Source organism: Cervus canadensis, chromosome 5 (genome assembly GCF_019320065.1).
Source record: "Cervus canadensis isolate Bull #8, Minnesota chromosome 5, ASM1932006v1, whole genome shotgun sequence".
Taxonomy (NCBI): Eukaryota; Metazoa; Chordata; class Mammalia; order Artiodactyla; family Cervidae; genus Cervus; species Cervus canadensis.
In genome coordinates this window covers 5111822-5233717 of record NC_057390.1, presented here as the reverse complement: position 1 = coordinate 5233717, position 121896 = coordinate 5111822, and the positions used below count along the sequence as shown (strand labels likewise).

The 121896-nt window shown below is 45.2% G+C and overlaps 3 protein-coding genes and 1 pseudogene across 16 annotated transcripts; 2 read left to right on the top strand and 2 right to left on the bottom strand.

Moving 5' to 3' along the window:
• Positions 1 to 5866: 5866 nt before the first annotated feature.
• LONRF2 (LON peptidase N-terminal domain and ring finger 2) lies at positions 5867 to 30381 on the bottom strand. The gene is given in 14 exon segments (XM_043467951.1): positions 5867 to 7725; positions 11662 to 11811; positions 13786 to 13948; positions 14548 to 14706; positions 15895 to 16013; positions 16852 to 16987; positions 17527 to 17620; positions 20301 to 20502; positions 21416 to 21508; positions 21511 to 21576; positions 22236 to 22358; positions 25993 to 26111; positions 29311 to 29395; positions 30222 to 30381. Coding segments are annotated over 13 exon segments (1650 nt in total). The 5' UTR covers positions 29342 to 29395; positions 30222 to 30381; the 3' UTR covers positions 5867 to 7530.
• Positions 18569 to 19015, top strand: LOC122441417 (annotated as a pseudogene).
• Positions 30382 to 40892: 10511 nt separating the features above from the next.
• CHST10 (carbohydrate sulfotransferase 10) lies at positions 40893 to 64458 on the bottom strand. Of its 12 annotated transcripts, none has more exons than XM_043467939.1 (9): positions 64186 to 64458; positions 62086 to 62152; positions 54833 to 54977; positions 53743 to 53874; positions 52553 to 52681; positions 47857 to 47948; positions 46801 to 47020; positions 44273 to 44450; positions 40893 to 42754 (listed from the first exon to the last, which is right to left on the bottom strand). In XM_043467939.1, the coding sequence occupies exons 3-9, from the start codon at positions 54873 to 54875 to the stop codon at positions 42217 to 42219; spliced, it is 1332 nt and encodes a 443-aa protein (XP_043323874.1). In that variant the 5' UTR covers positions 54876 to 54977; positions 62086 to 62152; positions 64186 to 64458; the 3' UTR covers positions 40893 to 42216. The 12 variants fall into 12 exon arrangements, with proteins under 12 accessions (XP_043323874.1, XP_043323873.1, XP_043323877.1 ...); XM_043467938.1 differs by having other exon boundaries at positions 54833 to 54941; XM_043467942.1 differs by having other exon boundaries at positions 44273 to 44378; positions 54833 to 54941; positions 64186 to 64454.
• Positions 64459 to 78686: 14228 nt separating this feature from the next.
• NMS (neuromedin S) lies at positions 78687 to 90032 on the top strand. Of its 3 annotated transcripts, XM_043470411.1 has the most exons (10): positions 78687 to 78860; positions 81253 to 81308; positions 81603 to 81641; positions 83606 to 83629; positions 83727 to 83780; positions 85747 to 85821; positions 87219 to 87254; positions 87849 to 87890; positions 88972 to 89021; positions 89880 to 90032. In XM_043470411.1, the coding sequence occupies exons 1-9, from the start codon at positions 78725 to 78727 to the stop codon at positions 89008 to 89010; spliced, it is 501 nt and encodes a 166-aa protein (XP_043326346.1). In that variant the 5' UTR covers positions 78687 to 78724; the 3' UTR covers positions 89011 to 89021; positions 89880 to 90032. The 3 variants fall into 3 exon arrangements, with proteins under 3 accessions (XP_043326346.1, XP_043326344.1, XP_043326345.1); XM_043470409.1 differs by lacking the exon at positions 89880 to 90032 and having other exon boundaries at positions 78697 to 78860; positions 85747 to 85879; positions 88972 to 89002; XM_043470410.1 differs by lacking the exons at positions 81603 to 81641; positions 89880 to 90032 and having other exon boundaries at positions 78697 to 78860; positions 85747 to 85879; positions 88972 to 89002.
• Positions 90033 to 121896: the final 31864 nt, after the last annotated feature.

The following is a 121896-nucleotide window of genomic DNA, read 5'->3' as shown; positions in this document are numbered from 1 at the left end:
CTGTGTTTGGGTGTCTCCTGAGGAGATACAGGCCAGCAGTGGCCTGCTGCAGGGACAGGGGCTCTGGGTGCAGCAGACCTGGGTGTGGCATAAGCCCTCTTGGAGGAGGTCGCCATTAACCCCACCACAGAGCCACCAGAACTTACACAGGACTGGGGAACAGACTCTGGGAGGGCACAAACAGAACCTGTGCACACCAGGACCCAGGAGAAAGGAGCAGTGACCCCACAGGAGACTGACCCAGACTCGCCCATGAGTGTCCAGGAGTCTCAGCAGAGGCGTGGGTCAGCAGTGGCCTGCTGCAGGGTGGGGGGCACTGAGTGCAGCAGTGCATGATGGGACCTTTTGAAGGAGGTCGCCATTAGCTTCATTGCCTCCACCATGGTTTGGCCCCAGGTCAAATGACAGGGAGGGAACACAGCCCCACCCATCAACAGAAAATTAGATTAAAGATTTACTGAGCATGGCCCCGCCCAGCAGAACAAGACCCAATTTCCCCCTCAGTCAGTCTCTCTCATTGGGAGGCTTCCATAAGCCTCTTGTCCTTCTCCCTCAGAGGGTGGACAGAGAACCACAGTCACAGAAAACTAACCAATTTGGTCACATGGACCACAGCCTTGTCTAACTCAATGAAACTAAGCCATGCCATGTGGGGCCACCCAAGACAGATGGGTCATGGTGGAGAGGTCTGACAAAATGTGGTCCACTGGAGAAGGGAATGGCAAACCACTTCAGCATTCTTGTCTTGAGAACCCCATGAACAGTAGGAAAAGGCAAAAAGACAAGGCACTGAAAGATGAACTCCCCAGGTTGGAGAAGTGAAGTGAAGTCACTCAGTTGTGTCCGACTCTTTGCGACCCCATGGACTGTAGCCTACCAGGCTCCTCAGTCCATGGAATTTTCCAGGCAAGAGTACTGGAGTGGGTTGCCATTTCCTTCTCCAGGGGATCTTCCCAACCCAGGGATCAAACCTGGGTCTCCCACACTGCAGACAGAAGCTTTACCATCTGAGCCACTAGGGAAGCCCCTGGTCAGCAGGTGCCCAATATGCTACTGGAGATCAATGCAGAAATAACTCCAGAAAGAATGAAGGGATGGAGCTAAAGCAAAACAACACCCAGTTGTGGATGTGACTGGTGATGGAAGGAAAGTCTGATGCTATAAAGAGCAATACTGCATCGGAACCTGGAATGTTAGGTCCATGAATGAAGGCAAATTGGAGCAGCGAGCGGCAGAGAGGAACCACCCCACGTCCAAGGTCAGGGGCAGTGGCCGAGAGGAGGCCCCCACGTCCAAGGTCAGGGGTCGTGGCTGAGAGGAGATACCCCACATCCAAGGTCAGAAGCAGCGGCCAAGAGGAGATACCCCATGTCCAAGGTAAGGAGTGGCAGCCGAGAGGAGCTACCCCACATCCAGGGTAAGAGAAACCCCATTAAGAAAGTAGGTGCTGAGAGAGGGTATCAGAGGGCAGACAGACTGAAACCTCAATCACAAAAAACTAGCCAATCTGACCACAGGGACCACAGCCTTGTCTAACTCAATGAAACTAAGCCATGCCATGTAGGGCCACCCAAGATGGACGGGTCATGGTGGAGAGGTCTGACAGAACATGGTCCACTGGAGAAGGGAATGGCAAACCACTTCAGTATTCTTGCCTTGAGAACCGCATGAACAGTATGAGAAGGCAAAATGATAGGATACTGAAAGATGAACTCCCCAGGTCGGCAGGTGCCCAATATGCTACTGGAGATCAGTGGAGAAATAACTCCACAAAGAATGAAGGGATGGAGCCAAAGCAAAAACAATAGCCAGTTGTGGATGTGACTGGTGATAGAAGCAAGGTCTGATGCTGTAAAGAGCAATATTGCACAGGAACCTGGAATGTTAGGTCCATGAATCAAGGCAAATTGGAAGTGGTCAAACAGGAGACGGCAAGAGTGAACATCGACATTCTAGGAATCAGCGAACTAAGATGGACTGGAATGGGTGAATTTAACTCAGTTGACCATTTTATCTACTACTGTGGGCAGGAATCCCTTAGAAGAAATGGAGTAGCCATCATGGTCAACAAAAGAGTCTGAAATGCAGTACTTGGATGCAATCGCAAAAACGAAAGAATGATCTCTGTTCGTTTCTAAGGCAAACCATTCAATATCACGGTAATCCAAGTCTATGCCCCTACCAGTAATGCTCAAAAAGCTGAAGTTGAATGGTTCTATGAAGACCTACAAGGCCTTTTAGAACTAACACCCAAACAAGATGTCCTTTTCATTATAGGGGACTGGAATGCAAGAGTAGGAAGTCAAGAAACACCTGTAGTAACAGGCAAATCTGGCCTTGGAGTATGGAATGAAGCAGGGCAAAGGCTAATAGAGTTTTGCCAGGAGAACGCGCTGGTCATAGCAAATACCCTCTTCCAACAACACAGGAGAAGACTCTCCACACGGACATCACCAAGCTGCTTCCCCTGCCCTGCCTGGCCTTGCCTGCAGAAATCTCAGTGCAACGAAGGCCCTGCCACATGCTTTCCCTTCACTCCTGTGTCTGCCTCCTTGACTCTGCAGCTCCCCCAGCGCAGAGTCCAGCACAACCGTTGAACAGTGAAGTTTCCTTCAATGGCACTCACCCTCTCAGTATCGTCACCCAGTCACGGTCACAAATTAAGATCTGGGCCCAATCAGAGCTACTGCTCCCACATGGCCAAGTACAACGGCAGCACTTCCATTTCTTCATTATTTTACTCTGCTGAAACATCCTAATATGCAATTTTTGTTGTTGTTCAGTTGCTTAGCTGTGTCCGACTCCTTGCAACCCCATGGGCTGCAGCATGTCAGACTTCCCTGTCTTTTACCATCTCCTGGAGCTTGTTCAAACTCATGTCCATTGAGTCCGTGATGCCATCCAACCATCTCATCCTCTGTCTCCCCCTTCTCCTCCTGCCCTCAGTCTTTCCCAGCATCAGGCTCTTTTCTAATGAGTTGGCTCTTTACATCTGGTGGCCAAAGTATTGTCTTTTTGGTACAGACTTAAGATTCACTACTGAAAGCTACTTTATAGGATTCAGCAGATTTTGGTACTTTTTTTTTTTTTTAGCGCTAAGTTGAGAGGTGAAAGTTCAGGTAAGGATTTGTGAAGGTGAAAAGACCTTCTAGGACACAGAAGTCAATGGCTGAGAATTAGGCATCCAGGCCTAGTGGAGAGGAGGTGATATCTGGTAACATTCAGGGTTCACTTTTGCCTGTGTGGCTGGTACGGATGTCCCTACCATTAGAATCTGGCTCCCCCAGTGGCTCAGAGGATAAAGAATCCATCTGCCAATGCAGGAGACATGGGTTCAATCCCTACGTCGGGAAGATCCCCTGTAGAAGAGAATGGCAACCCACTCCGGTATTCTTGCTTGGAGAATTCCATGGACAGAGGAGGCTTGCAGGCTACCATCCATGGGGTCGCAAAGAGTTGGACACAACTGAGTGACTAACACTTTCCTTGGGAATTAGGTGTTGATGAACCACAGAATCAGAACAGGGCCTTTCAAGAGCGATGGTGTTCTAAACACAGAGCTTCTTCCTGCAAGCTGCCACTGCTACCCACGTTAAAATGGGAGAAGGGAAACCTCCCTATCTGACTCCATAGACATAGCTGCGTAAAATGAAACCCGTGCTTTACACAAAAAGAAACCACCCTCATTTATTTTCCTCCTAATGAGCTATGTTCATTCTTCTTCATATTTTTTAGATTTCTCTATTATTTGAAAGACAGCATCTAAATTTTAAACAGCAATTTAAGTGGTGGGAGAAAATACAAAGAAAGACAGGAAGGAGAAGAAACAGATGAATATTTTTTAAAAAGCAGGTCATAGATCTGAATGACTTTGTGTAATACAGCTAGGTCAGGCAACAGAGTATTTTCATTGTATCAATGGCCAACTTTCAAATAATTTTATGACAAAATGGTAATATCATGATTTACAGCAATTTCACCATCTATAAATTTGAGTTCTTTGATAACTGAAAAGCCTTGTCCTAAGACTTGACATATGTTAAAGGTTGAGTTACAACTTACTAAATGTTTTCTTGGCATTTTCTTGGTTGGGTGAGAGAAGCAGTTTAAGCAAAGACATCTCTTTGATTATAAGGATGGGATCCCTATATATAAAATGGGATCACCCTTCAAAATTTGGCATGTGAACTGGTTAGAACCTATGGCGGTTGCATGGATAAACCTTGAAACTTTAAAAATTTTTTAAATTTGGAACTTTAAAAAAATATTCTTTCAATTCAGATGACAGGGATACATAGGGAACAAGATACCCACCCTCCAGCCCAGCAAAATCACCTGGATTTTCAGAATACTGTCTATCAGGGTATCAGTTGCATTTCAAAGACAGGCAGGGATGGAATTATGAGTCAAGTCACTCAGGAGAGTGACTGGAAAAATACCTAACAGAGTGTACTGTGCTTCCAGTGTCAAATTTAAGGAAGAAAAGTTACTCCTCCACACTTTTATCACTCTAAGTAGATTTTGTTTTTATTCTGATGTAACTAGAGCATTAGGACCAGAAAGTTTTCAGTGAAGTTAAACTGGGATGCTCTGACTTTGAACAAGGGATTATGTTATTTTTTGAGATATCCTTAGACATGACATCTCTATCGTAGTAAAAAAGAGGAAGGCAGGAACAGGGAGGCGTGTGGACTGCTCTGTTTTAACTAGACTTGTAGCAAACCAGAGTTGGGATTCCTTGAAGTTTGTAAAAGGAAGCTTTCTTCCTAATATGACTTGGGATATTGTTTCTTTCATTCGGCTTCATGATAAATAATGTAATCCAAGTGCTCAGGAAGCATCCACCTCCTTCTGTTTTGAATGATGTGGAGGTGTGAGGCTAGACAGCATGAAGCGACTAAAGTCCCTTCCCTTTGGTGTCAAAAAACAAAAACAATTAAAAAAAACAACTTTTGACTTAGAAAATGGACTTATGTTTGCCAGGGGAGTGGATAGTTAGGGATGGACATGTACACACTGCTATATTTAAAATGGATGACCAACAAAGACCTATTGTATAGTACAGGGAATTCTGCTCAATGTTATATACCAGCCTGGATGGGAGTGGGGTTTGGGGGAGAACGGATACATGTATACGCATGGCTGAGTCCCTTCAATTTTCACCTGAAACTATCACAACATTGTTAATCTGCTACACCCCAATACAAAACAAAAAGTTCAAAGTTAAAAATAAAGGAAAAAATTTCTGCTGCTCTAGTCTGCATCATCACTGCTGACTAGGCTTTTATATGAGAACACTCAGAAGGACAATACGTCTCAGAATGGGGCAGACAGAATCAGGAAGAGGTAACAATGATTCTGGTTAAAGAACTGCGTAAGCTACAACATTTCAAAAGTGACGTTGAGAAAGCAATAGCATCCAACTGTTAGGAGGAAACTCTTATACTCTGAGCACAGAAACTTAACTTCAGGACATCTCCTGGAGAAAGCAGGATCACACTATGGAACAGCAATGATATGGCTTTAAGGTAGAAAAGATTTTCCAGAAGAGAAAGACCACAGTCAAGGTATACCCATGACGATCAAGAACCACTTCTAACAGAGGTTTCTGGTATACCACAGTTTTGCTTTCTTTTAGGTCATCAGCTTAGGCTATAATGTCTACAAATGGTGACGTCTACTGTCAATGCAGGGGCTTTCCAGGTGGTGCTAGTGGTAAAGAATTGACCTGCCAATGCAAGAGATGCCTGGGTCAGCAAGATTCCCTGGAGGAGGAAATGGCAATGCACTCCAGTATTCTTGCCTAGAAAATTCCATGGACAGAGGAGCCTGGTGGGCTACATACAGTCCATGGCATTGCAAAGAGTCAGACATGACTGAGAGATTGAGCACACACGTTGTCAATGCATGAATTAGTAACATATTTTAGAAATCACTTGGCCAAATTGCCTTGAAACCATGTTTAAGATGAGATTTGAGATACACAGTATGTGAGGCACTGGAAACAGTGACGGGAAAATACCTTCAAATTTTCTCTTTGTGATTAAGTTAAGATTAGTATTTGCTCACTCCATAATGAAACTGAGTTTCAGCCACTGAAACCTCCCACAACTAAAAACAAATATGACTATGAAGTCTTTCTAATAAAAATGCTTGATGGATTGTGAACCCACTACCACTGGTCATTATTAACTACATTTTCTAAAATTCAAACATCACATACCTTGAATGAATAATAAAGCAAAACTCAAAGCTGTGATTAACTCTCTAGTCTGGTTTTCATCATCTCTTCATTAAAAACATCCACCTCACAGACCAAGAAGCCACCTAAACATACCAGCTTTCAGGCCAGTGAGGATGAGTCAGCACATCAGGTTCAAATGGTTATTACAACTATCATCAATATGCACTAGGGGGTTGGAATTTATACACTGTATTTAACTAGTCTGATCATAGTAAAACTTAAACAAAAAAAAAAAGAATTTTTAGGCTGGGTTTGGAAAAAAAAAAACTTGCTAAATATTTACATCCCATACCCACCTCCCTCTCTTTGTATATTGTCCTGGTATGCTTTCCTGGGATAAATAGATACTGAATTCATAGCAGCTTTTTAATGTCTATCAGTGGATGGACAGTGAGCTCAAATTGACTGATGGGTCTAACATCTAATGCTGATCTGAGTAGAAACATGACATTTTCTAAATGCTTCACACCCACTGAATTAATAAGACATTGTGTTTCCAAGGGGTTCTCTGCACTATTTTGGTTGTATTCTTAACATCCCAATATGGGTAGAGTTTTAGCTCCCTTTATTCATCCTGTATTGTGTGGGTGTGCATACACACAAATACATATCCTCAAATCAACTACACTGTTTTCAGGCTTTCTATATTGAAGGTACACCTTCTTATATTTTGATATTCATTTATTTAAAATATGCAATTTACCACATTTGAACTACTGCAGGACACAAAAACACAGCTCTATTTGCTTCTATGCTACTTCTTGGATAAGGACTAACTTCACCCCCCACACTGAACAACGGTTTGACTCCTCCATTTCACAGTGACAGACAAAGCCTAATAAGCATATTTCCAGCTAGCCCGGACTCTGAGAAATATGCTTCCAGATAACAGGGCAGTGTCCTCCTTCCTATCCACCCACCCAAGTGAGCTGTAACCATCTGGAGGAGCAAGACACTTCACTGGGAAGGCAATCTTCTTTCTGGCAAAACCTAAACCACTCGTCAATCATCTTTAGTGTACTGAGCACTGGAGCATCTGTTCCAGAGAGATTTGTTTAGGTTGGTTTCCAACCATGGGATCCATTCAGATTTCAGGCTCACCTTATACGGAGTCAGATTCCACCTAGCACAGACTTAACTTCTGAGTAGAAGACAACATCGGCCAAGTGTTCCATTCTGGAACCCTATCAACAAGCATGTTACAAAGCATGATGGATGGATGTTAACTTGTCCGTGCCTGGCACGCCTCATAAAAACTCAAGTCCTTCCAGAAACCTTGACAGAAATCAACTGTTTCTCTCCCTGCTATTAACGAGCTCTTGCCAGCTATTCATCTCACGCGTGATGATGACTAATATTCGCCTAATGGCAAGCAGGCGCTCCTTCAGCGAGATCATGCCCAGTATGGCCAGTTGAGCCTTCTGCTCCAACGGCAACACCGCCAGCATCCACCAGGACCACGTGGGACCACTAGGGTTATTCTGCAAAAGAAAGGAAGACAAAATTAGCACCTCAAGTACAAGCCTATTCTCAATGTGGTCTTCTGTCTCATCAACATGAGCAAGAATTAAATCTGCCTTCTCTCTGAGGTCTACTGCCCCATTCATGCAGCCCTAACGCCCAAAGCTTACTTTTTAAAAAGCTTTTTATCATTTATTTATTTATTTTTGGCCGGGCTGGGTCTTGCTGGTGTGTGGGCTTTCCTCTAGTTGCAGAGACTGGGGACTACTCTCTGGTTGCAGTGCGCGGGCTTCTCACTGCTGTGGCTTCTCTTGTGGAGCACGGGCTGTAGGGTGCACAGGCTTCAGCAGTCAAAGTTTCCAGGCTTTACAGCACAGGCTCAATAGTTGGGGCGCACAGGCTTAGCTGCTCTGTGGCGTGTGGGGTCTTCCTGGATCGGGGATTGAACCCGTGTCTCCGGCACTGGCAGGCAGAGTCTCTACCGCAGAGCTACCAGCAAAGCCCCGACGAAGCTCACTTGTATGTTACACACTTAAATGTTACACACTTAATTCACAAAAGGAAGAACCTGCCAAGAGACGCATCTTCCACAGGAAAACGCTTCATGAATTTGTTGTTCTTATTCTCTTGAAACTCTAGTTCATGATTCCCCTGGTGGTTCAGTGACTAAGACTCCATGCTCCCAATACAGGCGACCTGGGTTCAATCCCGGGTCAGGGCACTGGATCCCACATGCCACAACTAGTAAGACCAAGCACAGCCAAATTAATAATAATAAAGCTCTAGTTCAAAGTCTATGGCCCATTAGAAGAAGCGATCATAATTTTTAATCTCTACTTTCCAATGTTCTGTTATTGTTTTCTAAACATGCTCTACAAAGCAAAATGTTTATAAAGAAACAGTGTAGGTACAAATTTGACTGTTATAAATCTTATAATAAAGTCAATGAGACAAATATACATATATATGAAATAGCTATATATATATGAGTTACTGTTAAATATATATATATATATGTGTGTGTGGTATCATGGTTTAGTTGCTAAGTCGTGTCTGACTCTTGTGACCTCGTGGACTGTAGCCCACCAGACTCCTCTGTTCATGGACTTTTCCAGATAAGAATACTGGAATGGTTAGCCATTTCCTTCTCAGGGGATCTTCCTGACCCAGGGATCAAACCCAGGTCTCCTGCATTGCAGGCATATTCTTTTACCAACTGAGCCACCAGGGAAGCCCATTTAATGAGTTACTATTAAACATATATATGAATTATTATGCCACCTGATAGCCTTTATTTCATAACCAAACAGGCACTTCTGGATTGAGCTCTGAGTAAAAGGTAACTACAGAGTTGTTTTCAATATTCCCAGAACTGAAACCAAGATACCCAGGTCTCTCTGCTTCTCCTCCATCCCCACTCCAGAAGCAAGCAGAATCCAAACTGGGAACCAGGGAGGGTGGCTCTGGGCTCACCTTAGCTCAGGGTGAGAGACGAAGAATGGCACCAAGGTCAAGGTGGGCAGCCCAGGTCACCGTGCAGAAGGCACCCACCTCCCCTCCAAGGGAAGACGGCACAGCTGTTGGACAAAACACCATACTCTCTTCCCGCCTCACTTTACAGAGTAGGGAGAAACTGAGTAGCAGGCTTAATGGGAAAGCCTCAGCATAAAGGGGCTTCTCTGCTCGCTCAGACGGTGAAGAATCCGCCTGCAATGGAAGAGACCCAGGTTCGATCCCTGGGTAGGGAAGATTCCCCTGGAGAAGTGAATGGTTACCCACCTCAGTATTCTTGCCTAGAGAATCCCATGGACAGAGGAGCCTGGCGGGCTACAGTCCATGGGGATGCAAGGAGTTGGACACAACTGAGTGACTAACACTTTCACTTTCAGCATAAAAATACCTCCCACATAGGACCTAAAATCCTCCGCTGTGGGAAGACAGGCGGTCTCCCAAAGGTGTTCACCTTTTGGTTCCCGAAGCCCGTGACTATGCAGCTTACACGGCGGCAGGGACCCTGCAGATGTGAGTGAGTCAGGGACCTGGAGAGGTGCAGAGGTGATGCTGAATTGTTCCTGGCGGGTTCAACCTCATCACAAAGTCCTTCCAGCAGAGAGCTGCTCTGGGCTGTGGTCAGAGGGGGGTGTGAATTATGGAAGAAGGGTCAGAGGTCAACACTGCTGGCCTGGAGGAAGGAAGGGGCCAAGCCCAGAGAAGGGGAGGAAACGGACTACCCTTCAGAGCCTCCAGCAAGGAATCAAGTCTTGCCGTCACTTTGATCGTAGCCTGGAGAGACCTGTGAGCGATTTCTAAGCCCAAACTGTACAATAATAAATTTCTTTTGTTTTTAATCCAGGACAATCATGCAGTGTGTTACAATTAGAGAAAAATTTGGGTTAATAAGCAAAAACACCTAGAAAAAAAGGATAATTCATACTGTCATCAAGCTAGCCTAACCACCTTGCTTTCCGAATCTGAGCTACAAAACAGAGAAGGCGCACAGATTATAATAGAGCAGAGGGTGAGGAATGCCTGAGGGTGATTTTTGACCAAAAGCATTTTCCTGGGTTTGGCAAAGACAGAACTCACATGACAGTAAAAGATACAAGCCACCAAGAAACACGAAAAGAAAGGAAAATTGATGGAAACAATACCAAAGACACTTCATCTGACCCTAAACCTGCTGAGACCTGGCCCTGTCCCCTCCCCTGTCTCCAGGACAGGTGAGTGGGCCCAGCCGGGGGAGCTGCAGGCTCTCAGTCAGAAGCCCGCACCATACCCTCCTGGCTCTGTCATCCAAATGCGGGGGAGACGAGCTATTTGCACTTAGCAATGCTTCACAGACCTGAAGCCTGTTCATCACTGAAACACAACGGAATGTTACTCATCCATAAGAGGTACAAAACTGGGTCATTTGGAGTGATGCGGCTGAACCTAGAGTCTGTCATACAAAGCAAAGTCAGTCAGAAAGAGAAAAACAAATACCATATATTAACACATGTACATGAAATCTAGAAAGATGGTACTGATGGACCTATTTGCGGGGCAGGGATAGAGGAGCAGGGGTAGAGAACAGAATTGTGGACACAGAGGGGGAAGGAGAGGGAGGGACAAACTGAGACAGTAGCATTGAAATATATCCACTACTGTGTGCAAAAATAGGTAGCTAGTGGGAATGTGCTATATAACACAGGCGCTCAGCTCCATGATCTGTGATGACCTAGAGGGGTGGGAAGCCGGGGGAGAGGAAGGAGACGTATGTATACACGTGGCCGACTCACTTTGTTGAACAGCAGAGACTAGCGTAACATTATAAAGCAACTATACTCCAATACAAACAAAATCCTATGATAAACCATAACGGAAAAGAACACTAATAAAAGAATGTATACATAGGTATAGCTGAATCACTTTGCTGTATAACAGAAATTAACGACACTGTGAACCAACTATACATCAATAAAAATAAATAAGAAAAAAAAGGAAAAAAACAGCATCACTGAAGCATGCCTGGGAGCAGAGAGAAAGCCCGTGAAGATGGGACAGAGGACTAGGAAAGCTTCTAAATTAATGACAGAGAATTTTCTCATTTATTCAACGCCCGTTCATTAGGGGTAAGGCAGGATTAGGTACAAAATGTGGAGTCTGTCCTGCTGATGGACGGCAGTTACCAAACCAGCTGATGTTGGTGAGAGAAGTACAAAAGAGGACAGCCAGCCAGAGTAAACTGATTTCTGACAGAAAACACATTACCTCCACGTAGCATTTATCACTTTTGCTCCACAAGGCACATGCTGCTCTATCAGGTGCTTCTCTGGGCTGCTGATACGTGATGTGGTTCACAAACGGCCGGGACGGAGCAGGCGGCAGGGCAGGGCTGCCACGCTCCGCGGTGCTGTGACGTCCCAGCACACGGCAGCAGGAAACGTCAGCACCATGAGAGAAGCCGTGCGGCAGGCCCGAGGCTCAGGTTCTCTGTCCGGCATTAACCCAAAGTGGCTTCAAGTCTGCTCTTCCATGGGAGCTTGCAGTGAGGCGAGCCGGGACGCAGGCTGCTGATACACTGGGTCGGGCAGCATGCCGAGCTCCTCGTACCCTGGGCCTTTCACCTGGTCAAGGAACAGAGACAGCCTTTTCAGCGATTCACTAGCACACTTACGTGTCCATCACACAGTGACCAAGGCCACGTCTGCTGAGCACATTCCCTGCATTGAGCACTTCAGTATTCATTAGAATTTCATAAATGGACAGGTGGCGCTGTTGGTGAAGAATCTGCCTGCCAATCTAGGAGATGTGGGTTCCATCCCTGGGTTGGCAAGATCCCCTGGAGAAGGAAATGGCAACCCACTCCAGTGTTCTTGCCTGGGAAATCCCATGGACAGAGGGGCCTGGCGGGCTACAGTTCGTGGGGTGCAAAGATGGGACAGGACTGAGCGCACACTCGGGTACACAAGCTCCATGTAGAAGCCTGCACTCTTACACAGTGGGGCTGAGTCTACCCCATGTCCAACAGCAACACCCAGATGTTCCTCTTAGTATCTTGATATAAAGATGTATCTGATATTACCAGGAATCATTTTTAATGGCTACATGCAATCCTCTATTTGAAATATACCATAATTTATTCAACCATTCACATAAGATGTATTTTATTAATAAGATAACACAAATAATATTAAGTAATTATGCAAAGCGGTTTTTTTCATATGTGCATGAGAAGGGGCTGTCATTGCCTCAGGATACATTCCCAGAAGCAGAATTATCAAGTCAAAGAGTTATTATTTAGTTGCTTAGTCGTGTCTGACTCTTTGTGACCCATGGATTATAGCCCACCAGGCTCCTCTGTCTATGGGATTTTCCAGGCAAGAATACTGGAGTGGGTTTGCCATTTCCTTCTCCAGGGGATCTTTCCAATCCAGGGATGGAACCCTTGTCTTCTGCACTGGTAGGCGGATTCTTTACCACTGAGCCACCAGGGTAGTCCAAGTCAAAGAGTTACAGCAGTTTAACACCTGTATTCCATGCCCCCAAACTATATTTCAAAAGACACGCTATAGCAACAGTGCACGCATGATCTGAGCCTGATGCCAGGAGAGATCCTATGGCTTTAGAAGGACACACCCTGCTGCCTGGGCCCCTCTCACTGCCCAGCAAGGCTCCATCCTACGTAGGAACACTGAGCAGAAACAGCTCCAGGCAGGGGCCAGGGGCCCAGGTTCTTCTGGCTTCCTCCCTCCCTCTCATGTGGGAATGCTAGCCAGTTGCTCAGTCACGTTAGGGTACAACTTCCTCATCTGTAAAATGGGAATAAACCACTAAGGTCCTTCCTGACTGCAAGACTACAGCATTTACTAAAATTGAGGTAGACTCTGGAACTAGATTATAACTTACAACCATTCTTTATTTGATTAAAAAGCAAAGATATCATTTTGCCAACAAAGATCTGTATAGTCAAAGCTATGGTTTTTCCAGCAGTCATGTACAGATGTGAGAGTTGAACCATAAAGAAGGCTGAGCGCCAAAGAATTGATGCTTTTGAACTGTGGAGTTGGAGAAGACTCTTGAGAGTCCCCTGCACAGCAAGATCAAACCAGTCAATCCTAAAGGAAAGCAACCTTGAATACTGTTTGGAAGGACTAATGCTAAAGCTTAAGTTCCTATACTTTGGCCACCTGATGTGAAGAGCCAACTCATTGAAAGAGACCCTGATGCTGGGAAAGATTGAAGGCAGGAGGAGAAGGGGACAACAGAGGATGAGATGGTTGGATGGCATCACTGACTCAATGGACATGAACTTGGACGACTTCCAAGAGATAGTGAGGAACAGGGAAGCCTGGCATGCTGCAGTCCATGGGTTTGCAAAGAGTCGGCCACAACTTAGCGACTAAACAACAACAAAAACAGAAGAGGAACCCAAGAGCCACCACACTCAGTCATCATCTTCAAACCAGCTCCCTGTGCCCCAGACCTTGCCGTTCACCTGGCTGCATTCTGCCCTCTGGCCCGTGAGGCCCGGTGCCCACAGGTGAGCAGAAAGAGCGGCTGGAGAGGAGACGGAGCTGGCACTGCAGGTGACTACTCACCCTTCCATCTTCCAAGTATTCAATGTCCGCTGTGTTGTAGCCGTCTCTGTGACGGTGGATCAAAACCCGGAAGTGGCTGATCCCCGCGACGTCAACGACGGAGTTGCCGTCGGGGAATGTCCTGACGTCCTTGACTTCCAGCATGCAGCCGTACTCCGAGATCCTGGCGGGACAGGTGGGAGAGACAGCCGAGAATCAGCAGGTGTGATGTTCAAGGCAAAGGCGTGGGAGACAAGACCAGAATGAAAGGTGGAGTCACAACACAGATGTCCCCAGGCTTATACTTCATTTTGTAACAGGAGCCACTAGAGATTACCAACATCATCTTAAGTTGTTCTCCAAGAAAAATGAAAAATGATGCATTTAATTATAAGCCCCCTCCTCTTTTTAATCTTTTGGCTGCACCACCCAGCATGTTCACAATTACATAGTGTTAGTCACTCAGTCCTGTCCAACTCTTTGTGACCCCATGGATTGGACCACCAGGCTCCTCTGTCCATGGGATTTTCCAGGCAAGAACACTGGGGTGAGCAGCTGTTCCCTTCTCAAGGGGAATCTTGCCAACCCAGGGATCAAAACCAGATCTCCACATTGCAGGCAGATTATTTATGATTTGAGCCACCAGGGAAGCCCCGCCACACAGCATGTGGGATCCTATTTCCCCAACCAGGAATCAAACCCCTATCCCCTGCATTGGAAGCGTGGAGTCTCAACCACTGGGAAGTCCCCAGAACCTTTTCTTTGAATACTGATAATTCTTACTCCACGTGCTCAGCAGATAAACACATGCCAAACCGTTTGGTGCCCATTTCCATGCATCTTCGTATCATAAGCCAATAGCAGGGCTCTAAGACGTGGAGCGGGCAGGGCACGGTGGGGAAGGCCATGGCGCATGCAAAGATGGGCACATCTCTGGTCAGACTGCGGGGTAAGAGGAATGTTAACTAGGTGTGGGAGCTGTCAGACACGGAAGGGCGTGACAACTGAGGTTCTCTTAATGACAAAACCCTCAGGCTTGCCTAAGCCTTAGGCGGGAGAAGAAAGTCAACAGTCACAGCATGAGAAAGTTCTCAGCAAGCCCTCTTATTTAATCTGATGAGAGAACATGCTTAAGATCACTATGCACACATTCTCATGACCTTGAGGGCACAGTGCTAAGTGACGTAAGTCAGAGAAAGACAGAAACTGTATGATCTCATTTATATATGGCATCTAAAAACAAACAAAACCAAGTTCATAGATACAGAGGACAGTCAGGGTTACCAGTAGTGGGCGTGTGTGTCTGTGTGTGTGTCTGTGTGTGTGTCTGTGTGTGTATCTGTGTGTGCAATCCGTGAAGGGGGTCAAAAAGCACAAAGTTCCAGTTATAAAATAAACAAGTGCTGGAGATGCAATGCACAGCATGGCAACCATAGTTTAATACTCCTGTATTGCATATTTAAAAGTTGCTAAGAGAATAAGCCTTAAAAAGCTCTTATCACAATAAAAATATTGTAACTTTGTCTGAAGAAAGATGTTAACTTAGATTTACTATGGTGATCATTTCACCATAGACACAAATATCGACTCACTCTGTTGTACACTTGAAACTAGTATAGTGTTAAACGTCGGTTACATCACAAGAAAAATAAGAAAAAATTCTGATGAAAGCAAAAATGACAGATGTCAAAAGTAATGAATTCTACTAATAAATAAAAAAGACTAGAAGAATGGTAAGATCTCAATACTCACAGGTCAATACAACACAAAACTTTAATCACTTTAAAAGAAAAAAAAACAACTGTCAAGCCTATTTTGAGGGGAAAAAAGCCTGTTTTCAAACACCTTCTGTTTTTAATGAACTGTGCCTTTTCAGTTCTGAAAAATTCAGTATTGCTTATTTAGACATAAAAAGCAGCTATATCATTTTGTCAAAACACACTTTTGGAATATTTCTTACAATCTTCTTCAATTAAATTCCATAAACTCTTTGCAATTAATTTTTTTTTCTTTTTTGAGGCCAATTTCTCTGCCAAAGAGGGGGGAAAAAAACTGAGATAGAGCTGTGAGGTTAGCCAGGATTTTCTTCTTTAACCTCCACTCAGCACGAAGTACCTAGAATACAAGGACTGACTTACCGTCATTTCTTCATCACAGATTCTCTTTCTGTCAGACAGCTCATCTGAGAAATACTGAAATATTAATTCTTCAGCCAGAGCAGTTCTATTAAAATTTCTGCTTGCCAACAACTGTGACAAAACAAAGTTAAATAATACTGCCTGGTATTTAATTCCTTTTTTTCTTTTTACGATTTTTCTTTATTTACTTTTGACGTGAACCATTTTTAAAGTCTTTATTGAATTTGTAAAAATATTGTTTCTGTTTTATGTTTTGGTTTTTTGTCTGCAAGTCATGTCAGATCTTAGCTCCCTAACCAGGGATGGAGCCCACACACTCCGGAAGGGAAGATTAAGTCCTAACCACTGCACCAGGAAAGGAAGTCCCTATGGTAATCAATGCTTAAGGAAAAAGAGCTCTCTTTCGTAGGGAGCTGGGGTCTCAGAAGACAAAAGGGACTGAGGTGAGAGAGATGGAAGGTCGGCCCTGTGAGGGAGGGGCGGGCTGTTCCTCCCCCAGGAAAGCATCTCAGCAGACAGGGTTTGCCTGGAGGAAGGAAGAGGCAGTTACCAGCTTGCTGGCGTCTACACTCTCCATGGAGAATCAGGTCAGGGAAGGGAGAGGGAGTGAGTAGCAGGTGGTGGAAGACAAGAGAAATATCAAAGAATCGCCTTGGAGGGTGAAAAGCTGAAGCTACCGGAGAAGAACAGCAAAAATGACTAATGGTATTTCAAGTCTCAGATTTAAGATTATGAATTTCAACTGAAATTTAATCTTCCCTACTTTGTGGGTTGACTCTAGCTTTGCTCTCTACTTATACCGACACACACAAAAGCAAAAAGAGCTGACTGTCAGGACTGAGAATGGGAGCTAAAGGACCAAGGAATTAAAAGCTGCATGTGAAGGGAAAGGAGGTGGAGGCCAAATTTAAAAAGTGCCCGGATTAGTCACTTCCAGAGAAACACCTACTGAAAGTTTTCCTTTTTTTTTTTCTGAAAGTTTTTCTTTGCACACGGGACAATGTGGGGCGTGGTCCAGGCAGCGTTAGAGGCATTTCAGGCAAATCGTGTGTCCACAAGGCGTAGTCACAGGTTCAAAGAGCAACCTGCAGAAACATCTGGGTTTTCAGCAAGACACATCCACAGTAGACTTTCAAAAGAATCTGTTTATACCCACTTTCCGTATTTATCTTCCTTATCGGGTTTTTATAAAATAAAGCAATTGTTATTGAGGTGTATGTAATTTCTCTGACAATTAGGAGACACAGAAGTAAAGAGCAGACTTTTGGACTCAGTGGGAGAAGGAATGGGTGGGATGATTTGAGAGAACAGCATTGAAACATATGCATGATCGATGTAAAACATGACCAGTGGAAGTTCGATGCATGAAGCTGGGCACCCAAAGCTGGTGCTCTGTGACAACCTGGAGGAATGAGGTGGGAGGGAGTTGGGAGGGGATTTCAGGATGCAGGGGACACAGGTATACTTATGGCCAACTCATACAGATGGATGGCAAAAACCATCGCAATATTGTAATTATCCTCAAATTAAAACAAATAATTTTTTTAAAAGCCCATTACGTTTAGGACACAAAATTCAGAGAGGCTGGATTTTTCACAGTGGTGTAGATGCTGTGTCACCACACCTCATGCAAAGGGCACACCCGAAGTCAGCCACCTCTGTGGGGAGCTCTTCACTTTCTCCTGTGTTAGAGTTCACATTTCTTTGGGGTAAGGAGTCTGCCTCTGAAAACATTTAAATGCTATAATTAACACTTGTACATCTGGGTAAGAGAAAGCAGTAAAGTGTATTTCCTCTGGCTAAAGGGTTTTACAGGCTTCTCTGGTGGCCCTGATGGTAAAGAATATGCCCACAGTGTGGGAGATTCAGGTTCAATCCTTGGGTCAGGAAGATCCCCTAAAGAAGGGAAGAGCTACCCACTACAGTATCCTTGCCTGGAGAATTCCATGGACAGAGGAGCCTGGTGGGCTACAGTCCACTGGGTCACAAAGAGTTGGACATGAATGAAGCGACTGAGCATGCACGCAGGGACACATTTAAATGAGTTTTAAATGTCCTTGACAGTTCCAGGACCCCCAGGGACGCCAAGATCCCTGATGCTGGGTGGAGTCCCTTACAGAAAACGGTGCGGTGTTTGCCTATAACCTAAGCACACCGGCCCCCCACACACGGCACAGCCTAGAGGCATCTCGGGGTCAGTTCCAGTCCACTGCAATAAAGTGAACACCGCAATAAACTGAGTCGTTCAAATCGTTTTTGGTTTCTCAGTGCAGATAAAACTTACATTTGGACTTCCCTAGTGGCTCTGGGTTAAAGAATCTACCTGTCAATGCAGGAGGCCTGAGTTCGATCACTGACCTGGGAAGATCCCACATGCCACGGAAAAACTAAGCCTGCGCACCACGACGACTGAGCCTGTGCTCTAGAGCCCGGGAGCCGCGGCTAACGAGCCCGGAGCCGCGACTGCCGAGCCCGGGAGCTGCACCTACTGAAGCCCGAGCACCTAGAGCCCTGCTCTGCCACAAGAGCAGCCGCCGCAGTGAGGAGTCTGAGCACTGCGACTAGAGTAGCCCTCACCCTCCACACTAGAGGGAGCTCGCGAGCAGCAGCAAGGACCCGGCACAGACAAAAATAAATAAAGTTTAAAAAAACACCTTAGGTCCCGCCGGCTGCCCGCCTTGCGCTGCAATCATGGTGGACGTGATGGAGTCGCCCAAGGCGCGCATCAACGCCTGCATGCTAGCTCAGTTCATCGACCAGCCGGTCTGCTTCGTAGGGAGGCTGGAGAAGATTCATCCCACTGGGAAAATGTTTTTACTCTTTCAGATGGTGAGGGAAAAAATGGAACTATTGAGTTGATGGAGCCTCTTGATGAAGACATCTCTGGAATCGTGGAAGTAATTGGAAGAGTGACAGCCAAGGCAACCATTATGTGTGCATCTTATGTCCAGTTTAGAGAAGATAATCATCCTTTTGATCTTGGGCTTTACAATGAGGCTGTGAAGATTACCCATGAGTTCCCTCAGTTTTTTCCTTTGGGAGTTGTGCAGTATGGTTGAACTATTTTGATGATTGCTAGTGAGCTACACTGAGGACTATTAAAGGAGGCCCCTGATATTGGAAGGAGCAGTTCCTGAGATTTTTAATATTTGATTTGTTCTCTTCTTAATTTCATTTACCTAACTTTATTAGATATTCCAGTGTGCCATTTTTGACAGAACTGGCTTATTGACAGTTCTCATCTAAGTTCTCATAAAGAACAATTTCTCTGGCATATGGTCAGATTTAAAATGCAAGGAAGAAAAAAACGGTTGGTGTTTTTTGCTTTATTAATAAAAGCTTATGTGCTGTTGGTCATATCGTTCTTCTTTCAGTCACCTGTTCAAGCACAAACTTGGAATTTAATAGCTGCCAAGTCAGGGCTTAAGATTTCCCAAATGAACCCCTGGGCCAACTGTGTTAAGAATGTACTGCTACCTCATGAAGTATACCATGTTAACCACTTCCTTGACACTGCGAAAAAATGATATTAAAAGAGCAAACAGAATTAAAAAAAAACCTTATGTTTACACTCTACTGTGGTCCACTAAGTGTGCAGTAGCATTATGCCTAAAAAACAATGCACATATGTTAATCAAAAATAGTGTTAGTCGCTCAGTCGTGTCTGACTCTTTGTGACCCCATGGACTATATAGCCCGCCAGGCTCCTCTGTCCATGGAATTCTCCAGGCAAGAGTACTGGAGTGAGTAACCATTCCCTTCTCCAGGGCATCTTCTGAACCCAGGGATGGAACCTTGGTCTCCCGCATTACAGGCAGATTCTTTACCATCTGAGCCACCAGGGAAGCCCTAATTAAAAATAATGTATTGTAAATGGGCTAACCATTTCCTGACAATACAGGTTTGCCACAAACTTTGAATCTGTTAATAATAATAATAATAATCTGCAAAGCACAATAAATGAGGCATGCCTATACCTTAAATCATCTCCAGATTACTAATAATACTTATAGCAATATATGTAAATGTTATGTAAATAGTTGCTACACAGGGTAAAAGCAAGTTTTGCTTTTTGGCACTTTCTGAAATTTTTTTCCCAAATATTTTTGACCCATGGTCAGTTGAATCCACATGTACTGAAGCCTGACTGTATATAGCCATTATTTAGCTATAAGCCATGAATAAAAGTTAAAGTTATACCTAAATTTCTCTGCTTTTTTTGGCTATGAAGTCTTTATAGAAGTAACCACTGAAACTGGCCTATAGTCTGAAAGGTGATATATTCATTTCATTATTCATCTTAAACTCCTATATAAAAAAATTTTTTAAGTATATTAAGCATCAGCCAACAGGCTATCACTCTACAGTCACATACTCCATGACAACCAGCCTACTGACCTTTCTTGGGAATTTTCCCAGCGGCGTTCACATCGTGTGCATCCTCTGAGTCACTCGGAAACTGTCTCTTTAAACCAGTGCTGGGCTCCGTTGGAAGGATGTCGTCTAACACCTCCTGATCCTCTTCACAGTGTAAGCCCAGTATGAAATGTAAAACTGAGGAACTGTTATTTCTAAACACATCAGGTTTCTCAGATGGATTCTGATAAAGTAGGAACAAAGAATCCTGAATACTAAAGACATCATAGCGTAAGAAAAAAAGTTCAGGCAATAGCCTTTCTTGGGAACCTTTGGAAAAAAAGAAGGCTTACACTCTTCTTTCATAATGGGTTTCATCTATTAATTGTTGAGATGAACTGTACAGTTTTCATGGTAAAATATAAGGATAATTTCTTCTTGAGGGAGCAACTGAACACCTGTATTCATATATCCAAATTATCCCTGTGCTTTCTTTTCTCTAAGACAAAATAATTTCAAGTCTCCTGAGGTTTGGGGTGTTTTGGAATGTTCTAGAAGTTTCTTTCAATCTTCAGTGATTTTTTAAAAAAATATTTTATTTATTTACTTGGCTGCACCAGTCTTAGTTGCATGTGGAATCTCTAGTTGCAGCATGTGACACCTAGTTCCCTGACCAGGGATCAAACCCAGGCTCTCTGCATTGCAGGCACAGAGTCTTAGCCACTGGACTACTAGGGAAGCCCCATCAATCTTCAGTGATTTTCAGTACTTCCACCAACAACCTTTGAAAGTTTTAACTCTCAAGAGGAGAAGCCAGTACTGGTCTTGAGAAGTACTAGCTAACGGAACAGCAACATCTGAATAACTTGTAAATGTTCAAAACTACATTGAGCTTAATGGAGATAATTACGACAGTGACGTCCCTGGTGGTTCAGTAGTTAAAGAAGCCACCTCTCAATGCGGGTGACGTGAGTCCACCCCTGGTCAGGACACTAAGACCCCACATTCCCTGGAGCAGCAAAGCCCAAGAGCCACAGCTGGGGAATCCGTGTGCTGCAACAAGAGATCCTGCATGCTGCAACTGAGACCTTACGCAGCTAAATTTAAAAAAGAAAAAAAAAAGAGAGAGAATATTGACAAATACGTGCACTTCCCACCTTAGACCTTCCTGCACTGCCACCGTCCTCCACAGGACCCTGGCTGGTCACACAGCTCTGACAGTGAGCCTTTAATCTCGTGTTCAACAGTATGTTTGGGTGGAAGATGTTAAATTCTGAGGCATATTTTCTGAAGCTGGGAAAAACACCTCACACAGTACCTACAAAACTGCCAAGAGGAAAAAAGCATTTTTTAAAACACTTTTGAAAAATACATAACAAACCTAAAAGATTCACAGAAAATGTAAAAACAAGAACTCATGGTCACTGGAAATGCTTAGGCTGTGTAACTACCATACAAGCTTTTTTAACAGGGTAGGTCCTTACACCAAGTGACTTGATGACCTCTAATAAGATTAGGCTAAAGATCTGCATAAAAGAGCAGGTATTTCTGCATCTTGTTGGAGAAGCTTTGCTGAAAATTTCAAGTCAACCTATGTAGCTGAATTGATATATTTTGCATATATCACAATGTCTTTTATGTGGCTCCTGCACAAACTATAACATTTGAATTACAAACCCCAGGATAAATCACCTTGCATCCCCAGGGTCACACATTAACCTTGTCTCACTGATACCTGTCATTAATGCAGCAGAGGTGAGATATATGTGCTCCTGACTCATGAGACGTGCTGCATTATTCATAAATGAAGGTTATCAAATGCGTGAACTCATCATTATCACTGTGCATTTTAAATCACACTGTCATGAATATTCAGAGCTACATTCCTCGCTTATTTTACACAAAGGAGCTACTCAGCCTGAACACAAAGGCAGAAGGTAAGACTCAAAGAAGCAAGTCATTGAAGGGGAATCACACCTTCTGGGCTTCTTTCTTCACTGAGTTACATTCAGGATTTAGAGCAAGGCAATAGAGAAACTCCTTCAACGTCTCCTTACTTCTTCCCAGGCCAGAGAGAGCCTGGGCTTTCACATGATGCCCCTGGATGCATCCAAAGACAAACATTTGAAAAAAACAGTGTGATGATACACTTGCGTACAAACAGCCCTGAAAAAAATCACTGGAACTGTTTTATTTTCATATCAAATAGAATAAACACAAGCCCACGGAGGATGGCTTCAGATCAACCACGTTATAAAGCAGGCAAACCTGAATGTCCCACAAGTATGATCCACGATCAGAACACCAGAGTCCACACTTGGAGTCTGATCCCAAAGCAGGTGCAAGAGAGAATTGGATGTCTGGCCCTTTAACTCACTCAGTAATCAGAGGTCACTACCATGTTCCTGTCTTCAAGGTGCATACGGTCTTGTGGGAACAGACACACACGATAGAAGTAACTATCACAAAGTGTTAACATACAAAGTACCACAACAGAAATGAACAGAACACAACATGGATCAGTATTTCCCAACAGCATTTTGTTTTTGCTTTATGGATGCAATATTTTCTCAAATCACTATATATTGTGATTTGTTTGTTTGACTAGTTCACGTGTTATATTTCCATTGGAGTCAGTTGTTTCCTGCCGGGAGCCATTATGGGAGATCCCACCCATGATGAGGTCATGAAGAAAATACCGGACAGGCAAAGCCGTCCGGGATATAAGGGACCCTCCAGGTTGGCCTCGGCCTCTACCCCACTCTGTATCCTCCCCCCTTTCCTGCTGTTGTTCTTGTTTGCCCTGCTGCGGATTCTTGTGTTGCCTGCCGAGAGCTCTCCTGTTCCTCTTTCACTGAATAAAGACCAACTTAAAACTCTAATTAATAAATCTCCTGGACACTGGTACCCTGTGAAGGGGCCAGGGATGAAGGAAATGCTTCAGTTCAAACCCTTTTGCTGGCATTCTGGCTTGTTTGATAAATATGTGCTTCCATTGCAAAAAATGCTCATGATTGTTCTAAACATCCTAAGCACAATACGCTAACAAAAGAAACTATTAAGCATAGGTCCCTCCACGGGGTAAGAAAGGCTCCACAAATAAAATAGCCACAAATGTGCCTAATAAAAAATACTTTAGATAGAGATTAGCTGGTGACTTCTTGCAGGTAGTTAACTTTTAGACTAAGAGCCTGTTTTGTGCTATATCTGCTGTTTTTGCAATCCTTTGCATTTCTGTTCTGTAAAAATGTAATCCTATCTAGTTCCCATGAAGATGACACCTAATAGAAAGAAAATAGATTTACCACAAAAAAGACAGGGTCGGCTACTGAGGTTGCTTAAAGTTATACCAGGTGCAAGCCATAAATTGTCAACAGGCCTGAAAGCCAAAAGATATTATACATAGAGATTAACCATTAAAAAAGGCCCTAATAGGCACAGAGCCCTTTGGGGGGTGAGGAAGCCCTATTAGAGAATACAAAACATATTGTTTTAAACATGGTTATTGGATCAACGTTTGATTGATGTTAATGTGCTGAGGTTGTACAGTGGAAACTATTGTTAATATAGCTGGAGATCTAGTAAAATAAGAGTTTAGCCCTAGTGTAAAAACAATAAGATAATTGTTAATTTTAACCAGGAGTGCTAAACAGGGGCTGCCTCACCAGAGCCACAGAGTCTTTGTGTGTTAAACTTTTTAGATAAATTTAGCTGAGAACTTCTGCAAATAGACTGACTTTTATGTTAACAGGATTGTATTTCTATTATGTTGCAACTTGCTGTACCATGAGACTGCCACTTTTCTGTTTTCTGCTAACCTCAAGGCCAGAAGATAATGTACAAAAAATCTATGGAAAAGACTCTCATAAACAAAAATATACAGAGCACACCTGGTTTCGTGGAGGACAAGCTGATGTAATGTTAAACTAAGTCTGTGTGCTTATCTCCCCCTTAGAAATGTACCAGCTTAGGGTATAAAGGGTACGGTGAAAAATAAAGCAACTGCCAGACTCTGCTGCACACTCCCGTCTGGTCTCTTTCTCTTTCTTTCTTTCTCTCTCTCTCTCATTCGCCGACGCCGTTCATCCTGAGGGTTCCCCTGGATCCTGCTGGGGCTGGACCCTGGCAGTTTCCATCATTTAATCTTTCTCTTCTTGCGCTGTTGAGTTTTTTTTTTGTTGGTCCTCAGTTCTTCGCTCATATTTAAGAAAGATGAACTACTTTCAGCAGGTTTCCTCTGACACTGAATCAGTTAGATTCTAAGATGACTGGATGGATGGATGACTGAGTGGATGGATGGATACTGGATATATGGATGGATGGATGACTGGATGAATGGATGACTGGATAGATGGATGGATGGATGACTGAATGGATGGATGGATGGATGGATGACTTGGTGGATGACAATATAGATGGGTGGATGGATGACTGGATGGATGGATAACTGGGCAGATGGATGACTGGGTAGATGAATGACTGGGTGGATGACAATATAGATGGGTGGATGGATGACTGGATAGATGGATGGATGGATGAATGTCTGACTGGATGGATGGATGGACAGACGGATGGATGGATGAATGAATGACCAGATGAATGGATGGATGGATGAATGGATGGATGGATGAATGGATGGGTGGATGACTGGATAGATGGGTGGATGAATGGATGACTGGATAGATGGATGGATGGATGGATGGATGGATGGATGGATGACTGGGTGGATGACTGGATAGATGGACAGTTGGATGAATGGATGACTAGATAGATGGATGGATGACTGGATGGATGAATGGATGGATGAATGATTGGATGACTGGATGGATGGATGATTGGATGACTGGATGGATGGATGACTAAATGGATGGAAGACTGGATGGATGGATGGATGGTTGGATAGATGAATAGATGACTGAATGGATGGATGACTGGATAGATAAAATAAAGGAAAAAGGGAGAACAGGCTACATATTGTCTATTAGCCTGGGTTAATGTTTCTTCAGTGTTTCTAAAACAAATGTAATTAGAAAGTAATACGGCGGGAGGAAAAATATCTTAATTATTAAATAGAGAATGCTATAGGTGTTTATCTCATCACAAGTTCTTTAAAACTTTAAAATCTCTTAAGGGGTTTAAAATTCAAAGATTCATGAAAAAAGCTACACCTTTTATTCTTTGGCTTACAAATCTTCTCAAGGACAATTTAAGCTATCATTGTTAGGTCAGCCAACCTTAATTTGTATCACAGAGAAAGAGATATCGGAACTTCCCAGCTAAGACACAGAGATTAAAATTATTCCAGAATACATACAAAGCTCACCCTTTTACTAACATTGCCTATATTCACCGTGTATGTTAGGGCTCTACTGCTGGTCATGATTATTACATGATCTTCCTATTTAAACCGTCATCTTAAACATTTAACTCACAAATTTATACAGTTCTCTTATTTTGTTTACATGTTTATTCAGTGCATAAGGCATATTATTCAGTTAATCATCTACTAAGAGTAATCTAAACTAGTGTTTCTTATCTAGATCCAGTTGGAAACTTGGTCTTTTCAACTGCGCTGGATTATTATGAACTGGATTGCAACATTTAGACTACCTATAAACTGAGAGAAATGTATACTGTCTATAGCTGCCTGATCACAATAGTCTTATTTAATAATTTATTAAGAACATTCCATAAATTTACATTTATTATCTCCAAAGCCGACCCATACAAATACCTTAGGCAAGAGAGGTTCATTCTGACAAACTTCACCAGCATCCTGCAGAGCCTGCTCACAGTTCTTCATGGATAAACACAACTCTGCTTGCAGCAGCAATAATGAATTATCACCAGGAGCTGAAAGACATTAGGGATGGAAATAAACAAACATGACTGCATTTTAAAAAATTATCTTTAAGCGATTAAAAAGATTAAATTAGAAAACGAACATAAAGGTAAGCCTACTTTGTTGGTGGGAATGTAAACAGCCACTGTGGAGAAGGGTATGGAGATTCTTTAACAAATCAGGAAGAAAACTACCATGAAAGTGAAAGTGGAAGTCACTCAGTCATGTCCAACTCTGTGTGACTCCTTGTGATTGTTTTTTTGTCACTTTCAAGATTTCCTTTTGTGTGAGTATTTATATGAATGTTTATATGATTGTGTGAAAGTCATTCAGTCGTGTCCGACTCTTAGCGACCCCATGGACTGTATAGTCCATGGAATTCTCCAGGCCAGAATCCTGGAGTGGGTAGCCTTTCCCTTCTCCAGAGGATCTTCCCAACCCAGGGATAGAAGCTAGGTCTCCTGCATTGCAGGTGGATTCTTTACCAACTGAGCTATCACAGACAATTAGGAAACTACAGTTCATAAAGACATGTGTAGAACCCTGGTGGTCCAGGGGCTGAGACTCCAAGCTCCCAATACAGGGGGCCCGGGTTCCATCCCTGGCCTGGGAACCAGATCACAAGCCACAACTTTAAAAAAAAAAAAAAAAAGAGATCCCACATGCTGCAAGGAAGATCGAAGATCCCACATGCTACAACTAAGACCCAGCACAAATAAATTTTTTAAAAAAGACACATGTATCCCAATGTTCTCCGCAGCACTATTCACAATAGCCAGGACATGGAAGCAATCTAAATGTTCACTGACAGATGAATGGATAAAGAAGTTGTGGCACATATATACAATGGAATATTACTCAGCCATAAAAAGGAATGAATTTGACTCAGTTGTAATGAGACGGATAAACCTAGAGCCTGTTATACAGAGTAAAGAAAGTCAGAAAGAGAAAAACAAATATATTAATGCATATATATGGAATCTAGAAAAATAGTACTGATGAACCTATTTACAGAGAAGAAATGGAGACACAGATGTAGAGAATGGACTTGTGGACACAGTAGCGAAAAGAGAGGCTAGGAGAAATTGAGAAAAAAGCATTGACATATATACAATATCATATGAAAAACAAATAACCAGCAGGAAACTGCTGTGTAACACAGGAGCCCAGCCTGACACTCCGTGATGACCTAGAGGAGGGATGGAGGCAGGAGGCGCAAGACAGAGGGAACATTTTTATAATTATGACTGGTTTGCACCGATGTATTGCAGAAACCATCACAACGTTGTAAAGCAACTGTCCTCCAATTTAAAAAAAGGTAAAATAAATAACTTCCTCTCAAATCATATGTAGAGTTTCGTAGTTTGGTAAGTATATTTTACATGGCTTCTCTCAGGCAATCAGAAAAGAGAATGAGTGATATCTCAAAATGCATCAAGAAAACAGACTGCTACACACACACTAGCTACAACATAATTTCCACTGAGTAAACGCTGAGCCATCTTAATGTTATAACTAGGCATATAAAAATAAAAGATTCAGAGTAATTTTAAGTACACAAGGAAACTTGCACTTAAAAACAGAATAGTAAAACATAATTTGTTTTTCTATACAACTGAGTGGGTGCAGATTCATGACCATAATTGTTCTCATAATATGTTCTCTTAAGTGGGAAAAGAAGGGAAAAAAATCTTTTCCCTAGATTCTTCAAACAGAAGAGATCTTGAGAATTACTCATATGCTACCAAGGACCTAAGTCCAGCTACACAGAAGCCAAGAGACTAGTGGCAGTGTATGGGATTGCAGAGAAGGCAGGGTACCATGGAAATATGACAAAGTCAGAGCTCATGAAAGCAGAACCATTACAGCTATATCTTACGCTGCTGGACATAATTCACTCTACCCATACTCATGGTAGGATCTCTGAAACAGGGCTGAAGTGTGCCTTTTAGTTGATTGATAAATATTCGGGGCACCTAAGATGTGTTCTCATCTCTCCACTTCACACATGTTTTCAGCTTGCTCAAAATCCTTGAGCTTGACCTTTTCCTCAAAGTAAGTACTTGGTGCTTTCCAAACCCTACTCTATACCTTCTTAGTTTACACAGTTAACTGGGAAAACATGCATAAAAGAACTCATGCAAAAAGATAACTGTATCAAGACATGGTGAGCAGGCATTGCTCATAAATGTGTTATTGCTACAAGTGTATAATATAGAGAAGGGCATGACAGGGGCAAAAGGGGGCAAAGGGGAAAGGGACAGCAGGAATGGAAAGTCAAACAAGAAAAAGCTGAATTTTTAAAAAGACATTGACTAGCTACAACAGAGATCAGCAACTTTTTTTTCTGTAAAAGGCCAGGTATTAAATACTTTACACTTTGCAGGACAAGAGGTTAACTCGAGGATACACAGGTATTTATATAACAAGGCAGAAAACAAATTTTTATAACTTATTTGTTAATAAAATTCAAAATATTTTTGTAATATAGGTCCATGGGGTCACAAAGAGTCAGACATGACTTGAGCACACACATACACAATTAGAAAAACGCAATTCTCTTCCAGAAGGTAAAATTTTCTCAATTCAGGTTCAGAGTTAGGGTCCCCTGTCATAAAAATCAACTGAAAATGTTCACCACCTGATCTATAGTGAAATTTTACATATTCATCTTTGAAAATGCTTACAGGTACTATGCAATACTGATGTCAGTCCACAAACATGATTTTACTTAAAATTTTTTTTTTGACGTGGACCATCTTTAAAGCCTTCATTGAATTTGTTACAATACTGCTTCTATTTTATGTGTTGTTTTTTGGCCACCAAAAAACTACATGGGTAGTTCCCCCACCAGGTATTGAACCCAAGGCCCCGGAATTGGAAATGTGGAGTGTTAACCATTGGACCACCAGGGAAGTCCCAAACATGTAGATTTTAGTTGAGTATTTCAATGCCTGGAAGGTGTTCACAGAATTCTATTATATTTGTCTCATGATATTAGCCTCTGTAGTCAGTCTATACTGAACATAATTGCAGATTAATCCTTTCCAATCCAATACCAGGTTAAAGTGCCTCAAGGGCACAGTTAAATGCATTCTGAAACACAGAAATCTTTAGAGACTTTTGGAAATACAAAACAAACCAAAAAGAGAGAGAGAGAGAAAGAAAATGCTGCTGGAAATATATTCTGAGCTTGGGAAATATACCTACTGAAAATCTCCGTGAAAATGGAAATTTCCATCTTGTTCCCACTTTGCTACAAGTTGATTCTCTGGAATGCTCTAAATAATCACACCTGATTAAAAAAAATAGCGGACTCTTGTATTCTAGTATTTGTACTGTTTCCTTTGACCTGGCAACAACAGCGGTGATAGTGAACATTTTTCTCTTATTCTTGAATTAAAAAAAAAAGTGTCCAATGTTTTAACATGAAGTATGTTTGCTAAAATCTTCTGAGAGAGAATATTTATCAAATTAGGTTAAGCTGCCTCTTATTCCTAGTTTCTTATAAGGGCATTATAACATGCGGGTATGTTACATGTAGTATGTCTCTCCCCTGGTATTACAGTGCATCACACTGATGCTAATGTTGAATTACCCTTACATTTCAGAGATAAGTCTCCCCTCTTGACCTTAACTCTTACTACATAGCTGGATTCAAAATACTAAGAAATTTAATTAAAGTTTGGGCATCTATGTACCTATGTAATGTGATGGTGATGGTGTAGTCGCTAAGTCCTGTCTAACCCTGCGACCCCAGGGACTGTAGCCCGCCACACTCCTCCTTCCATGGGGTTTTCCAGGCAAAAATACCGGAGTGGGCTGCCATTTCCTCCTCCAGGGGGTATATAACCACCTGAAAAGCTAATTACACCGTAACAACACCTAACGGCCTTGGAGAGAGGAGGGAGGTCAGAGCCTGACTGCAGTGTAAGAGCATCCTTCCTGGATTCACCAGCTGAATCCCCAAAGCAGACCCGGCCCCACCACACGGCTCTCTTCTGCGCCCTGCCCCTGAGCGTGAGCCATCTGCATTTCCCTGCACGACCACCGAAAACCCTTCACTATACCTCCACCCCTTCACTCCTAAGACAGGGTGAAAAAAGCAGTCTTGGCCTCACAAGACGGTTCAGCAATGCCGCGGAGGTCCTGGAAAAGACCGCCCGCGGGTGCACCTGGCCTCTGCTCTTCACCACCTCCAGAAAGCAAGTTCTCCCGGCACCGGCCTGCGGCTCAACAGGTGCGCGGGCAAGCGGCCCTGCGCCCGCGCCCACTTAGCCAGGTCCAGGGCTTGGTGACACCCGGCCAGCGCGGCTTCGGGCTGCCGCTGGCGCTGCAGGTTCCGCGCCTGGCCCGCCAGCCTGCGCGCCCGGGAAGCACTTCTCCAGCAGGCCGCTCAGCACCACGCTGACCCGGCTCGGCGCAGCGCCCGCACACGGTGAGGCCGCACGGCAGCGTCACTGGCTTGTGCAGCAGCCGCGGGCAGCGCGGGAAGCCCAGCAGGTCCCGGGGGGCCTCCCCGGGGGCGCGGAGCGGGCTTTCCCGCAGTTCGCGCGGGCCCAGGGCGCGCGCCAGGCTGGCCGTCGGTTCCCCCAGCTCGTCCGGCCGCAGCGCCCCCAGGCACTCGGGGAGGCGGCCAGCGCGGGCCAGCGCGTCCCCCAGCCGCAGGCACAGGTCGCGGTCGGGCTGCGCCAGGCCGGCCAGCGCCGAGCGGAAGAGCTCGGCCGCCGTGTCGTACTCGCCCGCGCGGAAGACCTCGTCGCCCTCGTCCACGCGCTGTGCCGGCGGCTCCCCGCAGCCGCAGCCGCGACAGGGTGGCGGGACCGCTCGGGGCTCATGACCGCGGGGCTGCGGCGACGGCGAGGCCTGGAGGAAGCTCACTGCCCGGGTCCCGCCGGCGGGAGCGCGGCCGTTTCCTTCGCCGCAGGCCAAGCGAGTCTGGGGGCGGCGTTCCACCGCCCGCGGCGGGCGCAGGGCGGGGCCGGCACGGCGGGCTTCTGGCAGCTGAGACAGCCCCGCCCGGTGCAGGACCGCGGCGACACCTCCCCGGACGGAGGCTTCCGCAAACCCTCCTCTCCTCGCCCCCGGCGACTCCGCGCGCGTGTGCGTGCGCGCTCGTCTCCACGCGCCCCCCGCCCGCGCGTTCTCTGCGCGCCTTCCGCGACTTCTAGGGCCCGCAGCCCCCTCCGCTCTTGTAACAGGTGCCCTCAGCCCGCCCGGCGCTCAGCTCTGCGCGCTGAGTGCCAGCCTGGCTCCAACGCCTGGCCAAGACCACCACCTGCGGCTGTGGTTAAAAAGAGAACAGATAAGTACCAAGGGTTTAGGTGCAATATGGTGACTGTGGCTAACGTGGCGTACCATGCACGGGAAAGTTGTTAAGAGAGCAAATCCAAGAGTTCTCATCACAAGGAGAAATTTTGTTTTTCCCTTCTTTCTTTTCCTTTCTTTCTATTGCATCTATAGGAAAAGATGCAGAAGGGAATGGTTACCCACTCCAGTATTCTTGCCCAGGAAATCCAAAGACAGAGGTAGCCTAGCGGGCTGCAGTCCATGGGGTCACAAAGAGTCGGACACGACTGAGGCGACTTAGCCAGCACACAAGATCACATTCTGTTTGAGAGGAACTTAAGGCATCACAGTGGATGTTCCCAATTAGGAGAGGTCAGTCAGGTTACACAGCATGAATATGGCCGGGGTCAGTGGGCTTGACCCCTCCACACAGTCTGGGCTGAGCACTGGTTGAGCACCCTAGGGCCAGATGGGTCATGATGGGTTCCTCAGAAGCCCACCTTCAAGACCATTCTATTGAGTTCCATCACCTCTGCATTGTTTGGGGACCACATGTGGATTATCTATTGATAGTGATCAATACATAATTGAGGCTCCAAAGGATCTCTGCTGGTGAGTGCTCAGGGCCAGTCCCAGCTCCTCCCAGAACAGCCTGGGCTGGCTGGGCTTTAGGTCTTACCCCCACCCCCATTCTAATGAACTGCTGCCTAATTGTCAACCTAATTAAGGGCACCTGCTGGGGAAATCTGCCTCTCTGATCCAGGTTGCTGTTGCACTGGTCACAGTTCTTTTGTCCCTGGATGATCATGGGCTGACTCGGGTCTCGTTTTCACCATGATGTTTGTTTATCTAAGTTGGCCTCCACTCAGTCACCTGGATAATCAGGAGTAGACTGTGCTGTGGGGCGGTGGGCACAGCTCCCAGACGTTGCTGCTCTAAAGATGCTCTGCCAGCCAATGGCACTGACATCACCTGGAGTTGATTAGAAAGGAAAGATCTGGGGCCCCACTCAGAAGAGGCACTTTAACAAGAGCTGCAAGTGATAGGACATGCATTGCTCAAGACCCAGCTGTACCCCTCAGAGGGCGGGGGAAGGGGAGCCACCTTCGGGCATTTACCTTCTCTGGAGTGAAAAGGAGACCAAATGAGCAGCAACCAAATTGGAGGAGTGAAGGGGAATATAGGTACCTGATACTACCTGATAGACTGACCCCAGCCCTTGATGGACACTGAGTATATTGTTGTTGTTTAGTTGCTCAGTCGTATCTGACTCTTTGCAACGCCATGGACTGCAGCCTGCAATGCTGCTCTGTCCATGGGATTTCCCAGGCAAGAATACTGGAGTGCATTGCCATTTTCTTCTCCAGGGGATCTTCCTGACCCAGGGATCGAACCTACAGCTCCTGCACTGGCAGGCAGATTTTTTACCACTGAGCCCCCTGGGAAGCCTGGGCACTGAGGATGCTTGTTCCTTATTTTCACAGTTAATATTCACACTACCATTATATTGAGAAAACATGGTGATATTCAAATGAGTTGTTGTTCAGTCGCTCAGTCGTGTCTGACACTTGGTGACCCCGTGGACTGCATCACGCCAGGATTCCCTGTCCTTCACCAACTCCAGGAGCTTGCTCAAACTCATGTCCATTGAGTCTGTGATGCCATCCAAACATCACATCCTCTGTCATCCCCTTCTCCTGCCTTCAATCTTTCCCAGCATCAGGGTGTTTTTTAATGAGTTGGCTCTTCACGTCAGGTGGCTAAAGTATTCGGAGTTTCATCTTCAGCATCAGTCCTTCCAATGAATATCCAGGGTTGATTTCCTTTAGGATTGACTGATTGGATCTCCTTGCTGTCCAAGGGACTCTCAAGTGTCTTCTCCAACACCACAGTTCAAAAGCATCAATTCTTTAGTGCTCAGCCTTCTTTATGGTCCAACTCTCACATGCATACATGACTACTAGAAACGTCATAGCTTTGACTATACTGACCTTTGTTGGCAAAGTAATACCTCTGCTTTTTAATATGCTGTCTAGGTTTGTCATAGCTTTTCTTCTAAGGAGCAAGCATCTTTTAATTTCATGGCTGCAGTCACCATCTGCAGTGATTTTGGTGCCCAAGAAAATAAAGGCTGTCACTGTTTCCCCATCTATTTTCCATGAAGTGACGGGACGGGTGCCATGATCTTAGTTTTTTCAATGTTGAGATTTAAGCCAGCTTTTTCACTCTCCTCTTTCACTTTTATCAAGAGGCTCTTCAGTTCCTCTTCGCTTTCTATCATAAGGGTGGTGTCATCTACATATCTGAGGTTATTGCTATTTCTACCTGCAATCTTGATTCCAGCTCAAATGAGTACGACTCTCTAAGCACTGGAGCTAAATGATGGATGTGGAATTCCTTTAGGATGGTGAAGTGAAACTGTAGGAGACATCAATGTTCCCTGACCCTATACACTGGCCATGGGCAGACAATTTTTACAAAATCAGGCACAGACACTACAGGATTCATGAAGATAAAAATAAACTATTGGAAACTTTCCAGCCATCTGTGACACAGATGCACAGTGAGCAGGCGATGGTGTGCCTTTCTGCAGCCCATCAGTCATTTCTTAAAACTTGGAACTTCTTGCTGAAACTTGTTGCTGAAAGCGGAAACAAGCCATCATTAGCGCTAATGGAGTTACTGGCTGACAGGTAATGAGGCTACTGATCAGATAAAAGCTCTGTGGCCTTTTCCCCCTAGGAACTCCCTGATCCTGAGCGTGTGCAGTATTACAATGGAAATTCCTCTCAACAAGTCCTTTCCACTAAGACCCAATAAATCTTCACAAAGTTGTCCTCAAATATACAATTTAGTTTCATATATCATCTAACTATGGTTTCCACTGTCCAGAAACATCTGGTGAAAAGACAAGCAAGTAGGCTAAAAAGAAACTCAAGGCATAAAACCATCCTACCCATTCTGCATTATCTGTATTCACAGCTCATTTCTTAGGTTCCCTCATATACCTTCCTGCTCTTCACTCTTGGCTGTAAAAGATTGTACCCACCAAGGTCTCCCCAGTGACTATGTTCACTTGTGGGTTCCCACCTATATTTTTAATGACGTTTGCCATCTATACAGGTAAGGCAGAAACAAGATGCTTTGGCTTCCCTGCACAGGACAGTTATCTCAGGTGATATGGGTTGAAGCTTGTCAGCGAAGTATGTACAAAACAGGGCAAGTTTTTCCAGTAATCATATACGTATGTGAGAGTCGGACTATAAAGAAGGCTGAGCGCCAAAGAATTCATGCTTTCATTGATTGTGGTGCTGGAAAAGACTCCTGAGGGTCCCTTGGACTATATGGAGATCCAACCAGTCAGTCCTAAGGAAAATCAACCCTGAATATTCATTGGAATGACTAATGCTAAAGCTGAAGCTCCAATACTTTGGCCACCTGATGCAAAGAGTAGACTCATTGGAAAAGACCTTGATGCTGGGAAAGATTGAAGGCAGGAGGAGAAGGGGACAACAGAGGCCAAGATAGTTAGATAGCATCACTGACTCAATGGACATGAATTTGAGCAAACTCCAGGAGATAGAAGAGGACAGAGGAGCCTGGCACGCTGCAGGCCATGGGGTTGCAGAGAGTCGGACACAATTTAGCAACAACAACAATGGAAATTTCTGGTCAGTCCCAGTGAGGTAGCTTCTGTCTCCCATAGGCAGCTTACCTAAGCCTGAAACAATCCACTCTTTCCCTCTGTCTGCTTGTAACAGCCTTGCATTTTATACAGCTTCTCAAAGCTCTGCTCTGCTTGCTAGAAGGAATGCTGCCCAGTTCATGAATCATTTAATAAAAACCAATTAGACCTTTAAATTTTACTGTTAAATTGTTAACAATATGTGTGTACAGACAGACACACATGCACACACACATGCCTGTCGCACCCAAAGCTTTTCCTGCATATCTTGATTTTACTGTTTGCTGAGTATTAAGCAGGAAAAACTTCCTGTAGAATAATTAATTGACCTGCAAGTTCAAGCAGTTGTGGAATAGAAAACTTGATCATGAAAACGTTATACTCTTGGGTTTTGTTGATGCAGGAAGGGAATAGGGAAGATTTCTTTTTCTGCAATTCCCACCAAAGCCCCGAGGAGTATTTAAGGTCCAGGTGGGCTGAGTCCTCCGTGGTACACGGTGGCTGGTGAGGACTGCCCCTCGCAAAGAGAACAGCTGCCTTGGGCTCACAGCAGGTCCCCATTCCCTTCAGAACTAGAGAGTTAGCTGGAGTTGCTGCCACTATCACTTGAGGCAAGTTTCAAGAAAAGTAAAATTGGGTGACATCATACAAAGGAGCTTCCCCGATGGCTCACTGGGTAAAGAATCTGCCTGCAATGCAGGAGATGCGGGTTCGATCCCTGGGTCAGGAAGATCCCCTGGAGGAGGAAATGGAAACCCACTCCAGTATTCTTGCCTGGGAAATCCCATGGACAGAGGACCTGGCGGGTTAATGTCCTAAGGGTCACAAAGAGTCAGACACAACTGAGGGACTGAACACACACACAGTCATACAAAGACCAATGCAAGAAGTCCCAGTCTTTTACTAAGAATTATCTTCTGGAACGGAAGCTTTCTGTTTCAGAGCTTACGACTTAATAAAATAGACAAAATTTCCATTTCCACGGCTCAGAGACTTTTGGCACTCTCTCTGTAGACTTCGTTTGATTTCCTGTCTTTTACCTGCTCTTCTGCAGAGAAAAATCCGACCACGTACGTCCTGGACCTAACTTCAGAGGAGTAGTGTTTTGTAATCATCCTTACTGTAGCTTCTAAGCCTACCTCAGTGAGCTTTCCTGTGTACACAAAGGGAACCTGGCTTTAGCGGGTGCTAGAAGAGACAGCGCCCCCGGGAGGAAGATGGGGAACAAAGCTGGCAGAGAAACAGATGACCAGAAGGCTTAGGATGACCCAAGGGCCAAGGGCCCCCTTAACCTGTGCACCTTTGATGTCCTAATGTAAAATGGATATTCTCACTGTCCTCGCCATGGGATGTGGAGGGCGGCAAGGAGAAAAGGTGACAAGGAGCAAAGCAGCTTAGTTCATGACTGGCGGCCCACCAAATGCTGGGAGCTGGGGAAGAGGTTCCCTGCGGCTTCAGTGGTGCGGGGTGTACAACAGATGGGCAGCCACAGGGGTAAGCGAGCGTCCCCGCAGAGAAACGCCACGCTCAGAGTGACCCGGCCAGGTCGGGCAACGTCCACTATCTGTGCAGGCTCAGGATCTGTGGGTAAATGCAAACACTTCCTGCTCATGAGGGTCACCCAATCTTGGGGTTGGGAGTGGGGGGACGGTTGGGGGAGGAGGGGCGTGCCTAGCAGGAGGTGAAAGAGAGTAGGACACAGATCCATTTAAAGCATTCTTTCCTATAATAGATCACTGACCTGAGGCTTCCTTGCATGGGGAGGAGTTAGTTTTATTTAGTCCAATATTCTGTTGAACGTCACAGCAAGCCCTCAAGGACCTGCAGGAGAAGCGGGCCTCATTTATCCCCTTTGACATAAATGTTGGCGGTGTGTGGAGGCTCTGTTTTTCCTAGCAACTGAACTTGGCTCTGTAAGTAATTCACCGACGGCATGTGCTGTGGGAAGAGGACACGCAGATTGAGGGTGAAAAATGAGGGGTCACTAGATCCTCACTAGTTGTATGATCTTTGTACTTAGAGTGGGTTTACTGCACACAACATGTACCTGGGGCTGTTTTTTTTAATCCACTCTGTCTTTTAATAAGCATATTTTGACCATTCACATTTTTTTCCTTTCTAAAAATTTTTATTTTTAATTGCAGGATAATAGCTTTACAACACCGTGTTGGTTTCTGCCAAACAGCAATGTGAATCAGCCGTAAGTATATGTATGTCCCCTCCTTCTTGAATCTCTGTTACACTGGATTTCCAGCATTTCCTTTTGCTTTTTCTTAGTTTCCATCTCTCTGCTTTTACTGCTCATCTGTTCTACATGATGTCTACTTTTTCCTTTAGAGCTCTCCACATATTAATCAGTTATATTAAATTCTCTGCCTGATAATTCCAACATTTGTGTCATACCTGAGTCTGGCTCTGATGCGCTTCATATTGTTTTTTCCTTATCTTTTAGCATGTCTTGAAATTTTTTTTGTTGTTAAAAACCAGACATATCAGGTAATAGAAGCTGCAGTAAAGGCCTTTTGTGTTTAGCTGTTAAGGGGCTGGGCTGTTTAAGGTTTGTTGCAGCCACAGGTGCCCGTCTTTTAATTAGTGTATCTTGACCACGTTTTCCCCTTTAGAAATTTTGTTTTTAATGGGAGGATGGCTGCCTTTAACTACTTAGCTGGAGACGCTCCCACCTCCTCCAGTGTCCTTGCTGCTGCCCACTGTGTTGTCTCTGGGCTTCCCTAGTGACGCCCCCTCACACGGAGCCTGCACTTTGCAGCTCTTCCAGCTTAACTCACTGCTATTATATGTGATTTCTGGTGATGTGGTGGCTGGGGGGGGGCGGGCGGGGGAGGCGGCAGCATTCTATAATCGTGTGATTAAATCTGTTTCTCAGTGGGCCTGTGTCTCTGGGCTGTGACCTGTTTTTTCACCCTTGAGGTGAGACAGAAAGGCTTGAGGGGGTAAATGCCTGTCTCCAATGGATCTGGTAAAATCTTTCTCTGTAGAGAGTAGCGCATGTTATGGAGGATATTCTGGGCATATTTCAAAATGGTTAGCTTTTGCATCTACCTGGAGAGCCAGGAGATTTTTCTTGACTCTTCATGGTAACAATGTCTGGTAGCTCACAGTCAACGTCCAGCAATTTGTCAAAATTACTGTATAAGTGACCCTACTGGTTCATGTAGGGCATTTTTGAAATATGCCCAGAACACCCTCTAGAACTTAAAGGATTCCCTTGTGTCTCAGAGGGTAAAGAGTCTGCCCACAATGCGGGAGACCTGAGTTCAATCCTTGGATCGGGAAGATCCCCTGAAGAAAATGGCAACCCACCCCAGTATTCCTGCCTGGAAAATCCCATGGACGGAGGAGCCTGGCGGGCTAGTCCATAGGGTCACAGAGAGTCAGACAACTGAGAGACTTCACTTTCACTGGTTCATGGCTCTGGGGGCTCTGCTACAGGTAAGCTGACCTCTGCTGAGATTGTGTTCACCCATTTCTCAATTCTCCGATGAGTGTAAGGTGTTGGTTTTCAGTTTTTTCAGCGTTTTTGTTAACAACAGGAATGACAACTTCCAGGCTTTTCACACACTGGACCTGAAACCAGAAGTCTAGCTGTATTACCTAGAGCAAGTTAATCCCTGTGAAATCATTTCTCCCTTTATGATATGGTGTATTATAAGCCCCTTAGGCCTATTTCATGTCATTATTTAAATTAGACAGTAAAGCACTATCCTTTCATAAGGATTATTATCAATTTATCAACATTCACTGCAAACTTGTGGAGTTGTCACCAGGAAATGTCTATCAAACTAGGAATTGCATTTCCCAGTTCCAGTGAAATTGCTTGGATGCTGTGAAAGACACATGTCCAGTTCCATGACTGGTTCATGATGATGCCCCCAGTGGTCCTCCTCCCTCCTACTCTTCTCCTGGAAGCCGAGGACCATGTGACCTTTGGGCATAATGGAATCACAAGAAAGAAAACTCCCTGCTCATGAGGAACAGACCATTGGGTTATTGTGCGTGCAAGAAATAATCACTTTATTGTCATTAGATGCTGAACTTTGGTTTTTGTTAGGACAGCTGATGTTACCCTAGTCAATAAAGAAAGGGGCTGCAGTTGTTTTGTGCTAAGTTGCTTCAGTTCTGTCCGACTCTTTGCAACCCTATAGACTGTAACCCACCAGGCTCCTCTGTCCATGGGATTCTCCAGGCTAGAATACTGGAGTGGGTTGCCATGCCCTCCTCCAGGGGATCTTCTCGACGTGGGTATCTTCTGGACCCAGGGATAGAACCCATATCTCCTGAGTCTCCTGCATTGGCAAGTGGATTCTTTACCACCGAGTTACCTGGGAAACCCTTTCACTTTTAGGCTGAACTAATAAGGGGCTGCAGTTACAGAAACCTAAACTATGTGGTTTTCATATTTCATATTCAGTGTTTAGGAGCTGGGTGGCTAAAAATATAGGTATGGTAGGCTGGAAAGATTGAGACTCATGCAATGCTGCAGTGTGGTATTCAGTGAAGTCATCTGTAATAACATGAGTGACACAGAGAAGACAGAGACTGTTTGGGAAAGTGGAGGGAAAGTGGCAAAATGGGAATGTGTACTAACTATTCCTCTCTATATTTTCCAAGTAGAGAGAGGTGGAGAGGGAGGACTGGCTAGTTGAAAGTGGCAAGCACAAATGCAAAGTCCAGAATTTTCTTGCTGTGTCATAAAAATTGAGAGTTTATAGATTCCAAGTGATAGGGTATAAGACTGAAGGCGGCTCTGTGCAAATGCCCATGGTGACTTACCAGGTAAACCGACTCGGCCTTGAGGACAGCACAGATTATGAGTATGATGTTGCTGTCCAAGTCTTGGTTTAGACAGTTTCAAGATAACTGCTATTAACCAGACAGGGAGACTGGCTTGAAGGCAAGGAAACAAACATATTATTCCTCCTGTGTACTAGCCACCCCTTCCCAGCCTCTCCTCTCCTGTGAGGAGAGGGTTCTGCTTAGCTCTGGAATCCCACAACCCTGGGGCAGGGCTTGGCATGTCCAAGGGGCTTGGAAAATGTCCTGTGAAATACGTATTTTATGGCAAGACAAGAAAAATTTAAACATGAAGTATCTTCTCTGCCATCATCTCTCTCCTCCACTGTGCACCGTGTATCTGCGCTGGGCATTGACCACACCTCCCCATTTGCAAAAATACCTGCTCAGCCATGAAGAGCAACTTTCTCCCAGCTTCATCAAGAATGTTATCCTTAAAAAGATAACATTCCTTCTTCATCTTGCCAGGGGTCACGATGATCCAACACTTTGTACCTGAAGATCTGGATTGTGTAAACTGTCAATAATATGTCATTTAACGTGCAGCCTGCTGTCTCAAAAACTTACATAACTGTGCTTTGACTTCTAACATGGGGAACAGCTCTGGGAGTTTTTTGAGGTTGTTCCCAGGTTATGTCTGATTCCCTGGTGGTTCAGTAGTAAAGAATTTGCCCTGGATCGGGACGATCCCGTGGAGAAGGAAATGGCAACCCACTCCAGTATTCTTGCCTGAGAAATCCCATGGACAGAGGAACCCGGCAGGCTGGTACACGGGGTTGCAAAAGAGTCAGACATACCTTAGCAACTAAACAACAATCGTTCTGTGCATCAGGCGTGAGATGATTTCAACAAGACTTTGCTAAAACTTGACAGAAAAATGGTGCAGGTGACAGGCCATCTTGTGGGCTGCCCCTTTGTCAGCGCTGTGGGCGGGCACATGCCCCGCACTGTTGCCAGCCCTCGGGACGCAGTCCACGCGGCACCTCCCTGGGAACCACAGCCCACGTCAGGTTGGCACGTTTTTTATTTCGTGTTACTTTCACATTTACAAACTCAGGAAGTCACACTGAGGAAGGGACGGCAGGGGCTGCCTGGAGGAAGAGCTGGGCTCCTGAGCCCTGTGCAGCCTGGTTGGACACTGGGGACTTTCTGCAGGGAGACTGTCCCAGACCTCGAGGGGCCTCACTGTCGGCTGGCACATGAAGTGGTGAGTGTGGTCCGCTGCTCCTCAGTGCCTGGAAGATGTGTTACGTGGGCTGCTTCAGCCCAAGGTTTTATTGCTGGTGAACCTGATTATCCAACGTGGGTCAGGATGACGGCATCATCAGAAATGGGCCCAGTGGGACACGTCTTGCTGAGATGAAAGGAGACTAAAATGTGTACACCGCACTGATCTGGTGATGCTGGCATGCTGCCTGTGCCTGCCTTCAGCCCCCAGGAGGGACTGGTCCTGGAGGAGACGGGTGAAGACCTCTGTGCCCACCCATGTGAGTCCATCAGAGACAAGAGGCAGAAAGTCACTGGGAAGGACGTGCCCAGGTCCAGGGCAGCCTGGATTCCGGCACCCGGCCAGCCCTGCCCCTTCCCAGGCCATGCTCCCGTTAAGGCCCCCAAAGATGCTCCCTTCCTCAGGTGGGAAGAATGGACACTCCCTCACTTCCCAACACTGGGTCTCGTGGACTGAATGAGATAATCACTTGGCAGGTAAGGTGTGGAAATCCGGCCGAGCAGCAGACAGCATGTATTCTGAAAAGGTGGACGGGGAGGAGCGCCCTCAGGTCATTCCTGAACTTCTCGGGAACTAGACAGCCATGGAGAGAAGGGTCTGCCTCTGCGATGACAGTGGCGGCCAAGATGAGAGCCAGAAGATGACTTTATTACTCAGATCTGATCCCGTCTCGGCCCCCGGGATGTCTGCAGGGTACCGCTGTCTGCCTCTCTTCAAAGTGCTGGGTGCCATGCCTGCTGTCCCCTGGCGACAGATAGCACTGCCCTGCCCTGCAGGTGTCTGATAACTGAGGGAGACGATCAAGGCTGTCTGATTTTCCCCTTGGCTCTGTCTGACTGCAAATGTTTAATGCTATCCCCACCACCTGGGGAGAGCAGAGGCTCAGTGGCATTGGAGGGTGGGGGCCAGGACCCTCCATGCACCTTATGCGCAGACTATGTAGTAACAGTCAGGGTCCAGCTTCACTGGGCAAGGTGCACCCCGGTCCTCAGGGAGTGGCAGTCCTCAAGAGGAGTGAGATGGAAGAAGTGTCATTTCTGTGCCTGAGCTCCACCTGGTTAGCCTCTGGTCTAACAGATATCTGAACTCATGGTCCTACACGTTAGTTTAGCAAAAACTCTGGTTTCTGGTACCCAAAGAGCTTAAAGTCCCCCTCAAACCGCGCATACAGGCGCCGGATGTCTCGTTTGCTGATGCCCAGGAAGTAGCGCTCGACCTTGGTTCTGTTGTACGCAGTGATGCCGAGGGGGATGGTGGGGTAGGACACCAGGTGGTCGATGCCGGCCTCTCTGAGGATGTACGGAGCATCGTCCTCCAGGGTCTCGTGGTGCCCGACAACGCTGTACGTGATCTCGCAGGGTGCGCACAGCTCCACGTACGTCACCCAGTGGATGATGTGGTCCCCAAACTGCAGATCCAGCCACCTGTGGTTGGGGTCACCCAGGTAGCGCACGAAGTCCTCAAACTGGATGCCCCGGGTCTCCGTCCGGTTCCTCCTGTACTTTCTGATGATGCCAGGGGCGATCTCGTGCTTGTACCAAGGCTCAAAGCGGGGGTTGTGGACAAACTTATCCTTAAACGCAGAGATCAGTCTCTCGAAAGGATCTCTTACGATAAAAAACTTGAAGTATGTTTTCAAGCTAAGGAAGAAGATGGAAGACAAAGAAGAGGTTAACCCAACGCTGCTGGTGGTGCTGGCTGCGGGTTGTGAGGCAGGGAAGAGTGAAGCGTGATGGCTGGAGCAACAGCAGCCACCAGGCTGGGCCCTGCGCCAAGGGCATTGCACACAGTTCTTACTTAATTCATGCAGCCACCCTTGGAGGCAGAGCCTCTTGTTAACCCATTACCCCATATTAACTTCAGGAATGTTTTTACAAGTTTTGTTTTGGGGCAGAAAACCAAAAGAGTAGAAACCTGCTTAATCAAGTGAGGAATAGCTGAAGCCAGGGGAAGTGAGTGACTCTAAAGGTGCACCTTTAAAAACTCAATTCAAAATTGCCAGGGGAAGGAAAAATGGGGGGTGGGGGGAGAGAAGAGAAAATGGGAGGTCACCAGGCTCCAGCTGGCAGTAAGAGGGTCTGGGGGAGCTGCCAGAGGGGGCGGTGGTGGCCCGGGGTGCCTGTGTGAAGAGCCTGTGATGATGACACTGCTGTGACCCCAAGCACTCCCCCAGGCCAGGGACCCTCAGTGCTACAGGCCTCAGTTCGGCTGCTCTCACAAAAGCCCCACAAGGTCACTGCTGAGGGGGTGACAGGACCACCTGCCCCCAGGACAGTCTCTGCTTTGGCATTTGAGGCTGTACAAGCTGGAAACGGTGAATAGCCGGAGCCGGAAGCAGTGGAAGTGAAGTAGCTGAACAGCAAGGAGCTCAAAGATCATTCGGTGCCTGACACTGGCCGGCATACTATGCACTTGTTCCTTTTAAACCTTGTCTTACGGGGCCATTTCACAGCTCTCAAGAGAACTGTCCAGTCAGCTAAGGAATCTTCCCCATGCCAGTCTCCATCCTGGCTGTGGTCAGCGAGGCCGGTCTCCCTCTCCCTCTGCTGGGTCTAGCCCACCCGGCCACTCATCAGGGGACTGCTGCCCCGGAGGCCACGCAGCACCTCGGGAGAAAATGGGAAACGACGTGGGGTCTACCTGCAAGCCAAATCCCTTTCTTATGAAACGAAGTTCATGCTCAGAAAGAAACCCATAAAACATAACCAAAGCAAAGCAGAACAAAAACGACCAGTCATTTTTACTAAGACCACCATGTAACTTTCATTTTGATGACCTGTGTGAAGGTTAAGGTGGAGAAATTCGGAAATTCTCATGAAAGATGTGAATTTAAATGCGCCAAACACTGGGTTGTGTGCCTGGGTGCCTCTCACCAACACAAATGAGCAGCTCTTGGAGCTGTTTGGGTAACAACAATGAGTAGAGGAGCGGAAACTGGGGTTTTATCAGCATTCCCCTTTCCCGACCCCTCCCCATCCTCCTCCTCTCTACCCCTCCCCCATCCTCCTCCTCCCCATCCCTCCCCACCCTCCTCCCCACCCCCATCCTCCTCCTCCCCATCCCTCCCCACCCTCCTCCCCACGCCTCCCCCCACCCCCCATCCTCCTCCTCCCCACCCCTCCCCATCCTTCTCCTCTTCCTCCCTGCCCCACTCCTACCGCTTCTGGATTTCGGTGTCACTGAAGGAGGAGAGGCGTGGGAGGCCGTTCTTCTCATGGTCGTGCACCACGTTTTCAGGGATCTCCTCGATGGAAGGGAAGGCTCCTGGGAAGCAAATGGGGGGTGGGGTAGGGGAAGAAGGTGTGTTGGTCTGGTCGCCTCTTAAGTTGGCCACTGCTGCCCTTAAAGAGAGATGCCCATCTCAGAATGCAGGTCCACACTCCCCGCAAACCATCCCCCAGTATCCACGTTTAGGTCTCGACTCCCGAATTTCAACTGTTCCTGTGGCAGCATGAGACTGAAGAGAAGCTTTTGGTGACCCAGGAGCCAATGGGAGGAAACGTAGGAGTCAGAAAGAGGGAGTTAGGCCTACAGGTACGAGCACCTGAGTGAGGCTCAATCTGCCACGTAAGAAAGATCACTGCCCATAAGCAGGACGCCTGAAACCTGGAACACGTCCTCTCCTCTGAAACTGGGGGCAAACATCAGAGAAGCAGGACCATGGAGCACCCAGCTGATCCTCTCCATCGCTCCCAGCACCAGAGCACCAGGGCCTCAGAGGCTTCTAGGTAACCTCACAGCATCCCAGGCTGGCAAGTGCCCGCCACGCTTGGTGACGGATCAGTCAGGCTGACGCGCTGGGGGAAGTGACACAGAAGAAGCAGGGCTCGGAGAACAAGGAGCATCGGAGGCGGCGGGGCAGGACCAAGAGCCACAGCGCCGGGTCCAGGCCGCCGGGTGGAACAGGCGGCCCCTGTGCCACTTGGGGGCTCCTCCTCGGGCTAGGGGTTGGGTGGGTGTTCACTCATTTCTCAGCTCAGGCAAATGGAAATAAAGTGCCAGTGTGCTGGGGTGCTAGTCAAGGCCTCGCCACCCCTCACATCCGCCTGTGTGTTAATCCTTCCCTGTTAGACTCAGGGTCTGGCAGGGAAGGGTCTCTGCTGGGCCTTCAAAGCAGGGGCTGCAGTCTCTGCAGAATACTTAAGCCCTGATCCGGGACCCTGTGCTAAGCACTGAGAATGGACGGTTGTAAACGAGCAAGATGTCCCGTCTACCCTCAAGGGGCTGACTTAAGGGCCGGCTCTGTGGATCTGCACCTGGACCTGCTCTGGTACCTGTCGCCTTGCAGGCGCATCCAGGGACAACAGAAGGCAGCCTCAGGCCTGTCGTCCTCCTACTGTGCCAAGTCGCTTCAGTCCTGTCTGACTCTTTGCGACCCCACAGACTGCAGCCTGCCAGACTCCTCTGTCCCTGGGATTCTCCAGGCCAGAGTACTGCAGTGGGCTGCCATGCCCTCCCCCAGGGGATCTTCCCGACCCAGGGATGGAATCCATCTCTCATGCTCCTGCACTGGCAAACTGCTCCCGTTGGAGTCCTGCTCTCATCAACGGATTCTTCTCCTTCAAAGACAAATGCTTCATGCTGTGGCAACAAATGTGTAAGACTTTCGTACATCTGTTGTTTTAAATTTGATCTGTAACCTCATTCTCCAATGTTAAAAGCCAACATACTGTCAGATTATTCCAGAAGCACATTGATGACCACCAGAAGATAAAGCAAGTGTCTCCTTTCCTTCCCCAATCAACCAGTGAAAAGGTCAAATGACACCAGCTCCAACCACTACCTCTGAAAGCAGCAGGAGGCCCACGGGGCAGGGGGACGCAGACCCCAGGCCCACATCCCATGAGGCTTCCAAGGTCTGATTCTTGATTTGGGAGTCACACTGCTGTCCATTATGATTATTTTTATTTTGAAGCTGAATTTAATAGAGCCCATAATTATCTTGGGTTGGTTCAGAGTAACTAGAGTTTAAACAAATACAGCATCTAAAAACAGTGGTGAGGAATCAAAACAAGCAGAGCATAAGGGCACTTTCCAGTGATCTCATCTGCTCCCAAGTAAACTCTACATTTCCTGAAGCAAGTCAATTAAACCCTCTGAACGTGGCTGCTCGTTAGAAGAGGGGGTTGACTGTGGGTGGGGAGACCCCAGACCCACCGGCAGGGGTCACCCCCACCCCCGGGCCCTGGCCGTGGGTCCTTCTCCGCACGGGAGAGCAGCTGCGAGGGCAGCCGCCAGGTGACTCAGTGAGTGCAGAGCCCTGAGCTCCTCAGACAGAGCAAGAGACCCGTAAGAATCAATGCAGTGACCGTGAGGGAGAAAAGGAATCAACCTGGGAGGCAGGGTGGCAGGCAGAAATGGAGGAGCGGGAAGGCCCTGGTGCTGGGTGCGGGCTGCCTGGGTGAACCCTGCCAATACCTAACGTGAGACAGGCACAGGGTAAACACCAGGGAATTCCCGGGTGGTCCAGTGGTTAAGACGCCTCACTTCCACTGCAGGGGGCACGGGTTCGAGGCCTGGTTAGAGAACTAAGGTCCCACGTGCCGCGCAGCGTGGCCAAAAAAAGGAAAAGCACCAGCGAGCTGTCTGTGAGTTGCCGGCCCTCCCAGGTCTCCCTGGCTGCCATCCCCAGCCCTCCCGACCCCCTCCCCGCAGACCCTGAGGTCCGGGCGGGACGGGCACACACCGTTCAGCACAATGAGCACTTTCTTCCACTGGGTGTTGCCCACTTTGGGGGTCTGGCAGAAGAGAATCTTGTGCTTGTCACAGACGAAAATCCGGTCGAGGACAAACTTGGAGACGGCGGTGTGGGACAGGTTCCTCAGAGCATCCTCTCTGCACACGTTCCTCATGAGCTCCAGGCGCTGCGCGTAGACCAGGGGCTCAACCAGCATCTTCCCCGTGGGCTGCAGGGAACAGAGGCGGAACGGGCACCGGGGCGCCATGAGTGCCTGCAGGAGGAGCCCTGCCCTGACCCCGTGCCGGGCGTTAACTTGCGGAGGCTGAGGCCGCCCAGCAGAAACAGCCGGACAGCAGGTGCGAGTTTCAGGGGCCCGGGGTTCAGGCTGTGGATGGGCCAGACGACCGAGCAGCCAGCGGCCACTGACCGTCTCTCCTCAACCTCAGCCTGGACACCCGAGGGGCCGGGTGGGCTGTCTGTCCGCCTGGCACTGTGCCGACCCACCGCACGCAGGCCCCTGATACCCTGGCAAAGGCAGGGGCCTCGTCACTCAGGAATTTTAGGGAGGCCAGCTCTGCCCCTGCACTCCCCACCTCCACGTAACCGGAGTGTAAGCCTGTGAGCCGCACTAAGGACCCACAGATGGTGGCTGTCTAAGGTAATCCAGTACCCTGCTGTGTCTGCACAGATCGTGGCTGTTTAAGATGATCCAGTACCCTGGTGTGTCTGGTTTATTAATTTAAGAAAATACCTTAGGCCACGCAGTATAGGTTTTTCAAAGGCAGAAGCCATCATTCCACTTACTCAGTGCTGAGCACACAATTTTGCTTCTCTGAAATGCAGCCTGAGACACGTGGAAGGCAGTGCCTGGCAGTCACATCAGGGTACCAGAAATTTAGCCGCCGTGAGCAGGTAATGGAGCTCATCGGCCCTGGTTCTGTTCTGAGTCTGATGATGGGAGACCCGCTTGGGGCTGCAGGGGGAGGGCAGGTGAGAGGGAGACACTCTGGGAAGAATGGGCCAGGGGTGGGGGTGTCAGCGCCCGGGCCTGGCCATGCTCACCTTCAGCTCCTCAGGGAAGTGTGTCTCTCCTGGCGACCTCCCCACATCGGGCACGGCAGTCAGGAACAGAAAGTCCTGCTTGGCGCTGTAGGCTAGGAGACACAGAGGTTCAAACGTCTTCCCGCGGAGGGGCAGAACACAGAGCAGTCAGCCCAGAGACCCCAGAAAGAGACCCAACAAACTCGTCCAAGTGGGAGCTGGCAAGCCGCGCAAGGAGCACCTTCTTAGCAAATGGACCCAAGGGCCTGGACGCCCCGAGCACAAAAGGAGCACTGCCCTGAACCTCAGTTTTTATTCAAGAACAAACTCAATGGATCAGCATTAAAATGTGAAACATAAAACTAGAAAAGTTCTGTAGAAAGCATAAACGTAAATCTTCGGGAAATTGATATGTCTCTCATCAAAACTTAAAACTTTTGCTCTGCAAAACACCCTGTGAAGAGGATGGAAAGACAAGCTACAGACTGAGAGAAAGTATCTGCAAACCACACATCCGACCGAGGACTGGGATCTAGAATACAGAAAGAACTCTCAAATCTCAACAGCAAAATATGCAAACCATCCAATTAGAAAATGGGCAAAACAGGAACAGACATTTCACAGAAGAGGCTCTGCAATGGTAGATGAACACAGGAGAGGATGTTCAATAGGAGAGGATAGCCATCAGGCAAATGCAAAAGCAAACCACAGGGAGATACCGTGACACCTACCAAAATGCCTAAAACAAAAAAGTGAAAACCCCAAATGCTGGTGAGGATGCAGAAAAATGCAAACGGTGCAGCAACTCTTAAAAACTAAGTCTTCAACTACTGTATGACCCACTCCCAGGCGTTTATCCCAGAGAAATAAAAATTTATGTCACAAAAAACCTATACATGGGACTTCCCTGGTGGTGCAGTGGATAAGAACCGCCTGCCAATGCAGGGGACACAGGTTACATCCCTGGTCAGGGAGATCCCACGAGACAGAGCACAGAAGCCCATGCACCATGACGAGTGAGCCTGTGCTCTGGAACCTGAGCCGTAACTACTGAAGCCTGGGTGCCCACAGCCCACGCTCAGCAACAAGAGAAGTCACTGCAATGAGAAGCCCGCTCACTGCGAGAGAGTAGCCCCTGATTGCAGCAACCAGAGAAAACTTACCTGCAGCAACCAAAATCAAGCACAACCAAAACAAAACACTTACATGCACATGTTCACAGCAGTTTTATTTATAACAGTCCCAAACTGAAACAACTCAGTTCTCCTTTATTTTATTTTTTCCATTTATTTTTATTAGTTGGATGCTAATTACAATATTGTAGTGGTTTTTGTCATACATTGGCATGAATTAGCCATGGATTTACATGTATTCCCCATCCCAATCCCCCCTCCCACCTCCCTCTCTACCCGATCCCTCTGGGTCTTCCCAGTGCACCAGGTCCGAGCACTTGTCTCATGCATCCAACCTGGGCTGGTGATCTGTTTCACCTTAGATAATATACACGTTTCGATGCTGTTCTCTCGAAACATCCCACCCTCGCCTTCTCCCACAGAGTCCAAAAGTCTGTTCTGTACATCTGTGTCTCTTTTTCTGTTTTGCATATAGGGTTATCATTACCATCTTTCTAAATTCCATATATATGTGTTAGTATGCTGTAATGTTCTTTATCTTTCTGGCTTACTTCACTCTGTATAATGGGCTCCATCAGTTCTCCTTTAACACGTGAGTGGTTAATCAGAAACTGGTACATCCAAACCATGGAATACTGCTTAGCACTAAAAAGGAATGAACTATTCATACACACGATAAGCTAGATGAATTTCCAGGTAACCATGGTGAAATAATAGCAAAAGGTTGCATATACAACATTCTTGAGAGAACAAAATTATGGAGAGGAGAACAGATTAGTGGTTACCAAAGGCGGGGAGTGGAGGTGGGGAGAGGGGCTGGGAGTTAGGGAGAGGGGAGTGGCTATAAAAGGACAACTCAAAGAATCTGTGGTGATGAAGATGCTCTGCATCCTTGTCAATACCCCACCTGTGACTCTGCACTATGGTTTTGCAACGCGTCACCCCTGGGCAAAAGAAAAAAGGGTACAAAGAACCCTCTGTCTTATGTACTTACAACTGCGAGTGACACTACAGTGATTTCAAAATTAAAGGTTTAATTAGACAAAAGCCAAGTCAGCAGTCAGGTTAGTGCTTACACATTATTTCTGAAACTTATGGGAATTGATGATTTCCCTGGTGGCACAGTGGTAAAAAAACCTGCCTGTCAGTGCAGGAGACATGGGTCCAATCCCTGAATAGGGATTTAACCCTGGGTGGAGAAGATCCCCTGGAGAAGGAAATGGTAACCCACTCTAGTATTCTTGCCTGGAAAATCCAACAGAGAAGCCTGGTGGGCTACAGTCCACAGGTTGCAAAGAGTCGGACATGACTGATCAACTATACAACATGGGAATTGATATTCAACTAAAGGAAATCTTACAAAATGCTAGAGCACCGTAATCATTCACAACAAACTGATTTGGGGGAAATCTGTGGGTAGAATTTGAAGAAAATTTTCAAATCTCTACAATCAAAGAAACATTTGCTTTCAAAATTTTGCAAAGCCTGAATACAGAATTAGAATGAAAAAAGCAGTTATCAAATAAAGGCATAGAAATCAGCCTAATAAAGTATAAGCAAAGGCACATTTCACTTTTGTTATAAACATCAAAACCTACTCCTCTTGGGTCATTACCACCCACACTCTGCAGGCTTCACTGCAGCCCCTACTTCAGTCTGGCTGTTAAACTGTACCCCAACTCTCCGCTTCACCCCCAACTCCCCACCTCCCACTCCCCAGCCAGCACCGCTGAGAACAGGCACCAGCCTGACATCCTCCCTGCCCAGCGGGGAGAAACCCATCCTCCCGGAACCCCACCAGTGATAATAACCCATCTCCCACCCCTCACGCCTCTGAGCTCTCCGGCTCCAGTAGAAATCTCCAGCAGAGATCTTGGCCACACACCTCTGTGAATCCCGAGGAAACTGTGTCTTCCTTTCTCTTGCGTTTGAGCTGAAATGCAGCCCTGACCAGAGCTGTGCGCAGGAGCCACTCTGCACCTGCTCTGAGGCCAGGGACGGTATGAAGACAGAGGCAGTGCCCTGGGCCACCAGGCTCTGAAACGCTCCGTGAGGGCCAGGAGGCCAGCGCCTGCCCTCCCCGTCCTCCACAGCCTCGTCTCCAAGCGCCTGCGTGCTCAGGGGAACGTCCCCTCCCACTCAGGTCCGGTCACCTCACGTGCCCACGTCTGTGAGCCGCACGGCAATGCTCGGCTCTGCCAGGGGCCACGTGGGTTCCTAGAAACCTAAGCTTCCTCAGTGACATTCTAGATGTAAGATGTAGTCTGAATTCTAAACAACTGACTTACTAGTGAATTTCTGAAAAGTGTCTATTTCACACACTCAAGAGCATCGAGAATGACCCTGGTAGCTAAGGGACAGCTCACATGCCAGCCACACACAGCCATCCACCAATTCTTAACAACTTCTTTTACTGTGAACTCCTGGTATTTGCTCCTCAACTCTCCTCAAGCCCAATTCAACTAGATTCTAATAAAACCGACAGCACAACTTAATGTCTGGCTTTGCTTTTCAGTTGCTCTGCCCGCAGCTGTTTATTTTCACTGGATGCCCGCTGTCACACTGTGGCCAAAGATCACACCCCTCCCCAACCCTCAGGGGCAAGGCACCAGCGCCAGGCCCAAGGGTGATCAACAGGTATGACCAGGCGTCAGAACATAGGAGCTCACTTTCCTTAGAGGCATCATCATATTTGCTTTACAAAATGTCCTGACATTTGCCAGGTACAGTACTGCCTTGTTTTTCTAGATGTGACCACATCCCCTCATCCCGACCTCTGTGTGTGTCCAGCTGCCCAGGATACCCACTGCATCACACGCCGGATAGAGGGCATGCAGGTGTCGCATCATGGGTTCTGCCCTTAAGCGGCTGGCAGCTGAGCTGAGGCAGAAGATTGGAAGAAGCGGTCAAACAGAAGCAAGAAAATCAGCACCTACACCTACCCACCAGATTCACAAGGATGTCGCTGCTGAGATCAAGTGTCCACATACCATGCCGTCAATTTTCTACCACCGAGTGGGATTTATTTTCCTAGGACAAAGGCTAGTTCAAAACAGCACTGAAGTCTGTTAACCACACTGAGTCACTGCCACAAACATCACTGTGGCTTCACTGCTGAGCCAAAGAGAGATGCATGCACGCGCACACACACACACACACCCCCCCCCACCGGCTTTAAACCACAACTGAAGACAAACGTGCTCTTCCTATCCACTGCGTGGCTGGGAAGTCATTAAGAACAGGGAGGAAAAAAAAAAAAAAAAAGAACAGGGAGGTACAGGACTTCCCTGGGGGCGCAGCAGATAAAAATCTGCCTGCCAGTGTAGGAGACACAGGTTTGACCCCCCCGTCCAGGAAGATCCCACGTGCCATGGAGCAACGAAGCCCTGGTGTGACAACGTGTGAAGCCCGCATGCCTCAGAGCGACAAGGAAAACCACCCCAGTGAACAGCAGCCCCTGCTGGCAATGAGAGAGAAACCTGCAACGCAAGGAAGACCCAGACAAAACACACAATTAAAAACAGAACAGGGAAGCCAGAAGCAAGCCCCTCACCCGCTGACCAGGAAGCTGGGACAAAGCTCACCTCCCCGGGGACAGAGCTGGAAGGAGCCGCCCGTGGACACGGAGCACCCCGGCTCCCTGAACGCCAGCGCCAGGGATCGGGACACCCCTGCACCTCGGTGACGCCCTGATGCCAGCTCACAGTGCGCTCCTGGGTCAAGAGCAAAAACACTGAACGCGGGTGAAATAAACGCCAACCCAGGATAGAAACAGCCAGGCTGGGAACCACACTGGGGCTAATTTCAGCGCCTCCTTCTCTTGCCGGCCTTCCCACCTTCCGCCTCTACAGGGAGGATGGAGGCAGGGTGGGGCGTCGGCAGCCTCTGCGCAGTCAGGGACAGCCTGGGGTCTCTCCAGGGTGGGCAGGGCCCGGAGCCCGCTGGTGGGAATCAGGAAAACCACCCCTGGGATCCTTTTCTACTCCCCTTCCCTAAGGGCCATACTTGCAGGTGGCCACGTCAGACCCTGCGTGGAATGAACACAGCCTGCAATTCCTCCCTGCCAGGCTGCTGTCCCCAGGCCAGTCCACGGCTGCTCAGGAGCCCTTCCCAGGCACCTGGCCTCCCACCACCCCTGCGGGAGTCGTTGCCTTGGGGTTCAAATGACCATCCCTGCAGCTCCTCAGTCATGCCCAGCACCTCCTCACAGGTCACTCGCAGGGCCTCACTGTGCTGGGGTCAGGCTTGGAGCTGTCAGACAGGGAGGACGCTCACTTCACAGAAAAAAACAGTAAGGCCCAAGCAATGGGCAAGGGCGTGAACCAGACACAGATCTTCAAAGACCGGGTTGGGTGCTCTTAACATGTCCTCATCTGACATCGAGTCAACAGGAGTTAAAAATCCCAGCACACATCTATTTACACCAACTTCCTTCCGGAGCCCTGAAGGTGACCTTCAAACATGCTGCCCCCAGCAGGCAGCATCTCACCAGGACACTGAGCAGGCCCCCAAACCCGGAGCCTGAGAGCAGGACACGGAAGAAGCCCCTAAGGAAAGTGTGTTCCCCCGCCCCTAGGGGAGGCATAGGCGAGGACCCCTTCACCCCTGTCCACCTCCCCTCTCGAGCCTCGGCACATCACTTGGACACAACAACCTCCTTCTGGCGTGAGAGTCCTTTGATTCTGTGTCACTACTCATCCGGGCAGATACCCCGAAGCAGTATCACTGCAAGGTCTGAATTCGCCAAATCCATTCCACGAGGCAGCATACCTACCGTCCGGGTCTTTGAAGGTTAGTGTGATGAACTTGCTGGCCACCATGAACATGAAAAGCACCCAAAAGCACGCGGCCAACAGAAGCCACTGGTGGTGCATGTTGTCAAACGTCAGCCATTCAGCGATTCTTCCTGGAAAACACAAGCCAAATGATCCTGCTGCTTATACACAAATCAATTACGCCAAAGATAATAAAAAGAACGGGCTATTTCAGTTAATAGCCTCGATACAAATGTTTTAAAATTTTTTTCTATTGATACCATGGGTATTTGAACTTGGTAACATTATATTTTTAATTAATAACAATTTATAAAGTTGATGGGCTTCCCAGGTGGTGCTAGCAGTAAAAGATCTGCCTGCCAATGCAGCAGACGCGAGAGATGCAGGTTTGATCCCTGGGTCAGGAAGATCCCCTGGAGAAGGACACGGCAACCCACTCCAGTACTCCTGCCTGGGCAATCCCATGAACAGAGGAGCCTGGCGGGCTATAGTCCATGGCGTTGTAGAGTCAGATATGATTGTGCATGCGTGCAATATAAATTCATAATAAATCAAACTTTAATGGAAAGGAACCATTTCTATTTGGTTTTAGAACACATGGTAAGACTTTACTGCTGCAGTTGAGCCTGCTGACTCTTTGTGGCCCAGGCACCTGCCAATGCCTGGAAGCCAGGGCATGAGGGGCTCACTTTGGCCTGGATTTTTGTTGTGGCTAATTCTCAGAGGGCAGACACCATCCTGAGGAAATTCCAGCAGGCTCTGTTTACAATCCCCTGTTGACAAGCTTCAGCCACACCTACGGAAATGAAGTGTGGTACATGCATGCTCGGTCACGTGGGACTCTTCTGCGACCCCATGGACTGTACACCGCCGGGCTCCTCTGTCCATGGGATTTCCCAGGCAAGAAAACTGGAGTGGGTTGCCAACCCCTTCTCCAGGGGATCTTCTCCACCCAGGGTTAAACTTGCACCTCCTGCATTGGCAGGTGGAGTCTTTATCACTAGTGCCACCTGGGGAGACCTACAGAGATGTGGAGAACCTCTGGAACCCTAGAAATGAACTCTGGAGCGTCCAGCTCCATGCACTTGCCTGCCAGGGCCTGGGAGGAGCCTTGTGGGTGGGCATTTCTCATGTTATCGCCACCTGGGAGCGATGTGGGGCACTTGGGTCCTCAGTGGGTCACATGAGCCACATGCTGCTGTAGGGGACACAGAACTGGAAGTTGCACTCAATTCTTGGCAAGAGAGACAAAAAAGTCTCTTTATTCACATGTCACCTTTAACACAGGACTTCTTGAAGCCAGACCCAGCCACATAGAAAGACCACACTAGGCTGGGTTAGTTTCCATCAGCTGACAGGCCCGTTCATCACTCCCGGGCAGCAGGGAGGTGGTCTATTCCACACAGACCATCTGCTGATGGCAGACGACTTCGGAAAGCCTGTGTGCGCGGGTGGACCGTGCTCACCATGGCCCGGGTGTCAGCTCTCCGCCTGTCTCCATGACAGATCCCTGCCGCCTAGACCTCATTGCGACTCTGAATACCCACCCCCAAGGGGCTCTCCAGCTTATGAGGGGGGGTTCCCCCTGCCACCCGGCCTGCATCTATACTTTCACCCTCAAGTTCCCACAAAGCAGGTGCATTGTTTTCCTGGAGTCCCCTGGTAGAAACAGATGGGGAAAAAATGGAAACAGTGACAAACTTTATTTTCTTAGGCTCCAAAACCACCGTGGATGGTGACTGCAGCCATGAAATTAAAAAACGCTTGCTCCTTGGGGAAAAAACTTATGACAAACCTAGACAGCATATAAAAAGCAGAAATGTCACTTTGCCTACAGAGGTCCGAATAGTCAAAGGTATGGTTTTTCCAGTAGTCATGTATGGATGTGACAGTTGGACCATAAAGAAGGCTGAGTGCCAACGAATTGATGCTTTCAAACTGTGGTGCTGGAGAAGACTCTTGAGAGTCCCTTGGACAGCAAGTAGATCAAACTAGTCAGTCCTAAAGGAAATCAACCCTGAATATTCATTGGAAGGGCTGATGCTAAAGCTGAAGCTCCAAAACTTTGGCCACCTGATGTGAAGAGCTGACTCATTAGAAAAGATCCTGACGCTAGGAAAGATTGAGGGCAGGAGGATAAGGGGACAAAAGAGAATGAGATGGTTGGAAGGTATCATCAAATCAATGGACATGAGTTTGAGCAAATTCCCAGAGAGAGTGAAGGACAGGGAAGCCTGGCTGCTGCAGTCCATGGGGTCACAAAGAGTCAGACACAACTGAACAACAACCTAGCAGAGCTGCCAGATTAAATAGATGAACACACAGGATGCTCCATGAAGTTTCAATTTCAGATTAAATACTGATTTTTCAGTTAAATTAAACCCTCTGTTCATGGGATTCTCCAGGCAAGAATAGTGGAGTGGTTAGCCCTTCCCTTTTCCAGGGGATCTTCCCAACCCAGGAATCGAACCCAGGTCTCCTGCATTGCAGGCAGATTCTTCACTGTCTGAGCCACCAGGGAAGCCCCAATTTTTCAGTGAAAGTGAAGTCGCTCAGTCGTGTCCGACTCTCTGCGACCCCACAGACTATAGCCTACCAGCCTCCTCAGTCCATGGGATTTTCCAGACAAGAATACTGGAGTGGGTTGCCATTTCCTCCTCCAGTACTTTGGTATAAATATGCCCCTGATATTGCATGGGACACACTTAATACTTCAAAAAGTTACTTGCTGTTTCTCCGAATTTCCAGTTTACCCGGGTGTCCTGCGCTTTCTCTGGCACCACCCAACAAGAGGAACGCGCTCCCTCTCTGACCTCCTCAAACAGCTGGTCTATCTCCACAGGGTCTTCCCGTCCCCTCCTGCCACTCCTCCTCTAGGACCTCCCAGTACAGAGCCCTGCAAGGTCCCACCACTCGCCAGCTCTGGGACTTGCAAGGTCACTCACCCTCCCTAAGCTGTGGCTTCCCGTCTCTGAGACAAGGCCCTCCTCCTTCCAGGATGGTCACAAGGATTAGATAAGAAACTGCACCAAAAGGACCAGCTGCCCAGGAGCAGACCCTCTAAGAACAGAAACTGGCCAGTCCCTCGGCATCCCTTGTGACCTTCCTATTTAATCTCCACATATCCAGAAAGGTGGCTCAGTGGGAGAGAACTGCCTGCCAATGCAGGAGACTCGGGTTCAATCCCTGGGTCGGGAAGATGCCTGGAGGAAGAAATGGCAACCCACACCAGTATTCTTGCCTGGAGAATCCCAGGGGCGGAGGAGCCGGGCGGGCTGCAGTCCACGGGGTCACAAAGGGTCGGACACGATGAGGGACTGAACAACAAAAGGAGAAGCAGACTCGGAGAACAGATGATTGGACAGGGGCAGGGGAAGCAGAGGGTGGGGTGAATGGACGGAGTAGCATGGAAACATACACGCTCCCATGTGTAAAATAGACAGCCAGTGGGATCTGCCGTGAGACTCAGGGAGCTCAAACTGGGGCTCCGTCACAGCCTAGAGGGGTGGGCAGCGGTGGGAGATGGGAGGGGACACGTGCATACCTATGGCTAATTCACGTTCATGTATGGCAGAAACTAACAGACTGTTGTAAACCAGTTATCCTTCAATTAAAAATAAGTAAGTAAAAAAAAAGCTACAGCAATGTCCTGGGCCCCAAGAACACCTGAGCCAAGACAGTGCAGACCTGTGGCAAACGATGCAAGCAAACCGGCGATGATGAACCTGGGCGAACCATTATGTGGGATTTGCAAGCATCTGATAAAGCTCGACGTAGGATTAAAGAGGTTTGCTGTTGTTCAGTTGCTAAGTCGTGTCCAACTCTCTGTGACCACATGGACTGCAGCACTCCAGGCTTCCTTGACCTTCACTGTCTCCCAGAGTTTGCCAAACTCATGTCCATTGAGTCGGTGATGCCATCCAACCATCTCATCCTCTGTCACCCCCTTCTCCTCTTTCCCTCCATCTTTCCCAGCATCACGGTCTTTTCCAATGAGTCGGCTCTTGACATCAGGTGCCCAATCAGTATTAGTCCTTCTAATGAATAGTCCAGGGTTGATTTCCTTTAGGACTGACTGGTTTAGTGAAAACAAAGACCTCCCTGACATACATACACTACCATGCATAAACCAGACAGCAGCTGTAGGTCACAGGGGGCTCAGCTCAGTGCTCTGAGGCGATCTAGGAGGGAGGGAGGTCCGAGAGGAAGGGGATATATGTACACGTACGGCTAGTTCATGTTGTTCTGCAGCAGAAACCAACACAACATTGTAACACAATTATCCTCCAATTAAAAATAAATAAAAGTGGTAAATACAAAAAAGGACCTCCATCACTGTTCCCATTTACTTCTGTTTTAGCCTTCCCAGCTATAGGTAACTAGCCCCTATAGTTGGGCTGACCTTGGAAAAATGAGCATAATTTGCCCCATTTTTTTAACCAAAAAGAAAGTCATTCCAAATTCCCATAGTCCCAGCTCCTCTCGGCGTGCCCACCACCTGCAGTGTTTCCATGAACGCACAAACTCCCCACGGGTCTGCTTCCTGTCCGAGGGCGATGGGCTCAAGGCTCACCATTTCTGTCTGCAGAGAGGCTGGGGCCTGACCCCACAGACAGTCCTCTCCTCGCCCCTGAAGTCAGGGGACAAATGGCCTTTCAAAAGCCGGACACTTTCTGTATTTAACTCTCCTTTGTTCAAGGAGCCAAGACAGCTCCCAAGGTACCTCTTGCAGATAACAGAGGTGAGTTTGAGTGTGCACCTCAGTGCAGGAAGGGGCAGCCCGGCTGTCTGTAGAACCTCCTTACTTCAGACCATTATGTGGGATTTGCAAGCATCAAGGTGTCAGGCCAGGAGGCCAGCTCTTTGAAAACCCATAGGGCAGAAGTGGAGGATAAAGAATGATGGCCACCTTGCTTATAGTTTCCTTTGTTGTGCAAAAGTTTTTAAGTTTCATTAGGTCCCATTTGCTTATTTTTGCTTTTATTTCCAATATTCTGGGAGGTGGGTCATAGATGATCTTGCTATGATTTATGTCGGAGACTGTTTGCCTATGTTCTCCTCTAGGAGTTTTATAGTTTCTGGTCTTACATTTAGATCTTTAATCCATTTTGAGTTTATTTTTGTGTATGGTGTTAAAAAGTGTTCTAGTTTCATTCTTTTACAAGTGGTTGACCAGTTTTCCCAGCACCACTTGTTAAAGAGATTGTCTTTTTTCCATTGTATATTCTTGCCTCCTTTGTCGAAGATAAGGTGTAAAAGCTTTTGCACAACAAAGGAAACTGTAAGCAAGGTGAAAAGACAGCCTTCAGAATGGGAGAAAATAATAGCAAATGAAGAAACAGACAAAGGATTAATCTCAAAAATATACAAGCAACTCCTCCAGCTCAATTCCAGAAAAATAAATGACCCAATCAAAACATGGGCCAAAGAACTAAACACATTTCTCCAAAGAAGACATACAGATGGTTAACAATCACATGAAAAGATGCTCAACATCACTCATTATCAGAGAGATGCAAATCAAAACCTCAATGAGGTACCATTACACGCCAGTCAGAATGGCTGCTATCCAAAAGTCTACAAGCAATAAATGCTGGAGAGGGTGTGGAGAAAAGGGAACCCTCTTACACTGTTGGTGGGAATGCAAACTAGTACAGCCACTATAGAGAACAGTGTGGCGACTCCTTAAAAAACTGGAAATAGAACTGCCATATGACCCAGCAATCCCACTTCTGGGTATACACACCGAGGAAACCAGATCTGAAAGAGACACATGCACCCCAATGTTCATCGAAGCACTGTTTATAATTGCCAGGACAAGGAAGCAACCTAGATGCCCATCAGCAGACGAATGGATGAGAAAGCTGTGGTACATAAACACAATGGAATATTACTCAGCCATTAAAAAGAATTAATTTGAATCAGTGCTAATGAGGTGGATAAAACTGGAGCCCATTACACAGAGTGAAGTAAGCCAGAAAGAAAAACACCAATACAGTATACTAACACATATATATGGAATTTAGAAAGATGGTAATAATAACCCTATATGCAAGGCAGAAAAAGAGACACAGATGTATAGAACAGACTTTTGGACTCTGGGAGAAGGCGAGGGTGGGATGTTCAGAGAGAACAGCATCGAAACATGTATATTATGAAGTGTGAAACAGATCTCCAGCCCAGGTTGGATGCATGAGACAAGTGCTCAGGGCTGGTGCACTGGGAAGACCCAGAGGGATGGGATGGGGAGGGAGGCGGGAGGGGGGATCGGGATGGGGAACACATGTAAATCCATGGTTGATTCATGTCAACGTATGGCAAAAACCACTACAATATTGTAAAGCAATTAGCCTCCAACTAATAAAAATAATTGGGGGGGGGATAAAAAAAAAGAAGAATGATGGACAGATGGGGAAAGCAGGACCAAGGATGCAGGAAGATCACTAAACATGCAAGAAATACTAACCTGTTTCTCTCTCTCTCAATGAAGAGGAAGACAGCATGCATATGACACATCTGTAGTAACTAACAATGACTCTGGTGCAAATTCTCCCTCCCCTGCACTTTCAAAAAGATGCTGTCTAAAAGCATCCATTTTTTCAGCTGCCAGTGGCTCCCCCCACACCCTGTCTGAGCTGTCATCCAAAAGCAGTCTTTCTGAATTTGTGCTGAAGAGTCGGACTCCCCCTTCCCCCTACCATCTAATTCTATCTGTTTTTTTTTTCCTAGTTCTACTTTTGCTACACACAATCACTCATCCTGTGGTAAATAAGCCCATTTAACTTTCTAAAACAGTTAAAAATTTTTCAAAAGCTATTGCTCCAGACAGGGCCGAGTGTGCACACAGTAACAGATAAACCTCAAAACCGCGGTGCAAAGGGAATACAGTAAGAATAGAATGAGCTATATGACACAGTGCCATTTACAGGCGCTGAAACCAAAAATAACATGTTCTACGAAAACACAGAGAAAGAAAGAAAAGGATGACCTTTCCAGTGATTTCTTATGTGGGTGGGGGAGGGTAAATGAGCTTGAGGAAAGGGAATGAGAAAGGAATCTCCAAGTAAGCAAAATGAGAGAGGGGCCCTGGGGACATCAGAGACAGTAACCCAGGAGTTAGCACCCTTTCAACTCCTTGAATGGGAAGGGGACAGAGGGATGGACAACTAGACAGAGGAAGGAGATGAGGTTTAAAGAGACCACAAAACAGCTTTTCCCCAAATGTCATTCATTCAGTTACATTTACCAAGGGCTTTCTCTGAGCCAAGAGCCATTCCAGGCTCTGGAAATCCAGCAACCAACCTACCCTGCTCACCTGGTGCTTTGTTCTAATAGAGGCAGACGGGACATAAACAAACAGAGCCATTAACATCCACGATCACACAGGCGCTAAGTGACATGGTTAATAACACATAAGGGTGAGGGATGAAGGGGGACCTGGGAGGAGATGATGTTGAGAAGATGCTCAACAAAGGGAGGGGACCCATCACGGAGCACCTGGGAAGCTCAGTCTGGGTCCAGAATCACCAGAGCGGCAAGGAGTGAGCAAGAGGGCAGGGGAGTGGCCCAGATGAAGAGTCCTGTCCAAGGCCCTTTACTGAGATGGAAACTGACTCCTGGACCCCCACTCCCATCACACGTGTACCCTGAGGAAAGGATTCCCTGTCCGGGGCTCAGTTTGTAGAACACTCATTCAAAACCTATCCACACACTAAAGGAAATGTCACAAAAAGAATTTGGCCATGCACAATTTCCTGTCTCAGAACGACTGCTCATCCTTAGTGACCCGGAGGGAAACACACTCTTCTCTCTGGCAGATGGAGAATCAACAAGAGGTGAAGACAAGAGTCTCAATGATGATGACGAACAGCAAACACGTCTGCAGAGGGCGCCGCAGGCCATGCACTGCTTTCTACAGATACTAAACTCATCTAATGCCCTGCCTAAGTCATGTATGTGCATGCGTGCATGCTCAGTTGCTAAGCTGTGTCCGACTCTTTGCAAACCCATGGACTGTAGCCCACCAACCTCCTCTGTCCTTGGAATTTTCCAGGCAAAAATACTGGAGTGGGTTGCCTTTTCCTCCTCCAGAGGATCTTCCCAACACAGGGATTCAACCAGCGTGTCTTGCATTGGCAGGCAGATTACTCACTACCACACAACCTGGGAAGCCCCTGCCTAAGAGGGCACTCCTATTATTATTATGGTTAAGAATACATTTCTAAGAATACATGCACAAACTCCTGTTTATGAGTTTAAGCTTCTGAAAATCTCCATATGAGCAAGAATGGAAAATGCTATTACATGACATGGATTTCAGATAACTGGTGAGGTGTCCATACCTTCTGAGCTTGATCCACATTTCCTTGCAGTATCTGCTTTGCCTGAGGTTCTTGGCTCCTCCTGTAACTGTATGGGACAATTAAAAAAAAAAAACAAACAAACAAGCACCATTAAAAGTTACAAGATCAACTTACTGAACACAACTTGCTTTATACTTGGGAAACAGTTAACCAGTATTAACAGCTAACCACTTAGATTATTTGAGTATATTTCGCATACCAGGTCTCTTACAGAGAGGGGTTATCTTTGGGGATGGCTTGGTAAATGAATAAATTATTCCAAATGTACCAAAAGAGCTAGCTGTTTAAAAGATTCTTCCCTGTAATTTAGTATGAAAATGAAACCATTTTTGGAGCAAAAATAATAAAATCCTATTATGCCACTTTTATGTTTGATATTGGGTAAAGGATTTCTGTATAAAATGATCAAATCTTTCAATGCAAGATTTTCACTGGGTTTTGTATTTCTTCAAGCTTTAACGACCTGGCAAACGCTACGCAAATGTCATATCATGAATGAGTAACTGGGAACAAGCCAAACTCATGGAGTTAGAGAGATTACAGATTTAATAGAGCTGGCAAAATAAACATCCAACTCATGGAAAACACAGTGCAGCCCAAGCAGTCTGGGATGCTCAGAGAAGTCTAGCTATGCTTTCTTTTATGCTTATGAACTCAATATTAAAATGAAAAGCAATTTCATATTACAAAGATGGAAAGATTTATGTACTCACATGCAGATTCTTCTAAACCTGTATCAAGACAAACTGCTCTCTTGGCTTCTGTAATCCTTTAGGCCCTTTTCTCTCATCCACCTTTCTCCCTTGTTTCTATTCTATCATATAACCTCAAACATTTGAAAAATGATCTAAATATAACTGAGAATTGTCCAGGATAGTAACTAATTTCTCCCTTTCTTTGTTGAGTTCTGCAAGAAGTCCAGTTTCCATTCCAGGGAAGAAGAGAATTTCTCTCTCAGGTATTTCTTGGAGATTTTTATTCTTGAGGGTCAAAAGCAAAGATGGAAAGATTTTTTTTTTCCATGCTGAAATTCCTATTTTGACCAACATGAAATATGCCCTAATTATAATGGGGGAAAAAAAGAGAGAAGACCGTTTCAGTCTTCATGTCTCTTCTTAACCCAGCCAATGAAAAGGGTGAATAAGCCTGGAGCAGAGCTGCCTGGTTTTAAGAATATCTGAGACATTATTCACTCTGACCCTGAAAACTGACCAACGACCAACTCCTCAGGGCCCAAAATCAGTGACTTCGGGTTTTTCAGACAAAAAACCCCTTTGTGACGATGCTCGGGCTCAGCTAACCAGAACCTGGCTGTACCATTTTCCACTCAGTGGCTGGCCCTTTCTCCTGCCTTTCGCAGACTTGGAAAATAACAAGGCAGCTTTTGGAAGATCTGGTTCATCTTCCGGGCCAGACGTGCAGAAATCTATGCCTCCACCTCCAACTTCTGACAGGCCCCTCTTATGTCCAAATTTGAGCTGAGGGCATCCTGGAGCCTAGCTGGCAGGACACACGTATTTCCAACCATCCTTTCCCCTCCTACCCACCAGTGCGAGCGTGCTCAGTCGCATCCGACTCTTCGCGACCCCAAGGACTGAAGCCTGCCAGGCGCCTCTGGCCATGGGATTCTCCAAGCAAGAATTCCCTCCTCCCGTCCACCCACCGGAGACGTGCTTAACTGTGCACTTAGAAAGCTGCACATGCTCCTTCTTTCCTGGCCTCTCCTCTCATCTCTGCATGCCCCCTGTGCCCAAGCGGTACATTTTCTTCCTCTTTCCGCTCCCAATGACAAATGCAAATTCTCAGGCAAGGATGAAAGAAGTAAACTATGGATCACCGAGCACCGGTGATGCTGCGACTACAGCATCCCCAGCAAAGACGCTGCCTTACTGCATAATTAACGTGGTGAAGGCTCTCCCCTTTCATTCCAAGAACGAGGGAGGCCTAAGTCCCCGAAACACACTGGGATGTCGCTGGCAAGGAGAAGCCGGTTCTCTCCGTTTTCCCGTCCACCAGGGGTGGGGCAGGGGTAGAGCAATGTGACGCCCACCCCCCGCTCTCGCGCGTCCCCGAGCTCACCCTCAGTGGAGCCGGGGCTGTCGGGGTCCTCGGGCCCTTCCGCGGTCTCGGGGGCTTAGTTCGGCTTGGGCCTCGCGGGCCTGGGGGCGAGACGCCAGGGGCCCAGGCGTCCCGGGAGCGCGGGAAGCCGGCCTGGAGGCCAGGGCGCCGCCGCCGGCCCTCCCGGCCGGGAATGTGGCGGCGGCGGCGCCGGCGGCGCCGGAAGGAGGAAGGCTTACTCGCGAGGCTCTCTCTGGGGGCGAGGCCGCCGCCGCCCCCGCGCCGGTCAGCGCCGTGCGCGCTCCTGCTCGGCTCTGCGCGCCCCCGCCCCGCCGTGCGCGGCGCCGCGTCGACCAAGGGGAGGCGCAGGGAGGCGGGACCAGAGACCCCAGGACCCGGCTCCACGCCTGGCCTTTGCGGCCGAGTTCCAGTCCCACACCAACCCAGTCCCCAAAACTCCACGAGAGTGTATCCCAGGAAATGACAGAGAGACGTGTGGCCAAACCTTATCCCACCAGGTTACCATCCATAAAACAGGCTGGGTGTTTGAGAACGAAAAAAAAAAAACCCCAAACTTGGAAAAATGAAAGAAAAAAATCCCAAAGTGGAAAAAGCAAAAGTGCTTGAGCTTGGGGTGCCTCCCAGCATTCCTAATCAGCCTACCTGGTTAAAAAAGAGAGAGAAAAAACAGAGCCATCAACAGCGCCCCCCCCCCCCACCTTGACTGACAGTCTGGAGGATGTCACCTCCTTGTCAAGGTATGCAAAAAAAAGTGAAAGTGTTACTTGCTCAGTCTTGTCCCGCTATTTGCTACCCCGTGGACTGTGGCCCAGCAGGCTCCTCTGTCCATGGGGTTCTCCAGGCAAGAATACTGGAGTGGGTAGCCATACCCTCCTCCAGGGGATCTTCCCGACCCAGTATAGGGGTTCATAAACAAGACATAAAGACCAGGTCAGATTACAGTCCAGTAGAGCTGTAACTTCTTAACCTGAGCAATGTGGTAAGGCTTGGAGTTTTAGGGAAATCCTTTTTAAGATTTTTGGTGACGTAAGCCCCAAAGGTGATGAGAGTTTTATTGCACTAGAAAACATAAACCAGTTTTGTTATGCTAAAACCTACATGTTTGTTAACTACCTAAATATATATCTATTTAGCAAACAGGGTAATATAGATATGTGTGTACACATATGCATGCACATGGACACATAAAATTTTGTCAGGCTTTTCAGGAACCAGGTTTTTTTGTTGTTGTTAGTTTTTTATTTACCCTGTTGATTTCTTCCTTAATGACTTAAATACAATATTGATGGGGTTCAGTATTATAGAATTTCACTTTTAACGTGATTACTAACCACCCATGACTTAAAGATGGCAAAGCGGTTTAAGGGCGATTTGCTAGGTTTTTTGACCACTTGTTCAGATATTTATTAAGCCCTTTCTTGGGGCAGTACGTTGACAAGAGACATTTGCTTTCTCCTTGAGGATTTGAATGGAAGCACATGCATGATAGAAGCACAATAAATGAATCTGGAGCCTAGATGTGACATTGAATAACATGCAGGGCTAAGGATCCAAGCTCTGGGAGTTAGAGCTTGTGGCTTCAAGTCTTTATTTCACCATAGAAAGCCCGTGACCTGTCAAGTTCATCTGTCTCTCTGTGCTCCTCGATTCCTCATCTACAAAATGGGAATATTATCTAGTATTTACCCTGGAGTTTGATACTAAAGAATAATAGAAATAATTCATTTAAAGTACATAGCATGTTTCTCCCCAGTAATAAACATTACAGTAGACATAAACTTTCATTATTATTGCTTACTTTTTATTGCATACCTAAGATGCTGTTCAAATAGTAAAAGATACACTTCTTTCAAGAGGCTTATGCATTAGTGACTAAGGTAGCCGAATATTTTTTGGGGGGTTTTCCAAATTATTCTAGTTTTTCTTTTTGTTTCTATAAATGAACTTAAGGAAAGTATTAGTATTCAGTCTTTATAACAGCAGGGTAGTTCCTAAAATAGCAATTCTCAGAATGTGATCTGTGGACCCCTGAAAGTCTCCAAGATTCTTTTAGGGGATCTGCAATATCAAAACTACTTTCAAAATAATATGAGAACACTATATGTCTTCATTATTTTTTTTAACATTTTCAAAATTGAAGTATAGTTAATTTATAAGGTTGTGTTAGTTTCAGATGTGCAGTAAAGTGATTCTGTTATATATGTATACCTGAATATATATATATATATGTTCTTCTTCAGACTCTTTTCCATTATAGGTTATTATAAGATATTGAGTGTAGTCCTCTGTGCTATGCAGTAGATCCTTGTTATTTATCTATTTTACGTATGTGCTCAGTTGCTCAGTCATGTCAGACTCTTTTGCTATCACATGGACTGTAGCTGTCCAGGCTTCTCTGTCCATTGGATTTTCCAGGCAAGAATACTGGAATGGGATGCCATTTCCTCCTCCATTTTATGTAGTTTGTTCATCCTAATTTTCTAATTTACGCCTCCACTGCTATCCCCTTTGATAACCAGAAGTTTGTTTTCTATGTCTGTGAGTCTATTTCTGTTGTTTTTTTTTTTAATTTTACATCAGAGTATAGTTGATTAACAATATTGTGTTAGTTCAGGTGTACGGCAAAGTGATCCAGTTATACATATATATGTATCTATTCTTGTTCAAATTATTTTTCCATTTAGATTGCTACATAATATTGTTAGCAGAATTAATAGCAGAGTTCCCTATGCTATACAGCAGGTCCTTGCTGGCTATCCATTTTAAATATAGCAGCGTGTACATGTCAATTTCAAACTCCCTAACTATCTCTTGCCCCCACCCTTCCTCCTACCGTAAGTTCCATCTCTAAGTCTGTGAGTTTATTTCTGCTTTGTAAATAAGTTCATTTATATCATTTTTTAAGACTCCACATCTAAGTGATATTTATTTGTCTTTTTCTGACTTACTTCACTTAATATGATAATCTTTAGGTCTATCCATGTCACTGGAAATGGCATTATTTTATTCTTTTTTATGGCTGAGTAATATTCCACTGTATATACATGTGTGTGTGTATCACATCATCTTTATCCATTCATCTCTTGATGGACATTTATGTTGCTTCTATGTCTAGCTGTCTTCACTGCTTAGACATTTGCTCTGATGGCACAAAAGGAATGATGGCTAAAATGATGATGCATAGTATGCATCCAGGCAGTGGTACAAAGCTGGGTTGTTAGTCGTGTTCATCACCATCATGCACATGCAGCAAAAACAAACATGCAAACAAAAAGCGCCACTGGAGATCGAAGCAGCTCTCCTTTTTGGGATTCGATGCGAAGTGCACAGGAGCACTCCTGGGTATGGTGATTGTCTGGAACCAAAGCTCTGGGGCCATGATTTGCAATTCAGAACACTGAGCTGCTTTTTTTCATTGAACACCATTTTTACTTGAAGGAGGAACTGACAGACAAACTGTCATTTCACAGGCTTGAGAATTTGGCAGGCATTTTCTCTGAAATGAATGAAATGAGCCTGTCACTTCAAGGAAAATACCTAATAGTATTTGTTGCCAATGACAAAATTCAGGCTTTCAAGTGAAAATTCAAACTTTGGGAAAACCTGTATCTGCCACTATGAGTTTGACAGCCTCCCAATACTTGAAGATTTTTCTGATGAAATCAGTGGTGATATTGACGGTCATTATTATTATTTTTGTACTGTAGACTGATAGACTGATTGTGGCACAGTAAGAAATGTATATTTGGCCTTTTCCCTGGTTCTTGACAGAGATTCTAAGACCTTTGAAATTTCTCAAATAATAGGGGTGATAAAGCATCTTTTTTTCTAATACTTGGCCTTTGTTCTTGGTTCTTGACACAAATAGCTTAAATCCTTTGAAACTTCCTGGTTGATTGTTGTTGTTCAGTCGCTAAGTCATGTCCAACTCTTTGCCACCCCATGCACTACAGTATGCCAGGCTCTGTCCTTCATTATCTCCTGAAGTTTGCTCAGATTCATGTCCATCAAGTTGGTGATATTATTTAGCCATCTCATCCTCTGCTGCCCTCTTCCCCTTTTGCCTTCAGTCTTTCCTAGCATCAGGGTCTTTTCCAGTGATTTGGCTCTTCAGATCAAGTGGCCAAAGTTTTGGAGCTTCAGCTTCAGCATCAGTGCTTCCAATGAATATTCAGGGTTGATTTCCTTTAGGATTGACTGCAGTGGGAGCAGCTTTCTTAAGCCTATGGAGTCTGATGGTAACTCTGGATGCCGTCAGGATAGAATTGTAGGACATTCAATTGGTGTCTGGGGAATCTAAGAGTTGGTGGTTGGAAAACAAGCCAAGGCTGATGAATTTTAATATAAGAGTACAGAAAGTCATTGATAGGAACTTGAGTTCTATGTTGTACCAAACTTTAAGAAACCACCACTTGCTGAATTGGGGTATAGTATTAAAGAAAAACGCCAAAAAATATCTGAAAAGATGATTGAACTACTTCCTCCTTTTCTACTTATCTGCATGAGGAAGGATTTTCTTCATATTCTTTGGCCAAAATAACATTGCAACAGGTTGACTGCAGAAGTGTATGAATCCGGTTGTCTTCTAAATTAAGCACTATGTTAAAGAGATTTGCAAAAAGGTAAACAATGCTAAAGTTTTCTTTTGGAAAATGCAGTCATTTTTCCTTAAAAATGTGTTATTATGGTAACATACAATGCTAATATTGTTATTTTCAAATCAATTAATAAGAAAATGTTTTAAATCTGTCAGTTTCAATTACTAATATTGTCTGTGTGCATGCGTGTGTGTGAAGTTGCTTCAGTCACGTCCAACTCTGTGCGACCCTATGGAGCCTGCCAGGCTCCTCTGTCCTTGGGATTCTCTAGGTAAGAATACTGGAGTGGGTTGCCATTTCCTTTACAGTTCAGGTTGACAAAAGCTATTCGTGTTTCTTGATCATTTTAAGAGTTCAAATGGATCCTCGGACCAAAATGTTTGAGAACTGCTGTTCTAAAAGAAACCCTCATTCTTGAAAGAAGAGTATACCAGATCCTCTTACCCTCCACAGTCGCCAAATGTGCATCTTTAAAGTGAAGGCTGGAGGAATTACAGAATTTAACCATTGACCAAAACCTATTTCTATCTGTTTGAACCAAACTAGTGGAATAATGAAATAGATACATTTAGAGAAAACTAGATGCCTCTTACCGGAGAAGGCAATGGCACCCCACTCCAGTACTCTTGCCTGGAAAATCCCATGGACGGAGGAGCTTGGTAGGCTGCAGTCCATGGGGTCGCAAAGAGTCGGACATGGCTGAGCGACTTCACTTTCACTTTTCACTTTTTTTGCATTGGAGAAGGAAATGGCAACCCACTCCAGTGTTCTTGCCTGGAGAATCCCAGGGATGGGGTCGCACAGAGTCGGACACGACTGAAGTGACTTAGCAGTAGCAGTAGCAGATGCCTCTTACAGGGGGTGTGGGTTATATGGAGGGCCATCATCCTGTAAGAGTAGGAATTTGCCAGTTCCTCTAAGCATTCTGTGGTATTGAGATTTCATAAATTTCTCTCCAGTTCTTCATTTTTGGTAGACATGTATGGACTTGGAGTTCTTCAGTGCTGGGTGCCAGAAATCGACATTGTTTTCTTTCTTGCCTCTTTCCCACTCCTAACTGTGCCACAGAGAGGCCCCTGCATTCCCCATGTTAGCCAGGGCAGGAGACAGTTCTCACGTTACTGCCCTCCCCTTTCTGACCTCACATCTCAGTATATACAGTGGACACCAGCCCGTTGCGGACTTCCTTAGAGTTTCTTCAAAATAAAGTGGGTTTGGGGCTTCCCTGGTGGCTCAGTGGTAAAGAATCCACCTGCCAATGCAGGAGATGCAGGAGATGTGTGTTCGATCCCTGGGTGGGGAAGATCCCCTGGGGGAGGAAATGGCAACCCACACCAGTATTCTTACCTGGGCAATCCCCTGGACAGAGGAGCTGGTGGGCTACAGTCCACAGGGTCACAAAGACTTAGACACAACTGAATGACTGAACACGCACCATGAACACCACCCGGAGCCTTTTTAAAAGGATGCCTAAATGGGCTTGACACGGACTCAGGACCTAGATATATACCTTCTGATCGGTATAGCAGTGTCAGATATCACGGCTGGGTAGCTATAACTGCAATAATTCTGTGACTGTCTCACAGTAGAAAACTGAGTCACTCCATGAACTGGTCAGCGGACTTTCCAAAAAGAAAATTACTCGGATGAGAAGAGAATGAATGAATGTATCGTTCCAGCCCGGTTTTACTTCCAGTGAACCAATTGCTTTCTCCGCAGTGTCCCTATGCCTCTGTGCTCCTGTGGTATCATGATGGGTAATAAAAACACTGACTTCTGTGGAGGAGCACTGCTCCATGGTATTAAAATATGGCCTTGGGATGAAAAGAAACGAGCTTGTGACATCTGACTAATAGGGAGATGAAGCACTGTGAGAATTATTCATAGTGGGTCATAAAATGGAAAGGCTAGGATGCCCGCAGAGCAGGGCAGCCAGCAGTGCTCAGGGGCTGTTTGCTTTCTGCTTCTCCAAATGACAAATTCTAGTCATCTGAGCCTTCCTGAAACTTCCCATCCACCAGAGCTTCTTAGGTTAGTGCATGATGATGTTTTTACACATGAGGGTGACTGGGCACAGATCACGCGGATGCTAGCAGCTGTGATGGAGCCAGGCTGGGGCACAGATCACTCCAGACATTCCATGTGGTTTCCAGGGAGTCCTGTATTAATCTGTTTATTTTTGGTACAAGATTTGTCTGTCTGTACTTTTACAGAAAAAATATAAAAATATCTTTGCGTGTCCTGAATCCAAAATGGGCTGAGAATGAGCTACTGAGTAAACAAAGGAAATCATCTACTTAAAATTTTTTAAAATTTAATTTATGTATTAGTTTTTTGGAGAGATAGGGGTTTCCTTGATGGCTCAGATGGTAAAGAATCTCCCTGCAATGTGGGAGACCCAGATTCAATCCCTGGGTCAGGAAGATCCCCTGGAGGAGGGAATGGCTTCCCACTTCAATATTCTTGCCTAGAGAATCCCATGGACGGAGGAAACTGGTGGGCAGCAGTCCATGGGGTTGCAAAGAATCGGACATGACTGAAACGACTTAGCACGCACTTGTTTTTTTGGTTGCTCTTGCAGGCTTTCTCTCGTTTTGGTGAGCAAGGGCTGTTCTCTAGTTGCCGTGTGGGGTTTTCATTGTGGAGGGTTTTCTTGTTGCAGAGCACAGGCTGTAGGGCATGGGGGCTTAGCTGCTGCTTGGCATGTGAAATTTTCCTGGGCCATGGATCAAATCTGTGTGCCCTATATTGCAAGGCAGATTCTTAACCACTAGACCACCAAGGAAGTCTCAGAAATCATCTACTTTTGTTTGAACTGAGGTTCTTCACCTGTGGCCCCTGAACCCATCTCAAACTCAGAGGGCAGCAGAGGCCTCTGGGAAGCGGGTTTTCAGTGTCGAGTTCTGTGTGCCACACCTGGCGATCCTGATTCTCAGGGTCCAGAACAGGGCCCACGAACCTGCATTTTTCATGCACACCCTAGGTGTTTCTGAAGCATGTGGTCTGGGGGCTGTATTCAGAGGAATCCTCTCCTGAGGGTGGGTGGGTGGTCGTGGTGAGGTTTCATGAAAAAGGACTGTAGAACACAGAAAACAAATTGTGGCTACCAAAGGGGAAAGGGTGGGGATAAATTGGGAGTTTGAAATTAACAGATACAAAGTGCTGTAGAGAAAAGAGGTAAACAAGGTCCTAATGTATAGCACAGGGAACTATATTCAATATCCAGTGAAAAATCACAATGGAAAAGAAAATGAAAAAGAACACACATATATATATATGTATATATATACATATATATATATAACTGAATCACTTTGTTACATACCTGAAGCACTGTAAATCAGCTATACGTCAATTAAAAAAAATAAAACAGACACACACACAAGGTAAATGGATAACAAATTGTGCTAGATCCACATAAAGGAATGGTGGTGGTTTAGTCACTAAGTTGTGTCCGACTCTTTGCATCCCCATGGACTGTGGACTGCCAGACGCCTCTGCCCTGAGATTTCCCAGGCAAGAATACTGCAGTGGGTTGGCATTTCCTTTTCCAACAAAAAGGAATACTGTTCATCAGTAAAAAGGAATGAACCTCTGATACATGCAACAAGGATAATGCTAAACAAAAGTCAGATGCAAATAGTATATAAAGTATGATTTCATTTATGTGAAATTCTAGATTCAGTTCAGTCTCTCAGTCGTGTCCGACTCTGTGCGACCCCATGAATCACAGCACACCAGGCCTCCCTGTCCATCACCAACTCCCGGAGTTTACTCAAACCCATGTCCATCGAGTCAGTGATGCCATCCAACCATCTCATCCTCTGTTGTCCCCTTCTCCTCCTGCCCCCAATCCCTCCCAGCATCAGGGCTTTTTCCAATGAGTCAACACTTCGCATGAGGTGTCCAAAATAATGGACTTTCAGCTTCAGCATCAGTCCTTCCAATGAACACCCAGGACTGATCTCCTTCAGGATGGGCTGGTTGGATCTCCTTGCAGTCCAAGGGATTCTCAAGAGTCTTCTCCAACAACACAGTTCAAAAGCATCAATTTTTCGGCGCTCAGCTTTCTTTATAGTCCAACTCTCACATCCATACATGACCACTGGAAAAACCTTAGCCTTGACCAGACGGACCTTTGTTGGCAAAGTAATGTCTGCTTTTTAATATGCTATCTGGGTTGGTCATAACTTTGCTTCCAAGGAGTAAGCGTCTTTTAATTTCATGGCTGCAGTCACCATCTGCAGTGATTTTGGAGCCCCCCAAAAATAAAGTCTGACACTGTTTCCACTGTCTCCCCATCTATTTCCCATGAAGTGATGGGACCGGATGCCATGATCTTAGTTTTCTGAATGTTAAGCTTTAAGCCAACTTTTTCACTCTCCTCTTTCACTTTCATCAAGAGGCTTTTTAGTTCACCTTCACTTTCTGCCATAAGCGTGGTGTCATCTGCATATCTGAGGTTATTGATATTTCTCCTGGCAATCTTGATTCCAGCTTGTGCTTCTTCCAGCCCAACATTTCTCATGATATACTCTGCATATAAGTCAAATAAGCAGGGTAACAACATACAGCCTTGACATACTCCTTTCCTGATTTGGAACCAGTCTTTTGTTCCATGTCCAGTTCTAACTGTTGTTTCCTGACCTGCATACAGGTTTCTCAAAGAGGCAGGTCAGGTGGTCTGGTATTCCCATCTCTTTCAGAATTTTCCACAGTTTATTGTTATCCACACAGTCGAAGGCTTTGGTGTAGTCAATAAAGCAGAAATAGATGTTTTTCTGGAACTCTCTTGCTTTTGTGATGATCCAGCGGATGTTGGCAATTTGATCTCTGGTCCCTTTGCCTTAGACAGAACTAATCTACAGTGACTGACAGATCAGTGGTTTCCTAGGGCTTGGACTTGGTGTGGGGACCAACTCCAAAATGAGGAAAATTTGGGGGGTGATGAAAATGTTTCAGATTTTGATTTTAATGCTGGCTATTTGGGTGTGTTTAGTTGTTCAAAATTCCTGGAAGGATACATTTAATATGGGTGCATTTTATTATATGTAAATTTTAACTTGATAAAGATAAAGGGTGGACAATACCATGTGCCTGAATCTCTGAAATGCTATGAAAACTGGGCATTCACATGTGTCTGTGCATTTTTCAGAGATGAGAATGCACAGCATCCCTCACATACCAAGAGACATCTGTGTCCCCTTAGGAGTTACAATCCCTGATAGCACATGGTCCCCACGAAACTAATGATTGTAACATCTTATGGTGAACCCAAATGAAGTTTTTGGCCGACCCGATAAAGCACAAGACACTCGTTTCCAACCACATCCTGGGCCCCTCCGTTTGCATTCTCTGCAGGCCTGTAGCCAACACATCAACCCAGCGCCCTCCCGCCAAGCCTGCATCCCGGTCTTAGTCAGGGCTGCCACTCTGCTCTCCATTGAAGACCTCATTCCCGGAAGGCCTCTCAGCTCCTTGCTTCCCTTCAGCCTCCAAACACGCCTAACTCCTGTCAGTTCTCCAGTTCAAATGTCTGAATGCGCCACCTCCTCTCCATTCCTGGTAACACTCCATGGGCGTGGTCCTCACTGTTCTTCACCTGAAGATGACTCCACCTCCAGATCCCAAGATCCTGCGTTCCAACTGTGAGAATGTCCTGATTCTTACCTAATACATCCCACTCCTGATGGGCATAGCAGGCTCTTCAAGTGCAGTGGCAGCCTTCCATGCCAACCTGGTCGCTAACCACTGTGCTCCTCTCCCTTCTCACTTCCCTTCCTTCAGGAGGAGGCCAGGTTCTACTATCAGAAGATGCCCAGCTAGTGGTGGGCAGCTACATTTGTAAATGGAAAGAGTAAGCAGATAAAAATGACATTACTTGTTGACCACTCTCTCTACAAGTCTGCAGACTGATAACCTGTTGCCATTGAACCCTTCATTCTGCTTCCCCATCATCTTTTATATTAAAGATTTTATTTTCCATTTTATTTAATATCTATTTATTTATTATTTTTGGCTGTGCTGGGCCTTTGTTGCTGGAAACAGGCTTTCTCTGGTTGCAGTGGGTGGGGTCTCCTCTCTATGTGACGCCTGTGCTTTTCATTGCTTTGGCTTCTCGGGTTGGGAGCACAGGCTCTGGGCGTGTGGGCATCAGGAGTTGCAGCACGTGGGCTCAGTAGTTATGGCCCCGACTCTAGACTGCAGGCTCAGTGGTTGTGGCACAGGGGCTTAGTTGCTGCAAGGCACGTTGGATCTTCCTGAACCAGGGATCAAACCCATGTCCCCCGCAGTGGCAGACGAGTTCTTATCCACTGTACTTCCAGGGAAGTCCCTCCCCATCATCTCTGACACAGTCCCCACGACCTCTCCAAAGATACCACGGCTCTCCCCCCACTCCTCTAGCTATCAGCCTCGCTTCTGTCCCCAAACTCCACTCTTCTCTGATGCTTTCTCGCCTCCACACCTTCTACCCTGCCGTTACCTGCCTGCTCTGCTCCACAAACTCCACCTGTCTTTCAAACCCCTATCAAAGCCAGCTCCACTGTACAGTCTTCCCTATTTGGGGTTTTGTCCAAAAGCGATTTCCAATCAATTATTTACTCTGTTTCTAATATAGCATTTTATATGTGTGTGTGCACATTACATGTGTATGTTAGGTTTAATTAATTAATCCTCTGAATTTTATTTTAAATTATAGTCTGAAAGAAGGGATTTTTCCAGATGGATAGCCAGTTGCCCTAACCACCGTTTATTGAGTAGTTCATTATTTTTACACTGACTTGAAATAGCACCTTGAACTGGTCTGGGACTTCCCTGGCAGTCCAGAGGTTAAGATTCTGCACTGCCAATGTTGGGGGGGTACAGGCTTGATCCCCGGTCAGGGAACTAAGATCCCACAAATTGGGAAGAAATATTTGTAACATATATAATAAACATTTTTTGAAAAGCTGATCTGCTTCAATACTCTCTTTCCATTGATCTGTTTGCCTGTTCATGGATCATTAACAAAATGACTACTGCAACATAATTACTATTGCTTTATAGTACGTTTTCACATTAACAAAGTATGGTTCTTTTTAAAAGAAATTTCTTGCATATTCTTGAATATTTTCTTTCCCAAATTAATTTCAAGAATCAGTATTAAGATTCTATGAAAAGTCATTTTGGAATTTAATAAGAATTGTGCTGACTTTATAGAGTAATTTGCAAGCAGTTGAACCTTTAACAACATTGAATGTTGTCAAGGATCATGATGTACCTTTTTATTTATTTACATATTCTTTTATGTCCTTCAGTAAAGTTCTGTACATTTATTTTCTCATATATTCCATATTTATTTTTTCATTTAGTTCTCAGTATTTTATAGATTTTTAAGCTAGTCACATTTTCTAATAAACATTTTTGAATTTATTTTCACTTAAGTCTAAGAAACAAACACATTTTCTTTCTAAGGAAAGAAAATTATTCCTGAAAATAGTTTTCTTTAACTCTGGCTATTTCAGTAAACTCTTATTCATTCTGATAATCTGTCAATTGATTCTTTTGGATTTGGGGGGGGGTAGATAATCACATCGTTTTAAACCATGAAAGGTTTCATCTTTTGCTTCAATTTCATTATCTTATTATTGGGTTTCCATGATGGCTCAGCAGTAAAGAATCCAGCTGCAATGCAGGAGACACAGGAGACATAGGTTCGATCCCTGGGTCGGGAAGATCCCCTGGAAGAGGAAATGGCGATCCACTCCAATATCTTGCCTGGGAAATCCCATGAACAGAAGAGCTTCGTGGGCTATAATCTGTGGGGTCACAAACAGTTGGACACAACTGAGCACGCATGCATTTATTATTATTTTCTGTTTGTACTGAATTAGCTAAAAGTCTCTCTCTTTGTGTCAGTTGGTTTGGGCTGTCATAGCAGAAGATCACAGACTGGGTGGCTTAAACAGCGGAAATTAATTTTCTTCCAGTTTGGAGACTGGAAGTCTGAGATCAAGGTTCCAGTAAGGTTGTTTTTGACAAGACCTTTCTCCCTGCTTGCAGACAGGGCCTTCTTCCTGTATCCTTTTCCAGCCTTTTCTCTGTGAGCCCATAGCAGGGGTGGGGATAGCACGCTAGTGTTCTTCCTTCTTATAAAGGACACCAATCCTATTGGCTTAGGGCTCCATCCTTATACCTCATTTAACCTTAGTTAGCTCCTTAAAAGCTGTTTCCAAATAAAGTCACCTTGAGGGGTCAAGGCTTGAACACAATTCAATCTACACCAATGTTGTTGAATAATATCAATGCAGATTTTTTCTCGGTTTTTCCTTTTTCCATTTCTGAATTATTATTAAAAATAATTTTTTATCCTGAATATGAGAAACAGTGAATTCAAAATATGCAAAGGAAACAAAATAAATTTGACACAAGTCAGTTATCCTATAGGTTTATTTTTAAAATATATGTTTGTGTATAGAGCACCCAGTTGACTGGTAGACACAGGCCAGATGTTTGAAAAGTAATTGTTGACTGATGCTTTATAGAACTTTGCTTTTATAGAATTTATAGAACACAAATCTTTGCTATTATTTGTGCGTTTTGTGTCTATAATGTCCATAAGCAGTTGTATTCAATATGATACAGATAAGAGGTTTATGTTCAAAAAGCAATCACTCATTTTTTTCTTTCATTCCATAGACTTGCTGTTCAACTGTATTTTAATACAAAAGACATCTTCTCTGTGTGATGTTTAAAGACTTTGGTTGTTCTCCTTGAACCAAAGTGTCAGATACTGTAATAAATAGAAATCTGTATTTCTCATTGGATCAAAAAAGTTGGCAAAATATTATGGCTATAGTTTATAATTCCACTTTGTTATGAATTAGAAATTTTTTGACAAAAGATCACATTTTAAGTCATAAATAAATAGTTCATGCTGAGCAGCTTCCACCAAAACTTACTCTCCTAATCCTTAAAAGCAAAAATTAAAGACAAGCATGGTGAAAAAAATCCTAAAGCTGTTTTGTATCTGACATGTATGTTACACTTTTTGCAAGCTCGCTGACTTCATTTTTCTTCTATCTCATATCCAATCTCAAGGAGGCTCTTTTTAGAAAAAAATAACACATCAACTAAAATCCCACCCTTGAGTCCAAATCCCTGGTTTGCATCCTTGATGGCTTGGTGATCTTGGCAAGTTCCTTAATCTCTCCCAGCCTCAATTTCTCCATTCATAAAATTAGGAAAGAAACACATTCCTTATGGGTTTCCTGCAAGATTGCATAAAATAACCTAATGGTATCCTAAATGAAAGCTTAGTAGATGAAGTAATTTTGCTATTATTATTATTAAACACTGTCATAATTTCTTTAATACTGATTTAATTTGAAATACTTTACCTGTTCATAGAAATGAATCTGAGGAAACCTTAAGAAGTCTAATTTCCAACCATACTTAATTTTTGAAAAACCCTAATTGAACTTCTGAGTTATTTGTAAAGTTATATCCAGGACTCCAAATTTTGTTCTCAGATACAGCAAAGACTATAAAGCATCCTTTGTTAATGGTGGAAAATAAACAGCTTCTTACAAAACAAGACTTCATCGTTCAAGAGTTTATAGTTCTATGCCCAGTGCTTTGATTTTAAAAAAAGAGAAAAAGCCTTTTTTTTTGAGTCAGAAATGTTTCTCAAACCACTATAGGATAGCAATTATGACTCTCCACTTTTTATTTTTATTGCTGGTTTGAACAGATGACTCTACAATGCCTACATACACCAGGAAGATATTATTCTACAAATAAGGGCCCAGCATGACATTTACGAGAAAGCCAGTCCTCCTGCGTAAAGCTGATTGGTGCTCAGCCCATGTGCTCCAGGGCACTGCAAATAAAGGTACCTTCTCCACCCAGCTGCCCAGACGCGTGGTGAAGGGTTGTCTGTGCCGGTGGAATTTCAGGAAATGCTCAGCTCCTATCCTGGCAGAACACATCTGTGGCCAGCAAAGAGAATCTGGACTTTGAAGATGAAATGTCTTGCCCAGTTCCCATCCATCTTGGCCATCTATTGCTTCTGCCTGCTACAAATTCCTTCCTCAGGTAAGGGGACCCCTTCCAGGAGACCCCAGCTGGTCTGAGCTCTAAGGAAGACTGGGACAGACCTTGATCCTTCAAGGCACTTCTGGAAGGACTAGCTTGATCTCCTCACCCACCCTCTAGAAATGGCTTCCATCAGAGAGGAGGGACAAAGCGAGATGCCACAGCCTTTTACCTAAGGAGGTTACTTTCCCGTGTGGAACTGCCTTTAAACAGCTCCTGCCCTGGGGCTGGCCCCAGGATGTGCCACTGAAACTGTGAGGAATATGAGTCGGGGGCAACTCCAACGTGTTAGTCATATGTGGTCTTAGAATTCTGAAGACATGAGAGCAGAGATGGTAATACTGAGCTTACAGTCCCAAAGACTGAAGATTGAGGGACAGTTGGAGAAGAGCAGTGTAGAAGTGAACACAGGAAAAAGGAATCTTTTCATAGTCTTTCCTCTGGATTGGACAGGGTTGTTGGGACCGGTGGTGGCGGGGCAGTGGGGTGGGGGCAGCGTCCCAAGAAGCTCCCGTCTTCCAAGTCTTGGGCGCTGTCCGAGGTGCTGACGGGACTCGGGTGGTCGCGTCAGCAACTGGGAATCAGTGCTTTTGTAGGGAACGAGGGTTAGGCATGGGGTTCGTAGTCAAAATTTCTTACCCATCTCTGCGTAACTCGCTGTATGATACAGGAAGTGGAAGGAAGAGGTGGAAGCTCCTGTTGGAAACACAGTTATTTCAAGATTTTAGGTTTTTCCATTAAAATTTTGGTTTAAGGAGTAGAATATCTTTGAAAATATATTCGACCAGAAAATACATTTCAAATAGCATATTTGTTTTTCCGTGTTCTGCGGTGTAATCACAAAGCCTGGGCGTTGCAAGGAACCATGGAATTTATCTAGTTTAGCCTTTCAGAAAAGCAGGGATAACCTCTATGGTTTCCCTATATGATTACTTTCAGTGACGCTCAGCTCACTACCAGACCAAGTCAGCCAGTATCTGTCTGCCCTGGTTTTCAAAAGCATCTTATTAATACTACAATGTCTTATTACCTTTTATTTATCTGCTTACATATTTATATCCACCTCCCTCTTTTTATAATTTAATTTTCTGTTCCCTGAGTATGGGGTCCTTATGACCTTTATCATTGTAATGTTAACACAGAAACTCTTAATAAGTCCTTAGGGGATTGTTTTGAATTACTTTGCATTTTTTAATACCTCCAGTCATCAAAAACTTTTTTACATCAAGCTGCAATATGATCACATGTAATTTCTAACCATTAGTCTTAGTTCTGCCCTTTGGGGATAAACAGAACAAGACTAATATTTCTCATGACAGTTCTCAAAATAGTTGAAGGCAGTTAACACACACTTCATAATTTTTCCCTTGGTGAAAGAAACCTATGCTCAGTTCCATCAGCTCACCACATATTCTATCATTTCAGGTAGGACTATAACCTTTCAAGGTTGGGACAGTATTATTTGCATACAGTATTATTTTCTTGGCTCATAGCAAGACTGTAGAGAGCAAAATGTCACTTATTATTAAAAAAAAATACTACTCTTGAGCCAGATATTCCCTGCCTCAGATTTTAAAAATCTGAATTGAGCATCTCATATTTATCCCATTTAATTTCATCTTGTTGGTTTTGATCTATCCTTCAGCTGATTCTTTCAGTTGCAGTATTAACTATTTTTTCAAGTGTTGTGTTGTATGCAAATGAGATGAAGACTTCATTTAGGTCAGATAAAAATTGACAGGCAGAAGGTTCGGGTACATGCCGGTAGCAACTTTCCCCATAATCCTACCCCTGAAGTGTCTGATGAGGCAGAGAGACAAATGGCCATATTTATTTAAAGTTCCAAGACTAACTCTGTTGCACATACTTATTTTTTTTAAAACAATGACTACATTTTATTAATATAACTAGGAGAAAAATAAAAAATGAAGTAGAAGTGTTTTGTAGAGGTAGATACAAGGTTTTGAGGAGGTTGCTTTTTAAATTAATTTTTATTGGAGTATAGCTGATTTACATTGTTGTGTTAGTTTCTGCTGTATAGCAAAGTGAATCGGCTGTATGTATACGTATATCTCCTCTTATTGACACCAGTTCTTGATATCCTGTCCCTACACATTCCATCTAAATACAAATTAAGCTATTACCTAGGTGTTTTTTCTCTTCTTTCCTGACTTGCTAACTCTTGGTAAATATGAAAAACCATGCAATTTTAAGTTAATTTTGGCACAAGCCTGAGATTTGCTAGTGGTAAGTAGAAGTGTGTTTTCTTTGTCAGTCCTTTTAACAACATCATATTAATAGAATCACTGTATGTTTTTCATGGTAAAGATTGAAAAGTTGATGTTACTACCTCTTTTTTCCTAATGGAGGTTTTTATGATTTCTCACAATAGGATTTCCTCGACCTTTAGCTGATGCTTCAGATGGCCTGGATATTGTGAAGTTTGAGGTACACCATTGTTCAGTAATGTGAGATTTTTATTTAGTCTTAACCTTGAAAATATCATGTGAACAATGTTCACTGAAAACTGTCTTCAGATCAGATTCTTGGCTGCAGCAGAAACTCTCTGTTGTCATTTTCATGGCCGTGTCTAAGTTATCTTGGGGGTTGTGTTGAAATTCATGGCCGCTGTGTGAGAAGATAATGCAAGGTTCATAAAGGAAACAATTTTAGAATTTAATTTTAGTTCTATTGATTAAGGAATTTGTACTTATCTTTGAATCATTTTCCTCATTTTTTTAGCGGATGGCATATTGGGCAAGTCTTTCTAGACAACCTAAGGTAAAAAAAAAACTTGATGTATGTAAGATAATTCTTTTATTTATAACAGTGCACGTGTTTATGCTGTAATCAATATCTGTAAATAAGCACTCTTTTACAACCTACAGAATTCTGTGTGTATGCATTGTGTGTATAAAAGTATGGTTTTGGGAAATAACAAGTGAATCTCCTAAATAGAAATGACCATAAAATATTGGTAGTTCATCTGCATTCTTACAATTATCATAGTCACATATACACACCATATATGTAATCACATGCTGGGCTATGCTTAGTCGCTCAGTCGTGTCCAACTTTGAGGCCCCATGGACTCTAGCCCACCAGGCTCCTCTGTTCATGGGATTCTCCAGGCAAGAATACTGGAGTGGGTTGCCATGCCCTCCTCCAGGGGATCATCCCAACCCAGGGATCAAACCCTGGTCTCACAAATTGCAGGCAGATCCTTTACCATCTGAGCAGCCAGGGAAGCCCAAGAATACTGGAGTGGGTAGCCTATCCCTTCTCCCGGGGATCTTCTTGACCCAGGAATTGAACCAGAGTCTCCTGCGTTGCAGGTGGATTCTTCACCAGCTGAGCTACCTGGGAAGCCCACATAATCACATATATACATGTAATTGCATACTATGTGGGGATATAGTACAGATCCAAATGGACAGAATTACTTGCTTTCATGGAACTTATATTCTAATTGGGGAAATAGTCTACAGGATAGATAACTAAAATTTTAAAAAACTTTTTTTTCTCTAAAAAGAAAATAATAAAGCAGGAAAGTGCATATTATCTTGAGGGTTGGAATTCATCACCTAGAAAATCATCTTCACATTTTTTTTAACTTGGAAAGTAATGGTATAAAGTTGATAAATATGGTAACAAATATATTGTTTACCTGATATGTGTCCAGAGCATGCACACACACACACACACACACACACACACACATACACCACACACACACACACACACACACACCACACATACACAACACACACACACTTCTATGAACAGAAGCTCACAAGAGACCAGGAGGTGTAAAAGTAGTAAATACTTTCGACTGATTTAGAAATGATGATGGTAAGGAAGTAGAGAGTTAATGTCCATTGAGCCTCTGCTGTTCATAGTTTAGGTTCGTTTTTGTGTGTGTGTCCATATGCATGTGTGTACGTGTACATGCATAGCACAGAGAGAAAGAGAGAATTATGTAAGTATTGGTTACTGAAGAAACTCTCCACAGTTGGTAGGAATATCTACTCACAGCAATAAAATCAAAGTGTTCCTAACAACTTTTATTTCTGTCTTGATTGAAGTTTGAGCTGACTCAACAATGTTTATAAATGAGACGAGATCAGTCAGTATTATAAATGAGATGAGACCAATAGTAACCAGATACTTGCAAGATCATTCACAGTACATCTTTGAGTAGGATTTGCTGCCAGTACAGCTTTTCCTGGGCTGTCATTCATGCAGACAGAACAGAACAAAGTGATGCTCTAGCAAGGATTTAGAAATTAAAAGCTGGGTTTTCTGAAAAAACAGTGAAGATTCATGCAGAGAGATTTTAGGGGGAGAAATTGGGCTATATGAAGCAACCCTTAAAAAAATGAATTCTAGCATATGCCCAGGAGCAGATTAAAAGTTGCAACCATTATTTTATCCCACCTCTTAGTCAGATGGCTATCTGGGAAATGATTAGGGTATTGCTTCAATGCATTATAGCGTATGTTTTCCCCTGAAGATCGAGAGGGTAAAATAAGATTAAGTTTTAAAGTAATGTTATTGCTGGCAAATTTCCTTTTTGCAAGATTCCACATCAACTGCAGCTGTATTAAGGTGATAAAATGATTTCCTTTTAGATTGCCAATTTATTTCATAATATTCAGGTAAGTCAAGAAGGTACCTGCTATAATTTCTACTGGAAACCTGCCCTAGTAATATTCTATGTGACATCCTCACTATTCTCTTTTCAGGATAGTCAAGACATATACAAAAGGGTGAGTACTACCAACCCAGTAACAAAGTATGTGATTACTACACTTTCAGCAAGTGACACTTAGAATTAAAATCAATCTTTCTTTCCCTCTTATTTAGTTTTTATTTCACTACTCCAGAACTCAGGAGCCGACACATCCAGTTAAAACAGGGGTCAGTATTTTATCATAGTCATCTTTTGGTAAAAGTCACTTTCCTCTGCCTGCCTTTGTCCCTTCTCATTTAATATAGGCAGATAGGGACTTTGCTGTGGTCTTGTGGTTAAGACTTCACCTATCAATGTAGGGGGTGCAGGTTCGATCCCTGGTCAGGGAACTATGATCCCACTTGCCTTGGGGCCAAAAAACACAAAACAGAAGCAATATTGTAACAAATTCAATGAAGACTTTAAAAAATGGTTCACATCAAAAAAATCTTTAAAATATGCAGATAAATAGAAAAACAAGGGACTTACAGACACTCTTGGTGCTTTTTGCTGAGGACTACAAGGATCATCTCTCTCCCTTTTTGGGGAAGGGGCCAGGGAGGTTGAGAGATCTGAAAAGCTAGAGAACACATTACAGAAAAGGAAAAATTAGTGAGAAATCACTTTTTATTATGCACTTAAACAGAGGGACGAGAAGAGCCTGGTAAAGACTGAACTCTATTTACATTGCTCATTATTACTTTTCGTTTTTAAATTCTGGAAAACTATTTCGTTAAATGTAAAGTGCCGTATTCCCAAAAGTGATCCATGAGTGTATTTTATCACTGTCACAGTGTAATATGTGCTGTGGGAATTGAAAGCATCATCTCTAATTTTCTTATTAGAAATTTGAGTTATCCTCGGGGAGAGATTGTTGAATTTCTACAGGGTATGATTTGGAGAATATTGGGAAGATCACAGAATAGAATTTTTACTAGAATTTCAATCCAGTCACAGTGATTGAAATTATACTATTAGAAAGTTGCTTATTTATTTAATCAAGACTTTCCAAGTCTTCAGGAAGATCCTTAAAAACAAGCACACAAACAAACATACAAATACCAAGCAAAATGTTCTTTTTTCCTTAGAGGCAAAGACTCAAGAATAGTATAGATTTGGTCATGGGGATCAGGTAAGGAGGAGGATATTGTCAAGTCAGGCCATGGGCACTTCAAGTAGAGTGATGTCAGTAATGGAAGGGGGCGTCCCTGGCAGTCCAGTGGTTAAGACTTTGCCTTCCAATGCAGGGGGTGCAAGTTCAATCCCTGGTTGAGGAGCTAAGATCCTGCATGCCTCACAGCCAAAAAACCAAAACATAAAACAGGAGCAATATTGTAACAAATTCAATAAGGACTTTAAAAGTGGTTCACATCAAAAAATCTTTAAAACAATAAAAATGGGAGGGAAAAGATAAATCCCATGCCTATGATGCAAGTTAACTTTTGTTGTTGTTCAGTCACTAAGTCGTGTCTGACTCTTCTCTTTTGCGACCCCATGGACTGTGGTTCACCAGGCTCCTCTGTCCATGGGACTTCCCAAGCAAGAACACTGGAATGGGTTGCCATTTCCTTCTTCAGGGGATCTTCCCAACCCAGGGGTCAAACCCATGTCTCCTGCATTGGCAGGTGGATTATCTACCACTGCACCACCAGGGAAACAAAAATTAAGTTTTACTCTGGGCCAAAATACCTGGGGAGAATTCACAGAACTAGATAAGGTAGGGTGTGTACATCTGAGTGTGTGCTGGGCAGTCACAGATGAGACATTCAGGGAAATAAGATAGTTGGGTGGTGGTGATGAATGGCACCTTTTAGCCTGTCCCTTAGAGGAGGAGAGCACACCTGGCATGCCAGAGAGGATCCTCACAGAGATGTTTCTGTGAGATGAAGTACTCCACAATGGGACAAATGCTTGGGGTTAATGCAGATACAAGTCTGATTTCCCCTAAGGGAATATTTTTAAGTGCTGTGTTGGAATGAAATGTGTGAGCCAGGCAAGCGATTCTTTATTGATAACATAAAACTTCAGGCTTAGGCTTGGAAATGGATTTTACTTTGAAAATTAAACCCATTTGTAAGAGGGTGAGCAGACAGGATTGCGCATAGCCCTGGGCTCCGTCCTGGCACTATCTGACCCTCACCACTTCTTTGCCAGTTTCCGCCCGTGCACCCTCTAATGCGTCTGGCAGCCAAGCTTGCTGATCGAAGGATGAAGACATTTTGGCGGCGCGTATGTACTTTTTCCATCCACCATACTGTTAATGCCGCTAAAAGTTCACTTCACCGTGGTAAATGCCTTTTGTTGCCTTGGGTGGTGCTCACTGGCATTTTCTCCTTGTACAAGCTTCACAGGTGGCTGCAGGGCTGGGGTGGGGGAGGGGCTGTGGTCCAGCTTCGTGACCATCCTCTCCTCATCTGTGCTCTTCATCCTTTTCCATTTTAGTTTTTGTGCCATTTTTTTCACTTTCCCTGCCCCATCTTATTCCTTCTCATGACATAGACACCTGCCCTGGTCACATACACTGCTTCCCATTGTCCCACCTGCTCCTTTATTCCTATCTCTTTGTTTCTTTTGTTTTTTAAAATATTTTTATTTATATTTGGCTGCTCTGGGTCTTAGCTGCAACACCAGAGCTTTGTTTCTTAAAAAAACCTCTGATACTAATGCAATGTTGTAAGTAAACTATGTACTAATATGAAATAAATATTAAATTTTAAAAATGAATCATTTTGATTCAAATTTTTTAAGTTTAGCTATGACTGGTTCCAATAATGGGCTTCCCAGGTGGCACTAGTGGTAAAGAACCTACCTGCCAATGCAGAAGATGCAAGAGACATGGGTTTGGTCCCTAGGTTGGGAAGGTCCCTGGAGAAGGGAATGGCAACCCACTCCAGTATTTTTCCCTGGAAAATCCCATGGGCAGAGGAACCTGGTGGGCTATAGTCCATAGGGTCTCAAAGAGTCAGACACGACTGAAGAGACTTAGCATTGCATTGCAGTTTCAGTAATAGCTGAACCTGTTGAAAAGGTCCATCAAAGTTTTGTTGCATGGGAGCAAAACAAAGAAACACAATTTTTGGACAATATGAGTTCAAGTAAGATGACCAACTCTTTGCAGTTGGCCCAGGACATTCCTAGGTTTAGCTCAGAAAATGCCAAGACCCCAGAAAATTGCTCACTTCCTGAGAAGCCAGTTGGTCACCCTGAGCACAGGCCATCACAGTCTATCTGTTCAGATGCTGACAGCAGGCTTCCAGCTTGAGTCAGCCTCCACTAACGGGCCAGATTTACTGGCAAAGATGAGCTGAAGAAACTGAAATGGTTTATCCTTGGAAAATATGCCTATGCCAGGAGTCAATTTCAAGTGGAGGCGGTTGGGAAGAACAAGCAAGTTTAACATTGTCCTAGACCTTAAGGCAACACCATCAAGAAAACATCCTCACCTTCCAGAATAAGAAACTGTAATTGTCTCCAAGGTTAGCTGTCTCCTTGAATGACTTTTTTGCATCTGACTTCTGATTATCTTTGAATGGAACCAGGGAGGGGCCAGGTCACAGCACCACTGCAAGTCAGGGAACAGGGGGTGAGTTTCCTATTAAATGAACCTGGTCCTCATTCCTTTGCAGGATTCCAGGGCCACTGCAGCGGATTTTACCAAAAAGGTAGGTAAACCTTACGGCGAACGCCACCCCCAAAAAGAAAGATCTGCATCTCCTAGAGATGGGGGAATGCTTGCAGGCTCTTTGGACCACTTCTGCCAAGAACTGGCCTCACACTATGCTCTGGAATTCTCTGAGGCTGAGCATCTAATTTGGGGTTTCCCTGGGCTTGTCCTGGAGCAGAAAGGAACCAAGGAACCACGCCTCTGGATGGGACTATTTCATGTCAGTTCTTACAGATGAGTCACGTGGGGCCATCTGCTCCTGGAGATTTGTGTTCTGGCTCAGGGGCCCACAGGCCATTGTACAAACTTGGGGAGGGATGCTGTAGGTGGTATGAACCCCATGTGTCAATACCTGTGCTTCTTCAAGTTGACCATGAATCATAAGAACCTGGGACCTTGTTAAAATTCAAATGGCTGGGCCCCAACTCCATAGAATCAGTGGGCACCTGAGGTTTTGCATCTCTAACAAGTTCCCAGGTGTCGTTGATGTTTCGTGTCTGGGGACCACACTTTGAAAACTACTGCCATGGACATCTTTGAAAGACCTTTGGCACAGCCTGATCGGGTAACCGTTTGTGTTTTTATCTTGCAGGATTACACTGCCACCTTGGGAAGACCGTTTTTCCTTTTCAGGGTAAAGCATGTTTCTTCTTTTCTTTTTTTCACCCTGATTCCGTTCTGCCTCCCCAGTTATGAAGTTATTACTGAATGAGCCCGGCCAGGGCCCCATGGGGAACTGGTGAATCACTGAGGGAACTTTCTCACCCTTAGGGTGTGAGTCATCACTTGGAAAGGCAAAGGTCCAGCAGGACACAGACTGAGGACACCAGGGCTCTGGGAGGAGCTCAGGGGTGGGAGGCAGGAGCTATGTTGATGGACAGATGCGGGGACCAACCACAGTTGGAGTCTATTTTCCCTAGCATGAAGGTCCAGAAAACTTGGCCCTCTCCTGGGAATAGGAGTCTACTGGTCCTTCTCCCTATGGCACTTGAAGCCTCTTGCAAAAGTCGCATATGGTCTTTTAGTTCTTGATCTACCACTCACTAGCTGTTTCACCCCTTAGATCTTCAGTGTTTGCATCAGAAAAACGTGTGAGTCAGACTAAGCGTATGCCCCTCCATCTTCATTCTGTGGTCACTGGTGCTAAGAGATGCTCTGCAAAGATCAAATACAGTCAAAAACACTGCATCTGACACTCCAGTGTTTACAGAGCACACTTCCATGTCTTCAGGAAACAAGCTCTTTAATGTGGCTCAGTCACACATTTCCAAACTTACTTAACCACAGAAATTCTTCCCACCTCCACAACACCCCAATTACACCTTTTAAACCTGCATGCCCTATTGGTGGTTGTTCTCTGGAAAGTACTTGCAGAAACAGTTGGTCTGGGTCTCCATGATGTCTTTAGGATGAGAAATCTTGTGATGAATGGTTTGGGGATGGTCCTGCCATATAAACCGAGGCTAAGGGATGGAGTGGTGGGGTGGGGGACAGTGTCAGGGCTGTAGGAGCAGCAGGGGTCCTGGGGCACTGTCCAGAGGACCCACAGACGCACTCCCAAGCTGAGCCCGCAAGGAAGCTGCTGACATCCCAGTTAGGAGAACAGAAACTTAGGGTAGTAGAGAAAGAATCTGGAACCGCTGCAGATTCCAGGCAGTTTGGTCTCAGCGCTATAAGCAGCTCCATTTTTTTTGTTTTGTCTTGTTTTGTTTCAGCCAAGGAATGGAAGAAACCTTGACTTTGACACCTCATAGGATTGTCCAAGGTCAGTCTCTCTGCAACTCTTCTCCAAATAAATGTTTTATGTCAGACATGGGGGAGTGAGAGGCAGCTGGAGGGGTGATAGTTCCAAAAAGTGGGGACCATGTGGAGCCCCTAAGGATCTCTGCTCCCTCCCTTTTATGCTCTCAGCATCACAGAGACCCCACTGCAGCCTGGCATTGTCCCAAATAAGGCAGTCTTTGCAGGTGCGCTGTCTCCAGCAGCAGCTGTGAGGAGACAGAAGCTTTCGTGACTTCTCACTGGGCCTTTGTGATGAGGCAAATCCACGTATCTGGCATGCTTGGTGGGGAGGAGTTTTCTATAGTGGGAGCATTTCCGACTACAGCCAGGCCAGAGTATTCCCTCCATTCAATTATGCTCAGAGACCCCGAGGTGAAATCTTGGGAGATTTCTCGGCTTCTGGCCTGTGATGGTGTTGGGGGAGTCTGCATGTGGGCAACTCTGGACCTTCTCTGTCTCTTATAATGATGTGTTTCAAGGAACATGAGGCTGCTGTCCTTCAGGGACGCCCCAGCCTCCCTCCTGGAGCACAACCTGGACCAGCCAGCAGTGACTGAGGCCCTGGCAGGCGAAAGTGTCTGAGAGCTCTGTGCAGATACTGGGGCACATGCTACCCTGGCCGTACAGGGGAAGCTGGTCCCTGAGGCCATCCCCCTCACACTGACCTAATGGCCTGGTCAGTTACAGCAATAACACATCTCATGAGTCCTGATTATGGGCATTTACGCCATGTCAGGATGAGGCGTTTTTAAATATGTTATGTAATAACATGCCCCTCTGCTTTGTCTCCATTCTGATAATGATTCCATCTGACCTGTACATTTTTCCTTTTTCTTTTCAGAATTCAATGGCAAAGGGAGTCTGGATCAGGCAACTGAGCAATTGCTTTGAACAAACGTCAAATTTCTTTCTGTGAACACTGTTTAAAAAGAATTCTCTTGGTCTCTGTATTCACTAGAATATTCAACTGTGTAAAAAATAAAGTAGCATTGACACGACCATTTTCATTTCTTATTGGAAAGTGTTGAGGGAAGGATTGGGTATATTTTTAAAGTGTACGTGTGTTAGTTGCTCAGTCGTGTTCAACTCTTTGCGACCCTATGAATTGTAGCCAACCAGGCTCCTCTGTCCATGGGATTTTCCGGGCAAGAATGCTGGAATCGGTTGCCATTACCTTCTCCAGGGGAATTCTTCCTGACCCAGGGATCAAACCTGAGTCTCTTGCATTGCAGGCAGATTCTTTACTGTCTGAGCCACCGGGAAAGCTTTAAGATACATATGTTTAAAATGTGCTGGATTTGGTACTGTTTTAGCATATCTTGACGACCTTGTTATTATTGAGAGTTGAGAGCACAGGCTTGGGAGCGTCTGACTGGCTTCAGATCCTGATTCCACCTTTTAGCTGGAGGACTGTGGGTTGGTCACTTTCATGATAAAACGGGGCTGGTAATAACAGCATCTTCACATCATTTTTGTAATGACTGAGTAGACAGTCCACCTAAGGGGCTTAGAGTGGTGGTACCCAGTGAGCACTCAGGGAGTGTTAGCTCTAAGTACGCTTTGGAGATGGGTTTTGTTATACAAATGGTACCAAAGGGACTTGCCCTAATGAGAGCTGCTCCTATATTGCTGACCAGGGGCTCAAAGTTACAGCATCAAGTTAACACATACCAACTCCAATATGATCCAGTAATCCCACTTCTGGGCACTTGTTCAGCTGCTCAGTCGTGACCAACTCTTTGTGGGCCTACGGCATATATCCAGACAAAACTATAATCCGAAAAGATACAAGCACCTCTGTGTTCATGGCAGCCCTATTTACAATAGCCAAGACATGGAGACAATCTAAATATCCACTGATAGATGAATGGATAAAGAAGATGTTGTGTACATACACAAAGGAATATTACTCAGCCATAAAAAGAATGAAATAATGTCATTTGCAGCAACACAGATAGACCTAGAAATTAAAATGATTCTACTAAGCAAAATAAGTCAGAAAGAGAAAGATAAGTACCATATGCTATCACTTATGTGTGAAATCTAGAATATGACACAAATGAACTTATCTATGAAACAGAAACAGACTCATAGACATAGAGAACGGACTTGTGGCTGCCAAGGGGCGGGAGAGGAATAGACTGGGAGTTTGGGATTAGCAAATGCAAGCTATTCTGCATAGAATGGATAAACAACAAGGACCTACTGTACAGCACAGTGAATTGTATTCAATGTCCTGTGATAAACCATGATGGAAAAGACTATGAGACAGAGCGTATATGTGTATAACTGAATCACTCTGCTGCAAGCAGAAATTAATACCACATTATACGTTAATAAAATTTAAAAACAAACAAACAAACAAAACCCATAAAATCCCACATACCAACCCTAGACTCTTCAAGAAGCAGTGAGCACCTGGCCTTTACCTCCTCGGGTGCCTCCTCTGTAAATGACATTTCAGGGTTCCCAGTGATACATGACCACTGGAAAAACCATAGCCTTGACTAGACAGACCTTTGTTAGCAAAGTAATGTCTCTGCTTTTTAATATGCTGTCTAGGTTGGTCATAACTTTCCTTCCAAGGCGTAAGCGTCTTTTAATTTCATGGCTGCAATCACCATCTGCAGTGATTTTGGAGCCCCCCAAAAAATAAAGTCTGACACTGTTTCCACTGTCTCCCCATCTATTTTTCATGAACTGATGGAACCAGATGCCATGATCTTAGTTTTCTGAATGTTGAGCTTTAAGCCAACTTTTTCACTCTCCTCTTTCACTTTCATCAAGAGGCTCTTTAGTTCCTCTTCACTTTCTGCCATAAGGTGGTGTCATCTGCATATCTGAGGTTATTGATATTTCTCCTGGCAATCTTGATTCCAGCTTGTGCTTCTTCCAGCCCAGCATTTTTCATGATGTACTCTGCATATAAGTTAAATAAGCAGGGTGACAATATACAGCCTTGACATACTCCTTTTTCTATTTGGAACCAGTCTATTGTTCCATGTCCAGTTCCTAAAGGAGATCAGTCCTGGATGTTCATTGGAAGGACTGACACGGAAGCTGAAACTCCAATATTTTGGCCAACTCATGCGAAGAGTTGACTCATTGGAAAAGACCCTGATGCTGGGAGGGATTGGGGACAGGAGGAGAAGGGGACGACAGAGGATGAGATGGCTGGATGGCATCACCGACTCGATGGACATGAGTTTGAGTAAACTCTGGAAGTTGGTAATGGACAGGGAGGCCTGGCGTGCTGCGATTCATGGGGTTGCAAAGAGTCGGACATGACTGAGCAACTGAACTGAACTAAACTGAATGATACATGTCATGAACATAAACTGCACTCAACCTTCTGTCTTTGAAGTCTCTCAAGCTTCTCATCATATTTAAGAGGCCTCATTTTAAACTGTCATTTAGCCATCACACTTCTAGGATTCAGTTTTTAGTTTTTTATTTTATAATAAAGGTTATTTTCACTTTCATAAGCTTTTGCAATAAGTCTAAATCCTATTTTCTCCAAAAGAATATTTTAAGACCTATCTGTAGACCCTGACATGCAGGATGAGTTGAGCAAGTCTACTTCCACGAGATGTTGGGCTGTGTCACTAAATGGTAGAGTCAGAATTCAAACCCAGGTTGAAACAACTCCAATACCTATAGCTCTTTACCATCACAGGCCACTTCCCAGAGACTTAGAATTAGCCGTTGGCCAGGGTCAAGACTGAGGTGATTTTCCTCACTTGATATTTTAAAGGCATTGTGTCTTCACAGTAAGAGTTACACAACCACACATGATATTGTTTACATCAGCCCTTTTGTTGGAAACTTTGGACCTTTAAGAGAATATGGTTAAAGTAAAAAGAAAGAAAACAACTTTCAACTCAGTGATGAAAGATGAAAGACCAATAGTAAATGAACTAAATAAACTGGGCAACTAAGTAATTTTTAGATGTAATAAGAAGAGTATCCAAACTGCCTTAAAAATGTCCTGAGTAGGACTTCCCCAGTGACACAATGGATAAGGATCTGCATGCCAATGTGGAGGACATGGGTTTGATCCCTGGTCTGAGAAGATTCCACATACTGTGGGGCAGCTAAGCCCGTGCCCACAACTACTGAAGCCCGCACACTCTAGAGCCTGTGCTCCACGAGAGAAGCCACCACAGTGAGAAGCCCCTGAACCACAAGGAAGAGTAGCCTCCCCTCTCTGCAACCAGAGAAAGCCCGCACAAAGCAACGAAGACCCAGCACAGCCGTCCTGAGGAGGATTTATTTTTGAAATTTAAAAACCACACTTTAAGGGCTTCCCAGGCAGCGCTAGTGGTAAAGAACCTGCCTGCCAATGTAAGAGTCATAAGCGATGCAGGTTTGATCCCTGGGTCAGGACAATCCCCTGGAAGAGGGCATGGCAACCCACTCCAGTATTCTTTCTGGGAAAATCTCATGGACAAAGGAGCCTGGTGGGCTACAGTTCATGAAGTCACAAAGAATTGGCTAAAGAACACATGCTTTAATATATATTTGAAGGGATTAAAATCATCAGATCAGAATGCAATATCAAGACATGATTTAGTTAATAAGACATTTCCCACTAGACCTTATTCCTGCCTTCCATACACTGATGGCTCCATTTATGATCAGATCACGTTTTCTACCCAGAGTCCCTCCATCTAGAATATCTTGTCATCATTATGTTTTCCTTTAGTGCTGGGACAGTCAATGTTTGTGAATGTTTGTTAAAAGACTGATACATCTTTATTAAAGTTAGACTGAAATGAAAAAATAGGAGTGAGATGAAATGCAGGTACAAGGTTGAGTTGCACATGAAGTTACAAACCTAAAAACCCTGCCACCTTAGCCCTTGACTCAGGTGGGGATGGTGTTCCTGGTGCGAGAACAAGGTGAATCGAGAGTTCACCATGGTTGGGACTTCCCTGGTGGTCCAGTGGCTAAGACTCCCCATTCCCAATGCAGGGGCCTGGGTTTGATCCCTGGTCAGGGAACTAGAACCCACATGCAGCAACTAAGACCTGGTGCAGCCAAATAAATCAATTAAAAAAAAAGAAGAAGAAGAGTTCACCATGGCCAGGGCTATAGCGGATTTGAGACCAAAAAGGGATCTGGATCAATCAGGGGAGGCTAAACAGGGACCCTCCCCCACCTTTCCCAGGAGATAGGAGATTCAGGTGCTTTTCCAATTCAACATGTTTAGACTCTCTGGCTTTCTTAATTTTTATAAAGTTATTCATCTTGTGTGTCTCAATACCTGACCTGAAAGGAACATTTTCCTGGCCCAAATAATCCACATCCAAAGACGCTGGAAAAATTCCAGTTTGGGAAAGGGTTATTTTTTTGCTCAATTCTCTAATCTCTTTGCTGACTCTTGGTATTTCAGTTTAATATTAAAACCATCAATTTGCCTCAAGAGTTTAAGCCAGGATCAATAGAAACCATGAAGGAGGGGTGGTAGGTGTTATTTTATTTATACTCTTAGTCTTTGTCTTCCAGACATCAGTGAAACAGAACTTGGAGGGTGACTGTGATAAAGCAGAACCCAGGGGAAGAAGCTTCCCTTCACAGCAGCTGCGGAGATGCTAGGGTGCAGGACAGCCAGCTGGTAGACCATATGTCCACACTCTTGGAGGAGGCGTGGTCCAGGGAAGAGCTATTGTTTGTCACCCTCCTGGGCAAAACTCACCTTGACCTGAAATAGGTGAAGAGTGAGGGGTGTCTGTGGGGAGGAAAGCACACAGTGCCAGCTGCCTTGGTGTCCACTGATGAAGCAACGAGTGCTTACCGACCTGGATCCTCCCGGTCCAGCTGCCTTCCACTGCCTCCCTCTCCTCTAACGGATGCCTCTCTGGACTCTCTGAATCGCGCTAAAACCCCTCTTTATCCACCATCTCTTCCCTGGATGCTGAACCTCTCTCCCTTTCTCTTCCTTGAGGACCTGGGAAGTGGTGGGAGAGGAGGCTGGGAGGCTGCTCAGTGTCCAGAAGACCAGAGATTCTGGGACACCTTGGATAAGGGGTTGTCTTCACAGCCTTAATATTCCAGGTCAATCGTCCTCCGTCCTCCCCAGAGATGCCACGCTTCTTGGCGGCTCATTTCTTCTGGCTAAGACATCTTATCCCTTCTCCGTCCTGTTAGCACATCTATGCTACACCCCTCTTCTCTTTAAGGAATGTGGCAATTCGTCCAGGGTCCTTCTCTCCACCTGTCTCCTGTCCTCCTGCCTCAAAGACCCTGTGAATATCTGTCTGACCCGCTGGGCCTAGAGTTCTTGACCTCTGCATCCACAGAGCTTTTCCTCTCTTCTCCTTAGCTACCCTCTGGGTCCCTCTCCAGGTCAGCATAAGCTTCCCGAAGGCAGGAGCCATACCTCATTCATTTTTAAGTTCTGAGGCCTAACACAGCCCTTAGCTTAAAGTAGACTGTCCAAAAATGTTTGTGCAAATGAATGGATAAGTGGTTATGTAAAAGATAAGTTCCAGGTCCACATCGGGCATTACTTCATTCTCTTTATGACTAATAGTCCATTGTGTGTATGTACCATGTCTTCTTTATCCATATCTTTGTCAATGGAGGTTTAGGTTGCTTCCGTGTTCTGGCTATCATAAACAGTTCTGCTATGAACACTGGGGTGTATGTATCTTTTCAAATTATTGTTTTCATCTTTTTAAGATATATGTCCAGGAATGGGATTACAGGATCATATGTCAACTCTATTTTTTAATTTTTTAAGGAACTGCCATACTATTTTCTGTAGTGGCTTCAACAATTTACATCGCTATATTTACTCTCTGTACTGTCTCCACGACTCTACTATTCATCTACAACTGTTCTGAAATAAAAAAGTTACTTTTAAGTATACACACACATACACCCACTCACTAAAAGAAAAGAAAAAAATATTCTCAGATGGAATTTCAGAATGTGGGAAGAGCCACCTCTGATAAGGAGACACACAAAGAGGATTCAAGGAGATACATTTAGTGCCAGAATAAGAATTTTATCAAGCTCACTTTTTCTTTTACAAAGAAAAAGGAAGAAAAACACAACTCCTCCAGCTATAGAGACTCTTCAAGTACCTGAAGCAGGAGACATTCAACTGGACTCATTAAAGAGAAGTGGATGAGTTAAAAACTAGACAACTATTACTTTATCAAACTCTACATTTTATAATAAAAAAATCTTAAGTAATACCAATTAGCGTAAATAAAAGCTTCACCACTTAAATTTTTATGGTAAAGTTAGAGTTTCAGTATATCAAGGTGAAAGTGGAGAGAGCTAGGGACGGGGAAGAGAAAAGCTAAATATCCCTTGGAAGGGAGTTCCTGGTTACTTTATGCTCAAGCATCAGGAAAAGAATGAACACAACCTGGGCTTAATTAAGTAGGTTTAGAAATAGAGAAGGCAATGGCATCCCACTCCAGTACTCTTGCCTGGAAAATCCCATGGACGGAGGAGCCTGGTAGGCTGCAGCTCATGGGGTCGCTGAGAGTCAGACACGACTGAGCGACTTCACTTCCACTTTTCACTTTCATGCATTGGAGAAGGAAATGGCAACCCACTCCAGTGTTCTTGCCTGGAGAATCCAAGGGACGGGGGAGCCTGGTGGGCTGCCGTCTATGGGGTCGCACAGAGTCGGACACGACTGAAGCGACTTAGCAGCAGCAGCAGCAGCAGAAATGTAACGAAGTCCCCGGTGGCTCAGATGGTAAAGTGTCTGCCTGCAGCACGGGAGACCCAGGTTCAATCCCTGGGTTGGGAAGAAACGTAACAGGGCTTGCTTGGTGGCTCAGATGGTAAAGAATCCACCTGCAATGCAGGAGACATGGGTTCCATCCCTGGTTCAGGAAGATCCCCTTAGGAGAATAAATGGCAATCCACTCCAGTGTTTTTGCCTGGGAAGTCTCATGGACAGAGAAGCCTGGTGGGCTACAGCCCACGGGATCACAAAGAGTTGGACACGACTGAGGGATTAACAGAACGTTATAGCACTGACATCAAATTCTTGTTGCTAAAGAGGAAATCCAAATGTTTGGCTTATCAATCTTTCAGGAGACTTGACGAAAGCCAAGAAATGCATTAAGGCTGGTAATTATTCATTTACTAATTTACCACTGCAGACCCATCACGAGAGAATGCATGCATGCTTATTCAGGTCTACCTGACAGCCCCATCAAGGCACCTGTTATGAGTAAGTCAAAAGGCACCTCTGCAGCCATAAACACCCAAGGAAACTCCGAGTCTCGTGCTATACTCTGCGCCACCCACCTCACAGTCTTCAGCTGACCCCTCCCTGCACCTATCATTAATCCTCACTCAGCGCCAGAAGAAGAGGCCTGGAGACACGGCTCCAAACGCCAATACCCTTAGATGAAAAACCTTATTGTGACTGCGAGCTTTATAATTTTCAGCTGCTAAAGAGAAAGTGCCGAAGGAACCCATCCTCAGTCTTCTATCCCCTGAAACAAACTTGACTTACAAAGCGCCTGGCTGCTGAGAAAGGCAGACTGTAAATGTATTCTTCCTGGGAGATCCATTCCATTTGTCCAGGACACTGCATCAGGAAACTGGAAATACTTGATACAACCCATGGAGTCACAGGATTAGGAGGGGAAAGGCTTACAGCAACAAAATGGAAGGCCCCACAGAGATTGGTTACTTGGTGGTCCCTTTTTTCCAAAACTCTGCAGCGCTCCTCCAAATCTAGGCGGCTCCTTCTGCTGCCCGCCCCCCCCCGCCCCCAAAAGAGATGAACAGGACCGATAAGGTGTCTTCACAGGACTTGACAGCACACCACAGTTTGCTCTAGCTAAGAAGTTTAATCCCTCAGGAACTTTATCTGTACATGACTTACAAATAACAGAACCACCATTGCCAAGTAATGATGGCAAAATACACATCCAAAATAGCAGCATCCCCCCAAAAAGGCCTTTAGACAAAAACCTTCAGGGGAAAGTCATCCAGCCCTGGGGAAGCGTGGTACTAAGCTGCCTATGCAAGGAATCTCTTTCGGACCAACCTCGTGCAGGTCCCCCTGGGTTAATGCCAGTGTTTCTTGGGTCTCTCAGTATGTTGAGAAGACGGTCCCTCTCTTCCAGGATGGAGATCATCAACTGTTCAAAATGTGAATCTGCATCTAGCTGCGAAGGGGAGCTGGACCCTTGGCTCCCACTTCCTCCCGGGGGGCCTTCTGCTTCACTGATGGTCGGAATCACCTTGCACGTCATCTTGCTCGCCGGCAGGAGCAAGAGAGGACGTTCCCCGGGTGGCTGCTGGCTCCAGACGAGCTCCGGGCACGAGGAAGGCAGCCCGCCGCCCGCCGCCTGCCCCGCGCCCACAGCCCGGCAGTGCCACGGCCCCTGGCCCGCCGCCCCCAGTCACTGAGGCCGGCCTGTGGCCGGACACTCCAACAACACAAGAGAAGACTCTACACAAGGACATCACCAGATGGTCAACACCGAAATCAGATTGATTATGTTCTTTGCAGCCAAGGATGGAGAAGCTCTATACAGTCAGGAAAAACAAGACCAGGAGCTGACTATGGCTCAGATCATGAACTCCTTATTGCCAAATTCAGACTTACTGAAGAAAGTAGGGAAAACCACCAGACCATTCAGGTATGACCTAAATCAAATCCCTTATGACTATACAGTGGAAGTGAGAAATAGACTTAAGGGACTAGATCTGATAGACAGAGTGCCTGATGAAATATGGATGGAGGTTCATGACATTGTACAGGAGACAGGGATCAAGACCATCCCCATGGAAAGGAAATGCAAAAAGGCAAAATGATTGTCTGAGGAGGCCTTGCAAATAGCTGTGAAAAGAAGAGAAGCAAAAAGCAAAGGAGAAAAGGAAAGATATTCCCATTTGAATGCAGAGTTCCAAAGAATAGCCAGGAGAGATAAGAAAGCCTTCCTCAGTGATCAGTGCAAAGAAATAGAGGAAAACAATAGAATGGGAAAGACTAGAGATCTCTTCAAGAAAATTAGAGATACTAAGGGAACATTTCAGGCAAAGATGGGTTTGATAAAGGACAGAAATGGTATGGACCTAACAGAAGCAGAAGATATTAAGAGGTGATAAGAATACACAGAAGAACTATACAAAAAAGATCTTCATGACCCAGATAATCACGATGGTGTGATCACTCACCTAGAGCCAGACATCCTGGAATGTAAAGTCAAGTGGGCCTTGGAAAGCATCACTATGAACAAAGCTAGTGGAGGTGATGGAATTCCAGTGAGCTATTTCAAATCCTGAAAGATGATGCTGTGAAAGTGCTGCACTCAATATGCCAGCAAATTTGGAAAACTCAGCAGTGGCCACAGGACAGGAAAAGGTCAGTTTTCATTCCAATCCCTAAGAAAGGCAATCCCAAAGAATGCTCAAACTACCGCACAATTGCACTCATCTCACACGCTAGTAAAGTAATGCTCAAAATTCTCCAAGCCAGGCTTCAACACTACATGAACCGTGAACTTCCAGATGTTCAGGCTGGTTTTACAAAAGGCAGAGGAACCAGAGATCAAATTGCAAACATCTGCTGGATCATCGAAAAACCAAGAGAGTTCCAGAAAACATCTACTTCTGCTTTATTGACTATGCCAAAGCCTTTGACTGTGTGGATCACAATAAACTGTGGAAAATTCTGAAAGAGATGGGAATACCAGACCACCTGATCTGCCTCTTGAGAAACCTATATGCAGGTCAGGAAGCAACAGTTATAACTGGACATGGAACAAAAGACTGGTTCCAAATAGGAAAAGGAGTATATCAAGGCTGTATATTGTCCCCATGCTTATTTAACTTATATGCAGAGCACATCGTGAGAAACGCTGGGCTGGAAGAAGCACAAGCTGGAATCAAGATTGCCAGGAGAAATATCAATAACTTCAGATATGCAGATGACACCACCCTTATGGCAGAAAGTGAAGAGGAACTAAAGAGCCTCTTGATGAAAGTGAAAGAGGAGAGTGAAAAAGTTGGCTTAAAGCTCAACATTCAGAAAACTAAGATCATGACATCTGGTCCCATCAGTTCATGGCAAATAGATGGGGAGACAGTGGAAACAGTGTCAGACTTTATTTTTTTTGGCTCCAAAATCACTGCAGATGGTGATTGCAGCCATGAAATTAAAAGACACTTACCCCTTGGAAGGAAAGTTATGACCAAACTAGATAGCATATTAAAAAGCAGAGACATTACTTTACCAACAAAGGTCCGTCTGGTCAAGGCTATGGATTTTCGAGTGGTCATGTATGGATGTGAGAGTTGGACTGTGAAGAAAACTGAGCGCTGAAAAATTGATGCTTTTGAAGTGTGGTTTTGGAGAAGACTCTCGAGAGTCCCTTTAACTGCAAGGGGATCCAACCAGTCCATCCTAAAGGAGATCAGTCCTGGGTGTTCATTGGAAGGACTGATGCTGAAGCTGAAACTCTAATACTTTGGCCACCTCATGCAAAGAGTTGACTCATTGGAAAAGCCCCTGATGCTGGGAGGGATTGGGGTCAGGAGGAGAAGGGGACAACAGAGGATGAGATGTTTGGATGGCATCACCACTTGATGGACATAGGTTTGAGTAAAGTCTGGGAGTTAGTGATAGACAGGGAGGCCTGGCGTGCTGTGATTCATGGGGTTGCAGAGTCAAACACGACTGAGCTACTGAACTGAACTGAAGTGAACTGAGGGATTAACATTTTCACCTTTTTCTTTTTCATAGCCGATTAATAACATTGTGATGGCTTTAGGTGACAGTAAAGGGACTCATCCATCCACACGCATGTATCAATTCTCCTCCAAAGTCCTCTCCATCCAGGCTGCCACGTAACACTGAGCAAAAAGTTCCATGTGCTGTATAGCAGGTCCTTGTTGGTTTTCCCTGGTGGCTCAGATGGTAAAATGTCCGCCTACAATGCGGGAGACCTGGGTTCAATCCCTGGGTCAGGAAGATCCCTCGGAGAAGGAAATGGCAACCCACTCTGGTATTCTTGCTTGGAAAATCCCATGGGTGGAGGAGCCTGGTGGGCTACAGTCCACTGGGTTGCAAAGAGTCGGACACGACTGAGCAACTTCACTTTCACTTTGTTGGTTATCCATTTAAAATATAACAGCAAACACCGTCTTCTTATAAGGATGCTTGTCACGTAGGATTGGGCTTTATCCCTCGGAGAAGGAAATGGCAACCCACTCTGGTATTCTTGCTTGGAAAATCCCATGGGTGGAGGAGCCTGGTGGGCTACAGTCCACTGGGTTGCAAAGAGTCGGACACGACTGAGCAACTTCACTTTCACTTTGTTGGTTATCCATTTAAAATATAACAGCAAACACCGTCTTCTTATAAGGATGCTTGTCACGTAGGATTGGGCTTTCCAGATAGCACAATGATAAAGAATCTACATGCCAATGATAAACAAACCAGGAGACATGGGTTTGATCCCTGAGTCAGGAAGATCCCCTGGAGGAGGAAATGGCAACCCACTCCAGTATTCTTGCCTGGACAATCCCATGGACAGAAGAGCCTGGTGGGCTACCGTCCATGGGGTCAAAAAGAGTTGGACACAGCTGAGCACACACGCACACGTATACGATTAACTCTTAGTTACATCCTCAGACGCTGTCACGTTCTGAGGTGCTGGGGATTACGACTTCAACATATGAATGTGGCGGGGGATACAGTGCAGCCCACAATCCCTTCCTGCACCCAGTGCGGGAGTGAGGAGACACGCTGGGAAGCGAGGCAGGGAGCCCACTGCTAGGCTACCACCCTTCCTCCCTAGCAGCACCTCACCCCTTCTGGGCTGGGTTTGGCAATGGCCGTGGAGGACAGAAGGGAAACCGTTTTTTGCCGAATAACCAGCAGTTGGTGTCTCTGCTGCTTTTCTTGCCACAGTGGCCTGGTCTTGGTCTCTTCAGGAAGGGGTCCCCCAGGGAGCTCCTCAGAGGTCTGTGTGAGCAGTGTTCCTGCCCAGCGCCCTGGGAGCCAATCTCTTCACCTCGGTAGAAGCCTCAGTGCCTCTCAAGTGCCAGAGACCCCTCACGGGGCACCAGCCATCTCTGAGAGCATCAGGCACAAGGGTCCACGCTTGGCTATTTCTAGACTTCTGGAAAACGTGTTTCCTTGGCAACCAAAGGATGGCAGGGCAGGCTGCTCCAGTTCCCTACTCACGGTGGCATGGGGGCAAACCGCTTGTCATCAGCAGACAGCTAACTAGGTAATAAAATGCAAATACATTTGTGTGTGTGTGCTCAGTCGTGTCCAGCTCTTTTAAGACCCCACGGACTGTAGCCTGCCAGGCTCCTCTGCCCACGGGATTTCTCAGGTAAGAATACTGGGTTGCCATGCCCTCCTCCCAGGGATCTTCCCGAGCCTGGGATAGAACTGGTATCTCTTGCATCTCCTGCATTGGCAGGCAGATTCTTCACCACTGCGCCACATGTGAAGCCCAAAGACAGGTAACCTACATCTTAGAAAGTCCAAGAGAGGGGCCTGAGCCCAACTGATCAGCTCTTTAGAACAAGAGGAGCTTACTTCCTTCTGGCCTTCTCTGGGCTTGAAGCACCAATCCCTAGACAGGTAGAAACAGGACTACCCCCCTGCCACCAGCATGACCACTGCCTAGGGAGCAGCCAGGACCCAGCACTGCTTGTTCATCCCCAAGGACTGTGAGTCCTTGGGAGTCCAGAAGGTGAAGGTGAAAGTGTCAGCTGCTTGGTTGCATCCAACTCTTTGTGACCCCATGGACTGTAGCCCACCAGGCTCCTCTGTCCATGGGATTTCCCAGGCAAGAATACTGCAGTGGGCTGCCATTTCCTTCTGCAGGAGATCTTCCTGGACCAGGGATCAATGCTGTGTCTCCTGAAATGGCAAGTGGATTATTTACAGCTGAGTCACCAGGGAAGCCTTGGGAGTCCAGAGGGGTCAGTTAATAAGGGATTAGTGCTGGGGAGGAGTTAAATATGGGAGAATCTGAACCATATTTTGAGACTGACTTACAATAATGATTTCTGAATCTCTACCTTCTTTTCCTCCATCCTACCATGACTCATCTTGATATTTTAAGTCACTCATTTCTCAGGGCTCAGTAATGGACTTGAATGCACTCGTGAGGCTTCAAAAAGCACTTGCCGCGACAAAGGAACCTGTGTTCATTATTACAAAATGGATTCTAGATTCTCCCCCTACCCAAAAAACCCAGACAAGGCTTGCCTCTTTTCTTATATAAATGTGAGCCAATAACAGATTTCATGGAGAATTTCAGTGACAGAACCATTGCTAAGAATAACCCTGGACTTGGTTTCAGGAGGCCTTGATGTATTCCTCCCAACCCCCTCTCTTCTGTCTTCCACTGTGAGACATTAAGCAGTAACCCAATAAAAGGAAAATATCTACTATTTCACATGGTTGCTATTACATGAATAGTTGGTAAAATGCATTATTTGGTACATTAGAAAGAAAAGAAATCCATTCCAGTGATTTCTGTCATTGTTCTCCCTTCAAATCCGAGCTATATTTAAACCTGTGTCTCTGAAATTTTCTCAGACATCAAAACTGTGTTCAGTACGCTTCAACTGACAGGTTATAAAGCACAAAGTCAAAATAGTCAATAATTTTGAAAGTACAATGAAATCAATTTTATTATGTCAAGTATCTGTATGTGTCGTGGAGAATGGCTAATTTAATCCTATAAATTATAAAAAAAAAAAATAGAAGCAAAGTAGGGTGGAGGTTAGGGCTTCCCTGGTGGCTCAGTGGTAAAGATTCCGTCTGCAATGCAAGAGTTGCAGGAGATACAGGTTCAGTCCTTGGGTCAGAAAGATCCCCTGGAGGAGGGCATGGCAACCCACTCCAGTCTTCTTGCCTGGAGAATTCCATGGACAGAGGAGCCTGGTAGGCTACAGTCCATCAGGTCACAAAAAGTCAGACACGACTGAAGTGACTTAGCATGTATACAAGCAGGGTGGAGGTTAAGCATATGCGCTGTGGAGCCAGACTGGTAAATTCCAGCTAGGCTACTTTCTAGCTGTGATACCTTTAGCAAGTGATTGAATGTCTCTGTACCTCAGTTTTCTCATCTGTAGAATGCACTGATAGAATCTTTGCCTTTTGTGAGGATTAAAGAAATTAGCACACAGGAAACACCCATGGCACATCAAACTCAATCAGTATTAACTATTGTTATCAAAGGCAGATACTCCTGGAGGAAGGGATGATGGACCAGTTTCCAGTTTAAAGGAAGTCCACGAGATCATTCCTGAATATAAGTTTGAAGGGAATGAAAGTAGAGACCCTGGGCATGTGGGTGTGTGTACTCAGTTGTGTTGGACTCTTTGAGATCCCCATGGACTATAGCCTACAAGGTTCCTTTGTCCAGGGAATTTTTCAGGCAAGAATACAAGAATACTGTAATGAGTTGCCACTTCCTACTCCAGGGAAGCTTCCCAACCTAGGGATCGAACTTGAGCATTGGCAGGCAGATTCTTTACCACTGAGCCACCTGGGAAGCCCCAGAGGGCCTGGGCATATGATGTGCCCAGAATCCCCTGGTGGGCTGGTTAAAATGCCCGTTTCTAAGACTGCTCTGCAGGCTTGGAATTTGCATTTCAAACAAGTTCTCAGATGGCACAGATGATGCTGGTTGGTGACTGCTCTTTGAAAGCCTACAGCCATATTCCTCACAGGGTTTGGGGGCTGCACTGGATTTATCAGGAAGATATATAAGTCCCTGTGGCAAACACTCCACCAAGAGAGATCTCAAAGGGAAGGACAGGGAAGTGCTTGGGGCCAGGCTGCCCTGCAGCCCTTCTAGATTGCCTCTGGAAAGAATTGATCTTTTCTGGAAAGAACTGGTACCTCAGCATGACCCTGAAAAATCCTCTCTGAGGCTGAGCATGAAATCTCATGTTTCTCTGGACTTGTCCTGGGGAAAAAAAGAATCACTGGCCTCTTACTGTTACTGTGTTATTACTATGCTACCACCCTGTAAGTGCTAACATATAACATTTACAACACTTGATCAAACTCACTCATTTACCTGACTGCCTATTCAATAGCAAGCACCTTAAAAGTAGACATTCTGTTTTATTCATCTTTGGACGTTTAGCATCTTCCACTGAACAGAACATGGTAAAAACTTGATAAATGTTGAGTTCAATAAATGTTCATTACGTTTCTAAATGAATATTGAAATGTTCTAATCAATTAGCTATTGATTAGATGATTTGTTATACAAAGATGAAAGATAGCATGCGATGCTTCTTCTTTTACCCTACATTTCCAGATTTTGTTTTCTACAAAAGGTCTAAAGATTTGTGGGGAAATGACCCCATTATGGGTTTGCTTATGTCTGTCTATTCTGTTCGGTCACACTTATACCATATCTTTGGGTGTTCCCAGGTCATTGTCCAGGGACATCACAGAAAAATCTGCTGTTGTCATTGGCGTATTGACTCAGGAAGGACAGTCTTCCTTCCTTCAAATCACTGGATCCTCCCTTGGTATCAACTCCCCTGAGTTCACACACCCTTTGACTGATGCCGCTGACCTTGGCTCAGACTCCACCATTCCACGGAGCACTGCGGCTGCCCACGGCCCCTCTGCCCCGTGTTCCATGGACCACAGAGTGGACTAGAGGCAACAAGCTTCAACACTTGACTCAAGGCTCTGCCTGCCTCAGACCCCTGGCCGCTGGACACAAATGTTCAGAATAGAGACATGGAGAATTCCAAATCTGGCTCCCTTAACTTCATTTAGGGCTTCCCTTGTGGCTTAGATGTGAAGAATCCACCTGCAATGTGGGAGACCTGGGTTTGATCCCTGGGTTGGGAAGATGCCCTGGAGGAGGGCATGGCAACCCATTCTAGTATTCTTGCCTGGAGAATTCCATGGACAGAGGAGCCTGGGGCAGGGGGTGAGGGTGGCGGTAGGCTACAGTCCATGGAGTGGCAAAGAGTCAGACACGACTGAACCACTCAGCACAGCTAGCTTCTCTTAAACAGAAGTTAGAGGTGACAAATGTTTGTTTTGAAAATGAGCAAATTTTATCTTAATCTCCTAGACTTACTTTATTTTGAGAAGCATAGAAATTAGCTGTAAGAATATTGAGAAAAATTTCAAATGTTGATGTGATTAGTTCGCTTCCTTCCTTCACAAAGGCAGCTGAACACTTTTCCTTATTGAGTATGAACAAGTGTGAGGACAAATAGAGAAATTTAAGTAATTTTCCCAGTAAAATGAAATTGCAAAGCAAAACAAGAAACACGGTTTATTGAAAGTGCCTGCAGGAACTATGAAATTCCATCAATTTAAAAGCCTCATCTGAGATGACTGGCACAGGGGAAACAGCTAGGTTACCTTCATGTTTATCTTGAACAGTGGATGCACTCAGTTCAGTTCAGTCTCTCAGTTGCGTCCAACTCTTCTGACCCCATGGACCACAGCATGCCAGGCCTCCCTGTCCATCACCAACTCCCAGAGTTTACTCAAACTCTTCTCCATTGAGTCAGTGATGCCATCCAACCATCTCATCCTCTGTGGTCCCCTTCTCCTCCTGCCTTCAATCTTTCCCAACATCAGGGTCTTTTCAAATGAGTCAGCTCTTCACATGAGGTGGCCAAAGTATTGGAGTTTCAGCTTCAACATCAGTCCTTCCAGTGAACACTCGGGACTGATCTCCTTTAGGATGGACTGGTTGGATCTCCTTGCAGTCCAAGGGACTCTCAAGAGTCTTCTCCAACACCACAGTTCGAAAGCATCAATTCTTCAACACTCAGCTTTCTTTATAGTCCAACTCTCACATTCATACATGACTACTGAAAAAACCATAGCCTTCACTACATGGACCTTTGTTGGCAAAGTGATGTCTCTGCTTTTTAATATGCTATCTAGGTTGGTCATAAATTTGCTTCCAAGGAGTAAGTGTCTTAATTTCATGGCTGCAGTCACCATCTGCAGTGATTTTGGAGCCAAAAAAAATGAAGTCAACCACTGTTGCCACTGTTTCCCCATCTATTTGCCATGAAGTGATGGGACCAGATGTCATGATCTTAGTTTTCTGAATGTTAAGCTTTAAGCCAACTTTTTCACTCTCCTCTTTCACTTTCATCAAGAGGCTCTTTAGTTCCTCTTCACTTTCTGCCATAAGGGTGGTGTCATCTGCATATCTGAGGTTATTGATATTTCTCCTGGCAATCTTGATTCCAGCTTGTGTTTCATCCAGCCCAGCATTTCTCATGATGTACTCTGCATATAAGTTAAATAAGCAGGGGGACAATATACATACTCCTTTTCCTATTTGGAACCAGTCTGTTGTTCCATGTCCAGTTCTAGCTGTTGCTTCCTGACCTGCATACAGGTTTCTCAAGAGGCAGATCAGGTGGTCTGGTATGCCCATCTCTTTCAGAATTTTCCACAGTTTATTGTGATCCACACAGTCAAAGGCTTTAGCATAGTCAATAAAGCAGAAATAGATGCTTTTCTGGAACTCTCTTGCTTTTGTGATGATCCAGCGGATGTTGGTAATTTGATCTCTGGTTCCTCTGCCTTTTCTAAAACCAGCTTGAACATCTGGAAGTTCACGGTTCACGTATTGCTGAAGCCTGGCTTGGAGAACTTTGAGCATTACTTTACTAGCCTGTGAGATGAGTGCAATCGTGCCGTAGTTTAAGCATTCTTTGGGATTGCCTTTCTTAGGGTTTGGAATGAAAACTGACCTTTTCCTGTCCTGTGGCCACTGCTGAGTTTTCCAAATTTGCTGGCATATTGAGTGCAGCACTTTCACAGCATCATCTTTCAGGATTTGAAATAGCTCACTGGAATTCCATCACCTCCACTAGCTTTGTTCATAGTGATGCTTTCCAAGGCCCACTTGACTTCACATTCCAGGATGTCTGGCTCTAGGTGAGTGATCACACCATCATGATTATCTGGGTCATGAAGATCTTTTTTGTATAGTTCTTCTGTGTATTCTTGCCACCTCTTCTTAATGTCTTCTGCTTCTGTTAGGTCCATACCATTTCTGTCCTTTATTGAGCCCATCTTTGCATGAAATGTTCCCTTGGTATCTCTAATTTTCTTGAAGCGATCTCTAGTCTTTCCCATTCTATTGTTTTTCTCTATTTCTTTGCATTGATCACTGAGGAAGGCCTTTCTATCTCTCCTGGTATTTTTGGAACTCTGCATTCAAATGGGAATATCTTTCCTTTTCTCCTTTGCTTTTTGCTTCTCTTCTTTTCACAGCTATTTGTAAGGCCTCCTCAGACAATCATTTTGCCTTTTTGCATTTCTTTTCCATGGGGATGGTCTTGATCCCTGTCTCCTGTACAATGTCATGAACCTCCATCCATATTTCATCAGGCACTCTGTCTATCAGATCTAGTCCCTTAAGTCTATTTCTCACTTCCACTGTATAGTCATAAGGGATTTGATTTAGGTCATACCTGAATGGTCTAGTGGTTTTCCCTACTTTCTTCAGTAAGTCTGAATTTGGCAATAAGGAGTTCATGATCTGAGCCACAGTCAGCTCCTGGTCTTGTTTTTGCTGCCTGTATAGAGCTTCTCCATCTTTGGCTGCAAAGAATATAATGCATTCTTATATTATAAGTTGATGCATTAAACACTCCTTAATAGTTAACTGCCTCTTCCTCAGTGCCTATGCTCACCCACCAGAGTTCTCTGTCTTCCTTGGCACAGATGCTTTGTATGTTCCTTTCTCTCATGTTCCCTTAGTCTGCAATTTCTCATTTTCTTATTTTCCATCGTATTATGTTGAGCATATCTTCGAAATCTATCTTTGGAGGATGAAAGGTAAAAATCCATCCAATTAGTGATAGTAGCTAATACTTACAGAATTAAGCACCGAGGACTGCCCTAAGCATTCACTCAATACTCAACAGTGCCTTCATGAGGCAGCTACTATTATTATTGCACCTATTTTGCAGATGAGGAACCAGAGAAGCTAAGCAGCTTGCCCAGGGTTACTCTGGCAGTGAGCATTCAAGCTGGAATATGTCCCCAGGTGTTCTGGTTCCAGGCAGGCGATAGAATTGTGTGTGCATCAAGGAGGGAAGGATGCTGGATAGGTGAGGATCCCTAGGTTTCTAAGAGAACCTCAGTTACCCACATTTTTGTTATGTGAAGAAAGCCTTAAGGTGTGTGTGTGGGTGTGTTAGGATACACGCATGTGTATTTGTGATGATATAGTTTTAAAATTGGGGTAGAGTTACTTTTCAGTGTTGTGTTAGTTTCTGTTGTACAACAAAGTGAATCAGTTATATATATATACATACATCCCCTCCCTTTTGGACCTTCCTCCCACCCTCCACATCCTACCCCTCTAGGTCACCACAGAGCTCTGAGCTGAGCTCCCTACGCTATACAGCAGGTTTGGACAGCTACATGTAAAAGAATGAATTTAGAACACTCTCAAAAAAAAAAAAAAAAAAAAGAACACTCTCTAACATCATTGTTGTTTAGTCACTCAGTCATGTCCAACTCTTTGCGAGACCAAAGACTGTAGATCGCTAGGCTCCTCTGTCCATGGAAATTCCCAGGCAGAAATACTGGGGTGGGTAGCCGTTTCCTTCTCCAGGGTAGCTTCCCGCCCCAGGAATTGAACCCACATCTGCTGTGTTGGCAGGCAGGTTCTTTACCACTGAGCCACGTGGAAAGCCCTCTCTAACACCATACACAAAAATAAACTCAAAATAGATTAAGGACCACACTATGAAACTCTTAGAGGAAAACATAGGAAGAACATTCTTTGACATAAATCACAGCAAGATTTCTTGAACTCACCTCTTAGAGTAATGAAAAGCAAAAATAAACAAATAGGGCCTAATGGTACAATATTTAAGCAAGACGCCATTGGGCTGAGGTGGCTCTAATGCCTCAGTAGCCTATGCAAACAACCTAAAACCAAGGAGTGCTGAAGACTGCTCTTGTGTCCGGATGCAGCACTGAGATGGAACAGGACCGCGTGGTCCTTGCCCCCACCCCCACCACGTTCTCTGCCTGCCTTTTGCCTGTGGAAAACTTCAGTCAAAGAATAAGTTTAATCAGAGAAGTGAGAAATGCTGAAACAAAGGAAAACAGTCAAAGGAGACTAAACAATAATAATAATTAAGCACAGTCAAGGACCTTTAGTTCTTTCTCAAGGTCTGTAGGTAATATTCTGAGCCATAGCCTGTGAGCTGTCTTATAGATACTAAAACCCCAGGTGGAGAAGTTAACTGTACCGAGGACTTGAGCTGCCACAGTTCCGAGAATCGACCACAAAGAAAAGGGAGCAAATGGACCCTGGAACTAAAGATTAACTGCACCTAAAATAATCAAGATGATGCTAGTCAGACCACTGATGACCAATTTGAAGATGACGGTGAGAGATGACTGCACTGTTTCAGCATGTACCCCCCAACCAACTCTGTCTATAAAAGTTCTCACCCCCTGCTTGTCAAGGGCTTCCCTGGTGGCTCAGAGGGTAAGGTGTCTGCTTGCAATGTGGGAGACCTGGGTTCGATCCCTGGGTCGGGAAGATCCCCTGGAGAAGGAAATGGCAATCCACTCCAGTATTATTGCCTGGAGAATCCCATGGACGGAGGACCTGGTGGGCTACAGCCCACAGGGTCACAAAGAGTCAGACACGATTGAACGATTTCATTTTCTTTCTTTCTTTCCTGTTTGTCAAGGGGGGAGTCAGCCTTTGGACAGATATCCACCACCCTCCGCCCCACCCCACCCCCCTTCCCATCAGTTGCTTTCTTTCCTGTTTGTCAAGGGGGGAGTCAGCCTTTGGACAGATATCCACCACCCTCCGCCCCACCCCACCCCCCTTCCCATCAGTTGCTTTCTTTCCTGTTTGTCAAGGGGGGAGTCAGCCTTTGGACAGATATCCACCACCCTCCGCCCCACCCCACCCCCCTTCCCGTCAGTTGCCAGCATCTGAAATAAAGCAAGTTTTCCTTTCCACCAACCCAGCCTGCTTATTGGCTTTGGAGCAGTTAGCAGCCTGACCCCCCCTGCATACCTTTGTAACAGCAGGGCTGGGGGCTGCCTGCTGAGACTCCAGAGAATAGCTCTGTGGGGTTGGAAGCAGCTGTGAGGCCTCAGGTCTCCCTGGTCTGTGGTTATTTGGGGACCTCTCTGCCAGGCATCAGCTCCTGTCCTACAGGGAGGGCCAGGTCACCAGTGAGGACCATGACCAACACCGTGGCCCCGGCTGCTCTCTGCGCTTCTGGAAAATTCCAAGGATTCTCCTCCAACCTGAGGAGGGCAAGTGCAGGAAAGAGGTCAAAGTCCCTCTAGCCAGAAGTCAGAGTAGATTTGACCTGGAAAATTGAAATAGGTGTCATTTCTTACACTGATTTAAAAGAGAAAAGAAAAGAAAGAGAAATGAGACAAATGGACTTATTTAACAAAACAGAAACAGACTTACAGACTTAGAGAATGAAGTTATGGTTACTGGGGAGGGGAAGAATGGGGATAAGAGATAGTTAGGGAGTTTGGGATGTATATGTCCACACTGCTGTATTTAAAATGGATAACCAACAAGGGCCTACTGTAGAACACAGGGAACTCTGCTCAATGTCACGTGGCAGCCTGGGTGGGACAGGACTTTAGGGGAGAATGGATACATATAAATGTGTGGCTGAGTCCCTTTGCTGTCCATCTGAAGCTATCACAGCATTGTTAATCAGCTATATCCCAACACAAAGTAAAAGTTAAAAAAAATTAAAAATGCATGTTAATACCTAAAAGAGAAAGAGGAGAAGAATTGCTATTTGTGGGGTTTCTTTATTTTTACTGAATTCATAAATACAACTTAATTAGACTTAGATGAGAAGCTAATCAAATTAGGTGAAACAGCCCTAAAAACCTAGCCTGTGCCACCAAATCATGGGGAGTGAGAAGGAGAACCTCCTCTCTCTTGAGGGGGTTTCAGAACCAGCAGGAGATGCAGCTGTGGGGTTTTCAGACTTTGATCTGCTTAGAAGGCAGAGAGGCTCCTGGGGGTTTACCAGAGGGCGAGGCAGGACCCCAGGGTCAGATGGGGAGAAGAGACTCTTCTGAGTCTGGAGAAGGCTGAGCCAAGGGTCTCTTCACAGTATCTTCAACCTGCATGGGAGAGGGGGCAAAGTCTTCCATGTTACAACCAAGCCTGAAAGCTGCTGTCCCTTTAAATTCCCATCCTCCAAGAGCATGATGTGCCAAGTACCGCTCTTGGCTGCAGCGACACAGCTTCAGTAACAAGCTCATCACTAGCGACAGGACAGTAAAACACAGTGGCCGGTAAGTTCTATGAAAGCAAGTAAAAGAGGGTCAGAGTGACATGGAGTGGGGAGGCTGCTCCTTTTGAAGGAGCCATGAAGAAGGCTTCTCCAGGGAGCTAGCTGAGTGGAGAACCCAAGGACATGAGAAGTGACCCCCACGGAGATCTGGGGCCAGGGTTCCAAGCAGAGGAAACAGCAGATGTAGACGCCCAGGCAGGATCATGCTTGGCACGCTAGCAGCACAGCAGAAGGCCAGTGTGGCTGGAGCATGAGGAGGAGGAGAGTAACTGGGAAGCCGGGGAGGGACCTGAATGCATGGAGACTCTGGAGTCTAGTCTCCATCACGACGTGGAGCCACAGGAAGGTTGACAGAAATAACATGATCTGAAATCCTTGTTGGACAGTAGCTTTTATTCTCTGGGGAGAACTGACAATGGTGGGAAGTGGAGTAGAGAGGTCTATGAGGCCATTGCTGCATCTGGCAGAGCATGAAGGTGGCTTGATGGGAGCGGGAGGGGATGACAGAATGTAACACTGGATTTCATGCCAGGTATCAGGGAAGTGGATGCATGGGGCAGGGCCCAGTGATACCTGGATAAGAGCACTGGAGTGTGTGTGTATGTGTGGGGGGAGACTTCCCTGGTGGTCCAGTGGCTAAGACCGTGTGCTCCCAACGCAGGGGAACCAGGTTCGATCCCTGGTCAGGGAACTAGATCCCGCGTGCTGCAACTAAAGATCCTGTATGCCGCAGAGAAGACCTGATGCAGCCAAACAAAAAACCAAAAACACTGGAGGGAAAGATTGGGGCTGGGGTAGCCAGAGTACTGGGCTAGTTTATGTTAGATTTGAGAATCCAGACCACAGGCCATGGATTTAGGAAAGAGTCAAAGGGGGGAAGTTTTGTTTCCAAAACCTTTACCATACTTACGGCATTTGTCTTATAACCATGCCCCCTGCTGAGATCACTCAAGAAGAGAGTGTAGAGAAGAGGACTGAGAACCGAGTCCTGGCGAAACCCAAAGCTTTGAATCTAGGAAGAGAAGAAGGATCCAGTGAGAGGACTGAACAGAAGCAGCCAGTGCGGGGGCGGGGCGGGGGGGGGAGCATCAGGAGAGCATGGGGTCAGGGAGCCAAGCCAAGAAAGAGTTTCCAGAAGCAGGGAACAAGCAACCCATCAAACCACTGAGAAAAGAGGAGGAAGCACACAGAGAAAGAGCTGTTAGATTTCCCAACTGGGGGCAAGGGTGACCTCAACAAAAGCCTATTGAAGGAGTGAACAAAAGCCTGACAGAATTGAGTTGAACCTAGTGAGAGGGAGGAGGTGGAGACAATGAATACAGCCCTCCAGGAGCTGGAAAGAGGCTCTGAAGAAGGTTTCTGTAGCCGGAGGGGAATAGGGGGTCAGGGAAAGGTCTTTGTCTTTGGCTTTGTAAGTATGTCAGCCTGTCACATGTTGATGAGAATGCTCCACTGTGGAGGGAGAAGTCTACAGTGGGAGCAAGAACAATGGCTGGAACAATGTCCAACTGTGGACAAAAGACGGCAGGGACTCCATGCATGGAGGGGTGTTTCCATTTCTCAGGGGCTTGGACAGGACAATCTCAAGCAGAAAGACAAGTCCATGTGCATGTGGACAGGTGGAGCTGGTGGTGGGAGCCTGGGACATTCTCTTTTTGTTGCTTTTCTTGATGTAATAAATGCAACATCATTTCCTCAGGGTGTGGGGAGGGAGAAAGCAATGAGATTTTGAGAAGAGAGAAGGTGGGAAATGTTCTCTAGGATAGAGGAAGCGTGAACAGCAGGGAAATTTAGTATTGTGAGCCCACTGGGTATGCGTGGTCATATTTAAAAAAAATTTTTTTATTGGAGATTAATAGAACAAGTGAACTTATTTGCAAAGCAGAAATAGAGACAGATGTAGAGAACAAATTTATGGATACTGGGAGCAGGGATGAATTGGGAGATTGGAACTGACACATAGACACTCTTGATACTGTGTATAAACTAGGTAAGTAATGAGGACCAACTGTATAGCACAGGGAACTCTGTTCAGTGCTCTGTGGGGATCTAAATGGGAAGGAAATCTAAAAATGAGGGGATATATGTATATGTATAGCTAATTCACTTTGCCATACAGCTTAAAGTAAGACACGAATTGGTTGTGTGTTTCTACAGCCATGTTTACCTGCTCAGGTCGAGGGCCAGCGTGAACAAGGGGTGGGATGTAACTAGTACTGGAATGCAGAGTGCAAGTCTGATGGAAGAGCAGGGGGCCCAGAGGAATCAGAATGAAGGGTCGTGAAACCATTCGCTTCCTCCTTCCAGTCTGAGCAGCTCAAGAAACAGGAGGCAGGTTGGTGGGTCAGAAATGGTTGGCCTGGAGACACTAGAGGGAAGATGTGAGTGGGGCTGAGGGAGAGGAGCTCTTGGGCCGTCTTAGGTCTTGCTTGAGTTGGGGTGTGGTGTGGGTGAGGGGGCATCTTATCTGGAGCAAGTGACTCTAGACGGCCCTTCAGGCCTGTCGGACAAGGGGAGGCCAAGAACATTCTATGAGTTGTTGCACTTCATTTTTAAGAAGAACTCTGCTTATTTTATGGTAATATAAGTCCTGCAACACGGCGTCATAGAGATGGTCCACACTGAACCCTTACCACGTGCCGGCTTCACTCTTCTGAGATTACATGCGTTAAATCATGGACTCTTTTTTTTTTTTAAGATTCTTTCGATATAGGCCATCACAGAGTATTGAGTAGAGTTCTCTCTGCTATACAGTAGGTCCTTATTAGTTAGTAGGTTCTCATTAGTTATGTTTTACATATAGTAGTGTGTATGCATGCATGCATGCTAAGTTGCTTCAGTCATGTTCGACTCTGCGACCCCAAGGACTGTAGCCCACCAGGCTCCTCTGCCCATGGGATTCTCCAGGCAAGAATTCCGGAGTGGGTTGCCATGCTCTCCTCCAAGGAATCTTCCTGAGCCAAGGATGGAACCCAAGTCTTCCACGTCTTCAGCATTGGCAGGCAGGTTCTTTACCATTAGCTCCATCTGGTAAGCCCAATAGTGTGTATACGTCAATCCTAATCTCCCAATTTATTCCTCTCCCCCACCTTAGCCCCTGGTAACCATAAACTTGTTTTCTGTATCCATGACTCTATTCTGTTTTGTAAATAAGTTCATTTGTATCTTTTTTTTTACACTGTTGGTGGGAACGTAAATTGGTACAGCTGCTATAGAGAACAATATGGAGATTTCTTAAAAAACTAAAAACAGAGCTACCATATGACCCAGCAATCCCACCCCTGGAGAAAACCATAATCTGAAAAGATACATGTCCCTCAGTGTTCACTGCAGAACTATTTACAATAGCCAAGACATGGGAGCAACTTAGTGTCCATTAACAGAGGAATGGATAAAGAAGGTGTGGTATGTATACACAATGGAATACTACTCAACAATAAAAAAGAAAAAATAAGGCTTCAAATCATGGACTCTTTATAAAATCCTTAGGAGTCATGGTCCCCATTTTATAGATGAAAAAACTGGTGAAAGAGATGAGCTGCCCTTTCCTGGGGGTTAATTCTTACAAATAAGCCAGGATCATTGTTTGAAGTAGTTTGATAACACTGACACAGCACAACACTGTTTCCCTAGGGAGAGGAGAAAGGGGCTCCTGAAAGGGGGAGGCCATTTGTTTGGGGGAAAATTATACCAAGGACATAAAGATGCTATGTTTTAGAAAATACATCTTTCTTTGTATTTTCATACATTTTAAGAAATGTTCTTTTTGTTGACCGTAGGATTAGTGATTGATTTTGAATTTATCAGAATAACAAAGCAATAGTTTCCAAGGAGGGAATAGTTTCCAAGGCAGGGACAGCTCCTAGGGAATATCTCAGAAATGAGTCAGAATTGTTTTTGTCACTTTGATGATTAGATGGGATGAGGAGCCTAGGTGGCACTCATGGGTGGAGCTGAGGAATCTAGGACTTCCATGTAAAATCTGCTTAAATTAAAGCATACATTTGTGTACAGTTTGAAGTGAATTTTTCTAGGACTACTGTAAATTTTCTTTTATTGGAGCACAGTTGCTTTACAGTGTTGTGTTAGCTTCTACTGTACCACAAAGTGAATCACCCACATGTGCACGTGTGTCTCCTCTTCCTTGGGTTTCCTTCCCATTGAGGTCACCACGGATCACTGAGTAGAGCTCCCTGTGCGCGAGCAGGTTCTCACTGCCTGCATGCTCAGTCATGTCCAACTCTCTGTGACCCTGCAGACTGTAGCCCAGCAGGCTCCTCTGTTCATGGGATTGTCCCGGCAAGAGTACTGGAGTGGGCTGCCATGTCCTCCTCCAGGGGATCGTCCCCACTCAGGGATCGAACCTGCAGCTCTTGCGTCTCTTGCATTGCAGGCAGATTCTTTACTTCCAAGTCACTGGGGAAGCCCAGGTCCTCAGTGGTTATCTATTTTACACATACTAGTATTTATATGTCAACCCCAACCTCTTAACTCTTCCTACTCTCTTTCTCCCCTGGTGTCCACATGTTTGTTCTCCACTGTGTCTCTGTGTCTGCTTTGCAAACAAGTTCACCTGTCCCACTTTTCTCAGTTTCACGTATATGTGTTAATATATGGTGTTTGTTTTTCTCTTTCTGACTTTCTTCAGTCTGTATGACAGTCTCCAGATAGGACTACAACAAATTTTCTAGAAGATCAATTCTCTTTAAAACGGAGGGAAGATTGTACTTTGTTTTTATTGGAATTTAACCGAGTTGTTCACCATTTTAGAAAACCATCACTCTGCCCATAATATCTCAGTTACCATGGCAACACACCTATTAGCTGACATGAGTAGCTGTGTAATCACAGTGATCCTACTTGAGTATAGACAAATATATTTATTTAGCTCTTATTTTTAAATGTTAGAAATAAAGAAAAAGGAATGCTTTTTATTACAATTGGTAAATCATTTGACTACTTGATTTTATATTCTGGTGTGGCTGAACTGAAGGATTCACATATCGAAAATGCATTATTCTACTTTATAGTTAAGGCACTGTGTTGACTTTTAAAATGATTGTTTGTAGTTATGTTGTCTTTCCCCAGTCATCAAAAACAAGACTGGGAGCTGACTGTGGCTCAGATCATGAACTCCTTATTGCCAAATTCAGACTTAAACTGAAGAAAGTAGGGAAAACCACTAGACCATTCAGGTATGACCTAAATCAAATCCCTTATGACTATAGTGGAAGTGAGAAATAGATTTAAGGGATTAGATCTGATAGACAGAAAGCCTGATGAACTATGGATGGAGATTCATGACATTGTACAGGAGACAGGGATCAAGACCATCCCCATGGAAAAGAAATGCAAAAAGGCAAAATGGTTGTCTGAGGAAGCCTTACAAATAGCTGTGAAAAGAAGAGAAGTGAAAAGCAAAGGAGAAAAGGAAAGATATTCCCATTTGAATGCAGAGTTCCAAAGAATAGCCAGGAGAGATAAGAAAGCCTTCCTCAGTGATCAATGCAAAGAAATAGAGAAAAACAATAGAATGGGAAAGACTAGAGATCTCTTCAAGAAAATCAGAGATACCAAGGGAACATTTCATGCAAAGATGGGTTCGATAAAAGGACAGAAATGGTAGGGACCTAACAGAAGCAGAAGACATTAAGAAGAGGTGGCAAGAATACACAGAAAAATTGTACAAAAAAGATCTTCACGACCCAGATAATCATGATGGTGTGATCACTCACCTAGAGCCAGACATCCTGGAATGTGAAGTCAAGTGGGCCTTAGAAGGCATCACTATGAACAAAGCTAGTGGAGGTGATGGAATTCCAGCTGAGCTATTTCAAATCCTGAAAGATGATGCTGTGAAAGTGCTGCGCTCAATATGCCAGCAAATTTAGAAAACTCAGCAGTGGCCACAGGACAGGAAAAGGTCAGTTTTCATTCCAAACCCAAAGAAAGGCAATGCCAAAGAATGCTCAAACTACTGCACAATTGCACTCATCTCACACGCTAGTAAAGTACTGCTCAAAATTCTCCAAGCCAGGCTCCAACAATATGTGAACCGTGAACTTCCAGATGTTCAAACTGGCTTTAGAAAAGGCAGAGGAACTAGAGATCAAATTGCCAACATCCTCTGGATCATCACAAAAGCAAGAGAGTTCCAGAAAAGCATCTATTTCTGCTTTATTGACTATGCTAAAGCCGTTGACTGTGTGGATCACAATAAACTGTGGAAAATTCTGAAAGAGATGAGAAACCTGTATGCAGGTCAGGAAGCAACAGTTAGAACTGGACATGGAACAACAGACTGGTTCCAAATAGGAAAGGGAGTATGTCAAGGCTGAATATTGTCACCCTGCTTATTTAACTTATATGCAGAGCACATCGTGAGAAACGCTGGGCTGGAAGAAGCACAAGCTGGAATCAAGATTGCCAGGAGAAATATCAATAACCTCAGATATGCAGATGACACCACCCTTATGGCAGAAAGTGAAGAGGAACTAAAAAGCCTCTTGATGAAAGTGAAAGAGGAGAGTGAAAAGTTGGCTTAAAGCTCAACATTCAGAAAACTAAGATCATGGCATCTGGTCCCATCACCTCATGGGAAATAGATGGAGAGACAGTGGAAACAGTGTCAGACTTTATTTTTTTGGGCTCCAAAATCACTGCAGATGGTGATTGCAGCCATGAAATTAAAAGACACTTACTCCTTGGAAGGAAAGTTATGACCAACCTAGATAGCATATTAAAAAGCAGAGACATTACTTTGCCAACAAAGGTCCATCTGGTCAAGGCTATGGTTTTTCCAGTGGTCATGTATGGATGTGAGAGTTGGACTGTGAAGATAGCTGAGCGCTGAAAAATTGATGCTTTTGAACTGTGGTGTTGGAGAAGACTTTTGAGAGTCCCTTGGACTGCAAGGAGATCCAACCAGTCCATCCTAAAGAGATCAGTCCTGGGTGTTCATTGGAAGGACTGATGCTGAAGCTAAAACTCCAATACTTTGGTCACCTCATGTGAAGAGTTGACTCATTGGAAAAGCCCCTGACGCTGGGAGGGATTGGGGGCAGGAAGAGAAGGGGACGACAGAGGATGAGATGGTTGGATGGCCACCGACTCGATGGACATGGGTTTCAGTAGACTCCGGGAGTTGGTGATGGACAGGGAGGCCTGGTGTGCTGTGATTCATGGGGTTGCAAAGAGTCGGACACGACTGAGTGACTGAACTGAACTGAACTGAACTGAAGGGATATGGGACCTGGCATGGTTGAGAACAACTGTGGCTATGGTAATAGCCAAAGTGTATAAATGACATGAATGTCTGTCAACTGGTGAATCAATAAATGAAAGGTAATATATCTATATGATGGAATTTTATTCAGCCATGAAAAGGAATGAAGTGGTGATGTATGCTACAACACGGATGAACCTTGAAACATTACATGCTAAGTGAAAGAACCCAGACATAAAAAGCTACATAAGTATGATTCCATTTACATAAAACATCCAGAATAGGCAAATCCACTAAGACAGAAAGTAGATTAATGGTTTCTAGGGTCTGAGAAAAAGGATGGGTGGGGAATGAGTGCTAACAGGTGTGGGGTTTTCTGGGGAGATAGAAATGTTCTGGAACTGGATGGTGGTGATAGTTATGCAACATTATAAATATACTAAAAACTTCAGGGTTGATGTCCCTTAAGATTGACTGGTTTGATCTCCTTGCTGTCCAAAGGACTTTCAGGAGTCTTCTCCAGCACCACAGCTTGAAGGCATCATTTCTTAGGAGCTCTGCCTTCTTTATGGTCCAGCTCTCACAACTGAATGTGACCACTGGGAAGACTATAACCTTGACCTTTATTGGCAGAGTAATGACTTTCCTTTCAACACCCTGTCTAGGTTGGTCAGAGCTTTCCTGCCAAGAAGCAAATGTCTTCTGATATCATGGCTGCACTCACCATCCGCAGTGATTTTAGAGCCCAAGAAGAGGAAATATGTCACTACTTCCACCTTTTCCCCCTCTATTTGCCATTAGGTAATGCCTCTTGAGAAACCTATATGCAGGTCAGGAAGCAACAGTTAGAACTGGACATGCAACAACAGACTGGTTCCAAATAGGAAAAGGAGTATGTCAAGGCTGAATATTGTCACCCTGCTTATTTACCTTATATGCAGAGCACATCATGAGAAACGCTGGGCTGGAAGAAGCACAAGCTGGAATCAAGATTGCCTGGAGAAATATCAATAACCTCAGATATGCAGATGACACCACCCTTATGGCAGAGTGAAGAGGAACTAAAAAGCCTCTTGATGAAAGTGAAAGAGGAGAGTGAAAAAGTTGGCTTAAAGCTTAACATTCAGAAAACTAAGATCATGGCATCTGGTCCCATCGCTTCATGGGAAATAGATGGGTAAACAGTGGAAACAGTGTCAGACTTTATTTTGGGGGGCTGCAAAATCCCTGCAGATGGTGATTGCAGCCATGAAATTAAAAGACGCTTACTCCTTGGAAGGAAAGTTATGACCAACCTAGATAGCATATTAAAAAGCAGAGACATTACTTTGCCAACAAAGGTCCGTCTGGTCAAGGCTATGGTTTTTCCAATGGTCATGTATGGATGTGAGAGTTGGGTGGTGAAGAAAGCTGAGCATCGAAGAATTGATGCTTTTGAAGTGTGGTGTTGGAGAAGACTTTTGAGAGTCCCTTGGACTGCAAGGAGATCCAACCAGTCCATCCTAAAGAGATCAGTCCTCGGTGTTCATTAGAAGGGCTGATGCTGAAGCTGAAACTCCAATACTTTGGCCACCTCATGTGAAGAGTTGACTCATTGGAAAAGACCCTCATGATGGGAGGGATTGGGGGTAGGAGGAGAAGGGGATGACAGAGGATGAGATGGCTGGATGGCATCACCGACTCAACGGACATGTGTTTGAGTAAACTCTGGGTGTCGGTGATGGACAGGGAGGCCTGGTGTGCTGTGATTCATGGGGTCGCAGAGTCGGACATGACTGAGCGACTGAACTGAACTGAATGGGTGCAGATACCATGATCTTAGTCTTTTTGATATTAGTTTTAAGCCAGCTCTTTCACTCTCCCCCTTCACCCTCATCAAGACGCTCTTTAGTTCCTCTTTGCTTTCTGACATTAGAGTGGTATGATCTGCACATCTGAGATTGTTGATGTTTCTCCCACCTATCTTGATTTCAGCTTATAACTCATCCAGCCTGACATTTCTCATGGTGTGCTCAGCATATGGATTAAACAAACAGGGTGACAGAAGACAGCACAGTTGTACTCCTTTCTCAATCTTGAACCAATCAGTTGTTCCATAGGATTCTAATTGTTGTTTCTTGACCCACATACCGGTTTCTCAGGAGACAGGTAATGGTCTGGTATTCACATCTCTTTAAGAGTTTCCCACAGTTTATTATGATCCACACAGTCTATCATCAATTCAGTTCAGTCACTCAGTTGTGTCAGACTCTTTGAGACCCCCCATGGGCTGCAGCACGCCAGGCTTCCCTGTCCATCACCAATTCCCAGGGCTTGCTCAAACTCATGTCCATTGAGT

Coding starts and splice junctions, on each gene's coding strand:
- NMS (XM_043470409.1), top strand. CDS start 78,725: ATGCTCAGCTCCTATCCTGGCAGAACACATCTGTGGCCAGCAAAGAGA. Junction 85,880..87,218: donor TAAAAGTTCACTTCACCGTG/GTAAATGCCTTT, acceptor ATTCCTTTGCAG/GATTCCAGGGCCACTGCAGC. Junction 87,891..88,971: donor GACCGTTTTTCCTTTTCAGG/GTAAAGCATGTT, acceptor GTTTTGTTTCAG/CCAAGGAATGGAAGAAACCT.
- CHST10 (XM_043467939.1), bottom strand. CDS start 54,875: ATGAGAAATGCCCACCCACAAGGCTCCTCCCAGGCCCTGGCAG. Junction 47,949..52,552: donor CCAGCTCTGTCCCCGGGGAG/GTGAGCTTTGTC, acceptor TGTGTCTCCTAG/CCTACAGCGCCAAGCAGGAC. Junction 47,021..47,856: donor ACTTCCCTGAGGAGCTGAAG/GTGAGCATGGCC, acceptor TGTTCCCTGCAG/CCCACGGGGAAGATGCTGGT.